The sequence below is a fragment of the Sminthopsis crassicaudata genome, chromosome X, assembly GCF_048593235.1.
Source record: "Sminthopsis crassicaudata isolate SCR6 chromosome X, ASM4859323v1, whole genome shotgun sequence".
NCBI lineage: Eukaryota > Metazoa > Chordata > Mammalia > Dasyuromorphia > Dasyuridae > Sminthopsis > Sminthopsis crassicaudata.
Genome location: NC_133623.1, coordinates 39,909,035 through 40,030,741, shown reverse-complemented (window position 1 = coordinate 40,030,741; position 121,707 = coordinate 39,909,035). Strand labels below are relative to the sequence as shown.

At 40.6% G+C, this 121,707-nt stretch overlaps 1 protein-coding gene across 1 annotated transcript; it reads right to left on the bottom strand.

Annotated features, from left to right (window-relative positions):
* Positions 1 to 15,769: 15,769 nt before the first annotated feature.
* Positions 15,770 to 120,789, bottom strand: MCF2 (MCF.2 cell line derived transforming sequence). The gene is made up of 27 exons (XM_074278371.1): positions 120,666 to 120,789; positions 99,251 to 99,319; positions 92,828 to 92,942; positions 86,295 to 86,385; positions 68,947 to 69,066; positions 66,651 to 66,767; positions 64,800 to 64,949; positions 61,414 to 61,538; positions 60,608 to 60,722; positions 58,459 to 58,578; positions 57,811 to 58,002; positions 53,614 to 53,805; positions 52,410 to 52,589; positions 45,596 to 45,625; positions 45,141 to 45,229; positions 39,801 to 39,867; positions 38,339 to 38,454; positions 38,167 to 38,236; positions 35,471 to 35,563; positions 34,366 to 34,458; positions 32,136 to 32,261; positions 30,959 to 31,180; positions 27,345 to 27,437; positions 24,608 to 24,686; positions 24,142 to 24,205; positions 20,614 to 20,720; positions 15,770 to 19,127 (listed from the first exon to the last, which is right to left on the bottom strand). The coding sequence occupies exons 1-27, from the start codon at positions 120,787 to 120,789 to the stop codon at positions 18,991 to 18,993; spliced, it is 3,096 nt and encodes a 1,031-aa protein (XP_074134472.1). The 3' UTR covers positions 15,770 to 18,990.
* Between the last annotated feature and the right edge of the window lie 918 nt (positions 120,790 to 121,707).

The following is a 121,707-nucleotide window of genomic DNA, read 5'->3' as shown; positions in this document are numbered from 1 at the left end:
ACTAAAAGCACCCCATAACTCCAGTCCTTTCCTGTTCTTCTCACTCTACAACCAATGTTACCGGTTCAACTGTGCAGCCTCCTCTACTGTTTTGTAAATGGTGGCCTCCTCTACCTATATGTCAAGGCAGCTCCATACTCTTAAAAGCATGATCACTTCCATAATAAGTGCTCACTGAGTGGCTTAGAAAATATCCAGATTCCTAAGGGCTAGCATGGACTGGAGAGAGCTCTCCAAGGTCTCTGCTTCTGTAGCCTGACCCTTTATTCCTGAATACATACTGTCTGGTCCCCTACACCTCCTCTCTAGCCCAGGCCCTCCATCACATGGGGCTAATCAGATAACTAAAGCCATTTACAGCAAGCCGGGTAGCCACCACTGATTGCTGCCTTTCTTTGGGCACATCCTGGCAGCTGCCATTTGGGTGCCGTCCCTGCTCATACAGGAGACTCAGGGTGAGGGAATAAGGGAGCATGAGGAGATTGCCATTATGGGATTTTGTTTTCAGAAAAATGCAAATCCAGCTGAAATGCATCAAGATGTATTTTTCTTTGTTATACTTAATAGTATTTTATTTTTCCAAATGCATGTAAAAATAGTTTTCAACATTCATTTTCCTAAGATTTTGATTTCCAAATTTCCCCCCTCCCTCTTTTATCTACCCCTTCCCCAAGATAGCAAGCAATCTGACATAGATTATACATGTGCAATCATGTCAAACATTGCCATAATAGTCATGAAAAAAAGTTGTAAGTATATTAAGGACCCAGAAAGGGGTCAAACCCTGGCAAGCTAAAGCAGCCCAGCTTTCCCCAGTGCCAGTCTGCTCATAGTGGATACTGGTATTGCGAGTCCTCAAAAACCTGCTTGGAAACACACCTGCCACTCTCAGGGAAAATATCCTAGGAAGCAAGAGTAGGCATTTCCAAAGGGCAGGGCCTTTTCCAGATATTGCCCTTGTATCCAGGCACACCGAAGGCCCCCAAGAAATGCTCCTTGACTGATACTGCATGAGTTGTCAAGTCAAACCAGAGGTCCACATGAACCCCCACAGGCAGGGGGAACCAAATCTGGAGAGGTGGCAGAGTCTGGAACTGAGCAGGGAGGGATCCAAGCAGGACTGGAATCTGAGTTCAGCCTTAAGTTCCCTATGTAAACCAGAACAGAATGTCAACCCTCACCCTCGCTATGGAATCGATCCATCTAGTCTAATTACACGTGAGGTACTATGCTAGGTGCAGGGGATACAGAAACCAAATCTCCATCCTCAGGCAGCTCCTGTTCTCCTAGAGTGGAGATTCTTAAACAGTCATGACCTCTTCAGCAGTCTGGTGGAGCCTATGGACCTTTTCTCAGAAAAATGGTCTTCACAGTACCTGAAGGTTAGCAAAGTACTTTCTGGGTACTGTCTCATTAGAGCTTCACAAAAATCACCCTGGGAGATAGGTACTATTATTATCCCCATTTTATAGATGAGGAAACTGAGGCAAAGAGGATGAAGTGATTTGCCCAAGGTTGCACAGCTAGTAAGTGGCTGAGGTCAGATTTGAACCTAGGCGTTCTTGATGTCAGGCTCAGCACTCTGTGTGCTCTCTCTCTTGAATCATCTACCATAGAGGGAGAACTGGAAAATGTTACAGAGGAAACCAAAGATCCAGGTTTCCCAAAGCAAAATATTGACTCCCTTGGGTTGTAGACGTATGTTCAGTCAATATTCCACCATTTCATTGGACATCTGGAGTCTCCTCCACTCTTTGAACCTCATTATGATGATCAACTGTCCCAGAAGCAGGCCTCTGATGGGCCCCCCCAAACCAAGAGCTCAGGTCCTTGGAATCAAGGCTCATTAGGACCTGGCACACAGAGACTACAGGATTGTGCTTAATGTCATGAGACCCTGGCTTCAAACGACCTCTCGGCCTCAATTTCTTTCAATGGAAAACAGAATGAAAACTATCCATAGCACCTACTGAAGTAGGGTTGTCACTGAGCTCAAATGAGATCCTTTATAAAAAGTGCATCACCAACTCTCAAACAATATGGTGGTGGCAAATGTTTCTCATAGGCTGGCTGAAGAGTCTTTGGGACCACATCTCCATGCCTGTCCCTCCCTTTCCCTTTGCTCCAGCCCTCACTTCCTGCAGCCTAACAGTCTCTTCACATCTCAACAATCTCCGAAGTTCCCTCTCAACTCCTGATCTATGATCCCACCCCAGCTTTAAGAGACCTCAGGGATGACAGCTTGCAAGCTGTGCCCTTGTCGCCTTCTGCCTAGGGCATACACTCCAGCCCGTACCAGAATCATTAACACTTTCAAAAGCATGGGAGCTACTTAACCCAAATGGGCTAAAACATGCTGCTCTTCTACTGGAAGTGACAGATTAAAAGAGAATCCTTGCTGAGTTGGGAGAAGTACATGATTATAGCACAGACATTTCCCCTTGCTGCATAAATAGGACTTTGGGGGGGTCATTCTGGGGAAATCAGCTACTTATGATGCTGGGAAAAGGGAATGATATGTTTCCCCCTTTTAAAGCCCCATTTCTTTTGCAAATCAGGAAATTGAGGCCCAGAGAAAAAAGGAGGTATTTAGCCAGGAAAGAGTAGAGTGGCCCTCAAATCCAGGCCCTCCTCACCCGTCAGCTGTACTATTTCAGTGACCACCCAATTGGTTTCCTTCTAATCACTGCCCTTTCCAATCTACTCTTGCTGAAATGGGCATTTCTTCTGCTTAGATCTGCTCAGATAGCTCGTGGGGTCTTTTCAGTATTGTCCCTTCAGGATAAAATAAAAACTCCTCTATTTGGCTAATTTTCAAGACCATCACAATCTAGCTGTCACCTAGCTTTTCACACTGCTTTTGTACAATGTACTCCCTTTTACAGACTCCTTTGTTTCAGCCCAAATGGGTTTCTTGCCATTTCCGAAATCTCCTGCTCCATTTCCTGCATCCCTGCTTTTGAGCAGGCTGTGCCTTCCTGCCTGAAATATTCTCCCTCCTTCCCTCTGCCTTTTGGAATCCCTAGCTCCATTCAAACCCTTTCTGACCCCTACAATCATTAGTGTTATCACTCTTCCCGAAATTACTTTGTATCTTACATTTAGCACTTAAACTCCCTGAAGGCATCCCCAGTGACTCACACAGTTCTAGACACATGATCCTAAATCTGGAGCTTGAAGGGATGCTAGGAATCATCTAGCCTCAAACCTACTTCTACAGATGAGGAAACTGAGGCCCAGATAGGTTACATGAACAAAAAGGCCATTTTGAGGCAACCACTGTATGAAAAGGCCTGGGGAAGGCCTTTCTTCTTTTCTTCCTCCTGAAAGGGTGGGAGACACAATGCTTTTCAGTCATGTCTACATAGTAAGTTTACAGAGTTTGAGATCACAAGTAGCATCAGAAATCTAGGAAGAACAATGAAAAGGGCATGGAATTTGATGTCAGAGAATCTGAACTCAAATCCTAGCTATGTCACTTATTACCTGTGGGTCCTTAGACAAGTCAATTCACTTTCATGGGCCTAAGTTTGAACTGCATGGCCTCTGAAGTTCCTTGCTAACTAGGTGGCTGGGTAGTCCAGGGTCTAGTGAATCCGGCCTGGAGTCAGAGGTGTTTAATAAATGTTTATAGAATGAAATGGCTAATAAGCGGTGTAAATGCTGATCTCATAAGATGTTCCCATTAGCTACTTGTAATGTAAGCATTTAGTTCTCACAGTCCATTTCCCCATCAGGTTGTAATATTGAACACTAGGAGGCATTCTCATGGGAAAATAAAATTGGTTCTACCAAGTAATAAGAGCATCCCAACAAAGGCAACACGCTTTTCAGATCTCAGATCGAAACGGGGGAAAGTATCCTTAATACTACTGTGTAAAAGTTAGGCTACATGGAGCACTGGAAAAGGTCTTTCTAACAAAGGACTAAGTTCAAATCCCAGTTTGTGATTTAGAAGTCATGTGATTTTAGGAAAGTCACTTGACTTTGATGGGCCTCAGTTTCCCTTGAACCATATGGCCTCCAGAATCCCTTCTAGCTTTAAATGTAGGATCATCATCAATTCTTTGCAGAGACCCCACACTAATATGAAGGCAGAATTTCAAAAACATAACAGAAAATAAGGCAATGAGGAAAGCCAAGTATATTCATTTTTTTCCTGGAATATAGGATAGGACTTGGGCTACCCTCGGCCCCTAACTCAGGTTAATAAATGTTGGTCCAAGAATTAAATCTGTTGCTTGTAGATACCGTGTGTGTGTCTGTGTGTGTGTGTGTGTGTGTAGTGGACAGACTGACTACAAACCGTAAGCCGACCTCACATAACATTGACGTCTTGGAGTTGCTTACCTGCATTTATTTTTCCATGTAAGTCCATACTCTCTCTCCTTGGTCACCTAGCAGCTTCTTTTCAATAGCTTACCTTTCTACAGTCAGCTCATGAAGTCAGTGGTTTCCAAACATCTTTGACAGCATACTCCCTTATCAGTAAAAAAACATTTTGAACACTCATCCCTAACATAGTACATTTGCCTGTTTATAAATTATACGTATATACCTTTGTACAGAGGGGCAGTAGGTGGCGCTGTAGTTGATCAGATCAGAAAGACTCATCTTCAGATCTTCATAAGTTCAAAGCTGACTTCAGATACATAATAGCTGTGTGACCCTGGACAAGTCACTTAACCCTGTTTGCCTTTAAAATGAGCTGGAGAAGGAAAAGGCTAACCACTCCCGTATCTTTGCCAAGAAAATCCCAAATGGGGTCACAGAGTGTCAGTCACAAATAAAATAACAATAGTGCATATATATATATATATATATATATATATATATATATATATATATATATATATATATATATATATATATATATATATATATATATATATATATATATATATATATATATATATACTTAAATCCATTAGAAAATTTGCACAGAAAACCAACTTAAAAACCAGAAAAATAAGGAGAAAATAAGATGTGATCCTGGAGGGATTAGAGAGCCATTAGAGTGTACTGAGCAGGAGAGTGACATGATGAGACCTGTACTTTAGCAAAGTCATTTCAGCACCTTAGTGGAGGATAAATTGGAGTTTGGCAGGGGAGAGGAACAAAACAGGGGGACCAATTAGGAGCTAATGCATTGGTTCAGGTGATAGGTGATGAGGGCTTGAACTACAGCAGTAGCTGTGTGAGTGGAAAGAAAGGGATATATATATATATGGTAAATGGAGTTCGAAAAGATATGATTAGATAAATGACTGCCTTTGTACAGCGGTTAAGAGTGAAGATCTGAGGATAATAGCAAGATTATGAACACGAGTGACTGGGAGGTTAGTGGTGCCTTAAGCAGTAACAGGAAGGTTTTAAAGGTGAAGTGAGGTTGGGGAAAAGATAATGGAATGAGATCTGGGATGGAGAACACTACTCATCCATGTCTGCTCATCTTGTGTGATTCACTCTCTCCCACTCAAAACAAAAAAGAGGGAAGTTGGGATTTTTACTTATTAGCCACTGCCTCTGGAAGCAGAAAGCCCAAACTCTTGAGTTTTCCTGCCACCATCACAAAGTGATCTGGGAAGCAGAAAGGGGAGGGGGAGCTGAAGGAGAATTTCCCAATGGTTTCTCCTTAGTTGCTGCTGTGGATCCCCGGATTTTGATTTGGTCAAATTTTCCCTAAGCAACCAATAGTTGGCTTTGAATCAGAAAGGCTGAGGGCTAGATCAATGAAAAAGGGGGTACAGCAGGGGGGATATAGGGAGATAAGGCCATAGAGTGATAGGATGTGAGCCATCTTCCCACTCTGATTGGTTGATCACATCCAACCTTCATGGGGCAGGCCTAACTGCCACTTTGAAGGCCATGGAATTAAGTCAGTCTGCATTTACTGAGAGGCCTAAAACATAGTAAAGGGGAGGGGGAAATAGCAGAACCATGGATCATTAGACACAGCTTCAATGGTGTGGGAAAATCCAATTACAGACAAGCCACAGGTTCCAGTAGCATTCATCCACTGTCAAGAGAATAAAAGTAGTCTCTAGTACCTTAGGTGGCCTGCCATTGGAAAATTTGTGAGAAAATAAGAACAAGAGTTAAGTAGGATGCACAGAAGACACAAATGGGTTGCAATCAGCATCGCTGGAGAGTGTGCTCATATCAATGAAATCCCACAAGTACCAGTGTGTTAGAAAGTAATGGATAGTTTACCTAGACTTTAGCAAAATGTTTGACAAAAGGTCTCATGTGATTCTTGTGGATAAGATGGAAATATGTGGACTAAATTGTGGTATAGTTTGGTAAATTCAGAACTGAAGTATATGGCTGCTCATCTTTAGTTAAATCCCAACAACCATCATGCTGAATATTGCTGGAAAAAGTCACAACCCTGCTGTCTGTTTCAGTAGGTTAGTAGGTTAATATTTAAATACTTAAGATGTTCCAGGCATTAAGTTAAACTGGGGATAAAAAGTAAGGGCAGGACAAATGGCCCATGGTGCCAAGGAGTTCACTTTCTGATGGAGGAGAAAACATGCAAACAACTAGATACGTACAAGACATTGATCTTGTATGTGGAAGAGAATCTGAGTGGAGAAGGGACTAGCAGCTGAAGGTGTGTGAAGGTTGAGGAGATGGGAACTGGGAAAGAGACATTCACTTATTTCTGGATTTGCCAAACCATTCTACTGTAGGAAGTCAGGGCAAGTACTGGACAGAGTAAAAGAGGAATGGCATCAGGCAGGGGGAAAGAGCCAAGGCTAAAGTCCAGAGATCCGAGATGGAATATAGTGCTAAAGAACCTTCAAGTGGGCCTTTGAGTTCATAGCAAGGAGTAAACCATAGGAAAATTGTAAAGGTAGAAAGGGGCCAGGGTTTAAGGGGCCAAATAAAGAACTTAATATTTTATCCCAAAGCTAATAGTCACCAGAGTTTATTGAGTAACAGGGCTGACATTTAGGAAAATCATTTTCCTAACTGAGTAGAGGATGGATTAGAGTGGGGAAGAGAAATTAGGCAGGGGGACCAATTGACTGACTTTTATAATTAGACCAGGCAGAAGGTGATGAAGACCCGAGCTACCACTGTGGTTATATGAATGGAGAAGTGAGAGGGAGAAGAGAGGGCGTTAAGATAGAAATGACAAAATCTGGCAGTGCATTGGATGTGTGATGTAAGGAAGAGTGAGGAATTGAGGGTGACATCAAGGGTGTGAATCTGCGTAATGGGGAGGATGGTGGTACTCTTGACTATCATAGGAAATTCCAAAGGGAAAGGGCTTGGGAGTAAAGATATTGAGTTCTGTGCTGGATGTAATATATTTGAGGTACCCAGAGGATATCCAGTTTGAGATGTTAAAGGGAGATGGAGATGTGTGACCATAGCTCAGGAAAATAAGGCAGGATATTTAAATCTGGGGATCATTTGCATAAAGATGTTAATTGAAGCCATGGGAGCTAATGCCATCAACAAGAAATAAATAATAGAATAAAAAAATAAGAGAATCTGGGAGCCTGAGGAGACATCTACTGTTAGATGATGTGACATGAATGAAAAACCAGCCAAGGAGACCTAGGTAGGGTGAGAGACAAGGAGAAAGACATTTCACAGAAATCTACAGAAGAGAGAGTAACTAAAAAGAAAGATGATGAGTGGCGTCAAATGTGGCAGAGAGCTCATGAAGGCTGAAGAATGAGGAAAAAGGCATTGGATTTGACAATTAAGAGATCGTGATTAAGTTTTGAGAGGGCAGTTTTAGTTGAATGGTGAGGTTAGAAGCCAGGTTGCAGGTCTGGAGCAGGAGTGGGGATTGGGGACCATATAGGGCCCACAAAATCATTTGGTCTGGTCCTGTCAAGGCAGGAAATGATGAGCTAAAAGCTAGGTATGGCAACCTCCCACTGAACTTTTAAGTTGATAATTTGATGTGGCCCGTGAATGATGTTACAAATATCTGCTCTAGAGGCAAGTGAGATGAGAGGATGTGAGAACCTGGTTGCCAATGACTCACCCAAAAAGCTTAGCTATGAAAAGATAAAGGACCAAAAGAAGAGATAAAGGATAAAAACTATGAGCATATTTTAAGGATGGGGGAGATGTGGACACATTTGTAGGCAATACTGAAGGAACAGTAGATAAGTAGACATTGGAGATAAGAGAATGAGAATGTAGGGGGAAATTTTCTGGAGAAGGTGGGATTTCAGTAGAGGCATTGGCAAGGAGAAGGGTCAGCTCTTCACCAGTCTCCAGAATGAGGGAGATAGCTGAAGATGTCCGAGTCATGTCAGATGAGGAAGAGAGAACTCTCGGTAAATGGTCTCATTTTTTTCAGCAAAGGTCCTCAGGCAAAATTCTCAGGTGAGTTAGTAGAAGGGAGAAACCGACATGAGAGGCTCAAGAAGATATGTGAAGGTTCGGAACAGCTGGTGTAGGTAATCATTCAATGTTGGGAAGTGAGTGTAGAAAATAGTGTAGCGGTGATTTGGGTCACCAAGGAGTTGAGGTAAGGAAGGGAGTGGAGTATAGCCAGACTCTGCATTTGATGAGAAAATCAGGGGAGAGGGGAGGTCCCCTATACAGTCACACAACTAGTACATGCCAGAGATGGGACTAGAACCTGGATGACTCTGGCTTCAAGACTGGTCCCTCTACTAAATCATATTTCTTCTCTAGAGAAAATAATGGCATTAGCCTTGCCAATGTCACATAGTTATTGAAGTGGTAACATGGAGAGCACCATGAACCTGGGATCAGAAAGACCTTTAGTCTCAAACATTTAATAACAAATCACTTAACTTCTGCTTCAACTTTCTCAACTGCAAAAGTAGATAATAAAAAGAATAAAATAGCACCTACTCAGGGGTATGCCTGGCACACAGTAGGCATTTAATAAATGGTCATTTCCTTCTTCTTCCCCATTCCCATGCCTAAATGAACCTTCTCCCTCCAAAGAAATACGCTGTTTTTATGAATGACAGATGGTGGCTGCAGAAGTGAGTTTGAAGGATGTCATCAGGAAAATGAGTGCCTGGGAAATGGGAAGTGAGGCAATCACATAGTGAGAGTGAGAGGGTAACAGAAGGACAGTCTGTGTACCGCTGTGTACCTAAAAAATGACAAGAGAAAGCTAAAAACTCCCTCCCTCCCAAGCAGGTACAATGAACTGCCTGGGGAGAACTTTTTAGAGGAAGGTTATCAGTCGCACAGAAAGAGTAGATGTGAATAGGTTTCTATTAGAATGAATAGAGGAAACCCCAAATCAAGGGGATGGTGACTCCAGGGAAGTGCTGGATTAGAGATGTCATCATTGAGGTATAGGCAATGAATACTTTACTAGACAGAAATAAAACTGGTAGGTATGAATACATTTATTTAAGCTTTTGATTTTCAAAGAGAATTAACAGTTTTAATAAGTGCATCTTAACAGAATTTGAGTTCCAAAATTAGAGTGATTTTGTTATGATAAGTTACAACTAGAATATTGTCAAATTTCAATACTGCGGTTGCATTTGTAAACACAAAAAAACCCCAAATATTAAGTGTGTAGAATAAAAACTTTTAAAATATTAGAACAGGAATATTTATCTATAGAATCTAAATACCCTAAACAATACCCCCACAAAAAATCAAACAGTTTCATTGACTACTATGGGAACCAAAAAGACCCCCATGTTTTCTACACAAAAGTGTTAAATGCTAAGGAGTACTATATTATGTTATTATATTATATTATAAGTATATATTATAATATATTATCTATTAAGTTCGTCCTCTAACTATCTAGGACTGGCACATATGACAAATTAATTGCAAATCTAGTATTTAGATTTAATCTGTAGGGAAATTTAAAATATACCAACATATTCATGAATGATTTTAAAATTGTCCATGACGGACTGCAGCAACTGGACAATGTGAGAAAATATCAAGTTTCCAGATCTCTGATTAAAATCTAGCTGATTTGTTATACCGTTAGTACAATCTCACAGGACTGGCCTATGGTGTTAAATAGAATAGAGAAAAGGATGATACTGTGCCACAGTATTCCAGTGTCATTGAAGTGCTTGACAATCCCTTCATACAGAAACAATTGCAAAAAATGTGCACTTTTCATCGTACAACTCTGAAATCATGGCTCAGAAAAACAGTTGCAAAACAGTCACCTTCCAAACTAAGATAGAAAACGTTTAAGGCAAGTCAGATGGCTCACATTCACTACCACACACACACTACTGTCCCCTAGGATCTCAAAACAGGACATTGTATTCTTACAGACTGAAAAAAGTGTGTGTTACCAAAAAAGGGGAAAATCTCGAAGAAACACAGCACACATTGTGAAAAAACATTTATTAGGATAGTGTTTTTGTTTTCTTTCCAAAATTTAAAAGGAGCTAAGGATGCTGAAAAGGATATTTCTCTTGCATATATGTATGTGAGAATAGCTATGGCACACTTCCCAAAGTCACAAGTCAGCAAACGTAATCCATTTGGCCTTGGAACTTTGGGGAGTCTGAATACTGATCTCATAACCCTGGGTGGTTCAAAATGCAAAAAGAGGTGCTTTTATGAACTATTTAATTCTGTTTAAGTTTGTACTACTGAGAACTATTTGATTAATGCTCCATTGGTTTGCTACATTGTAGTCACAGAGTGAGAAGAGACAAGTACATTTTTTAAAGAAAAAGTAAGACGGAGGAGCAACTGTCTGCTCTTTTCTCTTTGGTCAAGCAAAAAGTACCAGCTGCCCTTCCCCTAAGTGTCTAGATAGAGAAACAGAGATGGTTTTCAATGAGTGAAGGTTAGATTGAATTGATGTCCAATTTGGAAGGTAGAGCCTAGAATGAATGTGCTTGGAAAAACAAAAAGAAGCCTGAATTTCCTCTCTTGGTTCTGAAGGGGAAGTGGAGATAACTCCTAAGAGCACTGGTACCCAGTGTTGAAACTGGGGTCCATTCCATCTTAGGGTGGATGTATTTGAGGCAGTGAGTACCATGGACAGGGCAAGGTGATTACCATTATCATTGTGCTATTCTTTTTCCAGTAATACTTAGGGGAAAATGTTAGTTCTTGCCTGCAAAGAGAGTGTCCAAATGTAAGGGGGAGGGGGAAAGGTTTCTATTAGCACTCCCTTATTTCAAGGGGGATTTATCTTTCTTATTTTACTCAAAGCAGCATCTATAAAGTAATGAAGCATGATGTTATTATTTTCCTTCCCAGAATGCCTTCTACCACAGAAACCTTCCAAATGTATAGTCAGTTGACATCCGTCATCGTTATTTAATGGCATCTATTTGATGACACAAAGACTGGGAAGGAAAATAAATAGAATGCCTCTTTCTTAAGCCCAGATTTCATAGATGCTTTGCCAAGAATGCTGTATGCATGGAGATCACATTTAAGGCCTGGAATTAACCTTGTTAAAGTGCAGATATTCTATGATCATGTAAAGTCTACAAACAGTAATATTCTAATGACTTTTTTTAAAAAACACAATTTTAAAAATATTCCACCCACCTCCTAGCACATGCATTAGAAAAAGCTTTCCTAATGTTTTAATACTCAGCAAATGATCAAGTACAATGTCTTGTGAGGCTGGGCAGCCTGAGTAAGAGCATATGATACAATTTCACTCTATCATGGTCCACTGAAGAGGGTTGATTTTCAGTCAACTGATTTGGCTATGGAATTTGAAAATGCACTTTATCTTAAATTATTAGTAATAATAGCTGGCATTTCTATCACACTTAAAACTTGGCAAAGTACTTTACAAACATACTCCCACCTGATCCGCACAGCAATTTTGTGAGGAAAATATTATAGTTATTGGTATCCCCATCTCACAGATGAGGAAGCTGAGGCTCAGAGTGGTAAAAATGACTCTCCAAGGACCTCATGGTGAGAGAGTATCAGAGGCAGGATTTGAAACCAAAGTCTCCTCTATTTCCAAGTCTGACTCTCTAGCCACCTTCTTACACTGCCTTCCAAATAATAACCATTATGTCATTGTGTGTGGTGCTCTGTTTGGTTACTCTTGGTGGGCAGAGACCATGTCCTGTGCATTCAATTTTCAAGTAAAGAGAGCTGCTTATTAACTGCTCAGTAAAATGATGATCACCACCAGGATGCTTGGATTGTTGCAAAAGGCCCAATTTTCTAAAACATATTGGTGGAGGTGAGCAACGGTTCCACTATTACATTGAGGGGTGTAGGGGGTCATGTAGTCTAACCCTCTCATTTTACACTTGAGGAAACTGAGGCCCAGAAATGTTAAGTGATTTGCACCGGGTTACTCGGGTAGTAAGTGGCACGGGGAAGTTTTAAAACCAGGGACTATGGATACAAATCCAGTACTCTCCTAACCACACTATTCTACCTGCCATTAATCCGATTGTGATTGCAATGGAAACTAATTATGGTTAGCAAAAAATAATGTTTCCCAAAGTACATGGGAGCTTAAAATCAAGGATTTGCCTTTGCAAATTAAGCCCTTTTCTGCATGCATGGGCCCTAAGTGGATTTACATTTCTTTGTTAGCAAGTGCTTTATAAAACAAAACAAAAAAAGGTACTCATGTGCCTTCAAAGCTACTGTGATTAGTTATGGTGATGAATGGGGTGAAATAAAAACCTATCACATGTTTCATTTCCGAGACACTGCATTGAATTGGGCTAAAAATTAATGTAATTAATTTTCTCCTGAGTTCAAGATCAGGACATATGGCTCTTTTCATACATTTAAAATGCTGATGTTATGGAAAAGGCAACTCTGATTCTTTCTATTCAAGATAAATGGTCTCCACCCCATGAAGGTCACATGAGAAAAGGAACAAATGTTTGTGACCTGAACACAGAAGTGCTCACCCATACTGCACTGTCAGTCCGTGGCTTTATTCTTTGTCAAAACTGTATTGCTTAATTAAAAACTGGTTGAAGCACGCTGATCTAAATGGCTGGAAAAACACGAATTTCGATCGCAGTTAAGTTTGCAAGGATACAAGCAACCTCTCTTCTTTCCTCCTCTCTTCAAGCAGAGAGCAGGTCAAACTGGGATCCATTCACCTGTCTTGCTCAGTGCTGGAGTCCACAGCAGCAGAGGATTTGGGGGCAATTGACTCATTTAAAAAGCATTTGTTTTGAGGTGGGGAGGTAAGAAGGGAAAGGTGGGCCCAATACCACTCCCAAAGGGTGCATTCTGCTCTAGCTGGTGGAAATTGAGAAAGGTAAAAAACAAAGTCTTGGATTCAGCCTGTGGCGTAGTCTTGAAATGCCTCTGACGCCCTCTTTTCAGTTTTCTAAATTACACAAATGAAATACATACAATTCAGACATTGCGTTGAACATGTCTGTCTTTGAAGCAAGAAGACACTGCATCTAAGGGACCTATGGCAAACCCACTATTTAGTCTTAATGCCTTGATCTGCATCTTGTGCAAACTTAGACCCAGCCTAGTTGAAATCAAACAATGGAGGAGCTGCTGTTAGAATGCTGATTTATTGGGAAAGGGTGTTCCTTGGCAAGGAACAAGAGCTATGTGAGGCCGGTGATTTGGTTCAGTTTGAGGCCATTCCAAAGCCTTACCCTACAGACTATGGGGGGGAACTAAGGCTCTCACTTACAAGGAAATATGCTTATTCCTTCCAGTGGTATATAGACTATACATGACTTACTTGTTCCAGGGAAGGTTTACAAGTAAATGAGTGTATAGGAAAAAAAAACTTTTATGTCATGGAGGAATACCCCCCCACACACACACACACACACGGAAGGGCAGCTCACACCCCTATTCAAATCATTAAGTTTAGGTGAACTCATAGAATTAAAGTAACCTCAAAGGCCAACTCTGCCCCCATCTTATAGATGAGGTAACTGAGGTCTACAGAGCCAAGTGATTTATCTAAACCGACTTAGGTAAAAAGTGGCAGAGTCAGAATTTGAATCCACATCTTTGAAATTCAAATTCCACATTTCCTTTGGCTCATCCTGTTTTTCCTCAAAGATAGCAGTCACAAATTAGATAAAGGACAGTGGGAGTAGCAAGGAATAATATGAGAAAAGAGTACTCCTGGTGCTTCTCAGGACAGAGGGGAAACATTTCTAGGCATGAGATTCTCAGAGGGTCAAGTCACACCTAAAATATCTACCACCTCTTTCTTGAAGGTTCTCTCAACAAGACAAAATAAAATGTCTCATGTTCTGAAGGCTCTTTCAAGCATAGCAGCTCTGGGGAAGGTGGGAAGTTTGGTTTTCAAAAGGAAAAAACAAATCTGATATGAAAACTATCAAAGAAAAAAAAAAGCTCCCAATCCCCAGTCCCTCAACCCAACTCACACATTGGCAGATATACTTCTAAGGGCCGAGCTATCCCCCCTGTACGCCTAATTGATATGCAGTCTGACACAGACGCAACTTAGTTCCATCTATGATGTGGCCTTAAAAGCAGCTAACAATTGAACTCATATAATACCTTTAGCTTTGGCCTTCCAAGCCCTACTGTGCCAGATTACACTCTGTGAACTGTTCCCCGGATTCACAACTTCTTTTCTTCTGTTTGGATTTTTCACAGACCTTTAAATAATAAATGAATTAATGGCCAACAAAAGTAAACGTGTGCCAATTAAGAACATGGAATATGGCAGCACAAATGTTCACCCAGCAACCCGGACCCTTTTCAAAGCTTCAGCAAGTGTATGCTCAGTGGTAAGTTGACCTTTGGCAGAGGAAATACTTAGATCTGGAATGCCTATTTGAAATGGTCCTTATTGCTTACTAGAGTAGTTCATGGTCTCTTTGGGACACAGCACCTAGTTAATAGAGGATTCCAGTTCAAATGGACAACTCCATCAAGACCCCATGTTCTTGGGGACTGTGCAAAAACATCAGAATTCTGTCTCCAAGCATGAAAGGTTCATAGGGCTCCCCCTCTGAACATTCTCATCAAGATCACAAAATCATTGACTTTGTCAGCAGGCTATGGTATCCTGCCCATCTCATATTGTTTTATGCTAAAAATGAGGTCCTTGACCAAAATACCTTGGTAATGAGCGCAACATAAAGTCCGGCTGAGGGGAGTAGACAGAATGTCTGCACTGAGCCAATATTCAGAGCTGACAACACGGGAGTGGTGGCTCATCATGAGAAGCATCAAGCAGGACTTAAAGCAAATCAACATAATGTATCACGGCTATAGGTCAGCCCAGAAGCCTCAGTCAACATAGCCAGATGGTGGGAGAAGAAGACAATGGGGATGTGGGAGAAGAAGACAACGGGGACGTGGGCTCGTTGCAAACTCGGCTTTCAAAGATCTTTGCCCAGGTCTCTGCCAAGCACACTCTTTTTCAACTGCTGGGAGAGGTCACCCCCAACACCAGGCACATGCTCAGACAGAGAAAACGAATACCATCCCTGATAAGAAACATGACTCCTTTGCTTCTTAGTGTGGGAGGCACCAAAAAAAGGTTGACAAAGAGCTAGCGTAAGCAAAAAGGGTAACTCTGTACCAACGTCCCCTAGCAAGAAGGAAGGAAAGGCATTTGAGGCGTGACACCTACCCTTCTGCCCCACCTTTCTCACATAGGAGTGAACGGGCATCCCCATTTTTAACCAGCTGATGATTCCATTCTTTCTTCTTACATCCTGAAAGGACTTTACAGTTTCTTGGAGACTGGAAAGTTGTTTGGAGAAAGTGTGTTATGGACAAGTTCTGTGACTATCACTTGGCACAATTACATTCTCTGTGACATCATAAGTTAGAGTGAGAAGCTGGAGTGGGAGGTATTAGATTAGCAGGAGTAAAGGGAGAGACATTGATGGTCACAAAGCAGAAGGAAGAAAGGCTTAGCATAAAGAATACATTTTTTATTTGAATAGCAATTCTCCTTTAGGCAGAGACAGAAAAGAATAGAACAACTAAATTCTGAATTACATCATTTCTAAGAATAAACTTTGGAAACATTTTCATTTTTTTTATTTTAAAATACTGCACTGGTAAACCGATCTCATGAAAAATTCCTTTTGGCACATATGAAAGGCAACGACTGTGGACAATAAATTTACGAACCGACAGGACTCTTGGGCTTTGCCCGCTACTACACAAGCTTAAATGAGAGGGTCCTGTCAAAAAAGCTTCCAAAAGCACAATAGCCTTCTCTGCTCAACCTTAGCTGTTTGTTAATGTGATTTCAAAACGAACCCATCCATACAGCAAACACTCCAAGGCACGCTGACTGTACTGAGCTCAAGAGTGGACAGGGAACAGAAACAAAGTATGGTTTGCAAGGGCCAAAGCACATCGATAGGAGAATTCATTTGGCAAAAGCCCTCAGACACTGTAATCATTTCAAAGTACAAGCCCAAAATTCAAATACAGAAAAAAACACACAAGAATCTCTCAATGATCTGCTTATCCACAGAAATGAGACTGAAAACAATATCCACAACAAGAGCGGGGCTGCAAATCTCTTGAGAAATAGGTTTTCCAGACAGGCTCAACAGCACAAAGTAGAGAGCTAAGGGTTAATCCGCATAGAGGTTGCACCAAAGTAAGGCACCTATGAGACCAAGGCACAATGGCAGAACCTCTACAGACAAGCTTGGCACCCAGATCAGGGTCAACAGCACCAGCTCTTCACTGGCCACTGCTTAGATCAGTGGCATGGAGAACTCAGAAAGACAGGTGATCCCCAAAGTCAATTAGATTTTACCTTTGAAATTCATCATCTTACTATCCTTGCAGTGTCTCAATCTTGGGGAACCAGGTTTAACAGTTACTTGTGCCCAGTCAGTGAGGGCTCAAGGTATGCAATCGGGGGGATATACTGCAGAGGGAGAGAGTGGACCCAAACGGTGGCCACAGGTCACCCCAACTGGACAGATAACCTCTGCATGTCTCATTAGGAGTCGATAGCCAGGCCGCTGAATTCCCCCATTTGTAAGCAAGAAAGGGTAAAGAGAAGAAAAGCACTGTCTTGCTTGTGTTCTAATAAACTGCTACTGACAATGCTTTTTTTTTTTTTTTAGAATTTTGCAGTATTCCACATCAGGATTTATGACTTGCCATAAAATGTTAACCAATCGTGATATCGGTTTCCCTTGCAGACACTGTGGCTGAGACAATGCCGAAGTTAAAAAGACTTGTCAGTTCTGGCTTCTCCATGTGTCAATTAACTGTGGCCAACTTCCCTGTGATGCTCTGCACATATTTGGGCTTCATATCACCACCCCCCCTCTTCTACCCCAGTCACTTGGTGTTGGCTCACAAAATGCTGATTCTTTTAAATGTCACTTTCAATCAAGAAAGCCTTTGGAAGGACATGAGGCTGAAAATCCCAAATAGAAAGCTGTGGGTGGGTCTATAATACATCCCCAAGTTTAAGAGAAGCATCTATGCCATTGTCTCCTTTCCTTCAGCCTAAAAAGTATCACACTGGGTTGGTCCCATCAACCATCTGGCCCAAGATTCTGTCTCTAGAAAGGGTCCTTCCTAGACTGTCTCTTTTCTCTGTCCCCCGACTAAAGTTTAGAATACTCTCTTCCTCTTGCCATCCCTGACTCTCTTCAAGGCTCAGTTAAGGTCCCAACTTCCACATGAGGGCATAGGTTGACTTGTATTTTACAGGCATTATATACACTACATCCCCCCAGGAGAATGTAAGCTCCTTGAGGTTAAGTGCCACTTCATTTTTGGTCTCTCTGTCCCTAATGCACAATCCACAAACATCTACTAAGCACTTATTTACATGTACATGTACAATACTAGCACCGGGGAATAAAAAATGAAATGGTCATTACCCTCAAAGAGCTTATATTCCAAGGACATCGTGGTAGCCACAACATCGACACAGTAAAATGAGGGAATGGTGACTGTACTCTGCACTGCTACTTCAGAAAGTTAGGGCTATTCCCCTCAAAATAGCTCCAATCCTACCTATTCCAATGGCCCATTATCGATCAGCCAAGGATATATCCTACTGGGGTGATGGACTCCAAATATTTGCTGTCTTGTTGTAGAACATATTCTTTGGGGCTGATTCTTTAAACTGAAAACACTGTACTAAGATAGGCAGTGTTGCAAAGTGGCTAATGTGCTGGCCCTCCAGTCAGGGAGTTCTGAGATCTGATACCTCTGATCTTGTGAGCTGCATGGCCTGAGCAGGTAACATCACTTTTCTGAATCTCATTTTCCTGGTCTTTAAAAGAGGGAAAGTAGCACCTACCCTTCTGGGATGGTTGTAATGCCCAAACAAGAGAAGAGAAATGCCAAATATTATAACTATTCTTATCCTCTGGTTCAATCCCTTAATTTTACAGTTCGGATTCTGGGAGGAAGTGTGAAGGAAGGAGTTTCAACAGGCTGAGATTCGGTGGCAGAGCATTGTAGACGACTCGATGGAAGGAACCCTGGACTGTGAATTAAGATAATAATGTAGTTCGAACAGTTGGGAATTTGGGATGTTCAGTTTATCAAAATCCTTCCTTAGTACATTTATCTGGAGACAGACCTTGTTATTAATCCATCCCATTCCTACCCTGTATTGTTTTTTTGTGGTTGAACATGATAAAACATTTATTGATTTGTTATTTGAGAGCCAACACTCTGGAGTCCCAGTGGTAGCTTTGATCTACTAATAAGACAAAAGGCAATTATTTGTAAAGCTTAAGTAGATTCATTTGGTTTCAGCTTCTACCTCTCTTGTCTAGTTAGAAAAGAGCAGTAGAGCTTCCCAAATGATAACAACTGGCCAATTCCAAATGACCTGGGATAGGATACTCAGTGGACAGACCTGAAATTCTAAATCACTGATATGGTCAACCTCAGGGGGAGTTCTCTATATGGAGACAAAGTAGGATCACGCATGGGGTACTTCCACGCAGTTAACGATACAATTGGTTTCACACTGTCTGCATGGAGTATGCCTAATGAACTCAATGATATAGAGAAATCCCTCACCAAGGTTGGCCCCCATTTTCTCACTTAACTTGGCCTCGGCACCTTTTATTTCAACGTATCATCACTAACCAATTGGCTCCCATCTTCCTCCTCTGTGTCTGAACAAGCCAACAGGAAGCTACTGTTGACCCATTCCTCCAGGTTGTCCCTGAGTTCCGCAGTCAGTGATGTCCCTGAGGAACCTGAAAGAGAAATACAAAAAACTGAAGCTTCTGACTTCTGTCTTGCTTCTGTTGTGAGTCGCCATTTTATACACAAGCACTGACTTAGGAAGCTTTCTTAGTACAAGTTGAGAACCTTTTTATGGCAAAACTTCAAATGTGAATTCCACAAGTTTGGCCTGGCTGGTTGATGTTGCAACTAGTCACATTAATGGTTTAAGAGAATCCAGCATTTAAAAGGCATTTTATAGGAGGAAGCTGAACCTCCCCAAGGGGTCATGTCATTTATCAGCACTTTAGATGGCACAAGCTTATCTGCAGACAACGAATGGCCAGCTGAAGATGATTCTTATGAATTCATTAATGCAGGCTGAGCAGGATATCTTCAGGGGAGAAAATGTTACCTGGGCTCAGTCACCAGAAATAGAAGCTTGAAGACATGATAGTTGTCTTCAAACACTTGGAAGGCTAGCATGTGGAACACAGACTGGCCCTGCTGTTTGGCAGAGGGGCAGAACAGGAGCCATGGAGGGAAATCACAGAGAGGCAGATCCAGGTTGGAGGGCAGGAAAAATTTTCTGACAATGAATGCTAGTCCAAAGCGAAACTTGGACTGCCTCAGAGAGTAATTAGAAGTCTCCTCAGTGAAGGAGAGGCTGGATGTCACTGCTCAGGGACAGTCTACAGAGGGGGTTTGTGTTCAGCTTTCACGGCCTCTGGAATCCCTTCCAACCTCTGACATTCTGCGATTGACTGGCACGGCCTTCAGCCCTCTCTGAAGGGTCATCATTAAAAAAAAAAAAAAGAGTGATTAGATTTGCTTGGTTTCCAAAAGCAAAACTAAAATGGATGGGAAGAAGCTGAAAAATCAGGCAAATTTGGGCCAAGTTAAGCTTGATTAGAGCAAAAATAGCTTAACAATTCTAGCTAACCAAAAGCCAATTGGACTATTGCTCTTGGGGAAAGGAATGAGTTCCCATTCATGAGCAGTCTGCAAACAAAGACTGGATGACCACTCATCAGCACTCTGAGGGAAGAATTCTTGTCTAGGAAGGTCCCTTCCTAGATTCTATTTGATTCTAAATAAAATAATTTAACTACCTTTCTCTAAGTCGATTTATTGTAAAATTGAATCTTTGTACTTATTCACACTGGCATCCCCCTCTCTATTAATTAGTCCAAATGATACTTTATGAGCTTTTTCATCACTTAGGCAGATTTATTCAGTTTCTAGAAAGCCATAAGGAAAAGGGCCCTGATTGAGGGGAGAAAGGACAGCAAGAGAAAAGTTTGTGAGCTCATAAATATATTTTTCACACTTTGCTGCACAATCTTTATGTTATCGCCTGGTGCTCCAGCCCTAAATCAGTGATGAACTCAGTTCACATCATAAGCATTATGGTCTTGGACAAGTATTAGAGCGATTCTCCAGAGAAACACCTTGAGACTCAGACCTGCCCAGACCCGACTCGTCTTTGGGAATGAAGGAGACGAAGCTTACACGTACTTTTTCTTGTTTTACTCTGAGATGACAGCGTCAAACTGTCTGCTGTCCCAGGACTGGTGCGATCAGATTCATTTTCTTCAGAGCTTATGGAGACTCGCTGCTGCATTCTGAAATATTCACCATGCAGAAATGATTGATCAATTGGAAACTTAATTCAATGCAACAATATCCCATAAGGCACATTTCATAGGAGAAAGAAGCACTGTTCTAGGTTCCAAGGAGTATGAGGAACAAAAAAAAGCCCCTGCCCTTAAGGAAGTTAAACGCTATAAGGCCATTTGGAAAGGAGGTTTAACAGCCCCAATATGTATCTGCTTAGATACCATCCCAAGAGAATAGTGTTAGAAATCCATTTGACTGAAGCTAGTGGATTTGGATTTCCATTGGAAGGTATTTAATTTCTGCCACTCCCATAGTTAAGAATGACATTTCAACTTGAATTAAGTTTTGGAAGCCCTGAAACAACTAAGCCACCATCCAAAAGGTCCCAGCTAAGCAGAGTCATAACTAGGATTTTTTGTCACTGAAGCAAGTACTCTGAAGCCTGCCTGGGCCGAGCAGTATGAAGAACCCCTCAATTAAGACTCCAGGCCATTGCTGCAAGGACATTACTAGGGAGACTGTCAAGGCAAGAGTCGAATGGGGAGATACCTTCGGATAGCTTTAGGTTCTAGTTGATTTTTCTTCACAAAGGGGTATGCACTTAATGACAGACTAGGACAAGTAGAAGGGAAACCAGAGGAGGCCACGGGTCCTTTCTGAGCCTCATCATCTGAGATGGTGCATTTGTATCCAGGATGATGTTATACATCAAACCACAGGTTATAAACCAGCAGGCTTCAGTTATTAATATGCAAGAAATACTCTAGCTCCCCGGGCAAGGATATTGTGGAAAATCCTTGTTGCTGTGCAGACATTTAGCTTTAATGAATTAAGTAAGGTGTGCATTATAAATGAAGTTTGAACCTTAAAAGAATGCTAGTTGGTTTTTCACCAGCTGTTAAGAAGTCAATTACTGCATCAAACCTAGCAGCCTTTAATCCTATTACTTATGGTCAAAGCCTGAGTATTGAAAAGTACTGAGTGCCCAGAAGGATGAAGACCTCCTGTGTTAACTCGGAAAGGCTCTGAGAATGAATCAGCCAACATTCCCCCTGGCTGTGGCCAGCTCTGAAAGGCCGTGCATGTACAAATCAGGGGGAAAACAACGCTTGGTGCTACCTATCAGATGGAGCGGGAATTTCTAAAAGCAACTACTTAGAAATCCCCAGGCCCGGATTTTCGAGGTTTAACTCTTGCTGAATCCTACACAAATAATCTATAGTAAAAAACCAAAACCAAAACCAAAAACAAAAACAAAAACAAAAACAAATACAAAAAACAACAAAAACACAAAGGTGTCACGCTGTCAGGTCAAGAATTCTGGGTGAAACACCAAGAAGGAAACCTTGAGCCTTTCTCCCTCTATGTAGAGAAGATCTCAGTGGGTTAGAGGCCAAGGGCTTGCAACTGAGTCTGCTGGAAAAGATGTGAGAACTGAGGGAAGCCTGAGGACATTGGGATGTTCAGTGGGGTTAGAGGGGAACATTGGGTTCAATTCTATTCTGGGTCCCCCTAAAAAGCATTCATTGGAATAGCTGCATCCAGCATTACCCCAAAACTCCAGCCTTGGTCCTGTCCAAAAAAATAGGCAGAATCAAACCTTGGGAAAAGAGCAATGTGTATATGTCTCACCCCTGCTGAAATGTACTCGACAAAAGCGTCAGATACTTGTCTCTGCAGAGAGCTATTCTAAGTCCCGGGGACAGGGAGTGGGTGCTTGGGGGTACAGAGTAAGTCCGATAACCAGTCACTAACCATCAAAATCAAGCACCAAAACACAAGAGTTTGAACCTCCATCAAAGACAGTTCCACCCAACTTGTATTGGAGCTTGGAGCTTGGAGCTGTGGCTTGTAGCTAAACCACTTGGACCACTGCTACCTTTCTCTTTCTCTTCATTCACCAGATCTTTCCCAGCTCTGACATTCTCTATTCATAGCCAGAAGTCTGGTTTGAGGAGAGTTCAAGATTTCTGTCCTGGTCAGTGATCAGAGAATCAGACTTGGGTCATGGATTCTAAACATCTCATTTCATAGAGGAAGATGCTGAGGTTCAGAGAGAAGATATTGCCCCTAACATGCAGGTGGTGGCTGACAAAAGCCCATTAATCATGGCACTAGCTCCAGCAGCAAGTCACTTTACTTGGAATCTTGGAGGGCCTGAGATCAGTATGACTTCTTGAGGAGACGTAAAACTAGTTAAAAATAATAATAATAATAATAAGCCAAACTGTCGCCACGCATGCCTCTTTCATTTTCAAAACACATCCTCAGCCATGTACAGACTTTAAGGAAGATATCTCTCACTGTGACGCAGAACAAAGAATGGAGCTGTCTTGTAAGGAAAAGGAAAGAGCACTGGATTCAGATTCCAAGGACCTGGATTCAAATAGTACTCTCCTTCCCTCTCTGATTTTCAGTTTCTTCCTCTGAAAATGAGGGAGTGGAGCTAGGGTGTATCTGAAATTACATCTAACTCTTCCCTTACAAACTTAGAACCCTCAAAGACACATGCTAGATACTATAATCCGCAGTCTCCTGTCTGACCCATATACTACCTCCAAACTCCCTGTCCAGGTGTGGAGTGAAAGGAGTTTAGAAAACTCAGAAGGATGATTTGAATGAAGAGAGAAATATAAGATTAAGGCTGGCCAAAATGCACCGATTGGCGAGTAAGAGACTCAGCTAGAAATGCATAATGTGGGCAAAGAGCTCTGTGCCCACTAGCCCTGAGAGAGGAGAGTTAAAATCGAGCACAAGTACTGGGCTAGAAGATACACCTGTGTCCCTGTTGTTGCTGCAGCTAGGATTACCGTGCCCTCAGCCCTTTCTCAGCTATGATACTGTCCCACGAATCAGGGCAGACTTGCTAAAATTCCATCTCCACCCAATAGTTAGAGGTGGTAGAAGTTGGTCAAATGACTGGTAGGTAGTTGCAATTACAGCACAGAGGAAAAGTAGAAGCTCAGAAAAGCTTGGCAGTCCTCCATCCAGAGGAGAAGCAGAGTTCTCTCTCAATATGTGTCACTCTCCTGGAAATCAACAAGCTGAATGCTGAGGAGACTACACAAAGTTCATGACAGCAACCATCACATCTGGGGGTCTCCCCAAGAGTTATTGCCCACAACAACTGTAGTTCCACAACCCCCACCATCATGACAGTCTGACAACTCAATGTCTGGCTTCGAGTATGCAAAACAACATGCATGTGCAAAGCAATCTAGCCCTTCACCCAGTGTCCCATTGCAGCAATGGTCGGATGCCATCTGGTCCCATATTGAAGCACAAAATGAGGAAAGTGATACATGTTTTCCCTTTGATGAGTGACTGTTGGGCTGAAAAGGGGTGTTGAAGAACAAATATGGTTCCACATCTATGTTTCTTCATTCCAGACAAGATACATGAGAGTAGGGACGGTAAGTAACTTACCCTTCAGTCCGCTGAGAAACACTTGGAACAGCTTCTGCAGCCTGGTTCCGCTGCTGGTTCTCAACTACAAAGAGAACCCAGATTTCCAGTGGTTACGATGAATACAGAAAAGCTGCCATTCCCTATTTTTTTCAAAGACTAGCTATGGCTTAGACAACAATTATTAGCACTGAGTAATACTAATACTAATTCCGACTGATTGAGAAGAGGTACTGATTGCTTGCTGCCTTGGGGAGGGGGAGAAGTAAGAGAGGGAGGGAGAAAAATTTGGAACACAGTCTTACAAAAATGGATATTGAAAAATATCTTAATGTGTATTTAGAAAAATAAAGGACTAGTAAGAAAAAAAGAAAAAGAAATAAATAGAAATAGAAATACAATAAAAAAAGAAGTTCAATCAAAGCAGGGGGGTAACCCTCCTCTCTTCTCCACCGAGCCCCAAGCCAGTCTGTAGTGCCAACATTACCTCTCCCAACTTCTTGCTGCTTGATCAAAATTTTTCTTATTTCATTCAACCAGGCTGTCTTGGATTCCATAGTCTGGGCCTAAAGAGGAAGGACAAGGTTACATTCAGTGACTTCCTGGAATCCAGCCTTGGAATGATAGAATGAAGGGAAGTGAGAGAGAGCCAACAGGAGGCATTCTCTAGGAGCACCCAAGTTCTGTATTTAAATGGAAACTGAGCAGTTGACCCTGGGTGTCAGTCAGCACCACCTTCAGTAGAAGTCATCAAAGCATTTTCAAGTTATCCCTGAACTTGAGGCATAAGCACCTAAACCAACACAAAACCAACACCAAATATGGGCTTTCAACGTTTATGTGGGTATGTTTGTGTAGGTCACCTTTGTGTGAGTTACACAGGAAGGAGTCTTTCAATAATCTTTACTTGAGGTAGGTGGAGTGACTTGCCTAGGGTCACAAGCCAATTGATATTTAAGTTCAAATTTGCATTCAGGTCTTCATGACTGCAGGTCCAGTGCACTGTCCATGCCGCCACCAGTTGTCTTTTAAGAAAAATAAAGCAAAACCATTTTGTTTCTGGGTTGACAATTAAGACTTCGTTTGGGGTACTTGGGAGGAGAAACTACCCCATCATGAAGAGCTATAAATTCTTATATTTAGAACTTAAAGGGGCCTTTTAAGGTCATTAAGTCCAACTCCTTATGTAATAGAGGAGGAAATTGAGGCTTAAGTCACATGAGGCATAATGGGAGCCCAGATGGTCCTTTTCCCTACAGTATTTCACTGCAGATAAGATATATGGAGTTGCCTGGGGCACTGAGAAATTAAGGGACTGGGCCAGGATCAAGAAGCAGGCTCGGAAACCAGATTTTATGCCCGTGAGAGCTCTAGAGACTATGCCATGTTGCCCCTATTCACTGCAATGATTTCATTAAAAAGTGATCAATAACCCCACTAAAGGAGCAGAAAACTTTGAAACCAAAAATGCTGTTTTGAGTTGTTTTGCATTAATGTCCAGTTCTTTGTGACCCCATTTGGGGTTTTCTTGGAAGAGATACTGGAGTGTTTTTACCATTTCCTTCTCCAACTCTTTTTTTAGATGAGGAAACCGAGGTAAATAGAGTGAAGTGACTTGTCCAGGATCACCCAGCCAGTAAGTGTTTGAGGCCAGATTTGAATTCAGGAAGAGGAGCCTTCCTGTCTCCAGGTGTCCCTTTTTCTACTGTACTACCTAGCTTCCCCAAATCAGTAATAGCAGGATAATATTATATTTGCTGCTAGGAAGGAAAGAAGGAAGGCAGACAGGAAGGAAGGGAAGGAGAAAGGGAGGGAGAAAGGAAAGGAAGGAAAGAGGTAGGGAGGAAGAAGGGAAGGGAAGGGAGAAAGGGGAAAAAATGGAAAGAAGGAAAAGAAAATGAGCAAATACTCAAAATCACATATAGTCTTGCATTAGGTGCCTTCGTGTTTTGTACCCCCTTCACGCCAAAACAAATTAATTATAACATTGGTGACAAAGATCTAGGTTCAAATGGCAACTCCCAGATGACTTGAGTTTCCTTCTCTCCTTTCCTGAAAGAAAAAAGCTGAGGGGAGCCTGCAGCACACCTGGCTGTGGCCCCAATCATGTGTCTGATAAGAAAAGGCCCAAATCAGGTGGCCACGGTGGCTGGTCCAGTAATTGTTTCAAGTACTGCCGGAGACCACAAAAAGGGCTCCATCTTTGTAGGCGCAGCCTGGAGCACTTAATTAGCATGACAAAGCAGCTACCTAGAGGCCAGCTAAAACAGACCCTCCCAGGGGAGGGATGCAGCCATCAGCTTCCAAATCAGGAGAACAGATTCTAATACTGGCCCTGTGGCTACTTCACAACCTCTCAGAGCTATTTCCTCATCTGTAAAAGGAGAGGGTTGAAAGAAAAGACTCCAGTGTCTCTGTCCAAACTCCAGGACCCCTAGGTGGCACTGCAGCGCACAGAATACTAGGCCTGGAGTTGGGGAGATTCCTCTTCCCAGGTTCAAATCAGCCTCAGACACTTACTCATAGGGTAACCCTGGGCAAGTCCCTTTACTCTGCTTCCCTCAGTTTCCTTATCTGGAAAATAAGCTGGAGGAAGAAATGGCAAAAACATTCCTATATTTCTGCCAAGAACACCCAAAAGGAGATCACCGAGAGTCAGACATGACTGAACATAAACAACAGCATGACTTCTTCCAGTTCTAAATCCACCATCCAATGATGTGAATATACTGAATGAGTCCTTTCCCACATCTGGGCCTTAGTTTTCTCATCCATAAAATGGAGGCCTTATACTAACTAGATTCCGAAGGACCCTTCCAGTCCTAAATATGTAATCTTACTATCGTCGTATCTGTGTGATATCAGACATGTTCCTTCCCCTCAAGGAACATTGGCTTTATCATCTGTAAAGGGGGGTGAACTTAATTATCTCCAAGACTCCTTCCCTGCTCTAACATTTTCCAATTTGCTAAGTAAAAGTTCTGTAATGATATGACTACGCCATAATTTATACAGAGGATATCCTCCAAAGAGAAATCTGTATAGATCTGTTTGGGAAATCAAATAGTGTTTTAAATAGTCTATGGAAAAGGAACTCTGATGGAAATCTTTGTGAAATAAAAACAGACCCCTTGACTTATGAGCTCCATAAATTGAAACTTGTAGCTCACAAGTTTTGTGGAAGCAGGGCTCAGCAGGAGAGGCCATCTTAGAAAGTTGCTAACCTGCAAGACATACACTTCTTCACGCCCACTGTACCAGATTTCAAATTTGCGGCTATCTCCTTTCACATTCTCAGTGATTCCAACAGCAGTCATCTGCAAAACAAGGAGAGACATCCTCATGAGCCTTTTATTTCAAATTTCAAATTTAACCAGGGCCATGCACTGTATCATATTCTACATAAAAAATGTCATGCTCCCTACAAAATGAGCATTTTATACTCAGTAATTATGAATTACCAAGCTACAAATTCTATTGTAGTTAAGAACATATAAATGTTTTTGGTGAAACATTAGAGCTCAACTCTAAGTACTCATTGTAATTTGGAAAATGGATTAGTAGTTCTAGAGGAGATAAAAAAAAAAAACAAATATTATAAATGCAAGCCAAGTGATTCATTTTAAATTGGTCCTATGTAAATCTTTTAAGTAGGCGCTGTTTCAAATGAACTACATGGTCTTTTTTCACAGTTTTTTTTAATCAAAGAGAAATAATAATGCCCTTTGAGTTCAATGAGAAAATGTACAAGAAATTGATTTAGGACCCCCATTTTCTGTTACTTGGTTACCTGACACATTTATTTCATTTTATCTAACTTTGTTCCACACCTTGATTCCCTTTACCCTTCACCATCAACACCCTAGAGAATAACATGTTTCTGCGCCAATGGTATATACCCTCTTCCCTACCAACTCCTTTCTTCTCCCCAATGGAATTGTGTACAGATTGTGCTATCCCATTTTCTTCTCTTTTAGTACTAATAGTCCAACTGATGCCCTCTTAAGCATTCTTCTCTCACAGATATACTTCCATATTTTCTTTAATCCTTTATATCTTCACAAGTGAACTGCTCTTAGAAGACCTTTTCTGTACCTACAGAAGAGTAAATGTGAACATCATGACCAGTTTTGAAGAGAAAGAATACATTGATTCCATTGGTTTATGGAACTTCTAATGAGGAATTCCCTCTAGCCATGCAATTTAGCAACTATTGTGAAATTTGTAGGCTCAGAAAATTGCCTACAGATAGATATCAAGAAATCCATCTGCATGGCCTGTTACACTAATGTGCATCAACTAAGGATCATGGGCTCAGCACAAATACACATTTCAACTAAGACATTTCTCTGCATAAAACATTAGACTCATTTCCAGTGCCAGAAAGAATCTTGGAGACCACCTAACCTGAGGCCCATGTACCCCCCCAAGGGGTATGTGACATTATAGAGCGCAGAACTCTGGAGAAGTATACTTGAAACAAGAACACTTACAGTAGGATGTTTACTCAGTGTGATTGATGAGATAATGGTCCTCTAGTTCACATATACTTAGTACTTAATATGGTGATATAATAATTCTACAGTTAGCACATGCTCAGTGTGCTGTAGTGATGTAATCGTACTAGGGTATTTAAGGGCTGAGAGTTTTGGAGAAAGACACAGTGAAGAGAGTGTGAGACTCGAGTGTGTGTCTCGGATACAGACACAAAGAAGACTCTGGACATTACATGACATGAATGGTGAAACGAAATGCACCTTTATATTCATTAACCTCTAACTGAAATTTAACATTTCCTTATATTGTTTACAAACATATTTCCAAGGAGGGGTCCGGTCTTCACCAGACTGCAATAGAAAAAGTTAGGCTGATCCTTAGCCATGTCCAACCCCCTCAATTTTACAGATGGGGAAACTGAGGCCCAGAGAGATAAGACAATTTGCCAGAGGCCACATAGCTGGTTCATAGCAAAGCCAGGACTAGAATCCAGATTTCCAAATGACTTCCCAATGAGTTTTGCTGCCAAAATATTTGAATCATTTCTTTTTTTGGAAAAATAAATCTATCAAGTTAGAAATCCTGTATCCAAAGTCACCCTTTGGTGGTAAAGAGATACACTGTAGCACTCAAATCATATGCCACAGAAGGAAGAAATGGCCCAGGAGAACACCCATTCAGATGACCATATTTTCTGAGCCAAAAATAAGGACATGTGGTCTGACAAAGGAGATTGTTTTTACAAAGCCTCATTCAAAGGAAACATTTTTTATCTAGACACAGGGACTGTCCTGGAAATCAGTTGGTTACCTAGCCAAGAGTTGGCAACAAAATCAGTTCTCTTTATTAAAAAAAACAAGGACTTCAATATTTATACATGTCATTTTCTGCTCCCATACTCCTCCCCAACCCTGTCTCCCTATTACAGAGATCAAGCATAAGTATTTTTTAATTTTTTCATATATATAAATTCTCTCCCGGTGGTAGGAAACAACATCCCTGAAACTCTTAAGGCTTGCTAAGAGCATCTGAAGAGGTTCGAAGAGTGATTAAATCACTATCCCACTTCCAGCAAACAGATTTTAATTACACATAATTCCCACCTCTTCAACTGCTCTTACCACCGGGTTGGGGATGGGTCCATCAGGAAGGAAATTAGAACGAGAATAAAAACTCTTGAATTTGTTCATCAAAAGCAATGGGAAGATTGGGGGGGGGGCGGGATGTGACATTTCACAGCCAATAGATTCTAAATACCCTTTGATCATAAGATATCACCATTGGGGATATACCCCAAACATAGCAAAGGCAGAAGGGAAACAAGAACATTTGCAATGACATTTCTGTAGTGGCAAAGGACAAGATGGAAGGTGAGCAACCACTAACTCAGGGAAGAGATAAACAGACTGAGGCATATGATTGTAGTGGAATGCACCAAGAAAGGTACACCATAAAAAAAGGCAAACATGAAGAATTCAGAGAACAGTGAACAGAATGAGAACAACAATATATACAAAGAAAAACAACACTGAAAAACACAATTCTGATTAAAATGCTAACCAACTAAGACTTTAGCTGACTGACAGTGAAACAGGTCTTCCATATTTCAACAGATGTATCTTAGGGGATGAGGAATGAGGCATATAGGTTCAGATATGACCAATATGCTTATTGCTTTTACCTAGATTGAGATTTTTTTATCTTTCTGTGTTGTGGATCCCTCTGGTAAACTGATAAAGCCAATAGATCCTTCTCAAGAGTAATGCTTTTAAATGAATAAAATAAAATGCATAAAATTACCAAGGAAATACAAAGTTAGTACAATTTAAACTGATTTGTTTTCCCCTCTTCTGAGTACACAGGCTCCCCCTGAAACTTGTTCATAGACCCCCTTTGGGGTTATGGATTCCAGGTGAAGAACTCCCGGCAGAGATATGTGTCTTTATTATTAAGGTGAATTCTAATGGGTCTGAGGAAAGCACCACTGGGAAGTGAAACTGATTTTTTTTAAAGCATCCATAAATCTAAGGAAAGAGAGAAATACAAGAGAGAAAATGTGAATAAACATCATAGGCACTAATCTCTGAGTCCAGCTCTGCTCACAGAACTCTTAGAAAAGTGTACCAGAGACAGAACAACGTGTTACATGGCAACAGTACAACACAGCGATACACAGCCCATGAGGGAGGGTTTCAGTAGCCAGCACAAGCTGTCTACACAAACCAAAGGAATACCCCTGTACAGGGTCACCTGCACATGACAATGAGTTTTCAGAGGAGGCCTGGAGAGAAAGAAATACACATGGATGCATCATTATGGCAAGAGATTAAATATGTCTTACTTTCAAATGGTGCTTAAAGCTGTAGAAGGGTGTTTTCTCCCGTCCGTCTCCATGTTCATTTCTCCTCTTACAGAACACAATAGCTTTCTCATACAAGAAAAGGTGGCGTTGCATGGGCTTGAATCGGGCAAAGTCCTTCATTTTGGTGGCACCTTTTCTATGACTAATCCACACACTGAAGGATCCTTGCATTAATACCTTGCCCAAGTCACTTAGGTCACCCTAGAAATGAAATAAAAAAATTTAAAAAAATTAGTGCTCCAACTAAGACGCCAAGAAGCAGAAACGGTTTATGTTGGAAGGGTTATGGGAGGAAAGACATATGACATGAATACTCCTAGGCAAAACTATGAATTAGTGTAGCCTTTCTGGAAAATAACTTGGAATTATACAAGAAAGCTCTTTTTATCCAGTCCCCCAATGACACTACTAGACAAGGATGATGACTGAGGCAGAAAGAAAGGCTCCATACACTAAAGTATCATAGCTGAGCTTCTGGCGGCCAGCACAAAGCTGGAAACAGAGCATGTGTCCATCCACTGGAGAATGGCTGAGTGAACTGTGGTATAAGAACACAGAGCAGTATTATTGTGCCATTAGAAATGACATATATGAAAAATTTGGAACTGCACTGGAAGACCCATGGGAATAGATACAAAGCAAAGAAAGCAGAATCAGGAGAATAATTTAGGCAAAGGCCATTATGATATAAAGAGGGTAAAATGGTTTAGCACCAACTGAAGATTGAATACAGTCACCTAGCTTAGTCCCAGAAAAGTCATGATAGAACATACTCCCCCCCCCTCAGTAAAGAGGTAGGGGACTGCTTTTGTTCAATGTCATACAACCTCAGGAGAGAGAGCTGTTTTGGGTAGTTTTGTTTAACTTTCTTTCCTTGTTACCAGGGAGGGTTCAGAGGATAGTGAGAAGCTGATGGTATGTCAAGGAAAGGGTATGGTATAAACCCAAAAGGCATCAATAAAACACACACACATATCACTCCTAAACTTGAATAGCATAACAACACACATATTGAAGTGCTCATCCAAGTGGATGTCTTCATATCTTCAAGTGAATGAAGCATAACCAGTTTTGTTCATGATGTGCTCTCATCATCCCCATGGTTTATATAAAACATTGGTCCCTAGGATATACATAATTACTGGTCCCCACTTACATCATAACCAGTAATGGCAGTCTGATGCATGGAATCATTGACTGACTTCAGTAAGTCCAACATTGCCTCAAGAGCTTCCTGGAGCTCGTGAACTCCTTCGCAGCTAGCACTGTACTTGAGTAACTCCTAGAGAGAGACATCAGAATCCAAACTCAATATTGCTCTGATATTAACAATTCAAGAAAAGAAATAGATGAGAGTTTTTTGGGTTTTATTTCCAGGATAACACAACCTGTCCGGTGGAGTTCGGGGAACATGGCACTTGCCTCACTTGTCACTTTAGTGCTACAGTAACTAATTCTGTTCTAAAATGTGGAAGATATAAAACTGGGGCTTGTGGTTAAGAAGCAAAGGCTCCCTAAAGCACTGGGCTTCTACAATACTCAGGGTAACCATGTAAGAGGCAAGAGCTGTACATAAATGAGAGAGAGAGACAGATTAGGCTTGGAAGAAAGAGAAGCTGCGTCTGAGTTCCAGCTCTCCTTTGTACCAGCTTTAGGTACCTTAGTTTCCTCATCTATGAAATCAGGGATAATAACACTTTCACCATCTTCTCTACAGGGTTGTTGGGAGCAAAACTCTGAAGAGTAAATATAAAATTGAGGTATCATTAGACCTTGTGAGGGGTCTGCACACAAATGCTTGCTTTATTTCTGTGGCACATGGTTCAAATGTATAAATATGCCCCAAACCTGGACTGCTCCAGGATAAAAAAAAAATAGAAGCCACGTCAATACTCTGGGGGAACGCTATCTTTATCTTTTCCTGAGGAAACCAAGCAACCTCTCTTGCAGCACTTTCATTCCATTAAGAGACAGGGGTTTGCATTTTTAATTTTTATTAATTCTTATTGAAGGCTATGCATATAAGTTCCTCATAAAAACCCCAGGAAAACAGCTCTCTGGATAGCTAATTAAATGGCAAAGACAATTCCAGATGTTCTCAGTGGGATGATGGCTGGAGGTTTATGCCAAAGGGGCTTTCTCACATGGGATATGACTCAAAAAATGGGCATACCTTGACTAATGTCATTAGATAATTCCCAAAAATTTTAAATTAGGAGAAACGACGTTTCAGGGGGCGCCAAGCATCATATATCAGTAATAAGCAATGCTGCAGTAAGCCGACTCAGGGGAGTTAAAACCACAAGGGCTGACGCATGAGCTCCATGCCAAACATCTGATTAGCATTGCAGAGACAATGAATGATACCATGGAGAGGGGCTTCGAGATAATGTACCAATGATGCCGCTGTGAACAGGGATTGGTTGGGGCACCATTATGCAAGATATTCCCAAATAATGCTTTTATTGGCAAATCCTTTGTCCTGCATTTAAATCTTTCCACAGTCTGGCACCCACTAACCTTTCTGATCTCATTTCATATTCTCTTCTTCACATATTCTCCATTCAAGGTGGATTCAAGCCTGCTAGCTGTTGCCTATAGAAAACAGTTTGTCTTCCTCACTCATCTCCGTGCCTTTTCATGGTTGGCCTTCCATAGTTGTGTACTTCCTTCTAATCCTGTCTTTCAGAATCCCTAGTTTCCTTCCAATCACAGCTTAGACATCACTTCCTATCTGAAGTCTTTCCTAATTGGCCCCATTCATTAGCACTTTCTTGATCTTAAAGTTTCTTGTAATTATTATCTTTGTAATACAAAAATCATTTCTCCCTAGTAAAATATAAGCTTCCCAAAGGCAAAGTTTTTTTTTTGTTTGTTTGTTTTTTGCATCCCCCACCTTAGCTCAGTGTTTGGCACGTACTTAATATGTAGTATTTAATAAAAAAAAATATGTCTGGGGCAGCTAGGTGGCGCAGTAGATAGAGCACCTGCCCTGAAGTCAGGAGGACCTGAGTTCAAATCTGACCTCAGACACTTAACACTTCCTAGCTTGTGACTTTGGGCAAGTCACTTAACCCCAATTGCCTCAGCAAAAATAAATAAATACATACATAATAAAAAATAAAAATAAAAATTTGTCACAGTGAATTAAAATAAATGAAGCCATATGACCCCCCAGTGGTGACTTAGGACACCAAGAGGTCAGGCACTGATGGGCAGACATTGAAAGGATGAAATCTGCCTCCTCAGTATTTGGAGAACACAGAATAACACAGTATGGTCCTTGACTTGGCAAGTCCCAGAGTCCACCCAGTCCAAATGCAGCTTAGAGAGCTACAAAAATCTTTTGTGATTTTCCCAGAAATTAATAAGCATCATGTGGATACCTTCAAAAGCAACTGATATTTTGTCAGGCGCTGTACTGGTTTGAGCAGATAGGAGTCCAGGCCAAGTTTATGATCCAGTTTCTTTTGGCATTCCTTTGTCACAAAAAAAAATAATAGAAAGATCAATGTATCTGAATTATACCATGTACCCATAAAAGTGCCACTTGTTAAATGACTAGTTCAAAAATGTTAATATCCGTTAAACCTCAAATAGAATAAAGAGAAAAGAAAGAAAGAAACCAGACGACATCCAGATGGCATAAGAGCTTAGTGTGTATAAGACAGTTTAGAAAAGACTGGAAATTTTCCCATTAATGTGGTAGAGGGGAGCCCCTAAATTCTACAATCCTAAGAAGCACTAGGTTTACTGAATAATTTACACTTTAAAATGGTACATTAGCACTGAACTGGTACGTTAAAGAGATGTATAAAGGAAAAAAAGCATTTAGGGAAAGAAGGATGGACTGGGGATTAATGTGAAAACATTTCCAAATACATTGATGCAAATGAGTATGAGTTCCACAGTCCAAAGGCCAGGAAAAAAATTAGTCTGAGTTGAAAAGAAATCACATGGGATGTGCATAAAGGATTTTTTCATAAAACAGGAAAACACAAGGCACATCACTTGTGCTAAATATTAAATTACTGGCACACTAGCATCAGATACTGCATGGCCATGATCTTGGCTCCTAAGATCTGGGGACCTCTAATTAGGCAGACAGAATTTGGGCTAATGGGGAAGAGAGGTACAACAGAAGGTCAGAGGGCAGCAATGAAATAAGGGTAGTTTACAGAGATGGAGGAGAAAATTAGGCAATCAACAAAGTACAGCACTCTTGGATGGTCTGCACAGTATAATGAATAAAGTGCTAGAGACTCAGAGACAGGAAGGCATACTTTCAAATCGACTTCTAACACTTAACTGGCTGTGTGACCTTGGGAAGTCATTTAACCTTAGTTTCCCCATTTGTAAAATAAAAGGATTGGACCCAATAACCTCTAAGACCCCTTCTAGCACTCAATCTATGGGGGGCAAGTCTAATAGCAAAATCCCCAGATCCCCAAAGTCACTTTTCCCTACCCTCTCCAATAAAATAATACTCACCATGAAAAATACACTTTCTGAGTGCTGTCTCCAAAGTAGCTCAGATCTGGGTTTGTTCTGACAGTACTTCTCATAGATCTGAAAATCATTCCTCTGGAAGGTAAACAAAATGCAATATTGTTGTCCTTTTCCAAATGGATCAGTCACAAGGCTAGATTAGAAGCTTGAATGAAGGGATATTAATGCCTACAGAGCACAGGCCCGTACTGCATTATGATTTGACATGCTGACTACCCTGTGACCTTGGACAAGTCCTTTTCTCTGCCTGGCCTGTTTTGTAAAATTCTGTAAAATAAGGGGCTTGAACTATGCCTTCTGAGATGTTTTCTTCTAGATCTAGGAATCTATTGTGATGCTGGGCAAGTCATTTCTCTTCCTTGTAAAAAGAAGCAGTTGAGCTAGATGGCCCTCTGAGGACATCTAAGATGTTATAGTCTTATGAACTCAGAAAACATTTAGCAAGTACCTACTATGCATCTCATACTCGTTAGATACCAAAAGGGAACAAATGCTACAATTAATGAGTTTTAGGCCCCCACTTCACAGTCTTGAAAGTTAGAATGAAAATTATAATCTACTAATAGAGCCTTGCAGCTATCTCTCTCAAACTACTTTGTCTTTAACCATTTTCTGTGTATTTCTATTTCTCTTCTTTCTATTTATTGCTTATATACTCATACAGGTTATCCCATGTCAAGCCATCAAAAAGTCTAGCTATTAAAGTGTAAAACTGCACTGAGACTTTTGGGATCCCCTACATCTGTTGTCTCCCTGGTTAGAAATGAAACTACTTGTAAACAGCCAGTGTTTTATCTATTGTATTCATCTCCTCAGCATCTAGCACAGTAAGTAGCACTAACTGAAACAATAAATATTGGCCAGTTTGCCGATTCTGAGATCAGGGAGGGTGTCTGAAATTTCTACGCGTGCTAGCTGCCCGTGACTACAGGCATGTCACTTCATCTCTCTGAGTTTCAATTCCCATACCATGGAAAGGAGCTGGAGAGCATGAAGAACAGCAAGCAGAGAGGGATACCACTTATGTCACAAAGAACTGAGTTCAATTCCTGCCTATATATAATGTGCCATTAGCTAGTGGGCAGACAAAGGGGTAGAGGATATAGTCCCTGCCTTCAAGAGTCTGACAATCTATTGCATAAAAATATACACAACTATACAACAAACAACTATACACAACAATATAAGACAGAAGATCGACTGTTGTCGCCGAGTCGTTTGTAGTCGACTATGTCTGACTATGACCCCATTTGGAGATTTTCTTGGCAAAGATCCCAGAGGGGTTTGCCATTTCCTTCTCCAGCTCATTGTACAGATGAGAAAATGGAGACAAATGCAGTGGAGTGACTTGCCCGGGGTCACACAGCTAGTAAGCTTCTGAGGCTGAATTTGAACTGATGAAGATAATTTTTTCCTGACTCCAGAACTGGCACTCCATCCACTGCAGGGCCCAACCTACCTGCCCAAAAGATTTATAGGCCTAACCAAGTTATCACCTATCACCAAGAAACTCCAGTGGCTCCCTATTCCCTCTAAGCTCAAATATAATCTCCTCTGGCCCTTAAAGCATTCCTCTTTTTTCAGGATTCTTACATATTACTCCACTTTGTAAACTTTATAGTCCAACATGCTGATCAGCTTTCTGTTCCTCACACACAGTGTTCGATCTTCCAGCTCTATGACTTTGCAGAGACTGTCCCCCACGTGTGGAATGTCCTCTTGCCTCCCTTCTGCCTCTTAAATTCTTGGTGTCCTTTAAGCCTCAGTTTAAGCTTGATTTCCTGCAGAAATTTTTCTAGTTCCTCCCAAACCCCTGCAGCTACTACTTCTGTCTCCTCTATAGTTTCCTTGTCTTCATCACACACATCCTGTACATGTACATATATACATATATATATACATATACATATATATATACATATATATACATATACATATATATATATACACTTCACTAAAACATAAGGTGTTTGAGGGTAGAAGCTTTTTCCACTTTTTCCTTCATATCTCAAATGGCTTAGCATGTCTGGCACATAGTAAGCATTTATTAAATGTTCATCAGGTGACTGGTTGATTAAAGATGACAAGTCTCAGAAAATTACAAAAGGAATGAGGATGGAAGAAGCCACCGTGGGCTAAGATGCTCTGGGAGGACCTCACAGAAGAGGGATGCTCCTATGCTCAGCTTTTGAGGATAGGACAGAATCTAGATATGTGGCGGAAAGGGAGGGAGGGGCCAGCACTCCAGGCTGGGTTGGGGCAATCAAAAATTTACAGTGTTAGAAAAATATACAACATGCTTTGGGTATAGGGAGTTACTGATCACCCCAGAGAGGGTAAGTGATTTAAACAAAAAACAAAAACACATTTTCGATGGCTTTCAGTGGTAAATAGCCACTAAAGACTGTTTTCAGTGCTAGGGCTCCAAGAATGTACATTTAAAGAGAAAGTGCCACCTGTATTCCTGGGTCTCTGTTTAATAAAGGGCAACAGTCTTACAATGGCTCATATACAAATGTTCTATAGGCCAACTAGGCTCCCTTCGCTACAGCAAGGCAGGAATCTTTAAACCTGGAAAACAGCTACCTAAGAAATGCAGGTCAAGAATTCCTGTTCCCCGGGATGATTCTCTGGGAAGAGGAAAACCACTTTGGGAGATGAACAGTGATTTAACAAACCCTTTCAAGGAAACAAAATCCCACGCGTTGTGGAGCTTCAAGGCAGCTTTCCAAGCTGTGCAGAAAAATCCTGTGAAAAGTTGAGAGAAAAGATAAGACAATTCTTCTACTGGATATATGGGAGGGAAAATAATTCTATGAAGTAAGAATGTCTGATTCATCATTAACGTACCTCTTATGAAATTCGTAGATTTCAGGCATGTTCCCAAAGAGAACATCCTTCCTGGTTCTCAGGGACATTGGCATAAGTGGCATCATCTCAGGATTGTCCATCTCTGCTCGGTAGCCCTGGCCAACCCCAAAAGAGACATCAATTTATTAAGTCCAGAATTTATGTTGCCTAACAATTTTGTCACTCCCAACTCCTATTACTGGTATTATCCTTATTTCAATGGATAAGGAAGCTGAGGTTCACAAATGTTGTGACTTTTTCAGGGTCATAAAGTTGTCCAGTGTCAGAGAGAGGATTTAGGAATTTGAGTCTTTCCTAACTCCAGGTCAGTGTTCTTTCCACCATCCCATGCTCACTGCCATGAGCCTATGACTTCCACTAAAGTATCCTGAGCAACTTTTCATTAACATCCATGTCTTGGTCTCAAATGTTGCCTTTTGAACTTCTTGTGCCATCATTATTGTAACATATGCTGGCCAAATGGGTAAAGCAAGGATCTTACTTCACTTTGAGTTCATTATGTAAGCAAAAAGCTATTCTTTCAACTACAGAGCAACGTGTTGTGCTGGTACCAGAGTACTGCCTGGGGATTGCGATATGTGATGGAAATGGCACTGGATGTGGGGTTCAAATGACTTGGGGCTCAGTTCTATCCAGTTCAGCCAAGACTTGAGCAAGTCCTTTCACTCTGCATTTTGAGTTTTCTCATCCATGAAAATAAGGGCAATGATACTCCTTCCCTACCTAATTGTCAGGGTTGTGGTTAGATGCAAATAAGTAGTCGTAATATGATTATAAAACTTACATTAAGCACTAAAAGACTATAATGTCATATGGATGTTAGCTCTTTCACACAGGAGTTCTTTTTTTCTTTTTGAAAGTGTATTTTAGCATCTGGCATATAATAAGCCCTTATATATATACCTTGTTCCATTGGACTGGAGTTCCAAGTGAAAGAAACATCCTATCCGTTCTCATTCCCCTCTCTTTCTCTTTCTCTCTCTCTCTCTCTCTCTCTCTCTCTCTCTCTCTCTCTCTCTCTCTCTCTCTCTCTCTCTCTCTCTCTCTTTCTCTCTCTCTGTCTCTCTCTCTTTCTCTCTCTCTCTCTCTCTCTCTCTCTCTCTCTCTCTCTCTCTCTCTCTCACACACACACACACACACACACACACACACACACACACAACTTAGTCTAGAGCGAATATGAAAAATCAAAACAACAAGGCTTGGAATTGGGAAGACCTGCTTTCAAATATGTCCCAAGAACACTCAGCTGTTGTGAAGATTAAAGGAGACAATGTATATAAAAGAGCTATGTGGCATATTCAAAAAGACTTGTGCAGTTTTAAGATTCAATAACTTAAAACCACAACAAGACTTTTAAAATACTCCGTATCAATGCAAGCTATTATTTCTCACAAGGAGAAGGAGGGGAGGAAAATGACTGAAACACAATGACACTCACCACCAAGACAACGAACAGCTCCTCTACATATACCCTCTCAGTCTCTATTAGCTCATTTATGACGTGTCTGGGGGGAAAAAAAGGGAAAACACCTTTAATTACTAGAATCTCCATTTCTTTGGTATCTTAAAATTTATAAAAGCCGAAATAAATCCCATGTAAGTCCATGAAAACACGACTTCCCATCAGTCAGGATTGCATTGTCAACTGAGAATCAGGTAATCTAAGCCACAGACAGAACACATGCTAAGGCCTATAGTCAAATTGAGAAACTAAGTTCTTCAGGATTGTAATGTCAGTAACTGAAATCTTGCTACAAGATTTCTAACCTAAGCTTTATGTTTGCTTATTTTCCCAACTCTTGAACCAAGTCGAATGGGTTTTAATAATTTATTCTGGAGACTGAAAACAACAACCTATTTTTTAAAAAAATTATTGGCAAGGAATGGATTTGAAGCACAAGAAATTGGATTTGACTAACTGTGTCACCTCAGATAAATCACCTCCCCTCTCTGAGTCTGTTTCTTCCTCTGTAAAATGAGGATTAGATGCTTTTAAAGGTCCCTTCCAGGACTGGGTTATCCAACACTCCAATGGATCTACACACATAACCACAAGATAAACATATATAGCCCATCCAATAATGCAAGTTAAAACTCATCTATGACTGCCCATTTTTCGTGCCCTCCCATAAATTTACTATAAGGAAGGGTAGTCTACCCAATGAGCAAGGAGTCTTTCTCCAGTTCTCCTGATATCCTGAAAATACCAGTGGAGCATATGGAATACTTTATTCTTATTAAAATTATCGACCCTATCTTCTTTTTTGATCTATATAATAATGATTTATCAAAGTTTATAACAAAATCTGATCCTTACATGCTTAGGTTTAGTTTTTTTTTTTTCACATAATTTAAAAATGTTTCCCAAATTAGACCAACTAATTTAGTGTCAACAAGTGTTTGTCTTCCTATACTCACTCCAATAGTGACCATTTTTTGTCATCTTTGCCAATTTGCTGGGTATGAGCTAAAGCCATAAAATTATTTAAATTTGCATTCCTTAAAATTTTAATAACTTGGAGAAATCTTTCACATTAATTGTTAATGGCCTGCAATTCTATTCAGAAATGTTTGCTCATATCCTTTGATTATATATCTAGGAAGGAATAGCTCTTGATCCTATATATTTGTGTTAATTCCCTATATATCTTGGATACAAGACCCTTATTAGAGAAATTTAATACAGAGTTCCCTCTCATTATTATGATGGTACTGATATATTTTTCTTTTATATCACCTGCATTTCTCAATGCTCCCATCCAAACATACACTCCTAGTCAATCATTTATGGTAAAGAATAAAAAGCAAGAACAAAAAAGTCATCAAAATTAACCCACAAATCAAAAAGTATGATCTTATATGTAATATGCCATATATGTGATACATTATATCTACAAACAAGCCAGAGGAGGATAGGAAGGTACCTCTCCCCTCTCTTCTTTGGCTCAGTCATTATAATTTCTGAACATTCAGTTTTGATTCTCTTGTTATTGTTGCTCTTTCCATTTATACCACTGTAGTCACGGGCACACTGTTTTATTTAGTTCTGCTAACTTCACTCTGTTTTAATTCTTACAAATCTTTCCATGCTTTCTTGTATTCATCTTTTCTTACAGGACAGTAATATTCCATCACATTCATCTACCAGTTTGTTTTAACCACTCCATAATCAGTGGGCATTTTCTTTGTTTCCAATTCTTTGCTATCACAGAAAATGCTGCTGTAAATATTTTAGTGTATATTGGGTCTTTTTTGTCACTGACATTTTTGGAGTATGTGACAAACCATGGATTCTTTGAGTCAAAGGGCATGGATATTTTAGCTACTTACTTTGCATAGTTCCAATTTACTTTCCACAACAGATAGAACAACTTACAATTCTACCAGGAGTGCATCAATTTGCCCATTCTTTCTACAACTCATCAAATTTTGGAGAACTATGACAACTCATGCAAAAACTTCTCAAAGGAAAGTCAAAGACAGAAATAAAGGTATCATCTATGCCAAATATCCATAATAATATTCTTTTTAATAGAGAGAAACTAGAAACAACATGGGTTTCCATTGGTGGTTTGGTAGTTAAATACATTTTGGGAGATAAATGTAATGAAATAATTGTTGTTCAGTCACTTCAGTCACATCCAACTCTCCATGACCCCATTTGGGGTTTTCTTGGCAAAGATAATAGAGTGGTTTGCTATTTCCTTCTCTAGCTCATTTTACAGATGAGGAAACTAAAATGAGCATGGTAAAGTGACTTGCCCAGAGTCACACAGCTAGTAACTGTCTGAGGCCACATTGAACTCAGGCCTTCCTGACTCTAAGTTCAGTGCTCTATCCACAGAACCATCTAGCTGTTCCTTATGAAATAGTCTGTGCTGCCAAAAAATAATGAAACTGAGGAACTAAGAAACACATGGGAAGACCTATATCCAGTGATGTAGAATAGAGTGTGCAGAATCAGAAAAACAATATATACAATAATAATGGAAATGTATATCCTTCCTTCTATTGAAGGGGGAGGGGACTAAGTTTGGAATATTGCCTACATTGTCAGATGAGGTTGATATGTTGGTTAGTTGTCTTTTATTTAATTATTTTTCTTTGTCACAAGAGAAACTGCCTTGGAAGGAAGGCATATATACAGAAATGTCTGCAGAGTTTTTTTTTTTTTTTTAAAGGTATCAATAAAACTTCTTCTAAAAATTTAAGTAGTTAAAAAGTTCCCTGGAAAAATATCACAACAATACTGAGATTTTCTAGACAACAGAATTGTTTTTCCTATATTTATAGCTCCCAGAGAGGCAATACAATGTAGCGGCGAGAGGGTTGGCGAGCTCTGTGATGATAAATGTTTAACAACTGTATCTCTGGAAAAAATATCTGCATGACACACTTATAAGTTTAATCCAATCATTAATGTTTTCACCATCACTTTCTGAAGTCTAGACTAATTGTGTCAAATTCCAATAAAATATAGGGGGCATTAAACCATTGATAAGTATCCGTGCAAACCTCATATTGAATTAGTTTTCAAAGGTAATGTCATCTATATTTTATCGTATTTTTATTTATTCTGTTAAACATTTCCCAATTACATTTCAGTCTCATTGAGGCTACACTCAGGAATTTTGCATCTGTGGCCTGTGGGCTGCATATATGACATCTCTGGTCTAATTAATAAATGGAATAATAAATAAAGTCCTTATTTGTAGAATTTGCCAATTTCCAAGGTGTGAATGCTCACACTAACACAGGAATCTCTCATAAGCTAGTATGAGATAGCCCTAGAACACATTCTTAGTATCAGGAAGCCCTAGCCCTTTTTGTAGAGGCTAGAAACTGTAAATTGGGTAGATGTCCATCAATTGGAGAATGGCTGAATAAATTGTGGTATATGAATGCTATGGAATACTATTGTTCTGTAAGAAGTGACCAGCAGGAGGATTTCAGAGAGGCCTGGAGAGACTTACAGGAACTGATGCTGAGTGAAATGAGCAGAACCAAGAGAACATTATACACTTCAACAATGATACTGTATGATGATCAATTCTGATGGACGTGGCCATCTTCAACAATTCGATGAACCAAATCAGTTCCAATAGAGCAGGAATGAACTGAACCAGCTACACCCAGGGAAAGAACTCTGGGAAATGAGCGTGAACCACTACACAGCATTTCCAATCCCTCTGTTTTTGTCCGCCTGCATTTTAGATTTCCTTCTCAGGTTAATTTTACCTTATTTCAAAGTCCGATTCTTCTTGTGAAGCAAAATAACAGCATGGATATATATACATATATTGTATTTAACATATACTTTAACATATTTAACATGTATTGGTCAACCTGCCATATGGGGGAAGGGGTGGGGGGAAGGAGGGGAAAAGTTGGAACAGAAGTGTTTGCAACCGTCAATGCTGAAAAATTGCCCATGCATATATCTGGTAAATAAAAAGCTATTAAAAAAAATCAGGAAGCCCTAAGTTCAAAACCTGCCCCTGACATATACTACTTTTTGTATGTCCATGGGCAACTACCTAGTATGTCTGTTTCCAAGGCAACTGTCTAAGAGTATATGTTAGACATGAGTAGCTAAGCTGTTTCAAGAGAGGAATTTTCCTCCAATGGTGACATCGCTCATCAGGGACTACCAAAACAAAACAAAAAAATAAATAAATAAATAAACGTATTTTCCTCACTTTATTACCATTTCAATGAGTGTTTAAACCCCAGTTCTCTCCCTGCCTTTAGTGTCTCTGTCACTTGAGAATTTTCTGTGACATACAGTAGACAGAACCCTTGCCCATTTTAGAAATCTGCCTGAAGACAGTAGTTATAGAGCTTCTGAACATAGCCTTAGTTCAAATTCATTTTCAATTCCAAATAGGAGATTCACTATGAAAGAGGAGATTCTTCTTCTACCTAGCATGAATAACAATTTAATCTAACTTCTCACTCATTGGGCACTTTAAAGTATCTCTGAGCTAATCCCCTCAGGAGTATTTTTAAGTCCTGCCTCATAAACTTACTACTTGTGTGACCCTGGCCAAGTCACATGATTGTTTTCTTATCTGTAAAATGGTGATAGCAATATCATCAAGCTGGCATAGCTGGGAAGGAAATAGTGTTTTCAAAGTGTTCTTTAAACCTTAAACTCTTATGATCTTGTATTATTATTAGCAAAATGTCTTTACATTCTTATATATCACTATAAAAACAACTATTGCAAAATGTGCTATATAACATTACCTTCTACTTTCTGCACACTTGATGGCTTCCAAAGTGCTTTCAAGCACATTGAGATTGTGTTATTTTCCCATTTTACAGAGGAGGAAGAGGCATAAGAGGGGGAAAGGATGATCAAACTTATAAATTAGAAATTAGAAAAAAATCCAGCTCTTCAGTGTCCTGGTCTGATATGTGTCTCTGTTCTCTGTGTTCTTGTGTTCTCTGTGTGTGTGTGTCTCTGTTTCTCTCTTTCTCTGTCTCTGTGTGTCTCTGTCTCTCTCTGTCTCTGTCTCTCTTTCTCTTTCTCTCTGTGTCTGTCTGTCTCTGTCTCGGATTCCCCTACAATGCCCCCAATTTAATGGAGAATGCCCCAGGGTCTTATGGGAAGTACAATGCCAAGCTAAAATTAAAACCAGGTTATCTGGCTACCAATACAGTGTGCTTTCCATTACATCATCTTATCTCCCAAGTTTCAGGGAACTTCTATCTGTTAGAATAAGTATGAATGAAAAGGGTTGGAAGAAAGGAGTCAGGACAGAGGGGACTATACCTTTTAAGCACATGCAAGCTGTCATCATTCTCTGAAATAAAGTACTGTAAGGAATTTCTCTTCTCTTGATAATCATGCATCACTTCAATCTGGAAGACATTTAAAAGCAATACAAATCAGCTTTAAAACAAAAACAATTTAGGAGCTGCACAGTACTCACTTCATATTAGGTCTTAGCATGAGACAGTAACATCCATTTTAATGACCTTCCCACCTAAATATAAATCATAAAATATCAATCATCTGCAATTTTCTGAAGCCACATTCAAGAGTAGCAAACTGATAAGCTGTGATTCCATAGTTAATTTCAGAATGTCCAGCATATGATTTCCCAGCCTTTTAATACTGCTCATGACTCTTCTATAATGAAAGAAAGTCACTTGCAGTTTAGAGATGGTTAAATGACTTGCCTGTGGTCAATCTTGGCTATAAAATTTATTAGCAATGATTCTTACTTTTCGTGAGTTTTGATTTTTTCTTGACTTCTTCCCAGGAAGAGAGAGATCAAAGGAGAATTTCAAAGAAGAATTAAAGTCCATTCCTTCAATAAAAATAAAGAAAATATGAGAATCATCCATTTGACTTCAATATGAACACTGAAATATGTGTATCTCATTAATACTGCTTCAAAGATAATACCCAGAACAGTGAGGTGAAGAGGAATTTTTAATATTTGGACTTCATCCTGCGGGGAATCAGGAACTTGCAGGTTAAATGAACCACAGGGTGAGCCGTAGCAGGGATTCCATTTCACATAATAATAGTACAATATCTTGGAGGTCTTTAAAAATGCTGAACAATCAGTAATAGCCCTCACACTCTGCATAAAAGCTTCAACAATTATTCGGATCATCTTAAAAATGATTTGACTAAGGCAGGGAGCTTAAATAATCAGACCAAATACTCCCAAACAGCCAGCGACTGGGCCAGCCAAAACTGGATTCTAGAAGTTTTAGATTCCAAGGGGTAAGAGCTAAGCTAATACTCAGGGAATGAACACATTTGAATCCTTAAAAAACAAATGGGAAATTCTAGGATGGTTGTGCTTTCGATACCCCATAGCTCACTATTTCTGTTTATATGAAAAGGTTAAAAAAAAATCTCTGGGGTTTCTTACAGTGCAGAAACTTTTCTCCACATTTCAGGTGATAACTCATTTATGATGTAGGAAATAAGTCTAAGTAATTGTCTTAAGTTCACAGACATTGAGGGCAGTATAAGACAAATAAGCATCTAAGGTAAGACTTCTGCTCGGGATATCCATTAGGTAGTAGGAGAGTATATGGAGAATTCTGAAAATCGTTTTTATAGAGATGATGAATCCAGGAGAGCTTATCAGATCACCAAATGAGATAAGATATTTGGGCCACAGTCTAGGATGAACATAGTTATGGAAGGGGTGTAATCTGCTTTGTGGAGGGTACTCATATGTGGTAAACCCAAAATGCTCATGAAATCACAGATCCTTTATATATTCAGGCAGTTAAGGGGACACAATGGGGTTAGGCCAATTTGATTCAAATCCCACCTTACATGCTTATTAGTCTTATACCTCCCTCAGTGTCTGTGAACTTCAGATTACTTAGGACTTATTTCCTATATCATAAGTGAGTTATCACCTGAAATGTGGAGAAGAGTTTCTGCACTGTAAGAAACCCCAGAGATTTTTTTTTTTACCTTTTCATATAAACAGAAATAGTGAGCTATGGTATATCAAAAGCACAACCATCCTAGAATTTCCCATTTGTTTTTAAGGATCCAAATGTGTTCATTCCCTGAGTATTAACTTAGCTCTTACCCCCTTGGAATCTAAAACTTCTAGAATCCAGTTTTGGCTGGCCCAGTCGCTGGCTGTTTGGAAGTATTTGGTCTGATTATTTAAGGAAGTCTTGAGCTCAGAAAGAATGCATGGAAGAGCTCAAACAGGATCTTAAAAATCATGTTAGATAGAAGGAAAATTGGGAAAGAAAATGAGAGTGACACAAGAGAATTATAAAAAAAAAAAAAAGAGTCCAGAGTTTGGAAAAAGAAAACTACTGCTTAAAAAGTAGAATTGGCCAAATGGAAAAGGGGATACAAGATAACACCTTATACTCACTAGAATGACTCTTGTGAATATTTTATTATTAGATTGGCCTAACAAACCACAGAGAAGCATACAATAGGCTGTAAAACATTGCTAAAAATGGCTTGTGTTCAAATAATAGGCCAAAAAAGGATCCATTTGAGGATGTGTATGAGTAGAAATGAAGGTAGGCCACTTATGGCAAAGGTAACAAGTGCACAGCCCAAATATGATATGAGTGTCTTCAAAATCCTAAAAACTTGAAGGAAAGCCTGGTAGAACCTTGGGAGAAGAGTTTAGGAGTTCATGGAGAAGAACTACAGGACTAAAAAGGCATGAATATGTTGCAGTCAATACCAGTGGGCCACCCACATAGACAGGATTCCAGCTCCATCAAAGTATTCAAGTATTGCCCTATTTCAACCTGGGACAGTTTCTTTGCTAACATTCCTCCTTGCCACTCTGACTTTCTTGTCATGTAGCTGCCAACAACATATGTCTTTCCTGAAGCAATGTTAACCACAAATGGCCAATATGTCATCAGTGGGAAAGAGTCAAACAAATTGCCAACTTCTCCTTTGCAACCAGGCAAACTGTCCTAAGCTTTCTTAGCCACATGACTTCCAAAAGATTCCATGGCATACTGAAAGTAGTGTCACCTTCCCTCCAGAATCAAAAATGTTATTTGGGAGAGAAATTGTTTTTAATCTCAATGCCCTTAAAAATCCTGCTATTTGCCATCATGTTGCTCACTGACAGTATTTTTATTTAAAACCTCACTATTTTTATATAAACAATTCTACCAGTTTTGAATCTAGAAAGAGTAAAGTACCAGAACACTTTTAAGTGTCTGAATATCAACTATTCAGGGAATAAGCAATATATACACAAATGGCATCAATAATTCATTAAATAGCTATTTACTATCTAAAATAAGATGTAACTTGGCACAATAGAGAGTCGTTGGCCTCAGAATCAAGAAGAAATGAATTCAAGTCTCACTCTGACACATTTGGGATGTGTGGCCCTGGATAAGTTATTTAATTTTTGTTTTTGTTTTTGGTGAGGCAATTGGGGTTACATGACTTAACAGGTAGTAAGTGTTAAGCGTCTGAGGCCGGATTTGAACTCAGGCTCTCCTGATTTCAGGGCCAGTGCTCTATCCACTGCGCTATTTAGCCACTCTGGATAAACCACTTAAAGTCTTGGTGGGCCCCAAGAAGGCCTCTAAGACTTCAGAGCAGGAACCAACCTGCATGGGTAAAGGGAGTTTCTTCACTGAAAATTCCCTCTACTAATGAAACCACAAATCTAGTCCTCTCAAAATGTGCTAGTCACTGAAGGTGAGATGATGACACATTAAGACAGAGTCCCTGCTCTCAAGAAAATTACAGTTAAGTGGCGGAAGATATTGAGACAAATAACCTGAAATACAAAGTAGTCTATAGAAATACACTGAAGTGGGAGCCTCAAAAGTAGGCATGATAAAAGGCAGAATCAGGGATTGCTACATGGAGAAGGTAGCGTTTGAGCTGAGCTATGGAAGGACAGGGGCAGCTCCAAGAGGGAACCAGGATTCACATGTCACATCACCATTGTCTCCAGAATTTATTGTCTATTGTTTAATTAGAAGGAAACATCATGTACATTTCCTTACTCTCGGCCTGAACATCATTGAAAAAATAGAAGTCAGTATGGCTGGTGTGTGGAATATGGAAATGTTTTGATCACAAACACAAATAATGGCGCAAATCATTTAGAAAAGTGCAGTATGTAGCCTTCTTTGTGGTAGATACTGAAGGTTACCTTTAATCAAACCGAAGATATTATACTGCTTCTTCTATTCCACCCCAGCCAAATCTGAGCTCTATATTTCTGGCTCCCCCTTAACACTTGACATATGTTCCCTTTTTCACTTGTTAAGAGAAAGCCTAGTCTTATGGATAGTATACTGAACTTGAAGCACAGGACATAGATTCAAATTCTTCCTCTGACACATGCTAGCTAAATAACCCTGGGCACATTAATTTAGAGCCTCTCTGAGCCTGAGGTAACTCTCAAAGACTTATCTCCCAAGCTATGGATAGCTAGCACTCTGCACAAAATCATAGATTACTCACATAGGTATTTCCTATATTCAAATTTGCCTCACAGATAATTGTGCCCCGTTTATTCCCTTCGATTTGTTCTGTTCATCCCCAAAGGCTGAAACCAGGAGCAATGGGTCAAAATCAAAATGAGGCAAATCAAAGCTTAATGTCAGACAAGTAACTTCCTAACAAAGCACACTGTGCTGCCTGGGGAAATGACAGATGCCTCCTTATTAAAAGGCCTCAAGCAAATGTACAATGGCCTATCATGGGGAATATTCCACTGTTTTAGCCAACTTGGCTTGCTTGATATACCTTGTAGCAACATTATACATGGTCAACCTTCCTGCCCTCTTCTTCTTCGTAGGCACTCCCTTCAAGGCTCAAGCACTGCCTCTTACAAGAAGCCTCTCTTGATTGTCTCAGCTGTTAGTGTTACTCTTTATTGTGTATGCATTTTATGTTTCATAAGTGGTGTACATGTTGTTTCTTTTTTAGTTGTTTTTATTCTGAACTTAAAGACTTGAATAATGGATATCTCCATAAATATAGAATAAAAAGGATGGTACATGAAATAGCATATTTCTATTATATGTAGTTTCTTTTGAAAAAAATATATGTTTTTATATATATATACATATATATATGTATATATGTTTTTATATATATACATACATACATATATATATATATATAATTTCAACCTATAGCTTTCAGAGGTTACCTGATTTTCTGGACATATTTCTGGACTTACCTCTCTACATTTAAAAAAAATGCTTCAGTGACCTTCTTTTAGTTTTTGTTAACCTTATCTTTATAAGCAGTCACTCTCCAACTTCCCATTAGAAAAAGAAAGCCGACTCCTGTAAGATGTAGGAAAAGTTTCCTCCTCTCTCCCCTTAATTTCTCTCAGGAAAATAAGAGCTCCTTGAGTAAAACCTGTTATCATATCTGTCTCTGTATCCCAAGTGGCTATCATGGTGTCTGGTACCCAGGAAGCTTTTTATTAATGCTCCCTGAATTGAAAGAAATAGTGGGTATTCTTTTGGCGTTAGGGATTACACTCAATGGCTGCTGAGGCATCTGATAGCACAGAAATTTTGTGATTTGAAGCTCCCCTCCTAAACTGTTACCTCCATGAGAACAGAGACCATCATCATATTCCACTTTGTAAGTGATGGATGACCCAAAAGACTATATCAATGATTTCCTTTAACTCTTCCATCCTATTCTACTGGATATATGCTTCTAAGGTATAAATCAGACTACAGTCTGACCTACTTTCTATGGAAACTTTTCCTAAGTTAACTAACCGCTAACAAAGAAAGGATTGGGGAGAGGAGGTAAAGGCAGACCACTGCCAACAGAATTCAGAAAAGCTTTGTTCACTTATGAAATAAAAATGCCTTGAGATCCTAGGTAGGGATTAAAATTTCTAATTAAGTCAAGCACACTATTATGAAAATAAGATGGAAGAGGAGAAAAGCAAGAAAATAAAAGGCCAAATGACCAACAGGTATTTCCCAAAGCTGAGGGAGGAACCTCAGGAAGGCTAAATCTGAAAGAGACAGACAGACACAGATACAGAGAGACACAGAGATGGGGATATAGCCAGAGACACGAAAAAACACAGTGATATAGACAGAGACAAAGAGAGACAGAGTTAAAAAGACAGAGAGAATGAAAGGGACAGTCCAAGGCTGGTCAATTAGCTTTACAAGAGCCTCAGAATTGAAATGGTTACATCTCAGCTGTGAAAGCAAAGGACAGAAAACAGGGGTCCAAAGGCTCAGCCACTGAAGCCCAAGCAAATCCTTTCCAGGATATGGAGCTGCCAATTCAATTACCAGCAACATTTATCAGACATCTCTTGTGCTGGTGTCAGCAATGCCAACAGCTTCCCAGCAGCCTGTGCAAACTACAGAAAGGTTTTTTTTTGGCTTTCTTGGTTTTTTTCCAGACAAAAAGTAAAGAATCGCAGTTTATTTTACTCCCTGGACGTTTTCTGGCAGGTGGAGGGGTGAAGAAGGGGTAGAGAGGGCCATGGAAGAAGGTCCCTGGTTAATATAGCCCTGGACTAATGAATTTATTTTAGGCTCATTTGCCAAGGCCATGCCTTGAAATTTGGAAGCAAGAAATCTTTGTAGTGGAGAGAGAGATCCTTGAACTGGGAATCATAGGGCCTGAATTACTAGTCGGGGCTCTGTGTGATCTTGGGCCAATCGTTTCTGTTGGACCTCAGTTTCAAATGTAAATATGAAAAAACTAAGTCTGCTCAATTCACTGGGCTCTGCTGGAAAGAGCGAATGAGACTAAATGGGACCATACTTGGTAAACTCTAAGGTACTAGGTACCCATTAGGGACTATCCCAATTGTCAATCTGCTTTGGGCCAATGACAACCTTGCAATTTCTGGTGGAATTGCATGTTGCTCACTTTCAAACACTCTCCATTCCAGGGAAACTGTCTGGATTCTCTAGTCTATGTAAAGCGTATATTGTACAAAAGCTATCACTTCCATGTTCCTGAAAATTAGGTCTCTCATAAGGCATCCCCAAACAACATTAGCTTTTTCTTTTTAACAGTTTATAGTAAACATAACACCGAGATCTTTTTCTGGCAAACTACTTCTACTTCTGCCATCCTCTACTTATAAACTTAATTTTTAGAACTGACATTTAAGATCACATTTATTCATATTGAATGTCTTCTTAACAGAGTCATGCTAACACGCTAGCTTATTGAGCTCTTTTTTGCTCCTGAGTCAATCACCCATCGTGTTATTAATGCCTCCCCTCTTGGTCCCATGTGCAAATTTGATATTCTAATCATTTTATATGCAGATGGTATTCAGTTACTTTTCTTTAGCAGAGGGCCAACTCACTGTGGGCAAGGACTATCTTTGTAAACCCAATGCCGAGCACAAGACAGAGCTCAGAGCAGATGCTTAATACATATTTGAGAATGAGTGAATCAAATTGAATATACCAACTATTTAAATAAACCTAAGGAGTTCCATGTTTCGGGATTAGAGAATGAATGAATGAATTACATAAACATTTTATAAGGCAAAGAAGGTATTTGTGCTAAGAAGCTAACAAGACAAAAAGAAGCAATTTTACCATGTCTGGGTGAAAACAGTGGCGATTTGGATCTGCCTGGGAGTTCCGGCCGGGGTGCCACAAGTTGGATGGGCCGGGAATGTTTATCTGTCAGCTTCCGGAAACAAGTCTGCCGGTTCTGGAACATGCTGCGAATACTTTCTAGCTTGACCTGGACAGCCTGGATCTGAGCCTGCAGAGCACAAAATGAGATGCCAGATCAAGGACTGGATGGAAATCATCAGCGAAATGAAGGCCCCCAAAACCCCATCACCTCCCCCAAAGAATCGAACAGCACGAACCAAAAGGAGGAATTTCAATTGAGGGCTTAAGATACAGCAAGTTGGAAACCTTGAGGAAAGTAATGTAAAGCAGATTAAAGTGGTAAAGCCTTGTCATGGCTACAAAGCCACAGCTCTAACACCTCCACCAGGATGCCAGTGACCCTAAGGAGGTTGGTGCAGACTTAGCAAGGGGGGGGGGGGGACCAGGCTCGTCTAAGAAGTCTTAGCCCTTAATTTCAGACAAAAAAAAAAAAAAAAAAAAAAAAAGTTTTCCCTTCCCATGCTGGGAGAATCAATGTACCTCCGGAATACCAGCAGTTGAGACTCCTTTCCAAGTAGGATCAAGGCATTGATTAAATAAAATATCTAGATCTCAGTTTTCCAATCCATAAAATGAAGGAGAGAAGTAGACTAGATGGCTCCCCCATCCCTTCTAGCTCCAGGTCAGTTTTAGAAATGGGAAAGGTGAGCTCTGAGCAGCATTTGAAGTATATACACAACAGCCCCGCCCAATCTCAATCCTGGGCCACAAAGGGATAAACAGCTTTCTTTTTGCCTTGGTGCAACTGGCAGCTTCTGCACCTACTAAGAAAGGCGTCAGCTGCCCACATTCAGGCCTTAGATACTTTTTCCTTCAATTTGGAGTATCCCTTGGCTGTCCCTGCCACGCCTCTCAGAATGAAGGGGCCAGGTTGCCATCCGCTCCTGTGAGATCAGTTTCCCTAACTATGTTTCTGAGCCTACGTGTGACCATGGGCAAGTCACTCCAATCTACACAGGTTTCAGCTTCCTCATCTATAAAATGAAGGGAGCAGGCTTAATGGCCTCCAAGTCCCAGCTCCACAGCGATGCTCCTATTGAAGATGGCAGCCTTAGAGCAGCCTGGCCAGTGCCCGCTCTGCCAGATCTATGGTCTGACTGCACATACCATACCTTGAGTTCGGGAGTCAAAATGACCTCAAATTCCCGCTGTAGGACACGAGGATCATACTTTAAATTGGGGAGAGTCACATCAAGGAACTTCTCGATGTCATAAAGAGCTCTCTGAGCACCTTCTTTTGCCTGGCATTTATCCATCGGCTGATTAGCAAGGAGATAGGCCCCCTCATCACAGCACAGGAGAGCCTGGCAGGGAGAAGTGAAGCAACATTGAACATATCCATCCATTAAGGCAATAAGGAAAATGAACACGGCAATGAGCGACATTTTTGCTCCGTGTTGCATAAATTAAATAATAATGGAAATAAAAGCTACCTGGCCAAAAAAAAAAAAAAAAAAAAAAAAAAGCCAAGTCTTTATGTAAATGATGCGGAGCGATAGAAGATAGCAATGAAGGCTTCCTTCCAAGGATTGGATGCAGCCTCACAAGTAACAAAGCTCTTGGTCAGCCCGCTCCTGGATAATGGTCAGCACTGCAGCAGCACCCCCTGGAGGGACAGCGCCCCCAGTGCACTGGGAAATGGAGACCAAACCCATAAGGTGGTGTGAGGATTCTAAATGCCTTTGATCTCAAAAACAACATCTATTGGTCAAGACCTTCTTGTGTACAAGGCACGGTACTAGGTGTGGAGGGAGCCATAAAGTTTAGATAAGGCGTGGTCCCTCCCTTCATGTAGCTTACAGTCTAGCCCAGGAGTGGGGGCTTGGGTAGCACAAATAGCTAGAATATGTAATATTGGATGTCAATTAATGACAACCAATGGAAAACACTTCTGAAACCTTCAAGTACCATCTAAATGCTAGTTATTATTATTGTGAAGGACTACACCTGTGATCTCACCACTACAGGAGACTCCCACTCCCAACAGAGAATCTAGCACCCTCTTTTGCCTGGCATGTGTCCACTTAAGACTCCTGTATGCTGGTCTCGCAGTTGAGTGACTTGCCCAGGGTTACATAGCCAGTAGGGGCCAGAGGCTCCAGATGAGCCCGACTCCCAGGCTGATGACTAAGAGTCAACAAACTATGACCTACTTCCTACTTTTCGTAGAGTCCATTCTTCAAACTGTGATACTGAACTGCCTCTTATTATCTATTATTAGAAAGTGTGAAATAACTCGGGGTACTGGGGGGAAGGTCTTCATCACAAGGGAGACTGAGGAAGATATAACGTAGGGTGATACGTTTCACCTGGCCTTTAAAGAGGGTTGTGACTTCAACAAGCCAAGAGTGCGGATAGGCCATTCCAGGCCCAGCAAAGAGCAGATTATGAGAATCCAAGACCTGGTCAAGGGGTGAAATGCTCTCCCGTTGAGCTGGAAAGAAGAGTTATGAAGGGGAGAAACAGGCAAACAGGGCTAGCAAGGTTGGGTGAAGCAAGAGTGAGGAGAGCTTTGAAGAGCGTGACCTGAACCAGCTCAGTGGACCAGGGATAACTTCTGGACCGAAGTCTGGCATGACGGGACCTATGTGGGAGTAGTCTACAGGATGCTTTGCTGGGAAGGAGAGAGGAGAAACAAGATTGCCAATATAATCAACATAATATAAATGATAAAAATGGACAGCATGATCAATGGAGGGGGGAGCTGCAAGCAGACAGGAGGGATGACCTTAAGGAGAAAGAGCCAGGATACACAAAAGGCACAGGATAACAAAGCAGAATTGGATGTGGGGGAGGGATGGACATTGCAGATTAAGAAAATGCAGATGGAGAAATCTGAGGGTCGGGGAGCATTTGGGGGAAAAAAAAAGTGACATTGTCCTAAGTACTACAGACCACACGGACAGAAAGCAGCAACAGATCACAAGGCTGGCAAAGAGACATGATAGAGTGGTGATGGGGGCTTTCAATTATCTGAACATCTGCTAGAGTCCTCCCTCTGCCAAAAAGAGTTAGCTAATCATTTCTTAGCTTGCCTTAATGATCATTTCATCCTTTAGAAGGTGAAGGAAGCAATAAGGGGAATTGCTGTTCCGGACTAGATTCCCACAAAGAGAAACTGGTTGCTGAAGGAGAAATGATGGAAAATGTGGAGGTGAGATGGGGGTGTGGAGGAGGTGGCCACGCCAGCTTAGGATTCGTGACAGAAATGGATAGGAAAGATGGGACAGCATAGTCCCAGACTGAGATGCAGCCTAGATTTGGAGAGGGCAGATTTCAAAGGGCTTGAAGAAATCTCTCAGACTTAACTGTGTAGAGAGTTGTTGGAAAACCCCAAGGCCTCATATAAATGGGAATTATTTTTATTGTTGCTATCATTAGGATCCCAGGAACTGCAACACTAGAAAGTCATTCCACCTGGGAGGGCTTGAAAGTTCTCAACTCCCTTCAGAGGGTATGGAAAGATACCTAACAGATAGGCTGCAGCAAGGCATCCAGAACTAAAGAGGACAAATATTGCACGGATTTTCTCAGAAATGCAAGAGTTAAGAATGAAAACTATATGCTAGTGAAACTGACTGCAACATAAAGCATTTTATTAGAGATGGCCAGCAAACATGTGGAAAAGGAAGCAGTGAACACAGGAGCTGACATGGCTTCATGAAAAAGTCATGCCAGACTAACCACATTTCCTCCGATACCCAGGCTGTCACACTAGTAGATCTGAAGAAGGCTGTAGACACAGTTGGTCAGTATTTCATCAGAGCGTCTGATAAAGTCTCTTCTGTTATCTTGGTGGACAAAACGGAGCAATGTTAACTAGCAAAGAGTACAGTCTGAGAACTAACTGAAGGACCACATACAAAAAGGAACCATTCGTGAGATAACGTCAGCTTAGAAAGAGGTCTCCAAGGGAGTGGAGTGTCTCCAGCTGTCTGGGCTTGATCTCATGTGGATTCATATTTTTTAACCAACCAGTTGGACAGAGGCATCCTTGGCAAGCTCATCAGATTTCCAGCTGAGACAAAGCCAGGCAGAATAACCACCACAATGAATGATAAGAGAAGAGGTACAAAACAATCTCAACAGGCTAGAATGATGAATTTACTCTAATAATCAATGTTTATTGATTATTAATTGATTGTTTAATAAGGTGGAACAACAGGAATTGATGTAAAGTTACATGCCAGGGGTCAAAAAAGCAACTTCATAGGAGAAGATAGGAGAGTTATAGCTAGAAAAGAGCTTTTGCAAAGTTTTGGTGGAGTGATAACTCAACACGAGATTGCATTCAAAAGGGCGGAACATCCAGGACTAAGGGATGAAAGTCCTTCCGTATCTGGGCCAGATGTGACCACGTCTGGGGTACTGCACTGAGATCTGGGTGTCACATGTTAGGAAGGACATTGCTAAACAGCACAGCATCTTACGAAGAGCAACTAGGCTAGTGATAAAACTTGACATCATGGTCTGTGAGGACTCATTGAAGGAACTAGAAAAATTTTGTCTAGAAAAGGGATCATTCCACTTGTCCTCAGAGTAACTTGCAGTGGGTTCAAGTTACAGAGAGAAAAATGAACAGCTTGGTGTCAGGGAAAATGCCCTAACAAGTAGAGCTGTCCCAAACTGGAATAGGCTATCTTGGGAAGAAGAGAGTGCCCCTTCCCTAGACATCTTCAAGTAGAATCTGGGTGACCGCTCGGGATGTATGTAGTAGAGAGGATTCCTGGCCAAGTACAGAGGAGGCCACAGTCTCCTCATCCATAAAATGAGGGGATTGAAGTGGATGGTTCCATCTAGGGTCTCTCTTCTCTAAAGCTCCATTTCTACAATCCCCTGAAACCTCAAAGATAGTTATCATGTACTTTCCCTACGTGTTCTCATCTCTAGGCTAACCAATCCCAGTTCTTATAACGAATCCTCATACGGCATGGACTCAAGGCCCTTTGCCATCTGTGTTGGGGTTGGACTGGATAGTCTCCAATGTCTCTTCTAAATCTGGGATTCTAGAATTCTAAATCTAGAAACTTTGTTTTAGATACATTCAGTTGGGTAGTCATATAAGGAGTCTGGAAGAATGAGTTATCTCCCTCCAATTAGGATGTATATGCCTCGAGGGCAGAAAATAGCTTTGTCTTTGCATTTCTAGCCTCACTGATTAGCACAGACTAATCACTTAATAACTAATTTTTCATTCATGCATTCACTTTGCAGCTTTGAGAGTCACTGGCACACAGGAGGGAGTTGAGCTCACAAAGGTAAATGAGTTTGCTATCAGGGATGACCCCATTTCTCAGAATGCCCACTACCTGGCGCAGCCGATTCTGGAGTTCCAAGGTCTTGTTGAGCTTCTTCTCTTTGGCTTTCAGCTCTTCGGACAATACATCCGTTTGGTGTCTTAACTCGTTGCATCTCTGGCAGATTAAGTCGACGGCATAGTGGTGATTGGCTGCAAGCTGATGCCCTTGCAGTATCACAAGCTGGGCCTTCCCAATCAACTCCTGAGATGGAGTAAGAAGCAGTAATTCTCAAGTCCCAGTTCTCAACTGTGATTAACGTCCTTGCCCCTCTCATCACACTACCAACGAGGAAATGGAGCACCTGGGATAACACTGATCTGTTGCCCATCCTTCCCAAACACCCAAGCTCATTAGAAAGCTATTCTCTTTATTAGGATCACTTTCACAGATTGTATTGGCACAGCTGTCGCCCATTAGAGGAAACAGTCCACTCCACTCCTCTAGGAGCTTCCTGCCATAGCTCTATTAACCAATTGGCCATTTTCCCCCAAAGTCATAAAAATCAGCTATCCTTCTGCAGTTGGACACAGGGTGGCCTTAGCTAATTCTGTTGAAGCGTGCCATGAGAAAAGAACAGCTGCTCAGTCCCACTCCAAACACCTATTCCATTTCACTAACAGAAAAAGGGGAGGGAGAGTACTGAAGATAAAACTTTACCTTAGACATCTCATCCAAGGTGGCCAATTCTGTGAGCTTTTGCTTTACATCCGCCACATTGTCTCCAGTACTGGGTATGGCGGCATGCTGTTCCATTAAGAATTCGACAGCATCCTTCAGCTAAAGACATAGAGGGAAGAGTTACCTGGCATGGACAAATTTAAAAGGCACTCTTCTTTCTAATTAAGTCTCCTAGAAAAACATGATGTTTTTAAATATTGAGAAGGAAAAAAAGCTGCCCAAAAGGAAGAAAGCTTTTGTAACTATAACCATAATAATAAATAACAGATGTCACTTCACGGTCCTTTCTATACATTATCTCCTGTGATCCTCCCAAATAAGCCCCTGAGGGAGATACTACTATACCCATTTACATCTATGAGCCAACTGAGGCTCTGAAAAATGACATCACCTGCTCAGGGTCACCCACTTTGCAAATATTGAAGTCAGGATTCAAACTCAGTTCTTCCCAACTCCACGTCAGAATCCTATCAGATGTGGCCGGGCATAGAGAAGATGAAATGCTATAAAAACTGTTTCAATGGACACACTCCCTGCCTTGAATTACTTTTCACTCCAGGACAGATGACAGCAATGATATGAATAAACACTGATGAGGTAGGAAGTTAAAAAAGGCATGATAATATCAGTTCATCACATCTATAGAGAACCCTGCTGTTTGGCGTAGCCTCCCTAGAACTTTCCCCCTTTCTCCTTTTTCTGCTCCCTAAGGCCAAGCAAGATAACGCTAATTCCATTTCCAGCTTCCTGAGATGGAAGGATACTGGAGGTGGAGTCAGAGACCCTGAGACTCAGTCCAATCTCTGGTACCTGTTAAGTCTGTGCCCCCATGTCATTCTAGGCCAACATGGGTGGCACCATCTGGAGTCTTCTTCATGTAAAGCTATGCTTCTACAACCCTTTGAAACCCTGAAGACATCACATACCTTCCCCTAAGTCTTCTCTTCTTCAGGCTATCCATCCCCCATTCCTACAACCAATCCTCACATGGCGCAGACTTAAGGCCTGCCGCCACCTAAGCTTTCCTCTTGTGGATATCTTCCAGATTACTTATGGCCCTCTTAAAATGTGATATCCAGAATTGATTGAGCACAATCCCTCAGATGTGGTAGTGTTAGGATTACAAGGTGAGAACTCAGGTTGTCTAAACAATTCTCTAGCTCAGAATTCACACCTTTGGTTTGGGCCTTTAAAGGGAGTTTATACCTTTGGACTTCTGGGGGGGGAGGAGTTTACATGTTTAAAGGAGTTTGCACCTTTAGAGGGAGCAAGTTCATTGGCTGTGGGAGTTCTCACAGGCCCATTCTCTGGGAGGATAAAAGAGGCAACATTGAGCCTGGAGACAAGTCTGGCTGGGAGATTGAGTTTAGATGGCAGTCTGGAAGGATAACTTAGAGACAATCGGACCTCTACAATTTGGGCCCAACGTGGGGCAAGGACTTTTGCTTATCCTGACAAGGACTTATTCTGAGCCCTTCAGAAGAGCTAGCCCGGACCTTGACATGGTAGGAATAAAGACTGTGGGATTATCACCTCTCCATTTCTAAAAGCTGGGTCCCTTGAAATGAAGCCGCAGAGCACGAGCTTTTCTGGCTACTTCATCATACTGTTGCCTCCCATAGAGCTTCCAATCCACTAACAGCTATGAACCACCCCCACCTTTTATTTATTTATTTTTTGAGGTTGATAATTCCTTGAGTTAGGCTATTCATAGTAGAACAAAGATAGAGTATTAGACTTAGATCCAGGAATATCTACATTCAAATTCCCCACAGATTTTTTAAAAGCCTCAGGGCAAGGTTCTTGACCTCTCTGACATTACAATAGCATGTACCACACCAAGTGGTCTCACAGAAAGGAAGAAGATCTACTGATAGTTCTCTACAAACTTTTATGTATTATAAAATGTCACCCATTACTAATTATTCAACCTTTTTTGGAAACACCTAATTGTTTTCAAATATCTCTTTATTGACTACTGGGATAGAGAAAAAATTTTTTAAAAGCACTGAACCCCTATATTTGCTTATAAATTTGGGGAAAACTATGAATAAGATGTTGTGATAGCAAAATTATCTCCTTGAAAATGCCTCAAATCTCCCTAGCAAAGAGCAATGAATTAACATACCTCTAGAAAATTTTGTTCAAATCTCCAAAGCTGTACATACTGATCCATCTTGAGTTGGTGCTTATCCCAAAATTCATCAAAGGCTGCTTCCATATCATGCAATTGAGCAAGTAATCTAGACAAAGCAAAATCCAAAGATGATTGTATGTGTGTGTGTGTGTGTGTGTGTGTGTGTGTGTGTGTGTGAGAGAGAGAGAGAGAGAGAGAGAGAGAGAGAGAGAGAGAGAGAGAGACAGAGAGAGAGAGAGAGAGACAGAGACAGAGATAGAGACATTCATTTTCCAGAGAAAGAATTTTGTGTGGCAACTGTGAAAAATAAGCAAAGCTCCAACCCATGATGCCCCAGAGAGATAGAAAACCAGAAGTCTCCCCAGGACTTCCTAGGACCATCAAATGTTAGTGCTAAAAAAGACCTTAGAGATCATCTAACTAGCTCCTTATTTGAAAGACAGGGAAAATAAGGCAGTGAGATAGAAGGTGAATCCAGGTGCCAAATCCCACTGTATCAGGAATAGTCTGCCAGGATCACCATGAATGTCCACTAGTAACAGCCAGGAGATCGGGGGACATCCAAGAAGACCTTTGTCCTTAGGACAGTGGGGCAGAAGAATCAGGCTTTCCCTCAAAATTACAACAAAGATGCCCTCTGCACAGTAAGATCCCTGAGGGCAGGACTGTTTTGTTTTTACCTCAGTATATCTCTGCATGGCAGATGTCTCTGTACAGTAGGAACAGTGCCCAGCATACAGTATGTGCTTAATAGATGCTTATCAAATGGAACTAAATGAGACAAACAGGGTTCTCACCTCTGAATAGTTTCCCAGTCTCCAGATTGTTCTTGAGAAGATTCTTCCTTTGAGTCTTTGCTGTTAGGCACTTCAAAGGTCTTCAGCAGCACATTTCCTTCTTTTGTGACAGTTTTAATCTGCTCCTGAAAAAAAATAAGAGCAGAGAAAATTTGCTTTTTCTCTTCCTTAAAAAACTCAAGTTTATCAACTCAAATTTGCCTTCATCTAGCAACAGGGATATATTCTGGAAGCAAAACAGAAAGGAAAACCAAGCTACTGGAAGAGCTTGGCTCTCTCTAAACTAGCTAATTTCCACCCATGGGCAGCAGCCTGATCCACACTCTAGGATGGATCCTGGGGAAAGGCAGCCAGTAACTCAGGGTTAAGTCCACTTCACTCACAGCCAGTACCTTAGTTCTAGTAAGTACACCCTCACTACAGCAACAGTCCCTCTTCTGTCCTTCCATCCAACAAATGATGCTTGGGTATCCTAGCTCTCGGAAGACACATGATCTTGGTGGACTGTCCTATTATTCCCTGACAGTGAGAACGTTCCAGGTTCTGAGTTTTTTCCTGATTTTCTGTTCATTATGTCAAACCACCTCTCAACTGTTTCAAATATCATTTTTCATAATTAAAATTAAAATGACTTCACTTTGCAAAAGGGAGAGTACTCCTCTTGACAGGCCCCCTCCCCGAGGCTGCCCCTCTTCATAACTCAGCTCACCAGCCATCTTTCTGAAAGAGCTTATATACAGTTCAATCTATAGCTCAGCTACTAAAAGATATGTTTGGGAAGATCCTTAAACAGAGGGACAAGATTTTTACACTGATGCATTAAATGGTATCCTCCCAGGAGCCATAAGCGACGCCATCCATAGCCTTCTTGAAAGCAAGGCTTCAGGCTCAGATACTTGTTAGCTGTGTAAACCTGGGCAAGTCATTTAACCCCAAATGCCTTCAAAAAAAAGGAAAGAAAGAAAGACTCTGGTGACCATTTAAAGTAAACTCTGGTTGAATATTGTGTTCTCCTCAATCAAGGACAAAAGTGGTTGGCCTTACAGAGTTAAATCTATAGAAAAGAAAGTCATTCCTTGTGCCTGTTGAATCTAATGACTCAACAAACATTTATTAAGCACATGCTATGTGCCAGGCACATAAGTGGTACAGCAGATAGAATGCCAGGCCTGGAGGTAGGAAAATCCATCTTCCTGAGCTCAAATCCAGCTTCACTCACTTATAGGCTGTGTGACCCTAGGCAGGTCACTTCACCCTGTCTGCCTGTTTCTTCATCTGTAAAACATGTTGGAGAAGAAAATGGCAAACCACTCTAGTACATTTGCCAAGAAAATCCCAAATAGGACACAAGTGAAATAACTAAACAACATGTGCCAGGCCATATGTTCCACACTAAGGATGCAAAGATATAAATAATAAAAATCACTGTCCTCGGGGAACTTCCATTCTATTTGCAATTTAAATGACATATACATTGAGCTATAAAGACTGCACAAGGTAATTTTGAGAGAGAAGTGTCACCCACCGGCAGAGATCAGGGAAGCCCTTGTATTGGAGGAAGCATTTGTAAGGAAGGGATCTCAGGATTCCAAAGGAGAAAAGTAAGAAGGGAATACACCCCAAGCACAGGGTATGGCCTGCTCAGAGGCAGGGAGACAGGAGATGGAGCACAACAAGGAAGCTTGGTTAGTAAGAATGAAGATTGGATGAGAACAAGTGATATAAAATTAGTCTGGAAAATGGAATTGGAGCCAGATGGTAAAGGACTTGAAATGACAAACAGAAATGTGCCTCCGCAGACAGAAGCAGGGATCTATCTCCAGAGGTGCAACATTTACCAATGAAGACTGCTTCGGTGGCATTCTATTTAATAACTAGAATTTCAAAATTATTTTAGGGTGCATAATGTACTTTACATGCTATTTCATTTGAGCCTTATAATAACTCCAAGAGATCGGTATCATTGTTAATATTATTATTAATCTCATTTAATAAATGAGGAAACTGAGGCTAACAAAAGTTAAGCGACCAGGGTCACTTACCTTGCCAGCAATTATCTGAGGCAGAATTTGAACTCAAGTCTTAACTATATAACATATAACACACAAGCTAAGAGGTTCAATCACATCAACTAACTCAATTAAGTGATGCCATTTAATTAGCATTAATTTCATTGATTAGTTAAGTGCAGAACAAAGAGAAACCATTAACCGAGAATTACTTTAAATCTCTGCAGAACATAATGACCACAATACCACAGTCTTGTGTTCACAGTCTAAATTTCCAAAACATCACCTTCCAGCCTCAAATCTAACAGATGATCCATGATAGAGAAGAAGAATCTGAAAGATGGATTACTTAAATAGCCATTCAGAATTTCAGATAAGTTATATGAATCTTGGAATCTCAATTTTTTGTTGTGCTTTTTCAGACATGTCCAACTCTCCATGACCCCTTGGTGGGTGAGGTTTTCTTGGCAAAGACACTGAAGTGATTTGCCATTTCCTGCTCCAGCTCAATTTCTGATGAGGAAACTGAGGCAGACAGGGTGAAGTGACTTGCCCAGGGTCACACGATTGTAAGTGTGTGAGTCAGGATTTCAATTCAGATCTTCCTAACTCAGGCCTGGCAATCTAGCCACTGCAGTGCCACCAAGCTGTCTAGAAGAAGCTTTAGTAATTATCTAATTCAGCCCCCTCATTTTACATAACCAGGACTGAAGAAGCGAAATGTATACCCATCCCATAAGCGATGAGTGGCCTGTTCAGAACTAGATATCTCCCAATACCCAATGCAGCATTTTTTTTTCTAAGGCAAAACCCAAAGGCAAAATCCAAACTCAGGCCTTTCTGACTCTGTTTCTAGCACTCTCAAATTATTTTGTGTTATTTTGCATATACTTTTTCTGACTTAATCAGTTTATACATTAGATCTGAGCAGTGTAATGAAAGTCATTCAAAATGAGACCCATTTCCCTCAATATCATGCTCTTTCCTTCCTTTCTCCTCTTCCTTCCTACCCCCTCTCCCACTTCAAAATTAAGAAATCTTGATCTATTTATTCAGCGCCATACCAATCAAACTATCAAAACTTTCTTTTATAGAGCTGGGGAAAATCCTAAAGTTCATCAGTGTAATAATGTAAGCTCCTTGAGGGCAAGGACATTGCTTTTGTTTTCATATGCCTGCAATATCTAGCAGAACACAATAGGGTTAGTGTACTTGACTTGCCATTCAGTATGTAATTAAAAAAAAAAGACAATAGATCAGAGACACAGAAGGAAGGGGGAAGGAAGAGGCTATCTGTAACAGAAGAGGCATCTGCTGTCTTTACAAGCAAAGGAAAACCCAAAGCACCAATGGAATGGTCCATTCTACTAGCCTTACCTTCAACTGCAAGTATTTTTCAGTACGAACTTTCAGTAGTCGCTCAATGGAATAAGCATCATCTGGCAGTTCAGTTTCAGCCAACTCAGTCCCAAAGGACTGCAAAATCTGTGCAATTTCCTTCACAGTCAGGGCAAAATTTTCAATAGCCTGTGGAGAGACCGTGCTTGTTAGGTAAGGTCCAGTCTGATCACCAGAGCATCCTCACTAACATGTTTCAACCTTGCTCTACACATGACACGACTATGTGGGCTCCCAATGGAAGCAAGCCCTCTTTTCTTAAGTGACTAACCCTTCAACTCTGTAAGCAATAAAGAGGCTAAGCAGATGCTAACACTCATGCCCATTTCATGTGGATCCCTCTTCCAGATAGCTTTCCTTAAACATTCCAAATCTGGGGAGTTTTATTATTTGCATGAGAGGAAATGATCATTCTACGGGACAAGCACAGATTTACTAGCACTGTGTCAAGGACAAGGATGGCCACAGACCGTCTCTTTAATCTTTTAAATCCTGTACTCAAGGAAAAGGTTTTCTTTTATCGGAATGTAACATTTGAAAGAGAATAACTAACACCCATATAGGGCTTGAAGGTTTGCAAAATGCTTTCCATTAACTCATTTGACCTTCACAATATAAGTTTTTTAGTATAGATGCTATCATTCTCATTTCAAGGATGAGGAAACTGAGGCTCAGGGAGGTTAACTCACTTGCCCAGAACTATGTAACTACAGGCAACATTCAAATCCAGGTCTTCCTGATTCCAAGTCCAGCTTTCTATCTAGTGCTCTAGTTTTTTTCTCAGTATCTGTATACTATTAAAAATTATTGAAAATCTGTCCAAAGACTTTTTGTTTATGTGAATTCTATTTATAGATATTTACCATATTAAAAATAAAAACTAATTTTGAATTAGTAGATCCTCTGAAAGGGTTTCAGAAACCCCAGAATTCTCTGGACCGCACTTTGAGAACTGCTGCCCTAAGCAGCATAAAGGGACTCTGAGATTCATTCCTCATCTTTTCTAGATAAAACATGAATCCTAGATACTAACAAAACAAAGCTGCAAAGGGAAAATGATGGATATCTGGGTTTAGAGGTCTGCTGACTATTTTTACAGAGATTACACTTATATTCTTCTCTCTCTAATATAAAAAAAAAACTTTAAAATGCTAGAGAGCCATTTGTTAGTTTTCGAGACAATTGGGGTTAAATGACTTGCCCAGGGTCACCCACCTAGTAAGTTTTAAGTGTCTAAGGCCACATTTGAACTCAGGTCCTCCTGACTTCAGGGCTAGTGCTCTACTATACCATTTAGCTGCCCCAAGTATCAGCCATTTGTATGTATACCAGCTACCCCAAGTTATAAGCACCCTGGGACAAAGTCCCATTCATTCAGCACTAGTTATGGCTTTGTATGTGAAATTAACCCATTCTACTTCTCTCACCTTTTTATATATATGAGAAGGCTTGGTAAGCTGCTTTTAGTTTGGGGTTGAGGCTCTAATTCAAAGGGTTGTGACCTGATATTGATAGGATCCATGGATAGTTTTCAGAGAATCATGAATTTTTTTTTATATTTTAATACTAATTTTTAGCATTTAATCATTTTTCCATTTCCTTTCTTTTATTATTAAATATAATTTATCTATAAATTACTAATCATTATAATCATTTAATACATATTTAATAATATTTAACAATCTCATCAGTTTCCTTTGCAACCCCATGCAATCCCATTTTATGCATTTAAAGACATTCTGAGAAGGGAGGTGGTCCTCAGGCTTCCCCGGATTGCTAAAGGAGTGAGGATATAAAAAAGTTTAGAAGCCTTGTTCTAAGAGGACTTACTGTTCTAAAGATAACCCATTCACTGTGACAGTATTCCAAGGTGCCTCCAAACTCAGGCGTTAACTGCTTCTCATCAATGTAATTCAGTAAGTCACTGACCGAACTAAGCATTACAACCTGTAAGGACAAAGAACCATGCTGTTAAGTCTCCTTTGACTGGAGTCCTCAAGTGGATGTAGAAAACAACATGTCACATATGGTAGGGTTTTTTAAGCAAAAACAAAATCATTTTTTTCTCAGTTCTACTCTTAGTCACACACAGACACACACACTGTCTTATTTCATTGCCTTCAAAAGGCAACACAAATTTTTATTTTGTAAAAACATTCCTCTGTGAAACAAAATTAATTGCCACAGAAACTCGTCAAATATTTAAATTTCCTTTAAGCATCTATTGTCAAAGGTGAGGTTTCAGAGAGGGGAAATAGAACCCAAGGGATACCTGTACACAAGAGCCCTAATTAGACAGAACCCAAGGAAGGGTTTCTGGACCAATGCTTCTATGTTCATCTTGGTGCTGCTGAAAATAAGAGTAGAATGGTGAAACTTTCCAAGTGACTCAATTTCAGTTATTTTCCCACTTCTGTTGAGATCACTATTTTGTTCTTAACCCTCAAAATACACAAGGGTCTGGGATGTGTATGGGAATACACACACACACACACACACACATACACCCCCCCCCAATGTTTCAGGATCCTCTACATCGAGTGTACTTAACCTGAGGTCCCATGAAATTAATTTTTTTTATAAATAGTTTGATAATTGTATTCCAATATAACTCTTGTAATGCTATATATTTCCTTTTATGCATCTAAAAATATAATTCTGAGAGGAGGTCTATAATCTTCACTGAACCATCAAAAAAAGCCCAGGACATGCCAAAGTTTCAGAAACCCTAATCTAAAACTTAATAATGAGTTCGAATTTGCCTAAGGCTTGGAAATATCAATTGATTTGCTCATGGTTACACAGATAAGAACTATGACAGTAGATCTTCCTGACTCCAATCCAATATTGGACATACACAGAAAGAACTGAAAAAAAAAATCTCTGACCTCAGGAAGTTTATGTTCTGCTGGAACAACAGGCAAACAGAAAAATATTTACTCTGCATCCTCTAAGCTTATCCTGCCTCCAACATTTTTAAGCACTTTTTTTTTTGGGCGGGGGAGAACAATTGGGTTTAAGTGACTTATCCAGGGTCACATTGAATTCAGGTCCTCCTGATTGCCACCTAGCAGCCTTTAAACTTTATTTTTTTTTAAATACAAGTCACTTTGCCATTCTGAACCTCAATTTCCTCATCTGTAATACTTCAACAGGGCTGTTGCAAGGTACCACTGATAAAATATATGCAAAGCGTTAAAAAAAAGTTTGTTGGTAGTAGTATACTAAATAGAACTAAAAAAAGATCAGGGTGTTCTGGAATTTCCTAGGATGCAAGCTCCAGTTACTTCACAAAACAATATACTTTTCTTTAAAAGAATCTTCAGTGATATAACTACTTCATACACAGAATCTTTAGCTTCTTTCATGGTTCATTTCAGGCACTCCCTCCAACATGAGGCCTTTCATGCTCCTAGTTACTAGGGCTTTCTTTCTCTCATAAATATTCTGGGTTTTTTTTATATCTTTTGCATTTATATATCTTGTATCTCTCTAGGAGATAGTAAGTCCCTTAAGATCAGGGAACTATTTTGTTTTTTGGGGGGGTTTTGTTTTTTTGTTTGTTTGTTTGTTTTTTAGGCTGGGGTTAAGTGACTTGCCCAGGGTCACACAGCTAGGAAGTGTTAAGTGTCTGAGACCAGATTTGAATTTGGGTCCTCCTGAATTCAGGGCTGGTGCTCTATCCACAACTATTTTGTTTTTATCAGAGAATCCTCTGTATCTAAAACTATGCCTAACATTTAATAAATGGTTGTTAAATTGCTGGCAGAATGACTAATTTTAATAAAGAATGAATGTCTTTACATAATTCTTTCTCTTGATCTTGAGGGAGAAAAGGTCACCTATTTTCTTTGTTATAAAGGAAGGTTTAATACCAGGAGAGGGGGATAATATCCAGAAATTACTGTGAAAAGAAAAGCTAAGGAATCAATAAAATAATGTTTTTAAAAATCAAAATATTTTAAAATTTGACTTCCTGATGATTTAAATTTTATTTTTTATTCTTTAAAATGGTCTACTAGCTGCCAAGCAAGCAAAGAGGGCATTGCAAAGTTTTCATGAGAATTAGGCTATTTACACACATCAAAAATATTCTTTAAAAAAAAAAGCAGACTAATACTCTTACCGGCAATTTGAGAATGAAATCATCTTGACTGAACCGAAAGCCAATGTCTGTGAAAGTGCGTTGGATAAAACTTGTGGGCCTCAATACCATAACCAAATGCAAGTTCCCTGGAAAAGAGGCCTGGGGACAAAAAACCAAAACAGTCAGGAGATTCCTCTTCCCCTCCCTTGGCCATTGAGTCATCTAGATAGTCATTGGCAAAGTCAAGAGAGTCCCAGAAAATCCATCATGTGAAGCCTGTGTCGAGAGGCTCACAAACACAAATTGCAATGGAGAATTGCTCCCCATGCTATATTTTCTTAAACGGCGAGTTGTTTGTTTAGAACTCAAAACACATTTTTCCATGAGACAAGAGGAGATCTCGTTGCCCAGTTCCTGGGCTAGCCCATGAGTTCCAGTGTAACCCATAATGTAGCTGAAAGACAATAGATTTACAATTAATAATAGGAGAAAACCATTCAGCAGTGTGTCACTCTTTTAAAGATCACCAAGAATGTTATGACATAAAACCTACCAACATACATTAAGATAAATGTTTCCTGAGAGTTCAAACAAAACAGGACTCTTTTACTATCACGTTCCCTCATCTTCCCATCCTTAGCCAGCTCAGCTCCCAACCACCTAGCTATTTGAACACCATTCTATCAGAAACAATTACAATCTGACACACTCACTCTTTTCTTCAAGGGTTCCTTCCATCTCATAAAAATTTAACACTGACCTTCTGCCTGAGCGCTCCTTAAGGGAGGCTGCACCTCTACCTGGCTCTTAAGACCAAGGACATACCTGCAAATATTTGGCAATTACCTGGACCCTTCCAGCCTTCTTTTCTGCTGTCAGGTGATCCTTCCTACTCCTCTGAAGCCCATGTGATCCTCTCCTTAACCACCCTGTTCTCACCTACCATCTTCCAGTCATCCTTTTGACTCGCTCAGCCATGCAGAATGAGACTTATATTTTTGGACATGGCCAATGCGGGAAATGTGTTTTATTTAGCTGTTCATATTCGTTATAAGGGTTGAGTTTTTTTTTTAAATTTTTCTCCAGAGGGGGAGGGAAAAAATGCTCAGTAATTGAAAACCTAAATTTTGAATAGTCAAAAATAGGTCAAAAATGCATTCAGAAACTGCATTCAGAAAACAACTGACCCCTTTCCCCCAAATCTCCTTCCTTGTGCATTCATTCTCTTTCTCAATCTCTGAATCTCTCTTTCTCTGGGGAAGCCATATCGGCATAGCAGAAAAAACTAAGTGGGCCCAGAAGTAAGAGAGACTCAAGTTTAAATACTTTCTGTATGGCTATGAGTAAGTCATTTAGTTTTCTCTGTGTCTCTGACTCCTTATCTGTAAAACACCTGTATTGCTCATCAAAAGACTCAAGCAAGATAACATTGTGAAAAGCACTCAACATTTCAGCCACTGTATTACCCCTCATATCCTCTTTTAGGAGGCAAGTTTGAACTCTGATCCCTGATCCCCCAACAGCTAAAGAATGGGGAGAAAAAAGCTTGAGTAGAGTGCAGATGGGAGTTTCTGGGCTCCACCAGCCTATGACTAAAGAGAGAGGGGAGGGCAGTGAACCCAGCACGTTGAGTGCTATTTAGGCCAAGAGGCTGTGGCAGCCAGGGTATTAAAGAAAAGCAAACAAAGAATCTATCTTTGGACCAAGTTGACTGTTAGAATTCTGCAGGAAGCAGGGAGAAAGAGACAGGGGAAGAGTTGAGTCCAGAGTCAGAGGTAATGACAAAGCAGCACAGAATTTCTGCATTAGAAGGCCCTCTGAGGCCAGGTAGTCCACCCCACACCTCTACAAGAATCTCTATTCCCTAGAATGGTCACCAAGTCCCTGCTTTAAGGCCTTCAGTGACAGAGAGCCTGAAGCTACCCATTCATTCCACTTGCAGGCAGCTCTCACTGGTAGGGTTTTCCTTACATCAGGGGAATTGAATGTACTTCTTGGCAAATCTAGTTCTGCCCTCTAGGGCCAAGGAGCAGCATCTCTTGACAACCCTTAAACTACTAGAAGACAATTATGATGTCCCACCTAAAGTTTTCTCCAGGTTAAATATCTCCAGTTGCTTCAAACATCACATTCTAGCTTCATTATCCTAACTGTGCTCTTATGGACATTCTCCAATCAACACTGTTCCCCCTAAGCTGTGGTGCTCAGAGCTGGACACAGTCCACCAGCTAGGGTCTGAGGAGGACAGAAGATACTGGGACCGCAGAGGTGATCTGCCTAGTCCCTTCCAATATGCTCCTTTGAATACAATATTATGTTGCATAATAATCACTCTACTTGATCCTTCCATTCCTGCTACCTATCATTTTCATTTTATATCTCTTCTGTCCTTTGTGGTTAAACTCATTTATAATACTTCTCCACTTCCTTTTCATTCCCTTCTTAACCCCTTACAATCTAGCTTCCACCCTCATTTCTCCAGAGTTACCAATGAGCTTTTAATTACCAAATTTGATGGCCTTTTCTCATTCCTCATTCTCCCCAATCGATCTACAGTCTTTGACACTGTTGATCACTCTCTCCTCCTTGGTTTTCCTTTCTCATTGATTTTTAGGTTCTCCTTGTACCTGTAAGACCTCTCCTTCTCAGCCTCCTTTGTGGTCTCCTCCCTCCAGATCACAGCCAGATGGCAGGGTTCTGTCCTGAGTCCTCTTCTCTTCTCCTCCACACTATCTCCTCAGCTCTCATGGATTTAATTGCCATCTCTATGCTGATGATTCTCAAATCTACCCAATCCAGCCCCTGACTTATCTACTGACTTCCAATCTCACATTTCCAACTGTCTTTCGGCCATCTCAAACTAGATGTCCACTAGACATCTTCAACTAAACATGTTTATTCCCAAACTCGTTATCTTTCCTCCTAAATCCTACCCTATTCCTGCCTTTCTTACTATAGAAGTCAACACCAATTCTCCTAGGACCTTAGGCTCAAAACTGAGGTGTTATCTTTGATTCCTCACTGCACGCCCTCCTCACATCCAACCTGTTACCAAGACCTGCCAAAGGTGAAAACTTTTGCGACATATCTGGAATATAGCTCCTTTTCTTGTCTGACAGCTCCTTATCACCCCCATCCCCGGAAGACTGCAATAGCTCTGCCTGCCTCAAGTCTTTCCCAACTCCAATCCATTCTTCCTTCATTCAGCCACCAAAGTGATTCTCCTAAGGCTCCAATCCAACCATGTCACCCCACCCACACATATTTTACTCAATAAACTCTAGTGGTTCCAAATAGCCTTCAGGATCAAATACAAAAAATTCTGTTTGACAAAGTCATTCATAACCTACCTCTCTCCTATCTTTCCAATCTTTCTTTTTAGACCTTACTTACTCTTTGATTTTTGATCCTGGCCTCTTTACTGTTCCCCAAACAAGACACTCCATCTCTTGGCCCTGGTATTCATTATGGTTATCCCCATGCCCAGAATGCTCTTACTCCTCATCTCCATCTCCTGTCTTCCCTAGCTTGTCCCAGCTAAAATCCCATCTTTTGCAGGAAGCTTTTCCCAAACTCTCAATTCTACTGTGTCATCTCTCTCAATTAATTCCTGTTTATCCCATATAAAACTCATTTATACATGTTTGCTTGTTTTCTCTCCCATTTGATTGTGAGCCCCTTGAGGGTAGGGGATGTCTTTTGCCTCTTATTGTATCCCCAGAACTTAGCACCTGTCTGGCACATAGTAGCACATAATAAATGCTAATTGGGTGACTGACTGATCTACCCTCCAGTGGGAAAAAAAACAAGGGAAAGTGAATAATAGGGGAAAATAAAGTGGGGTAGAGATTAAAATTACCCAAGACCTCAAGAAGAAAAAAAAATCAAAGGTCTAGAAAATAAGCCAATAAATTAACAGGGAAAAGATTAACAACAGAAGAAAATATGGCCTTTGTATCTAGTAAATAAGTTGAGACAACTATGAATAAATACTGCAAAAAAAAAAAAAAAGAAAATGAACAAACACTTGATGACACAAAATAGCCTGTGAAATATGGGAACATGGAGCCTAACACAGTCTTCTTGGATGATTTTAAAAAAGAAATTATGAAAGCAGAATTTGTTGTTTTAAAATAATTGGCAGAGAGAATAATTATTGCAGTTCAAAAACACAGACATGAGGGATAATCTAAAAGAAAAGCTAAAAACAATAATAAAAGAAATTTACTCTACCAATCAAACCATATTGAGCTCAATGCCCACAATGACCTACTCTGCAAATCTGAGCTTAACTATAAATGAAAATGTCTTGATATTCAATATTATTCTTACAAAACCCAATCAGAAAAGATTAGTTGCTTTCTGAACACTCAGATAGTGTTCAGAAGTGCACAAAGGATGAATAAATGTAGCAGCTAAGGATAGCGATAGCAATCAAGTAACAACACAGAGAAGGGGAAGAGATTTGTTTCTAAATGTAAACAAGGAGATAGGAGTAAGTCAAGTGGAGACAACAGTGGAGAAGTCAGCTTAAGGCAATATAGACAGAACATTCTCACATTTTGCCTGCAGGCGAATAATGTGGGTGTCTTAAAGAGGGGAAAGGACCAACATACAGTAGGGAATGTGAAATGTGCCTGGATCAGATCAAAAAGTTGAACCATGTGGTCTCTCAGGGAGAGAAGGATTAAAAAGGGGGAGGTTGGTTAAAGAAGGAGGTCTTGCTTTGGGATAGGAAGGAATCCACTGATGAATGTTCCTACGGAAGTACACAGATGTTTTTCAAAGAGAGATGGGAACCTTGTACTGGGGCAGGGGGATGTGGTACTTGAAAAGACTACTAGTCTATCCTCAGGGCAGGGGAGAGTTACAACCCTTGAGGAAAACTGGAACCCAGGAAGGAAATTTGGGGGCAAAGGTAACTAGGGAAATGGTATAGATCAGCAGTGAGCTGCATAATCAGGCATGTAATGAGGGAGAGGGGCAACCATGAAGCAGTATCCTCTCTATCACTTAAAGAAAGTGACTTTATCCTAGGAGGAAGGAACAATGGACAAGGGGAATCCACGTAGCAAGCTATACAAGGCAGAAGGCATCCAAAGGGGAGAGCCGAGAATGGATACATCACAAGTTTGGATTCTTTGAGCAATACAGAACAATAGTGAGAGACTGGAAGATTATAGGAATCATGAACCAGAATATGAGGATCTAGAGTAAACAAAAAGAAAGTCCAGGTAATGAAGAGACTGAGAGAAATATTGTTCAGAAAGGGGGACAAAAATGAAATTTAAAACCTAATGAACAAGATAAGAAGAATGAGGGAAAAGAAAGGATTCAAATAGATTCCCTATTTGAGTGAGAGGGAAAAAAGAAGAGAATAATTAAATAACCTGCTAAAAGAAGGGGGAAAGAATTAATTTTTAAAAAAACCAAACATACATTTCCACAAGTTTCTTCAAGAAGGCCCACTATAGCCAAGACATTGAAAAAATTCTTCCAAATATACCTGAGCCCATTGTGTCCTTAAGAATCAGAGCTCCTCTTGGAAGCCTGGGCCAGAGAGATTCAGCACTCCTGGATTCTTACCAGTCAAGGCTAGATTCCAGGACTCAAGGATACAGCAAGGACTGAGGAGCTTGAATCCAGCTCTCAGAGTTCCGAGGACCCATCTGGCATCAGGTCCCAAACACATGCCAAACTGATATTTTTAAATTAGAAGTCTGACCATACCATTTTCTGATTCAAGAAGCTTCCATTGTTCCCTCCTGCCTCTAGGAAAAAATCTAAACTAACTCCTTTGTTTGGCAATGAAAGTCCTTTGCAATCTCACTCTAGCCTACCCATCCACAATGATTACATAATACTGCCTGGCATTACATTCCAGGCAAATTGGCCTACTCGCCATTATCCATATATAATATTTCATCCATCACTTCTGTATTTTTGCTCATTCTGCTCCCCACTCATGGAACATTCTCTGTGCTCACTTCAAACTCTTTCAATTAATAGTTTTCTTCAAAGTTCTATTAGAGTTTTTTGTCAGCCCCTCCCAAAATTATTCTGTCTAGACTGGGCCTTTCCTGTGTACATGGTGTTTCTCCCCCCCCCCCAGTAGAATGTAACCCCTTAAGAGTAGGGATTATGTTATTTCTATCTCTATATCCTCAACATCCAGCAAAGTGTGTTACATTCAGGAGGTACATAGTAAACACTCTTTGAATTTAACTAAATCAAGTTGAATCTTGACCACAAAAATCTAATCCAGAAGAGGAGGGATGAAAGGGAAACCCCCAAATTTGGTTAATTTCTCAAATTTGTAGCTACATTATACTCTAGTATGAGAGATGGAGGCAGAAAGACTTTTAACACAAAAGACATGGTCACTTTAGTCAAAAGGAAAGGTAGCTCAGTAGCCCTCAGCTTGAGGAAGTATAGGAAAGAATGGAGGAAGACTGATGTCTTCTCTAAGAAGAACCCAAATCTGTCCCACCAAAGAAAATGAAGGAGGAAAGGATAAATCAATGAAGCTGATGAGGTAGCTCTTCCTTCATCCCAACAAGCAAATAACCTGACCCTAGGATGGGAGAAGAGGTTAGAAAGGAGACTTAAGCTGATCCATTTTGATAAGAGTGAAATCAACTTCATTTCTAAAGTCATCCCATCTAGAAAAGACACCAAAATATTCATTTCCTTCCCTGCTCCTAAGCCAATAAGATAGCCCCAAGTGAAGCAAACTGGGATTAACACATGGTCATTCTGGCTCATGGAAATTTGGATGGAAAGATGATACAATTTTTAAAATGGACCAAAACAGAAGGGTCATCCAGAACAGAACCCACCTCTGGCCTTCCATAAATGTTGGTGTGGAAGCAGAGGAGAGAAGACAGAAAACCAAGGAGTAGGAGTATGTGTGACAATAACCCCAGGATCATTAAGTACAAAAATTGCCTTCTTAACTTGATTTGTGTGAGTGCCCCCACCACGACACTATTCTGCAGAGATAGGCTTAGGCTTGTTCCATATGACCCCAGAGGACAGACCGAGGAACTATGGGAATGTCAGGAAAAGCCTCAATTTGCCTCCCTATGACTTTATCCTTTCCAGGATAAATTTACTCAGGCCCTCTGCTGGAGGTTACAATAAAGTATAAAATGATTTTTTAAATAGATAAAGAAGCAAAGAATGAAGCCAGCACACAAAGTATGTGGCAAGTTGGATAATCCCACCACGAATGGCTCCAGTTATGCAATTCTGAATACTGTGTTGCTACCAACATCAGAAGACTTTTACTTTATTATCTCAGTTCTACAACAGTCCTAAGGCAGCTCTGGAATTAGAGGGGAACCAACTACTGTATAAGAATAGAAGAATGGGGTTTTCATGGGTCTGTTATTTCAATGGCCTAAGGAACTCCCTTACCTAATTCAGGTCGCTACCTTCTCTGTAACACTAAGTCTTAGGAAGTTATCTGGAGCACTGTGTATTGTGGAGACAGGACTTGAACCCAGATCTTTCTGACTTTGAGATTGGCTGTCTATCCATCACACAGCAGTTGCCTTATTGTGCAATAAGTAATGACTAAAAGAAGAACTCAGTGAAACCCGGGAAGATTTTGTGAACTGATCTGAGAAAAATCAGCAGATCCCAAATAACCAGGACTAAAATGATACCAATGAAAAGGCCACAGAAACAGGCCAAGAGCAGCAACAACTCCAGAGACTAGATTCCTTTCCATTTGTCAAAGATTCAGAGAACCACAAGAGTGCAATCTTGCAATGTCAGATGTGATCCTGATATCAACTGTTTTTCTTTCTTGAAAGCGAGAGCTCAATTCTGGATGGATGGATCCAAAAACAACCAAGAAAATCCAAACAAAAGGCCTTGATAATATTTGGTAAACATTCAAATATAAATGGTTACTTTTATAGCCCAAGATCACTGTATTTGGGTTCTTCTTTTCTAAGTCCTGGACATATAGCACTGAGGCCCTCTTATCAAGTGGGTAATAGAGAATAAAATATCATTTCAATTTTCTGAAGAATAAAAACCTCACTAGGAAGTGAATTGGTCATTGAGAGTTGGTCAAAAATCCAAGGGCATTCTAGAAATGCATCAACTACTTTCTAAGAATATATTGCACAACAGAAGAAACAATTTAGAAACATGGAGACTGGCAGGGAGGAGGCAAGGGTCATTCTCATGGCTCTCCTTGCCTGAACATCTAACCACTATAGAGACACAGGAAATCAGATAACCTTTGTGTTCCAGATATTCTATTTAGGGACTTCCTAGTTCTTGTTTCTTCCATCTCCTGATCCCAGGTCTCTGTGAGTTAGCCCTTTTGACTTGTTCTAAAGGGTAACTCTTCCAGGCTAAAGACTGTCAGATCTCAGCCAAATGATATTAAGTATTCTTTATTCTATATTTCAAAGACAAGAATCCACCATTTTATATGTAACTCCCTCAACTGACAAAGATTTCAACCTCTTCCGGGCCTTTTGGCTACAACTGAAACACCATCAGTTGGTGACACCACTGAGATAAGGGGGTGAGCCCAGGTTTCCAAAGAATATGCTAGTGGAGCACAAGATCTGGCAGATGAGCTTTGAGTGTAGGTATTATTTCTACTTCAGGGACCAGGTCAAACAGTAGAAAGTTATTCACTTCTTTAATGATTTGGGATTCCATGTGAAGGGGTTCAAGCCAACAATCCAGACCACCCCTCTCTACCATAGTAAATGAGCTTCAGGAATTGCTCCAGACAAAAACACATAATAATAAATCAGTTACATTCTGGCTAAACTTGTTTTGAAAGGCCTCCCCCTACTAAATTTGAACAAGGGACACATCAAATGTATTGTTAGTCCCATACTCAAAACCTTTCCAATTAGACCCAACCAAAGTTTCTGTGCTTTGCTAGCAAAGCATCAGATAGCCAGGGCCAAACTCCTAAAGACAGGAATCAGAGCAAGACTTTCATTGAAGGCCAGAGGATCACCCACAAAGAAGAAAAAGGAAGCTTGGAAGGTTATCTTAGCCCAAACTCCCATTTTTCTAGATAAGAAAACTGAAGTCCAGGGAGGTGCAATATTTGGGAGTGAGGATGATACAGAAGACAAAGGAATCTTTGGAACCAAAAAAAATCTGGGTCCAGACCTCACATTTAGCATCAATGGGATCTTCAACAAGCAAATCACTTAGACTACCTGGAGTTCAGTTTCTTCATATTTACAATGAAGAGTTTGGTCTAAATGGAATCTGAGATCTCTACCAGCTCTAAATGTGTGATCCTGGGACTTGTCTAAGGTTATACAAAATGGGAAAGCTGAAATTCAAACCCAGATCCTCTGATTCAGATGCAGCACTCTGTCCAATGGATTATAATTTAATTACATTGGGGCAACTAGGTGGCACAATAGTGTATGGAACACTTGCCCTGAAGTCAGAAGAACCTAAGTTCAAATTTGACCTCAGACACTTAATACTTTTTAGCTATGTGACCCTGGGCAAGTCACTTAACCCCAATTGCCTTACAAAATAATAATGAGGAGGAAGAGGAGGAGGAGGAAGAAAAAGAAAGGGAGGAGGGGAAGGAAAGAGGAGGAAGAGGAAAGGAAGGGGAAAGGTAGGGGAGGGGGAGAGGGAAGAGGAGGATAAGAAAATTACATTTAACATTTCTTTAATATCTCCAACAGAGTCACAACTGAAACCCTTCCATTACAGTCTTAAAATTAAATTTGGTAAGGTCTTTTGATTTTCTATTATAATCATTTTTAGAAATATCACACCCTAATTGAGCCTTCCCCTTGAAATGAGAACAGTTAAACAAAAACATCCAATATAGTGACCACATCTGAGATTTTTCTTAGTAGTTATTTCACCTGTCCTCTGATTAGCGGTAGATATACTTCATTATCTGTTCTGTGGAATCAGTACTCTGCCCTCTCATTATTCAGGGCTGAATCTTAATAAGACTTAAATATGTTTTAAGCACTTAGTGTATCATAAATAGAGTGGTTAGACAATACAGTCATTTTTCTGGGCCCATAGTTTTTCATTTTTTTACACAATGAAAGAAAGATAACCGGCCAAGAAAACACAGGAAATTATCTCTGATCGCTATCTCATGGTCAGTGACAATTTCTTTGCTTCAGCGTCTATAAAATGGCAAAGAAAATATTGCTCAAAATATACTTGACTGAGATGGAACATCTCTTAAAGGGAGTGCTGTGGTATAGTGGACTGTGTTTACAATCAGAGGGTAGCCTCTGGGTTTGAATCTCAGCAGTCAAACTCCCATTGTATGATCTTGATCAAGTATTTTTCAACTCTGCCTCAGTTTCCTCATCTGTAAAATGAAGGAAGCAGACTAGATGAGCTCTAAGGTTCTTTCTCTAAAGCTATGGTCCAAAAAAAGTCTGAACACAAGATCATATTAAAAATTTAATTTAAATTTATAATATACTATTGACTTTTACTAAAACTGGGCTAGCCACTCTCCAAAATGAGGTAGGAAATGTTTACGACCCCCTGTTTCTGTGGGATATTATCAAGGGCACCATACCGCTGTAATTCTCTCCCTCGGGAGAGGGGGAGATGCAGGCAGGGAGAAAAGAAAACACAAATGATTTCTTAAACCATTAAGAAAAGGTCCTTTTGATCAATGGGGTGATGACTCCGAGATCTCCATCCCTGAGATCTACCATTCTCTGCACTCCAGTTCTACTAGGAACTTTGAGCCATCTCCCATAAATGTTGTCCCTCTCTCAGGGTGTCCGGCTGCAATCCATCGCTTAGCACTCTGACAATGTTCACATAAAACCATTTCCTTGCCAGTATCAGCCTTGACTCTTTCATTCCAATCCAGGCACTTTTGCCCGAGCTGGACCTTCCTTGACAGGTTGAGTTTGGACAGCTCGTCTAGTTATCTAGATCCAGAGATGTCACTTTGACTTTCCCAACGTCAGGGAGATGACAAATGGCAGAGAGCTAGGCATGGGCTTAGGCATCCTCAGAGCACCTGTGGGAAGTCATTCAATTCTGAGCTTCTAACCAAGATCCTGTGAGTCTCTAACTGCGGGTGCCAAACCAGAACACTTCATTTAGGAGGGAGAGTCAAAAAGAAAGCTGAAAAGCAACCAAAGCAGCAACAAATTTGCCAAAAAGGAAACTCCTTTGAAAGAACCCTCCACAAGCTATTGGAAAGTGATTGATGATGCCCAAGGAGCCTATTCCTTACCTTTGCCAAGACCCGCTGTCACCTGGCATGTGGCCCACAGAGTAACTCACTTTGTGATACTTTTTAGTGGTAAAGCTAGAGAAGAACAATGACTGCACGCCACTGAAAACCACCAGTGTAGGATGACGGCTACTCAGACACACAGAAAAGTCTGTGGCTCCAGCAGGAGCACACGGGGGACTTTGACTTTGATACCCAAGGAAGTGACTTCTGACAGCTTTGCAACTAACTTTAAGAAAAGAGGGACATGGTCATATGGGAGCCTTTTATCATAATCTGGTAAATATATTTGGTTACCTAAATTAAAAAAAAGAAAGAAAGAAAGAAAGAAAGAAAGAAAGAAAGAAAGAAAGAAAGAAAGAAAGAAAGAAAGAAAGAAAGAAAGAAAGAAAGAAAGAAAGAAAGAAAGAAAGAAAGAAAGAAAGAAAGAAAGAAAGAAAGAAAGAAAGAAAGAAAGAAAGAAAGAAAGAAAGAAAGAAAGATTGATTCCCATAGTTTGGGGACCAAAAATTCGAAACAAAAGGGGAAGAAGAGAACAATAGGGCCATGTTCATTCAATATTTTCCAGGCATTTTCTCCCGATCTGGACCTTCCTTGACAGGTTGTTTGTCACTGAATTATTGCCGAGCCCACCAGGTCAGTGTGGGTGAGAAGTGGGGGCCGGGAAAGCCACCTCGCCTTGGAAATGAGAAACGTTAGCCCCTGGATGAGTCGACGGACAGTAAAGGCAGGGAGGAAAGGAGACGGGAGGAGGGAGACGGGCTTTGGCCTCCCCCCAGATAGGGCCCCAGCCCGAAAAGTTAGCAGTTTAGAGGGAAGTGGCAGCAACATCTCGCCCTTCCACACGGAAAACGAGATTCCGCCCGGGGAGGCTTTGGGGAAGAGTCCAGCCCGAGACAGAAATAGCTCGCGTCTCTCCGTAAGATCAGAAATGTGCATGCAGCCAGACTGAGCCTAAATCACTGCGGCTCGCTTGCTCTAGCTAAGTGTGCGTCGTCCCCCCCGGAAACCGCTTCTGCCGAGAGAGACGTGGCCAAGGCCTTGTCCCGGGGACCGCTCGCGAGTCCTGTGACCTCGGCATTTAGGGGCTCCTCCGCCCAAGAGGCTGCCCGGCGCCCCACGGACGCTTCCCACAAACTTGCTGCGAATGGGATGCTGCAGTGCTTGCCAGCTCCTCCATTTCCTGCAGCCGGCCGGGTGGCATGTCGGGGAAATACCCCCGGCGAGGGCTTGCAAGCCATGCAAAGGCACGCAGCTCCAGCCCGCCGCCCCCCCCCCCCCACCCCGTGCGTCCGGCAGTCTGTGCCAAAGCATGCGGCAGCCGGCCGTCCACAAGAACTTGGGCAGCGGCTTCCCGGAGCGCGAGCTCTTACCGCATTCCTTTTGAATCTGGGCTTGCCTCTCGGGGGATTCGCTTCTGCCATGTCGCCTGCACGCCAGCCGCTCTTCCCGTCCCGTCGCCAGTGCAACACTGGGGAGACGGAGCTGCTCCGGGGGGTGCTATTTACCCGCTGCAGCGGCCCCCACCCCCCTCCCTAATCACCTCCCCACGGGGCAGCCCTCCCGAAGCCACTACCCCCTGGCGGTCAGCTGACAGCCAGTCCCTGCTCCTCATCTGAATGAAGGGAGGACGGATCTGCCGCCCCCCCCCCCACACACACACCTCTTCTTCACCTGGGACCTAGTCCCGGCTGGGGCCCGAGCAGCCTGAGCGTGCCCGAGCCCGAGCCGGCTGCCTGAGCGAGCGTCAGGGCGGATTTTTAAGGTAGAATGCGAAGATTGGGCGTGAAGGCGGCGTGGCCGCTGCCCGGCGCTCTGTGGGGGAGGGGGCGGCCGTCCCGCCGCCGGACGGCACCATTCAGCCACGCCGTGCTGGACAGCGGCAGCGAGCGCCGAGCGCGGAGTGCGGAGCTGGGACTGCCCGCTGCAAACAAACTTACCGCTTCTCGGAGCCGGGCTCACCTGCAGGAAGCAGGGGCCTCACACACTCCCACTGACACCGGCCCCGCCTTAGCAGAGGCCAGGGGGGGCACTCGGGATAAGAGAGAAGGGAGAAGGAAGCACATCTGGCAGGCCAGGGCACAGGAGCCGCACTGCCTCCTCCTTCCCAAGGACTTCCAGGAGTGCCCGAGGGCCAGAGAGAGGGCCGCCAAAACTAAAAACAACCAGCTTCCCCCAAACAAGCCTGCACGTTTTTCAATTGGTTAAAAAAAACAAAACAAAACAAAACAAAACACTTCTAAAGCACTAAAAACTCCTAAATTAAAGCAATTAGAATTCCCACCAAGATCGTGGGAACAATCATTTTCTACTCATTTTTCTCCCAAAGATGCTAATTTTCCTTTTACTCCAGACCCCTGGAGGTAACTGAAAAATGCTTCTTGACCTGAAATCCAGACTTGAGGGCTAGCACCAATGAAAGGCGGTCGCCCAAACCGCAGCCTGGATGTGCAGCCCATGGAGCTGAAGCAGGTTTCCATGAAGCAGGATCTCAGGGGTTGCCCTTTAAGGAATCTGGTCAGCTTTGCTTAGCGAGTGAATTCCTCTTCATGGGATCAGGGGCCAAAGATCAAGAGAGCTGACAGGGATTTTAAAACCCATCTAGTCCAACCCCTCCCCCCCATACTTTATTTTAATAGAAGACAAAACTGAAAGCCAGGTAGAAGGGACTTCGAATAACACGACCATAAATCTACAACTGGAAAGGACCTAAGAGTCATCTAGTGTGACCTTCTGAATGTACAGAAGTGGAAACTGAGGCTTGAATGGGTGAAATGATTACTCCAGGATCACATGATTAATTCATGGCAGAGCTGGCACTGGAAGTACAGTCCTCTTAGTTCAAAAGCCCAGTGCCATCTGCCCCATCAAATATATATACCTAAGAAGAAAAGGTCCGCGGTTCTACTCATAAAAGCAGAAACCTGCATTAGTCCCCCCAGGCCACATTATTTTTCTTTCCTGATTAAAAATGTTTTAAACCTAGTATTATAACTCATCTGTAAATTGGCTGGAGTTTGACGCTTCAAAGCCCTTGCTAGTCCTTTTCTCATTGGATTGCACACAATGTGGGGTGGGAAGCATGAGATAAGGAAAAGGACACCCCCGAAAGACAAATAACTTGTCCAAGGTCACTGGTCTAGCAAATGTCAGAAACAGATCTTTTGATCCTAGAAAACTGACAAAGCTGATTTCACTTCATCACGCTGAGTCTTGTTCAAAGTGTCCTGAGAAATTAAAAATAAAACTGTGAACCTTCACACACACGTACACACACAAATGAAGAAAAATACTATTCTATACTATTGGATCAAAAGACCTGTCCAAGGTTTGGAATCTGCCTCTCTTGTCTATGACAAGGCCATATGCCAAGTACATATTTAAATATTCATTTCAATGAATACAAGAAAAAAGCAATTTGGGGAGTGGATTGTGCCGGCCAAAAAAAACAAAACAAAACTGGATGTTGAAAAATTGCATTATTATACAAAGTACTAATTTTAGTATATTGATTATTGGCACAAACTAAACTCTGTTAATCAAGCCTTAGGATTAATTTTAAGAGTACAGGGATCAGAAGATGCTACATTCAGAAGAAGAAATCCAATCACTCTCATCTTCTAGACAAGGAAAATGAAGCTCAGGAAGAGAAAATGACTTCAGATGAGAATATCCTAGATCTAATGATGGAAGAAGAGACCATCAGAGGCCATCTGGATCAACCCCTTCATTTGATGAATGATGATGAAGAAATTGAGGCCCTTAGAGGGGAAGTGCCTTGCCTAGTATTGCAAAAAGATTCTGGATCTCAAGCTGAAAAGAACCTCAAAGGTCACCTACTCCAAATCCTTCATTTTACAGATGAGGAAACTGAGGACCATGGAGGAAAAGTGACTGCACAGATAGTAAGTAGCAGAAGTCAAAGATCTATAGCTTGGTTCACACAGTTCATTGGCATAACAAAAATAACACCAGTACCAACCATTGGTCTTTATCTAATGGCTTATAGCTTGAAAAGCACTGGATAAAAATGATTCTCATGACAATCCTATGAGCTATCTGCCACATATATTATTGCTCTTGTTTTAATAAGTCTCAGAGGAGTGAGGTAACCTGATCAAGTGACACAGCATGTAGATATATATCTAAGGCAGAATCTGAATTCAAATCAAGTGTCGTGGCCCATTTCAGCAGCTGGAACTAAGCTATTGGAATTGCTCTTTTTTTTTTTACATTAAGATGAAGTACTCAGGTGAGAAAAATGAGACCACGGAAATAATTACAGCAGCCCCCTGCCAGAATCCCCCAGGGAGTAAGTGGCCAAACCAGTTCTCCAAGAGTGGGGCTTCCAGCCTCAAAACCCATGATTTTCCCCAGTATACCATTCACTGCCCAGTCATAAAAGTGTGTGATAGCCCTATCTAGGAGGAAAAAGAAATTGGTTCTGTAACTAGCTAGCAATAAGATCTTGAACAAATTACTTAAGCTGAGGTGTCCTTACCCTGGTACATGAATAGATTTCAGGGTGATGCTGACCTTGGACGGGAAAAAATAATATCTTTATTTCAATGTAATTGATTTTCTTTGTAATTCTCTATTTCATTTTTACCTAGAAAAACATGATTCTGCCAATGATGCACAGGGTTCCTGAGATAGACTGCCAAACAAAAAAGTCAGGCAGCCCTTCTTTAGGTCAGCCTAGAGGCTTCGTGCAGAAAATGACCAAAAAAATGTCACTATAGAAACTCCACTAAGATAAATGCAAAAACTCAATATACCTGAAAGCCATCGAAAAAGCCAAAAATTCTACACAAATGTCTGACAATGTTTAACTTAAAATAAAATCGGTTATACCCTCATAATTCATTATTATTAACACCTTGCTGCTATCTAGGATTAAATTACTTTGATGAGAATAAACACTCAGACACACAGACTAAAAAAGATGAGGAAAAATATGAATTTCATCTGAAGAGCAAAAGATCTTTGATCTCATTCACGTTAGTGTTTGAATATTGCTTATGCCTGAAAGAGACAGCTAGGTAGGATAGTGTTTAGGGCACTAAGTCTGGGATGAAAAAGACTGGAATTCAAATCTAACGACAGATAGTTACTAGCTATGTGACTTTGGATAGGTCACTCAATCTCTGTCTGCTTCACTTTCCCCATCTATAAAAGAGGAATAATAGCAGCACCTGCCTCACGGGGCTGTTTTAAAGATAAAATGAGAAAATACTTGTAAAATTTATCAAAGTGTCTAGCATACAGTAGGCACTCAAATGCTTACTTATTTCCTTCCTTCATTATTTATGAGACTGTTAAATATGCAAGGGAAGGTGTAATTGAAAAGTACAGGTGCCCAGAAGTTCACTGCATTCTCGTCTCAGCTCCACCACCAACCTGATTTATTATCTTGGAAATGTGACTTTCTTGGATGAAACAGAGTGTATATCAGATAATAACATAATTAGGTAGATTTCAAAGTGCTTGAAGAAGTCAGTCATTAATTTGATATCAGCTCACAAGAAGGTCTCCAGTGGAGTGCCCAAGGGATTTGTGTTCCAATTTAATTTTTAGACCAATTTAATAATTTTAGCAATAAGTAGGATGAGAAATGAATGCGAGAAATAATCTGATAAGACCCCCTAGAGTGAAGGAGAGTGAGTTTCAGCCACAGAAGTAGAAAGAATAGGCAGGATTTCATAGACTAAAAAGGGAAAATTTGGTCCAGGACAGATTGGGAAACTCTCCACAATGGAATTCTAAAAATGTAAAGGGAACCAATTATTATAAGATGAAAAAGAGAGACCTGCCCAAAGAGGCCAATGAGGATGCTCAGGGCACCTACTATTTGAAAGGCAAGGCTGGAGATCACAGAGCATAGCATTACTCTGGAATTCTGACACAACCCAGCCATTATGCTCACCATGAATGTTCTTCTGCAGTCCCATTTACCCACAGCTTTGCAATGGAATCAAATGGAGCTGGAGCTGTCCAGGTACTATTTCCACCAACTCTTCATCCTACTTTCTCTCCCTGCCAGCTCTCCTGTTTGTTTATTTCTCCTAACCTCCAGGACTAGACAATTCCTATGAAGTGTGACACAAACACAAAACAGACAACTGCTGGAAAATGTATGTATACTTACTGCAATTCTTTGGAGAGTGATTTTTACAGATGCCCAGGTATCCAGTCTTCTATCCAGAATAATGATAAATTTGGTATCTGGTACACGTTTTCTAAAAGACAAAAAATGGTAAGGGAGGCTGAGAAATAAGATCATAGAAACAATCCAGAAGTTGAACCTGTTTGAGTTCTGGTCACTTTGTCTATCGGCATCAAAAGGATTTGGATTCAAGTAAAGCTAGATCAGACTGGAAAGAACATATGGTCTTTTTTCTGAAAAGTGGGACCTGGAAGATGCTGATTGAAATATGTAGGCTGCAGGGACATAGTAGAAGGAAAATTGGTTTGGGAATCAGGAGCCTTAGATTCTAAGACTTGTATGGCTCTTCCCTAGCTATGTGACTTTGGACTCTTTCCTGTATGTCTGTCCATCTGTATGTATGTCCTCTTTCTCCATCTGTCTCTGTCTCTCTGTTTCTCTCTTTCCTTTCCTCCCTCCCTGTCTCTGTCTCTCTGTCTGTCTCTCTGTCTCTCTGTCTGTCTCTCTCTCTGTCTCTCTCTCTCTCTCTCTCTCTCTCTCTCTCTCTCTCTCTCTCTCTCTCTCTCTCTCTCTCTCTCTCATTCCTCTCTCTCTCTCCCATTTCCTCTCTCCTTCTCTCCCTCCCTACCCAAGCTTAGGCATTCCATGTCTTAAGGTAACTTTCAATCCATGGCATTCCATGTTCTCAGGTCCTGTTCAGTCAGAAACTGTATTTTCCAACCCTGGAATTCTATGATATTGTGTCTTCCAACATTCAGACATTCTATATTCTCTAGGAAAGATAAAGTGAAGAAGGGATAAGAGATTTTTTTATAATACAAAAACAAAAAAAATACTAAAAAAAGTTTTTAAAAATTACAAAATGCTAAAATCATAAAGGCATCGGGGTGATCTGTACCCTCACCTCCCTAAATGGGAAGGGGCCTTGGCAACCCTCTCAGCTCACCTAAACCCAAAGTCCCTTCCATATCTTTATTTCCATCTCTGTGCCTTTTAGAATATTGTGGAACATCAAATCCATCTAAATATGACAGATCCAGATTAATCAGAAGAATTAATCACAATTCATTTTGGAGCATTTTATTTCTGCAGCACTCACATAATGAATTATTCCTCCCAGCCAAATTACTTTTTTGGCTGTCACAACATGCTTTCCATTATTACCCCGGGATTTTTATGAGCTTATCACTTTCCAAAATGCCTATCCAAAGTCTACTTTAGGCTTAGGATTTTTTTTTTTACTTTCTGATATCTCAATTTCTGAGCATTTAGCAAAGGAGTTAGTGAAAGGCAAATCCAGTACTTCCTGATTTCTCACTCATTTGTATTCCCAATTCTAGGCAATGATATCGAAGATAGAGTCCCCTTAATCCATGTAAGAGAGAATGTCTCTAAATGCTTCCCCAAGAGCCCACTGCCCCTTCCACTTTCAGAGATAGAAAGCACAGAATTTAGATATCATTTCACCACAAGGACCAAAGGAGGGAAAAAACCCTGTAAGCAAAGGGTTTTGTAACACCTCATTTCCTCATCTTGTAGATGTGTATCTATAATTTAGCAAAACATTGGGTAATCAGGTATTGACCTTGGCCTTGACTAATGCAAACTCCTCCCAAGTCTTTTTGACATAATCCAAAAAGGAACTTTCCTCACATCTATCACATCTTGCCATTATCACTTAGGGAAAACAACCTTTGAAAACAAAAGAGTTTGACAGGAACTAATTTTGTGACCTTACACAAATCACTTTCCCTCTTTGGGAGGTAGTTCCCCTTAGCTGCTAAAGGGGAGGATTGGACTGGGTAATCTCTGCCATTCTAGAATTCAAAATTCCTAAATTTTACATTTGTGCTGGGCAAATTTCAGAAATATTTAAAAGAAATACAGTCCCTTAGTTTTTTTTTAATATTACCATTTATACTTTATTTAATCTGATAACAGAAATTCACATGTTCACAGTTTTATCATAATACCACCTTCCTCTATGTACTCATTACTCCAGCCAAAGTGGAAGATTCTCTGCTCCTCCAAACATACCTGGCATTTCCCCACTTCTATGTTCTGCTCATATTGATCCACATGCCCGGTATTCTCTCTTCCTCTTTGTTTGTTGAGTTCCTACCTATCCTTGAGAGCCTAGCTCTGATGCTACCCATTACATGAAGCTTTCGTGGAATCCACTCCGGAGCCAAGAGCCACCTTTCCCCTCCAGCCTTTCAATTGTGTATGAATGTATATTATTAGCAATCAGTCTTAGCAAACCAGGGCCTTCTGGATAGTGAGCTCTGTTCTGGGCACTCAGAATATAAGGAATGAAATAATCCCTGCTGTCAAGGAGCTTCCTTTCAAATAGGAGAATCATCAAGGACACATATAACTATTTATAGAATAAATACAAATACAGAGTAGCCAAACAAAAAAGTAGTTTAAGAGGGAAGTCACTAGCAGCTGGTAGGGAGTGGGGAGAGGCAGAATCAGGGAAGGCTTTCTCCAGGAGGAAGAACACTTGAGCTTCATCTTAAAACTACTGCTTCTGTGAAAACAAGCTTTTTCTTCAGTTAAGGATTACATTGAAATAATGAAGGAGGAGGGTGGGGTTCAAGCACAAGGGATGATCAGTGAAAAGTTACAGTGATGGAAGATGGTGCACCACATATGAAAAAAAGAGAGAAGATTAGCTTGGCAGAATTAGAGAGGCCATCTCACTTACAGCGAGGCTAGAGAGTAGGGTCTGGCCAGGTCATTAAAAATTTTAAAAGCCAAACAGAGTAGGCTATAATAATTTAGATGCAATAAGGAGCCCTTGATGTTTACCGTGCAGAGAAGGGAGTGACATGATCAGATCTGCACTTGAAGAAAATCCCTTTGGTGGGTATGTGAAGAAGGGACTGGAATGAAGAAAGAACTGAGGCTGGAAGACAAATTAGGAGGCTACTGCAACAATCCAGGCAATATGGAGATGAGGGTTTGGATATAAGGTGGTGGCAGTATAAGTAGAGGGAAAGGGCCAGATGTAAGAGACATTGTGGAGGCAAAAATGACAAGATTTGACAATCGATCTGTTACGTGGGATAAGAGAGAAATGGAGGATAATACCAAGATTACAGACCATAGAGCCTGGAAGAATGGTAATGTTTCTAATAGAAACTGGGAGGTTTGGGATAAAGGTGTAGGTAGGGAGTGCAGTCTTGGACATGCTGAGTTTGAGATGTCTATAGCTTATACAGTTTGTAGGGTCTAATGGGTACCCAGTGATAGGATACTAAAGTTCCATGGAGAGATTAGGGTTGAATATGTAGCTTTGTGAATCATCTACATTGAAACAATAGTTAAACCCATGGAAATGGATGAGGTCACTGAGAGAAAATAGAACAGAAGAGGACCTAGGAAAGAGTCTTGGGAACTTCCAAAATAAGAGGTAAGTTAGGGATGAAGAGTCTAAAGGGAAACTAAGGAAGAGTACTGGCACAGGTAGGAAAACCAAAGCAGAACCTAGAGGGCAGCCAGTGGTGTCAGATTTTGCAAAGAGGTCAAGAAACATGAGAACTGGAAAACTGCCATCAGATTTCATGAAGGAAGGGCTGTGGATAACTTTGCAGATAGTAAGTCAGCTGAAAGATGAGATTGGGAACCAAGGAATAAATAACCACGGAATAAATAAAGGAAAGGAGGTAGAGGAAAAAAGGACAGATGATTTTTCAAGGCGTTTGGCTAAAAAGAGGAGAGATAGAAGACAATAGTGTGAGAGAATTGTAGGGTATAATAGGTTTTTTTAGGAATGGGGGAAACTTGGGAATAGTTGAAGGCAGTAAGAAAGGAAATCAGAAGATAACAAATTTTAAAGTTCAGAAAAGGAGGGAAATGATAAGGGAGCAACATGATAAAGGAGAGGGAAGGGCATGGTGTGAAGGGTATATGTTGGAGATCAGCCATGGCAAGGAGAAAGGCCATTTCATTGTCAGAGCCTGAAGCAGTTGGAAGAGAGATTAGGGAAATAATGTCAAGGGTTTTGAGATGAAGAGAAGGGGAGATGAGGGCATTCATGTTGAATAACCTTATTTTTCTAAGTAAAATAAGAGTCGAGGTTCTCATTTAGGGGAAAGAGAGAGGAGAAGGAGGCACAGGAGGCTTGAAAAGGGAAGTAAAATTTGGAAGAGAGACAGCTTAAAGGACTTATGATGAAAAATGCTATCCATCCCCAGAGAAAGCACTGATGCTATCTGAATACAGATTGAAGCAGACTTTTTAAAACTGTATTTTTCAGGGCAGCTAGGTAGGTGGCACAGTGGGTAGAGTACCACCCCTGAAGTCAGGAAGACCTGAGTTCAAATGTGGTCTCAGACACTTAACACTTCCTAGCTAGGCAAGTCACTTAACCCCAAATGCCTCAGCAAAAAGAAAACTATTTTTCTTGAGGGTTTTTTAATCTATGTTTTCTTTCACAACATGACTAATATGGAAATGTTCTGTACAATTACACATGTATAACATATAGCAAATTTCTTACCTTCTCAATGAGAAGAGGTGGGGAAGGAAGAAAGGGAAAGAATTTTGAACTCAAAGTGTTAATGATGAATGTTAAAAATTGTTTTTACATGTAACTGGGAGAAAATAAAATATTAAGCAAAAAGGAAAGAAAAGAAAGAGCATTGGCTCTTTAACCTTGTGTCTGTAACTAGACTGGAGAAATGAATGATGAAAATAGTGGTTCCTAACAAGAAGCCCTCAGGCAGTATAAATGACTGTATATTGATTTCTTAGAGTCTGTGAATCTATAAATGAATCCATGAATAAGCAAACATACCATTTATAGACTTAATTATTTGTCTGCCATGTTCAATTGATGCTGCTAGAGATAATATAATAAAAATACCTTTTTAAGTTTCAATGAAAAAATTGGAATAGCTTCTATGAGGGAGTAAGGAAGAAGTAAAGGAAGGTCTTCTTTCAGTGAGAGTCCAATTGAAGATGGATCCCTTACCCACCTATTAGATGGGTATATTACTATTAGATCATAAGTTTCATAAAAGCAGAGGCAATCACTTATCAAAACTTTATTTCTCACCTAACATTGTATTCAGCACATGAAGGGTACATGTTGGAGATTGGCCATGGCAAGGAGAAAGGTCATTTCATCGTCAGAGACTGGCACATGGTATGCATGGAAATATCAGTTGAATAAATGAGGACATACTTAGGGTCACAATGGGTTTGGGAGCCCACATTGCATCCAGCTCAGGTTTGCTTTCTGGCAGTAACCAAAGGGATGGTCTGTAGGAAGACAGGATAATTGCTCTCTGGTGTTCTCTTCTAAGGATAGGATCATATCAATGATTCCAGTGATGTAAAGGAAAACACTAAAAGACACCAGAACTCAAAAGATTCAATGATCAATCTTGACTTCTGAGAATTGATGACAAAAACATTCTCTCTCTCCTATAAGTAGAAAGATAGTGAATAATGGGCACAAAAAGAAGCATACATTGCGTTGATTTGTTTTTGCTTAACTCTTTATCTGTGATACAAAGGAGGATTCTCTTGAGCAGAGGGAGTGGTACAGGAAGCAACAACAATATTTTAAAGAATTGATAAAATAATCTTAAAGTAAGGTTGTTCCCCTGTATCCCTAGGTCCCCTTATTGATTCATTAAGGAGCTATCACCCACAAAACCTTTTTCTAGCTCTTCTAACCACAATCAGATGGAGGTAATGATGTCTTCCCTGCTGTATAAAAGTATGACTCTTTTCTGGTCTTACAAATAGCCCCCTTCCCACCTTTCAGGGATGCTCTCTCATTCTAGGAGTCCATAAGGTTTAATCCATTTGAAGTCCATGCTGTCCCTAATCCTTTCATGATTTTCTAGATGTAGAACACACACTCCCTCAGCCTTCATGGCTCCTACCTGAAAAGTCCTACATTCTTTTTTCCCTCTTCCTAAAGAAGTCTCCCTGTAGCCTTCATCACTCAAACATTCCTTCCCCAATTTCATCATTCAGAGATCTTCAACTTAATCTAATAAACATTTATGAAGCCTGCAATGTGGACAAAGCACTGTGCTAATGGGGTCCTTGCCCTTCGGAAGAAGAGATAAGACACATCACAAATAACTATAATTCAGATTCCAAAGCTTGAACTTTAGTTGGCAAGAATAATAAATTGTGTTAGAAGCACTATAGAAATTCAAGGTTTTCCATCATCTATGTTTTAACCCACCGAACTCAAGGTCTAGACTAATGATTTCATCAGTTCAGAGAACTATCCAACTATGAATTCCTTCCACTGATACACATCCAAACTTATCTGTACCTTAAAGTCTTAGAGAATGGCTTAGAAGACACACAAGGATAAAATACTGGTCCAGCATCACACACAGCTCATTGTTAGCAGAGACAAGACTCAACTTTGTGACTCCCAGACTGGTCCTCTATCCAGGTTGGTTTGGTTTTTCTAATATTACACAAAAATGACTATTTTCTCCCATGTACTGGGGATCAACAGTAATGAAATGGCATACCTGGCAAGGGACGTTAAGTAAGTTAACACTTTTTTAAAGACATCCTCTGGCACTTCTTTGAATTTGGCATTTTCTGGAAATGTTATAATGCAGTCATTATTTTTCCCTCTGCCACCTGAAAAACACAAGTTAAATATAATTAAAAATAAAAAAAAACAAAGCCCCAAGGAGGATGTCAGGGCAGACAGGACTGAGACAAAATAAAAGGGGTCCTACTTGACCTAATGTAGCTGCTGAAGTGGCACTTATGAGATAAAAAAGCCAGGGGTAGACTAGAATGGAAAATTAATAAAAACCCAAAGTGACAAAAAAAATTCCTTATGGCCAGATGATAGCTACAGATGCATCAAACTGGTAGCTAGGCAGTGGTATTAGAAATGGCTGGAGACCAAAACCCCAATACTGAAATATTTCTATATCAATAACTTTAGCATGAGGAAGAAAAGGGGGGGAATGAACAGTGAAAATAAGCTTACCAGTGAAACACAAACTCTATAAGAAGGAAAGGGACAGATGAGAGGGCCAAATGAAATAATAAGGGTGGAAATTTTTTTCCTTTCTTTTTTTAAAGGCCTAATAATGCTACAGGCAGCATTTCCCTACTTGATGTAAGGAAGATTTGGGAGGGAGAAAAAAATGCTTAATAATAACTGAAGTAAATAAAAATCTTACTTAAAAATAAAATAGGAAAAGAAAGACTGGATCAGAGCCATATATGATGTGATTCTAAAAGGTAAAACCATGTAGGAAAAGGCCCAAACAGTAATTATGTTATAAGAATGAGGTACAAGAGCAAGAACCAACTCAGAGGAATTGGATGGGGAAGGAAAGCTGATAGTTTGGAAATCCTACTCACATTGAGAATGAATTAAAGAAGAAAAAAATCCATCCATACATACATGTGCATGTGTGTGTCTACAAAGAAGAATATATCCTTCTCCAAAATCTATAAAGTAAATAAGTTGGTATAGAAGGATAGATAAACGGGAGTGGGATAATGTATGTAGATTAGTGGGAAAGGGATAAAGAAAAGGTAAAGGGTAAGGTGAGAGGACATGGCAAGAATCCATGGTGGTGGTGAAGAAAGTTAAGTAATAGCAAGGCAAGGTAACAGGTAAAAGTAAAACAGAAGAGTTAGCAGGAAACAAAAGGTAATGTATATATATATATATATATATATATATATATATACATATTATATATATGTATGTGTGTATGTTTGTATTGTGTATGTGAGTGTATGTATATATATATATATATATATACATATTATATATATGTATGTGTGTATGTTTGTATTGTGTATGTGAGTGTATGTATATATATATACAAGCTAAATGTATCCTGCTTGGGGGAGGTGGGGAGGAGAAAAAGGGGGAAAATTGCACAGCAAAGAACAAAAGAAAACCTACAAGAAAGCAAAAAGAAAAGATGACCAGTTCTGAATACAATGTGCCTTATTATTATCTACATTCTCTTGAAATAGAAATTTATTGATACATATTTTGAATCCCTTTGTATCTTCTGCTGTGTGTGTGACAGTTTCTTTTTCTATTTCATTTTTTTCTATTTTCTATTTAAGATTTAAATTAAAAACAATAAAATGGGGGAAAGGGGGGCACAGAGACAGGTTAATATCAAATGAGACTGACATTGCTTTGACAGTTGCCCAAGAATTCCCCAGAGAGAAGAGGCAGAAATCTATTTGGGGAAGGGGAGACAGAATAAAAGTACTTTGCCAGGAGGAAATTATTGCTCTTTTGCACTGGTGGGATATTCTACAATTCTGTCATTCTCAGTTTCCTGTTTTTCCTCTGGAGGTAGGAAGTTTCATGCCACTGGAGAGCTTCAAAAAGAAGGTAGATGACCACTGGTCAGGTACATGGTAACAGGGATACCTGTCATTTACAGGTTAGATTCAGCAATCACTTAGGCCTCTTCTGACTGTCAAAATGTGTGATTTAAGCAGTGTGGGAAAGTGTGATCACAGAATCAAAAGGGTGATACAAAGCAGTCAGGGGCACAAGGCATTTACCCACCTTCCCTTTGTTACTTATTAGTGATCAAACTCTACTTGAATAAAGTTAGATAATAAAGCACGTTTCTCAAAAGGATTTAATTGTCTTTAAATTCCTTACTTGAGTAATAAAAATGTTAGAGGGGAGGTAGAGGCCACCTATCCAGGAGAAAGTGACTGAAATGGACTTTCTTAGACACAGTGTGGGGAGCAGCAGATGAGGCCATGCAGCAACAATGTTAGACTCTCATTATCTAAAGACAGGCTCACAGAATACTTTATTAGGGTGACATAATAGGGAGGCCAGAGTCTCTCAGAGGACAAGTGACTGCTCCCGATACTTGTTAGCATCATGAGCAAGGGAAATATATAGGCCATGGTTTACAGTTATGAAACTGGGGCTGGAATCAGAGCAGATTGTGGGTGGATAATCAGAGGTGAAATAATTAACACAGCATATTGAAGGTGAGCATCTTGAAAGAAGAGGGGCAGACCTGGATGGCCAACTCAAAATAACTCTTTTTTCAAAGGGTAGAAATAAAATGTGAGCATTAGTCAGGGGAGGAAGTTGAAGGAAGTGTTAGAAAAGTAAATAATTCACAGAAGCACCAGCAACAACAGCTATCTGGAAGCCCAGGATAAATGGACGTAGGTCAGGATTTCTAAAGATGGGATTGGAAATGAGCCTGTGATTTCATTATAATAGGGAAATTCCAAATGAGGAGGTTCTCTATACCAAGGCAGGTCCATACCTTCCTTGCAATTTCTCATCTTCAGAGCATTAGTTACCTAGAACATAGAGAAGCTAAGGGATTCCTCCAGGGTTACCCTAGAGTGTATGTATTCAAGATGGGACTTGAATCAGGTCTTTGAGGAGAGTTCTCTATTACCAGGCTATACAGCCTCTTATCATAAAGGTAACAAAGCAAAAAAAGTCTTGCCCACTGGCACCTGTCACAGGGATAGGCAGAAGTTTGATCGTGATGGGGCATCATGGCACAGTAGAAGGTACATGGAACAGGGAATCAGAACTGGGTATGAATTGAAGCTTTTTCATTCACTAGCTAAAGTGCCACTGGACAAATCACTTCCCCCTTCAGGCTTCAATTTGTTCCTCTGTAAAATGAGAGGATGGATCAAGTTACCTCTGCTCTTCTAGCTCTCAGTTTAGGCTCCCAAGGCTGGCAAGATGGTCTGATGACAGGGAGGCCTTAGGTTTCACGTAAAAATTCAGGAAAGAAAATATACAGTTGAGGAGGCTCTGAGACCAGAATTAATAAAAAGAGATGCTTTGTATAGATCAAAGGAAGGAAGAAAGTTACTGAATTATTTGAGCCACTTGATAACCATGGTGATGAAGAAGAGATGGGAGAGAAAAGGGGGAGACAGAACAAACTCTTTGCCTTGGTTTTGATGCAGGAAGATGCCAAGAGCAGGTTCCACTCCCAGATCATCTCTTAAAGCAGACAGGCTAAACACAAGATCACAAGCAGCAATAAAGGCCCGTGATGTCCTAGGCCTAATTGACAGGCGAGACATAGATAAATTGCCAAGTCTGGGACCAAATCACCAAAGACTTTAGAAGGAATTCAAGTAGAAATGAGAAGCTTGGAGCCGAAATGCTTAGCCTGTCTCTGAACATGGACACCATACCAAGGAGGTGACTGACTGCCCAGAAATGCCCATGTATAAGAAAAGCTACATGAGATAACTTACTTCCATAGTAACTGAACTGGTAGTGGCTATGGCCATAAAAAAAGGACAGAGTTACTGAGCATTACAGCAAAGACAACTCATTCAGGGAAAGACAGCCTCATTTCTTTAATGGGAGCTCATGCTTGATTAATTTATGATTAGTCCTTGGTCGATATGCATGTGAGCAAGGGGAAAGCAGTAACTGTAACCCTAAAAGCCTATCTGGAAGGTTTCATATTGATGGTTATTAAGGAAAAATTGAGTTGTTATAGGATGAGAGAGGGACGAATGCATCGCCATGGGATGGGAGAGATGGAAAGCATGAAGTAGGTCATTGGGTTTTTTCATGGGCAAAAAAGACAAAAAAAAAGACAGCCAAAGCTGGAGATAAAAAGACATTCTGTTAGTGGGTGAAGTTGTAAACAATGAGGCTCCCCAGGGATCAGTGCAGGGATAAATTTAATTAAACATTTTTTATAAATTGTATGTAATTGAGAGGAAAATCTTGGAAGTCAGAAGACAAAACTAAGCTCTGTTAACTTGGGAAATGTTGTGGTGATGGACATCATTGCCAAGATGGGCTCAGGAGACTGTAAAGAGGCAGAAGGAGTGACAGATGAGGCTTAATGTGGGCAAGGGGAAAAATCTCCAGAGTTCTGCATCCATCCAGCTTCTTGTATTCTCACACTAAACAGGATCACACATTTAGGTCACGACTTTTTAAAAAAGCTTTTTATTTTTCAAAATCCATGCAAAGATAGTTTTCAACATTCACCCTTGCAAAACCTTATGTTCCAAATTTTTCTCCCTCTCTCCCTTACTCCCACCTTCCCCTAGACAGCAAGTAATCCAATCTAGGTTAAACATGTGCAATTCTTCTAAACACATTTCAAAAAAGAAAGAAAATGAGAAAGACAAAAACAAGCCAGTACACAACAACAACAACAAAGGTGAAAATACTATTTTATGATCCACATTCAGTCCCCATATCCCTCTCTCTGGATGCAGCTGTTTCTCTCCATCACAAGTCTATTGGAATTGGCCTGAATCACCTCATTGTTAAAAAGAGTAGGGCATGAATTTTTAATTTTTGTTGTATTCTAGACCTCTTTGATAGTCTAGTGAAATCTACTTAATTATTCCTTGGAATAATGTGTATATATAATGGATAAATATATACACATACATATATATATATATAAAACTATAGTTATATATGTGCATACATATATATGTGCATACATACATATATACATATACACATATTGTTATTAAAGTAGTTAAATCTAATTAATAATATGTGTATATCATTGTTGGTGGAACTGTGAATACATCCAGCCATTCTGGAGAGCGATTTGGAACTATGCTCCAAAAGTTATCAAACTGTGCATACCCTTAGATCAAGCAGTGTTACTAAGGGGCTTATATCCCAAAGAGATCTTAAAGAAGGGAAAGGGACCTGTATGTGCAGGAATGTTTGTGGCAGCCCTCTTTGTAGTGGCCAGAAACTGGAAACTGAGTAGATGCCCATCAATTGGATCATGGCAGAATAAGTTGTGGTATATGAATGTTATGAAATATTACTGCTCTGTAAGAAATGACCAACAGCATGATTTCAGAAAGGCCTGGAGAGACATGAACTGATGCTGAGTGAAATGAGCAGGACCAGGAGATCATTATCTACTTCAACAAAAATACTATGATGATCAATTCTGATGGACATGGCCCTCTTCAACAATGAGATGAACCAAATCAGTTCCAATAGAGCAGTGATGAACTGAATCAGCTACACTCAGCGAAAGAACTCTGGAAGACGACTATGAACCACTATATAGAATTCCCAATCCCTCTATTTTTGTCCACCTGCATTTTTTATTTCCTTCACAGGCTAATTGTACACTATTTCAAAGTCTGATTCTTTTTGTACAGCAAAACAACTGTTTGGACATGTTTTTAATTTCTACTTTAACATTGAATATGTATTGGTCAACCTACCATCTGGGGGTGGGGGAAAAGAGGGAAAAAATTGGAACAAAAGGCTTGGCAATTGTTAGTGTTGTAAAATTACCCATGCATATATCTGGTAAATAAAAAGCTATAATAATTTTTTTTAAAAAGGAAAGCCACGTTAAAGAATAAAAATTAATTTTAAACATATGTGGATACAATTATGATTAGTCATAGAAAATGGGAAATATTTGCAATATAATGAGTGTATTTGTAAGGGAAAATCAGAGTAAAAGTGCTAAAATATAATGAATAGCATGTTAAATTGTGGAAAATAAGTGCTTCAAAGGTGGGTATATTATAAATATTTTGAAGTGTAAAAAGTTGAATATTTTATCAAATAAATTAATATATTTCATTATTTCAAAAAATAATTGTGTATATGTATATGTAGATGTAGATATACACATATTATTTATATGTTATATATTCACACATATAATATATGCATATATTATGTGCATATATATATGTGTGTATATACAAATATTCTGTCATCTAAATGAATGAGGTATGACTTCACATTCTTCAACTGAGATCAAAGACCTCATGAACACTGTTTAGCAAAGTGATAAGTTCATAGGTCATCATTTTAGGGTTCACTTAGTTGTTGTTTGTTTTTAATATGTAACATTGCCCTGGGTGCTTTGGAAAACATGAACACTGAAAGATTAGGCAACAAAGGTATGAGGAAGTATACTCACCAGAAAGGAAGGCTAGTTCTTTCAACAAGGAATCAGAGATGTCCTTTGCACAGATAGGAACTGTTGTCCCTAACATAAAAAATAAAATGCATTTGTTGAAACACCAAGAGTAGTGCACTTGATAACACTCTGCCATATAACCTACACCTGACTCAGTCTGCGGTACCAGGGGCAGAGTAAAACATCTGGCCTCAAATACTTCCCAGATGTATGACTAGACAAGAACACTTTCTGTGTTCCTCAGTTTTCTCATCTGTCAAGTATGGGGGTCAGATTCAATGGAACTTTTTTCCCCTCTGAGTTGCCATTTCCTATTATAGAAAACAGGTAGAGGAACTCTTGAGGTCATAGTTTGCAGGGTCACCAAGATAAAAGTACTTTAAAACCACAGAGAAATGAGAGTCAAAATTATATATGCAGCTTAGAATGGGGACACTGTCTTCTTATGTTCAAAACAAAAGTTCTAGTAACCCTCATCATCATCATAATTACAGCTTGTTCTTCCATAACACATATTAAAGACTACAGTAGGCAGACTTCTCTGGTAACAGCAAACTTCTAGCAAAGCCAGAAGAATTAGGTCTTCTCCAAGACCAATTAGGCCTTCTCCCTTACACAAAACCCAAAAGGATACTCAAATCTCTCTTCATTCCAGCAAAAATAAAAAGCAGCAAGAAAAGAACACAGTAATCAATCATAAATATTTATTTACTACTGACCATGTGCACAATATTGTGCTAGGATCTAGAGATACAAAGACAAAGAACAGAGCAGTTGCTATTCTCAAGCTTGCATTTGTTCAAGGGAGATAACATGAGTATATGTATAGCTCTAGAGAATTAAACAAATGCTAGGGGAAAAAAAAACATAGCTGGGAGCAGGGACACTAATAGATGGAAGGAAGTCAGGAAAATCTCCTTGTAGAAGATGACACCTTTAAAGGAAAAGAGAGATTATGTAAGGCAGAAGAGACGAGGAGTAAGCACACTGGAAGTGACCAGTGCAAAAATACTGAAAGGGGAGAAGGAATGCCACATGGGAATGACAGAGAGAGAAGCCCAGTGCAGCCAAGTACAAGAAGAAGACTAGAAAGATAGATTGAGTCCAAATTGTGAATGCTATTTAAAACACAAAGGAACACTGTCTGATCCTAGAGGCAAGAAAGAGCCACTGGGGTTCACTGAGAAGAAGAGGGGCACGGGTAGTTCCGCACTTAGCGGCAATGTGTAGGACAGACTGAAATAGGGAGAGACTTGAGGCAGGAGCACCAGTTAGGAGGTTGTTGTTGCCATAAACCAAGTGAGAGATGATGAGGGCCTGAACAGCAGCACTGTTGAGGGGAAAAAACAAAGTATACCTGGTAGGAACAGTAATCTTTGGCATCTTTGACAAGTGATTAAATATGAATTGGTGAGAGGATGAGGAGTCAGAGAACATCAAAGTTAAGAAGAACCTGGGGGACTGGGAGAATGGTGATGTCCTCAAGGGAAATGAGGAAGTTCAGTAGAGGAGGGGATTTGGAAAGAAAAACAATAAGTTCTGTTTTAGACATGTTGAGCTTTCAGTGTCTCTGGGATTTCCCATTTAAAATGTCCAAAAAGCAGTTGGTAAGAAAAAATTGAAGCTCAAGGGAAAGACGGGAGCTGTCCGAATAGCTCTGGGAGTTCTCTGCAGAGAGAAAATAATTAAACCCATGGGAGCTTCCCAAGTGAAAGTCTAGCAAGAGTAGAAGAAAAGGCCCAGGACAGAGTTATGGTGAACAATCCCCAGTATGGAGGATTGATCGGTTGAATGAATTAGACATGTTTAGACAGGAAAAGAAAGGATTCAAGAGGATCATGGGAACTGTCTGCAAGTATGTGAAGGCTTGTCATGTGGACAGGGGATTGGCTTTGTTCTGTTTGGTCTCAAGAGGCAAAAAAAGTAGGAGTCATGGGTGGAAGTTTTCAAGAGGCAAACTTGGTTTGATTGATAAGAAAAAAAATATTATAATGTTTAGGGTTAAAGCAGAAGGAGCTGGACAACAGCTGCTGTGTTCTCTCCCTTACTACTGGACGTCTTCATGCAAAGTCCAGAAGACCATTTGTAAGAAATGTTATGGTGAGGATTCCTTTGATGTATGTGTTGGACTCTATGTCCAACTCTCAAATACTATGATTTTGTGAATGATGTGGATGGAGAGCCAGCAAAGGAAACAAAGAAGGAACACATGAGACAGGTTGGATGAAAACCTGAAAAGAACAGCATCGGCAAAACTAGAAAGGAAAGAGTGCACAGGAGAACAGAGTGGGCAATAATATCAAATATAGTAGGGAAATCAGGAAGAGAAAAGACCATCAATGTAGCAAAATAAAAGGAGCAGAGAGAAACATTAATTTTTCATTTTGATTTCAGGATCCCCAGAGCCTAAAACAGTGCTTAGCATCTAGAAGATACTCAGAATGTGTCTGATGGATGGCAAATTGGGGGACGGGGAAGAGGTCAGGTTCCGAGCCTCCAGCTTCAGAACATTGCTCCCCTCAATTCTGTGTTACTAAGGAGGGGCTTCTCTTTTGGAGGCTTTAGAACTCTATCCTCTACAAGTATAGCCCATATCTGATTGCTTGTCATTTTGGGAAGGGGGGAAGGAGAAAGAAAAATCTAGAAGTCAAAATCTCATAAAAATGATGAAAACTATCTTTACATATAATTGGAAAAAACAAATACTATTTACATAATACAAACTACATGCCAGTTTCTTAAACTTTTTCCCCTCGCAGCCCCTTTTCACCAGAGAAGTTTCATGTGTTAAATGAAACACTAATGATAAAACATAATTTTGCACCCCCCTTCAGTTACAAAACCCCACATAAGGTTGCAAACCACAGTTTAAGAAGCTGAGCTATATGCTGTGCCCTTTTCCCAAGGTAGTCAAGCCTTAACCTAGAGAAGGAACAGTTTCCACTATCACTGGACCAGTGCTGATCAAAAACTTTGAAAAGCTCTCTCCTTAGCCATGGGAGGTACAGACTTTGAGCTCAAGTACCTCCTCAAATCAGCCCCTCTTTGGTCTTGCAGCCCAGCTCCAGCACAATTTCTAATGGAGAAGACTGTCACCAGTAAAAACCAGGCCTCTGAGAGCAGAACCATAACTAAGGCATGGCAACAGGACTTGACTTAAGCACCTAATTTTAGGTAAAACAGAGAAGCTAAGCTTATGCCCTCAGCAAGCTCCTTCACAGTTTATCCTGTTCCCTCCTCCTGTGAAGGATTTCCTAGTAAGATCCCTGGGTCTCTTTCCAGGGTCTCTCCCTGCTACTTTAAACTACTTTTAACTCAGTAAACATGTTCATTCCAGAGGTGATAGTTATATCACTGGGACCTAACCTACCCTTCTCATCCTCCAGAAAACTCTCTTTTCTATGTACCTTTCCCTGCCCCACTCCACACACACACACACACACACACACACACACACACACACACACACACAGCCAAGGGAACACTGAGTCTGCTCCCATCCACCAATATAATAGAAGGCTTGCACACTTAAAGCCGATTCTTATCAGCTCATCCCAACATCTGAATGGGATTGCTCTTTCCACGTTCCGTGGTTTCTCTGATACCAAAACTGCCAATCACCAAGTTCTAAAATTCTGTTAAGAGGGTCTCAATCACCTGCACACAAGCACTTCATATGCACCACCCATTTTAATCAATGGCTACATTTCCCTTGGCACACCCAGGAACTGGCAGCCCTTTGTTAAAACTTGTAAGCACCAAGACAGCATGGAGAAATTACTTCTACCTACATCCTTCAGGTTCCTGAAATGAATTTACTGAATGACTCAAAGATCCACGTGCTATGCCTCTCTGAAAGTCAAAAAGAAAGCCATAACAAGGAGGCGATAGATAACACTAGCGAGGCACTGTGAAATAGTAGAGGATGGTAGAAATCCTACTGGTTCTTGTAACAATATGCCTAGATTCTAAGACCATCTCTGTCACTCACATGATGTCTAACCTCAAGAAGATACACTTCACCTCTGACTTATTTTTGCTCCTCTGTAAAATGGGTACTTGCATTATCAAGCTCACAAGGTAATTATGAGGGCCAAAGTTAGATAGAGTCATATTCTAGGTACTATGTCAACCTGTCTCTATATGTCATGTATGCCAGTCAGATACACTTCCTAGATAAGAAGACTAGGGGAAGATGAGCAAATAGAGAAATTTAGTATGCTTTTACATTGGAAAAAAGTTTCACATGAATATTTTGATAGCTTAATCATTTATAGATTTGGAGTCAAAAGGAACCTTAGAGATTACTGTACTCTAATTCACTCATCATACAGATAGGAAACTGAAGGAAAGAGAGGGATTTCTCAATGCCCCTTTAGTAATAAATGGGCACTGCATCTTTTCCTTCACACAATCCCAGGAGATATTTTCCTCCCCAATTTACAGATGAGGCAACTGAGACTTCTCCAAGAGTAACATAGTAAATGTTAAAGAAGGATTTGGAACCATCTCCCCTGACATTACATTCAGCCATCTTCCCAGGGTGCTTCTAAAATGCATACTCTGGGGACAGAAATACTACAGCTAATATTTATGGCATACAATCGTGATTCAAGGGAGGTCACTGGGGAAATGTTTTCCCTACCAATCTGAGCTGGCTCATGAACTGCAGGATATAAATACTTAATAAGGACAGAACCATTGAAGAGGAATCAGATAAACCTCAGGAAAGAAAGAAAAGTACCTAGTTTCTCTTTAAATTAAATGCAGATTTCATTTCCTGTACTTACTTTTATGATCCTTCTATTCAGGTTCACACTTCTGATAGACATGGCCCCTTAAAGGAAAGAAGAGGGGATTCCCCAATGCTCCATTAACATTAGGACACTTCTCTTCAACAAATGCTGACTAGAGAAAACAGACACTCCTCTCACCCACCCAGAGTTTCTGTACCTCGTCTAATGCTTTTCTGGCTTTCTTGGACCCTTAATCTTTGTCCTCAGTTTCTCATTTCTTCCCAGGGCTGTTTCTGAGACAGAAAGAATGTTATGGTGTCTACAGCTCTCAGGAAAACCTGAGTTCAAATTTCACTTCTGGAATTTATTAGCTGTGTGACCCTGAACAAGGCATATAACTTTGCAAAAACTTTCACTGGGGCAGCTAGATGGCACTATAGCCGATTGAGAACTGGCCTTGGAGTCAGGAGGACCTGAGTTCAAATGTGACCTCAGACACTTAATGCTTCCTAGCTGTGTGACCCTGGGCAAGTCACTTAACCCCAGTTGCCTCTCAAAAGAAAAACAAACAAACAACAACAAAGCAAAATCTTTCACTGCTTCCTTTTCAGATCTATGGTGAAGTTCAAATGAGCTAGTGTTTTAAGGTGCTTTATAAATCTTAAAGCTGTTGGATTTAGACATGGTCTTGTCAATGTGCACTATCACTTGACCTGTTTCTTTCTCTGTAAATGAAATAAGACTAAATGATCTCTTAGTTCCACTCTAGCTCCAAGGCTAGAATAATCTTACATTATGACACTTGGTGTAGTAGATAAGCATTAAATATCTGACCAAGAGGAGCACTTGGACCTCTGCCCAAATTTCTCTTTAGACACTTAAAAGCAATGTAATCCCGGGACAGGTCATCAGATCTCTTTAAGTTCAACTTTCTCATCTGTAAAATGGGGCCATTGCCTTGATAACCTCTCAGGTCCCATCTAGCCCTAGAATTGTGGTTCTATGATCTTATTCCCGTATTAGACACCAGCATTTCTCATTCTGAGCCCCCAGTTTGACTGACCCTTTGGGGAGATCTCTCTCCCTTACTGAGCCACAATTCTGATTGTGGCTCAGTGCTTCTGACCAATGCTTTCCAGCCCTGTTCCCAGGTCTAGTGTCTGGGTTCTTTTCCCATCCAATGCACCATCCTGGAGTCAGGAAGTTCTGAGTTGAAATTGACCTCAAATTAGTTGTATGGTGCTGGTGGGCAAGCCATTTTAATCTCTATTTGACTCAGTTTCTTCATCTTCAAAATGGTGATGATTATAGCACCTAATATTAGCATCTACTTTCCAGGATCACTGTGATGATCAAATGAGATGACATTTGTAAAGGAGTTTAACACAGTGCCAGGCACATAAATATTTATTCCCTGCTGTTCCCCTTTAAGCACCTGGCTAAGAACCCTTGACCTTCTGCCACCTAATGGTGAGATAGGACACAAAGCATTGTTTGGAAATGGGATGGAACAAGGAATGTTACTTATACTCAAAATCTAATACCTTTATGCTTTGTAGTTCCATAATTTTGACACGAGCATGGAAGACATTTTGGGGGGAGGAAGAGTCCTTGAGGACACATTTTGCTCTGCTGATTCAAACACTACTTTATAGGAAAAAAAATAACCAATGAACTCAGCAGCATCTAGAATTCTCCATATCACTTTTATGATAGTCAAGGTCCTACATAGTATGTAATAACACTTGAAAATCTCACCTGTTCCCTACTACATCTTCCTCCCCTCCCAAATTGCTCCAGATCAAGTCTTATTTCCCAAAGACCATCATAGGACCCCAGAACTTAGAACCACCTTGAGATTCCTTCCCCAGTAGCCCCACCCAAAACTATTCCAACTTAGATCCCAGAAAGATCTTTCCTTCCCCAGAGGGTAACATAAAGACCTTGCCATCCATCCTGTGGCTACATTCTTCAAGCCTTTCTACCCACCCTGTAGTTGAACTCTTTGACCTATGCTACCTCCTCCAGTAAAACGTGAGCTCCTTGAGAGCAGGGACATTTTGCTATTCTATTTGAAGTCACAACCCTCAGTATATAGTAAGCACTAAATAAAAAGGGTTTATATTATATGACTTACGAACACCATCATCAAGAATGCTATCAAAGTTTATAGGTGATTCTCATCAAAATTTTATAGCGATGGTGAATTAATATAGTCCCAGTCACCTTCTTTGTGGTATTAATAAAGTCTGAGATTATTTCCACACCTTCAGTATCCTACCCTCCTTCAACAGTCTGCTGAGTATTTCAATGTGAAGGGATGATTCCCCATTCAGGCTTCCCTCTTGACTCAGAGCAGGGCTTTGTAATCTTTTTCTGTGCTGTCCTTACTTTTTGGCAATCTGGCTAAGCCTATGGATGGTAAAGCCCTTCTCAGAAAAAGGAGAAGAAAAAAATGTTGCGCCCTTTTCCAAAAAAAAAAAAAGTACATAAAAGAAAATTTGGGGATTAGAAAAGAAAACAAAGGTAATAAAAGCCAACTAGATTTTTTTCATTCACATGTCTGGACCCCCTGAGATTTCTCCATGAACCCCAGGTGAAGATCCCTGATTTAAAGAAACCCCAAGCCTTCTGCACCTCAGCAGGCAGTCTTTATGTGATATGGGACCAAATGATCCAAAGTGGCTAACTCTCTGATGACGGATTTCTCTGACCTTTGCAAGGCAGGCCCTTGAATGCTAGGTATACTGTCCATCACTGAGCGGGGATTCAAAGACTTTCCAGGATGGAACCTTGTGCTTTGCTTTCATAGCCTTCAGGAAGCCAAGGTCACCTCTAGGCCATACCAAAGCATCTAAGGAAGATTTCACAAGATGACCGGATGAATGTATAAATGAGGCTAAGGTGCACAGGATACGGGAACAGCGCCAAGCTCACCAGTGCCAGTCCCTTGTTCATTCCGATTGAGAAACAGTTATAGCAACCTTGGCCTGGTTAACAAGAGAGGCAATGGGCACTTCCACAGGGGCAATCTGAATCCAATGTTCCTTTTCAGGTTTTGGGAACCCCATTATCTTTCTTCATATACCATGTTTTAATGAAAATGGCTATATGCTGTTCCTCCTAGATTTCTCTCTATCAAACAATTCAACTCTTATTGCCAGCCTTTGTAAGAACTGTTTCCTGTGTCTGAAGAGTGCCTTCCTCACTTGCCCTCATAAAATCTCCAACTTCCTTTAATTTTAATTTAACTGCAACATCCTATACAAAGTCTTCCCTGATGCCCCCAATTCTTCCCTCTTCTTATATATCTTTGTATCTAATATGCATTTGTAACTCTGTGTAGCTCCATATATATATATATATATATATATACACACACACACATACACACACACACACACACACACACACACACACACATATGTGTGCATATTTATATAAAATTTCCCTCAAGTAGAATATAAGCCTTTTGAGGATAGGGAGCTACTGAAGATACAAGACAGCCAAGAGAGTATATCGAGCAGGGGAGTGACAAAATCAGACCTGCCTATTAGGACTTCAGTATGTTTTCCAAGACAACTCCAAATGAAGGCATCAAGAGCTGGATAGGACTGAGGTGACTCAACAATTTCCTGACTCCAGGTCCAGTGTTCTATCTACTTCAGCATCCCCTAGTGGCCAGGAAAAGAAACAGTCGATTCCTGTTGAGAATTGGGGAATTGTCTCCCCCGTTTGGAATATAAACTCCTTGTAAGGATTATCCCATCTTTTGTACTTGTATCCCTAACATGTGTACAGGGTCTAACACTTAGAGGTATTTAATAAGGGAATGTTTAGAATCAGAAGCCCTAGATTAGATTCCCAGCTATGGTGCTTACTACATGTATGACCTTTCCCTTTTCTACTTCCACAGGATGAAAGGGACGGGACTAGATCAAGGGTTCTAATTCTAGGGTCCAGGAACTCATTATGTAAATATTTGATAAATGTATTTCATTATAGCTTCTTTGCTTTATAACCCTATGCATTTCATTTTATGCATTTAAAAACAGAGGTGAGGATCCAAGACACACACAAAATCCCCTGAAACATAAGGGTTCTGAACCCCCTTCTACCTTTAGATCCATGATCCTAAGTGTGACTTTGGGCAAGTCACTTCCCTTTCCCTGGACCTCAATTTCCTCCTCTGTTAAATAAAAATGTGTGGCTACCTGGCCTCTAAGGCCCTTCAGTAAAATCTTTGGTTTTATGCTTCTAAACCTTGAGAAGATGAGGCTTGGTTTGGACAATTAATATTCCTCAAATTTTGGAAAGGCCACTGACTGAGGACCAGTTAAAAGCTGTTCTTCCCATTTCTTCTTTTGAGCAGAATGAGTAACTGACTTTGTGTGGTAAGAGGAAGACTTCTGCCTAAGTGATGGGAGCATGTTATTATGTCCTAGCAGAAGGGGATGGACTGCATGGTCCTTCCCCGCCTGCTATTTCATGAGTTTGACTAAAAGCTTTTTCAGCTTTGTGATGCTTTGTTTGAAGTACAGCTATTTTAAAAAATCTTTTTGATACCAGTCACAGTCTTTTAGAATAGAGATTTCGTTGGCTCTGGGTTCCTTTCCCCATGATACTCCCTTCTTGTTTGCATGTATCCTCTTTCCTGGGTGACTGTTCGAATACAATAGAAAAAATAGAAGGGTGAAACATGAGTCACCCTGATGGATGGCATTATCCAAGTACTGTAGAATCAGGGCAAAGGAACTGCTTACAAATGGGAATACCTCTACTCCTGAAGGTTTTCCTCTGGAAAAAGAGGAAATAAAAGAGGAAAAGAAAAAAGTGATCAGAGGAAAAGATAGCAATGTCACTTAGAAGCCAGAGAAGTGGGCTTTCCTCAGGCACCTATTATGCCACAACTATTCCATGGCAACCAGAAAGAAGGTCTCTTCTGGGTAGTAGATGTTTGTAAGGTTTCATTGAACAAATGAAATCTATGGAAGAAGAAAAGAAAAGGGACAAAACCCAACTCCGATGGAAAGAGAAATCACAGACCTGAATCTCAATGTAAACAGAACCGTGAATCTTAACCTCACGGTTCTGATTTTCATTTTTGGTTCCTCCTCTAACTCCCCACAATGGCTGTTTCAAATCTTGAGCTTCCCATTGCATGCCAGCAATTCCCTCAGTACATAAATAGGCTTCTGGATTTAATGGTCCCAGCATTTGATGTGGTGCACAGAGTGCGAGGTTTGAAATCATTAAGAAGTTGGTTCAAATATCACCTCTGAGACTTAACAAACTCCATAACCATGGGTAGATCATTTGGTATCTAGGTTTCCTCATTTGTACACTGAGCCTCAGTTTCCTCATTTGTAAAATGGGAATAACATTCCCAGAGTACCTACCTCACAGAATTTCTGTGAGGCTCAACCAAGATAAGCCAGGGAGAGTATTTTGCAAATTTTTGACTACTATAAAAATGATCAAGTTTTATTACAATTCCCATCTCTCTGCTTATCTCTGCCCCTTAACTACAACTCAGAGAATTTGAGAGTCCTAAAGAACCTTAAAGATCATTTAGCCCTTTATCCCTTTTGCAAATGGGGAAATTGAAATCTAGAGAAGAGAAAGTGGCCTTCCTAAGATCACTCAGCCAGTTAATAACCGTCAGAATGAGCTCTCATGTCTCTTAATATCCAATCTATTGCTCCATGCCCACCTCCTGGGAGCTCTTTTACATTCTTCATTTCCCTCAATTCCAATATTTTCTAATCCCAGAATCTGCTTGGAAGCACTTTTATAATATAATCTATCAAAAGACTCATAAGAAGTTAGAATTCTAGACAGCATCTAGCCCATCTCTCCTTTTATACTGAAAGAAATTCAGACCCAGAAAGGATAACCGACTTGCTATTAAGAACATTAGTGACCCTGCTAGAACTAGAATCCAGATCTCCAGGTTCCCAATCCAGAACTCTTTTTAGTAAACCGTGCAAGTTACTTAGTACTCTGCCTTTCAGATGGGCTATCTAAAATCAGCATGCAGAAAAACATACTGCAGAGCCACAATGCAAATATCTAGCTCCATGTAACCAGATAATAAATAGTCTAATTTAGAAAGGCTATGTTTCATCCTGAATGATCTATAAAATGTCAGATCTCTTGGGAAAAAAGCACATGGCTTTTCTAGCCTAAAAACCATTTAAAAATAAAGCTCATGTAGGAGCAAATTGGATTTAAACCAGGTATACAAAAATGGTTCAATATTAGGAAAACAATTTCTGTGATTTATCATTAAACCCAAAAACACACCAAACCACATGATCATCTCAATGGATGCAGAAAAAAAGCTTTTGCTAAGAACAACACTCACTCGTGATTAAAAACAAATAAACACACTCCAAAATGCATAGGAATAGATGGGCCACTTTTAAATAAGATCAAAAACATGGCCCTAAATCAAAAGTTAACATTATATGCAATGAAGAAACACTTTTCCCATGCAAGAGTAAAGAAAAGATATTCCTCACCATTATTTGACTTAGTTGGAGAAATGCTGCAGCTAGCAAGAAAGACAAGAAAGAAATTAAAGGCATACACTAACCAAGGAACTAAAATTATTCCTATTTGCAGACACATAATGATTTGCTTGGAAAACCTCTGGACAAACAGCAAAGAAACCAATTAAGGCAATTAATAGTTAGGAGGAAATCATAGAAAAGTTGATCCCATTCAAACTAATTACAAAATGTACAAATTATCCAGTAGTCAATCAAGCAAGACCTATACAAACACTCTTCAGATGTCAGCAGTAATTGGAGGGAGGAAAGAACAAGTGCAAGCTAACTGCCAATTAAGTTGGGCAGTCTAATATAATAAAATAATATCTGAATTTATTTATAGAGTCAGTGCCATACCAATCAAACTACCAAGAGGGTACTTTATAGGCTAGACAAAACACTAACAAAATTCATTTGAAGGAACCAAACATCTGGAATCTCAGGAAAATAATAAAAACAGGTAGGAATGAAGTAGGACTAGCATTTTCAGACCTAAAACTATGCCTGAAAGCAACAGCATAAGCATCAAAATCAGAAAAAAAAATAGGTCTGCTTTTCCCCCTTCTTTTTAAATCTTGTTTACAAGGTATGGCTCATTGGGAAAGAAGATATAGACATAGACAGAGATGCTGATGATATAAAGACAGAAAAAGCAATAAAAATAAAATAATATCAATGACTGGCAAATGTGCCTTTTTAGAGTAATCATGGGATAGATGAATCCATCGCAAAGTTCTCATTGTTTCAAGTTTTCATTGTGCCATAGGAACTTTTTCTCAAGCAGGAAATACCAACAGCTGTTGTCGGGAGTTCATTCAGAGGAACTAGAAGGAGATGCACAGTTTGGACAGAAACCCAAGGTGCTCGTCTCTTGAGTGTGACAAATTACGCCTGAGCTATCTTTGCTCAAACTCAGACACTGTTGGAAACTCAATTGACCTGACCTCAGTGTACGTTTCCTGTTGCCTCTAGGATACCGCTGATACCTTTCTGTCAACTTTTAATTCTTGGCCTCAGACACGACTTCTGCACCTCAAAGCCTCCGTTTGCCTTCACTTCACGTCTGCTATTCCTGTGAACAATTTCTGGCCTTTGGCATATGGTTCCTTGGGTTCCCAAGCTTTACTCTTAGGAACTTTTCCACCATGACTTGCCTAGTCTTTCTACCATAAGAGATCTCACTCAAGGAAGACTTGGAGCCTTAGCCACAGCCTGACAGGACAAGGAGAAATAGTTCTCAAAGAGCAGGTTTTACTATAAACTTCAACTTCGTCTTTATGGAAAGGCTGATGGTAATTCTTAGAATAAAATCTTTCCTTCTCTATCTTTACTGGGTTATAGTAAGTAAGTCTGCTTGGGATGGTTCTACATCATGGCAGGCAATTCAGATGAATCATGAGGATTATTACTAAAGCACAGAAATCTTTTAGGCTGAGGTAACATGCAGATAAAGGGCCAGCCCTGGAGTCAAAAACAAAAAACAAACAAACAAAAAAATCGGCTTCCAAAACTACCTTTGACACTTACTAGCAGAATATATGGCCTTGGGCAGCTCACTGAACTTCCCTGACCCTCAATTTCTCCATCAGCAACATGGGGATAATAGTATATCTATCTCACAAAGTTGTTGTGAGTTCCAATTAAGATGACTACGAAGCTTTTAGAACAACCTTGCAGTGCTACATAAAGTGAGTTATTATTATTTCTTTTTTTTATTCTACACCAAATGCAAACATATGCAATGAACTGTAAAGTTTCTTACTTTAAAGAACAGACTCCTAAAGTAACCGAGCCCCATTCCATCCCTAAGGGATATTTGCATCAGAGTACAAAAGTCAATGTGTGGCACCTGGTTTGACAGTAGAAGTATACTGTTAAAGACTCCCACAACCGATTCAGGGGAAAGCATGTCTTCATGCCCATCCCATGACTCTTAGTCCTTGTGAAAATGGCATCAATTGACAATGTGTCTGCTAACACCATGGTCCCTTGGGTTGCTGTAAGTGTATTCTCCCTTTTCAAATTATATTGGTATTTATCCATCTGTTTTATGTCATATCATCCCAGGAGAATATAAGTTCTTTGAGGTCAGGGACTGGTTTAAGGGGCCTATCGTGGTGTTTGGCACATTGTGTCAAATTGAAATGAATATACATCTGGAATATCTCCACAACCAGACTGGGGTGGAAGAAAAAGTCCTAGACTTGGAGCCACTTTCCCAGGGTTCCCAGCTCAGTAGGGCCATTCACTAGTTGTGTGACTCAGGACAAATAAACTTAAACCCTCTCTGGCCTTCAGTTTCCTCCTCTCATACAATGCCGTTGGACTACATATGACTAAAGTCCTTCTCATCTCAGGATCTGTGGTATAATAATAGCACCTACGTCCCAGGTTTGTTGTGAGAACTGAATGAGTTAACATGTATAAAGTGCTATATGAAGTACTATAAAAAGGTTAGGTATTATTATTATTCTGAAATCAAAGACTGAGTAGATCAAAAGGTACATCCGCCTCCTTATAAATTCAACTCATTCCTCCTAATTCTGTCCCCTGAACAGAACAAAGTTAACCCTTCTTCCACATGATTACACTTCACTTTCTTGAAGATAGCCATCAAGTCCCTCCTACGGGTTCTAAACACGCTCCAGTGTCTGTTAGACATCTACACCATGCCCTCAGGGGTTTTCACCATTTTGGTCACATCCATCTCAGCATTCTCTGATTTATCAACATACCTCCCAAAATATGGTGCCCACCACAATACCCAAGTTGTTGTCCGACCAGGACAGAATATAATGGGATTATTACCACCCTGGTCAGTCTACAGACATTTAGTAAGGTCCTACTATGCTCTAGGTATTGTGCTAAGAGCCGAGGATACAAAGAATGGCAAAAGACAATTGTGCTCCCAAAGAATGGCAAAAGACAATTGTGCTCCCCAGAAGCTCGCAGTCTAAGGGGGCAGACAACATGCAAACAATTATGTGCAAACAAGCTCTAGAAAGGGAATAGAGACAATTAGTAGAAGGAAAGCACCAGAATTAGAAGGGGTTGGGAAAGTTTCCTGGAGAAAATGGGATTTTAGTCGGGACTTAAAGAAAGCTGGGGAAGCCAGAAGGCAGAAATGAGGAAGGAGAGAGTTCTAGGCATGAGGGGGGAGGCAGCCAGGAAAAATGCCCAGGGTCAAGATGGAGTGTTTTGTTTGAATAACAGCAAGCTCAGTGCCAGTGGATCAAAGAGGGCAAGGAGGAGGGAGAGTGTAAGGTAAGAGACTATATATGTAAATAGCTTTGCAAACCTTAAAGCACTATGTAAATGTTAGCTATTATTATAAAATTTTTGAGCCAGAAGGAACCTTAGGAACTGTTCATTTTGAAGATGATAAAACAGAAGCAAATCCAGCTTCAGAGTCCAGACATGGAGTGTCTTAAGTGAGGAGCAGCAAAGCGGCCAGTGTCACTGTCTTCCAAGGGGGAGAGATTGTAAGATATAAGATAACTTGAAAGGTGGGGGGGAGGAGGTTATGAATGGCTTTGAACATGAAACAGAACATTTTATATTTGATCTTGGAGGTGATAAGGAGCCATGAGAGTTTATTGACTATCAAGATGACGTGCTCAGACTTGAATTTTAGGAAGATGAATTTGACAGCTGAATGCAGGATGGACTGGAGTGGGGAGAGACTTAAAGCAGAGACAAATGGTAGCAGTCCATGTATGAGGTGATGAGAGAATGATGGGTGGTAGCAGTTTCACAGGCAGAAAAGGGGCATATACTAGAGATAGTATGAAGGGAAAGTCTACAGCACTCAGCAACAGATTGGATATGGAGGGCAGAGGTGAAAGAGAGGGAGAAAATGAGGATGACACCCAGGTCATGAGCCTGAGCGAATAGGAGAATGGGTGGTGCCCCAGACAATAGCAGGAAAATTTAGATGAAGGGTAACTAGAAGGGCAGCTACAGGGTTGGGCCAGGATTCAGTGGGATTCATCTTCCTGGATTCAAATCCAACCTTAGACCTTTGCTAGTTGTGTGTCCTAGAACATGTCACTTTACCGGTTTGCCTCAGTTTCCCCATCTGTAAAATAAAGAAGGACATGGCAAAACAGTCCAGTATCTTCTTCAAGAAAACCTCCAAAGGGGTTACAAAGATTTATACACAACTGAATAACAAACTAAAATTAAAAGGGAGGGAAGTACACGATTTCAGTTTCAGTAACACTGAGTTGAAGTTATCTATGGGACATCAGTATGAGATGTCTAACAAAGATGTGAGTCTGGAGGTCAGGAAAGAAGTTAAGGCTGGATAAGTATGGCTAAGAACACTGGAATACAGGTGATAAATGAATCCATGAAGGTTGATGAAATAACCAAATGAAATGGGAGAGAGGGAGAAGAGGACAAACATGATAGAGCAATGGGCTCATCCATGGTTAAACAGTGAAATCAGGATGAAGATCTACTAAAGGAAAGTGAGAAAGAATGTTAGACAAATAAGAGGAAAACCAGCATTGCCGCAGAAATCTAGGGAGAACAAAGAAGAAAGTATTGAGGAGAAGATGATCAGTACTGACAAAAGCTACAAAGATGTCAAGAAGGGGGATTAAGAAAAATACATCATTATGGTCATTTTTTAAAAATCAGTCATAATTTTTTTTTTTGCTGAAGCAACTGGGGTTAAGTGACTTGCCCAGGGTCACACAGCTAGGAAGTGTTAAGTGTCTGAGATCAAATTTGAACTCCTGTCCTCCTGACTTCAGGGCTGGTGCTCTTATCCACTGAGCCTTCTAACTGCCCCACAAGTGAGTTTTTTGATAATGGAGGAGACACAGACATGTTTACAGGCAATAGTGAAGCCACCAATAGACAAGGAGAAACTAAAGCTAAGTGAGAGAGTGAAGAAACCAGAGGAGGCAATCTACTGGAAAAGATGGACTGCAATAGGATCTCCTGTACATGTAGAGGGGTTAGTCTTGGCAAGGAGAAGCGCCACCTCTTCATGTGAAATGGGGTAAAGGGATTGTGGCAGGAGGCACCTGGGTAATATGAAATGAGAAGGAACGGAAATGAGGAAGCTCTAGGCAAATGGCCTTAATTTTTTCAGTGAAATATGAGGCAGGGTTCTCAGTTGAGAGAGTGGGAGGTCTGAGAAGGAATAAAAAGGTTTGGAAAAGTTGTTGGGGTGAGTGAGATAGTAAATTAATGTTGGGGGGAAATTTCTTTGAACATCACGCCTCTCTTACTAAAATCCCAATAGCGTTTTTGATTACTGTATCACATTTTTGACCCATAAGGCTTATAGTCCATTCAAACTCCCAGATGGTTTTTAGGGAAAAAAGTTCTACCTTGGGGCCACTAAGTGGTGAGGTAGACAGAGTACCAGTTCTGGAGTCAAGAAGACCTGAGTTCAAATTTGACCTCTGATGCTTGATACTTACAATCTGTGTGACTTTGGGCAAGTCATTTAAAACTGAAGAAAGAGGAAGGAAGGAAGGAAGGAAGGAAGGAAGGAAGGAAGGAAGGAAGGAAGGAAGGAAGGAAGGAAGGAAGGAAGGAAGGAAGGAAGGAAGGAAGGAAGGAAGGAAGGAAGGAAGGAAGGAAGGAAGGAAGGAAGGAAGGAAGGAAGGAAGGAAGGAAGGAAGGAAGGAAGGAAGGAAGGAAGGAAGGAAGGAAGGAAGGAAGGAAGGAAGGAAGGAAGGAAGGAAGGAAGGAAGGAAGGAAGGAAGGAAGGAAGGAAGGAAGGAAGGAAGGAAGGAAGGAAGGAAGGAAGGAAGGAAGGAAGGAAGGAAGGAAGGAAGGAAAGAGACAGTAGATCTGTCTCTAGCTAGCTCTAAGATACTAAGCATAACCCCTCACACCTCTGAGCCTCAGTTCTTTCATCTGTAAAACAAAGAGGCAGAAGCCTGCAGTGCAAGGTAAGCCAGACTCAAAGCCAAGAAGGCCTTGGTTTAAATCCTGACATACCTCCTGGCTGGGTGATCCTGAGCAAGTCATTTAATTTCTCAGTGCTCTAAGCAATTTTCTAGGACCATAAGTGACAAAGTAACCTGTGTTGGTAGAGAGAGTTTACTCACCTGAAAGTCTTCTATATCAATAAAATCACAGGTTAAGTCCCTATCATTCTATTAAAGCATTCTACTTTAAACAATAATAAAAACTAACATATATTTACAACTATTTACACTCAAAAATGAATTTTGCATTGTGTTCCTAATAAGGTATAATAACAACATTTTTATATATTCATATATAAGCTCATATATACTATATATTCATTCTCTTTATTTGTATACATAACTTACCTTTCGTGTAACTATAGTAAGCGTATATACCTGCCCTTTTGGCTCTGCTTTCATTTGTATAAATTCATTCAAGCTTTCCAAAGTTCTTCATATTTCAAATATTCATAATTATCAATGGTGGTATAGTATTCTATTCTACTGATATGCCAGAGTTCATTCACCATCAGTTATACATTTTAAAAATAAAAGGTATCGTTTTTCTTTATGATGTCAATCTTAGATCATATTCTCCAAAATGAATGAATCCAAAGATATGATTATTGTTTATAACTCTTTGGTACTGCCAGGGTGCTCAATCAACATGATTTTTCCCATTTGCAATTCTACCAATAATGTATGATGAGCATTCCTGTTTTTCCAAAAGTTGATAGCATTTAGCTTTGTCAGTTCTAGTTATTCTTTGCTAGAGAGGTATGAAGAGATACAATCAAAGTTATATCTCTATCCTGTGTCCTTACAGAAGGATGATATTGTGTCAAACTATGGAGGTTACTACTAACTGGAGTAACTGAGTTACTATGTACTGATGTTGCAGTACATTGATGTTGCATTCTTGTAAGTCATTCTTAAAGCTAAGAATTTGATAAAGATTCTTCTAGGGGAAAAAAGCACATCAGAAACATATAGACAAAATCCTTTAGATATCTACATTATCTATTATAAAAAATGTTTAGTAATTAGCTTCCCTGGCTACTTCTGAAAGCACATTGATGGCAGGCAAGCAGGAAGGAAGGAAGGAAGGAAGGAAGGAAGGAAGGAAGGAAGGAAGGAAGGAAGGAAGGAAGGAAGGAAGGAAGGAAGGAAGGAAGGAAGGAAGGAAGGAAGGAAGGAAGGAAAGAAGGATTTATTAAATACCTACTATGTGCCAGACACTGTGCTAATATTATTTTGCAAATTTACTTTGCAAATATTATCTCATTTGATCCTCACAACAACCCTGTGAGCTATATTTTATGATAATCTTCATTTTCCAGTTGATAAAACCAAGGCAGAAGTAAATGACATGCCCAAGGTCACACAGCTAGTACGTATCTGAGGCCACATTTCCTGATTCCAGGACTAGCACTCAATCACTTTTGATATCTAGCTGCCTAAAGATGACTGGAAGGGGAGGGATAGTGCGCTGATTTTTGAGTGTTTCAATTACTTTTTAGTCAGAGAAAATGGGAAAGTCTTGACAGAGAAAATGGGAAAGTTTTGACTTAAAGAAACACTTTATTTATCAAATCACTAGTCAGGACTGGAAGTACAAACAAATGGGACCAGGTATGAACATGAGCTACAGACCAATACCCCACAAGCCACTTTGCCATCATTAGCACATCAGCCCATCAGAGAACAGCTATTTAAAACATGAACTAAAGAAGGTGACCTACTAATGTCAGAACCTGCTGTATCCATGACAGACAGATTCCCTACTTTGCTACCATTTTCCTCTTGTATCTTGGCTTGGGGACCGTCATCTGACTGACACATGGTCTCCCTAAAAATAGCAAAGCTCAGTGGAAATCACAACATTCCAGAGCTGTGGAAGGGACCTGGAAATCCATCCAGTTCCTCCCCCCTCCTTTTCCAGATGAGGAAACTGGGGCCCAGAGGTGGTCAACACCTTGCTGAAGGTTTCAGACCATACTCAGACTGGAACCCAGGTCCCACAGTTCCCCATCAGGAACGAATTTGTTTAAAAGTATCTTCAGTTCCTAAGGCACAAAGAAGGCACACAGCTTGTTAAGCTCTAATTTAAAAGTTTAACAAGTAAAGACAGAAAAGTATTCCAAGTAAGGTGACTGGCAGTGATATGGAGAAAGAGACATGTAAAAAGAGACTCACATGGCTCCATGGCACAGTGGAAAGAGCACTGACCCTGGAGCAGCAACAGAACTCAAATTCCACCTTGGGGACAGGATGGCTCGTGATGGGGGCAAATTCCTTAACTTTCTAGGCCTCCGGTTTTCTCCTGAAAAAATGAGGGGGTTGGATTTGATGGCCTCTGAAGTACCTTCTAAGTCAGGATCTAGGATCCTATGATTTACATTACTCCTATAAAAAAAATCACATGCTGGAACTTCACAAATACTAACAATGTTGCTGCAAGAAATGTGATCAAAATAATAAAGCACTGAACTGTACATTTATGCATATGTCAACCTTGTGTTTCATTTAAGTATGTATAAATACAGAGTTTACTTTTAAATATGTGTGTATATACAAAAATGTGTGTATAACTTTATTAATGGTGAAAGAGAGACAGAGAAGAGAAGGGGAGACATAGAGACAAAGTGGGAGAGAGACAAAAACAGACAGACAGAGAGGGTAGAGAAAGAGTAGGCAGAGAGAAGAGAGAGAGGAGAGACAGAGAACAGAGAGATAGAGAGGAGACAGAAAAGAGAGGGAGGAGAGAAAGAGAGAGGGAAGAGACAGAGAAAAGACAGAAAGAAGAGAGAGAAGTGATAGAGAAGAGACAGAAAAAAGAGGAGAGAGAAAGGTGAGAGAAAAGAGAGAGGGAGAGAGAATAGAAGAAAGAGAGGAGAGAGAATAGACAAGAGAAGAAAGAGAGAAGATAGAGAATAGACAGAAAAGAGCGAATAGAAGAAACAGAAAAGAGAGAGGAGAAAGACAGAAGAGAAAGAATAGAATAGAGACAAGAGAAAGGAAAGAGAGATGAGAGACAGAGAGAAGGAAAGGCAGAGAAAAAGAAGATAGAGAAGAGAGACAAAGAAGGGAAGAAAGAGGGGGAGAAAAGGAGGGGGAGAGAGAATAGAAGAGAGAAGAGAGGGAGAAAGAGAGAAAAAAGGAGAGAGAGAAGAGAGAGAAACAGAGACAAAGGGGAGAGAGAAAAGAGAAAGAAGGGAAAGAGAAGAAAGAGAAAGGAGAGAAAAGAGAGAATCAGGGAGAGAAGAGAGGAAAAACAGAATAAAGAGACAGAGAAAAGAAAGAGGGGAAGAGAGACACGAGAAAAAATAGAAGAGAGGAGAGACAGAGAAGAGACAAAAGACAGAAGAGAGAGAAACAGACAGAAAGACAGAGGAGATAGAAAAGAGAGAGAAGGGAAAGAGGAGAGAGAGAAAAGAGGGGGAGAGAGAGAATAGAAGAGAGGAGAGACAGAGAAGAAAGAGAATAGAAGAGAGGAGAGACAGAGAAGAAAGAGAATAGAAGAGAGGAAAGAGGAGGAGAGAGAAAGAAGAGAGGAGAGAAAGAGAAAAGAGAGAAGAGAGAAGAGAGGACAGTAGAGAGAAAAGACAGACAAAAGAGAGATGAGGGAAAGAGAGAATAGAAGAGAGGAGAAACAGAGAGAGGAGAGACAGTAGAGAGAAGAGAGACAGACAAAAGAGAGAGAAAAGAGACAAGGATGAAAAGAAGAGAGAAGAGACAGAAGAAAGGGAGAAAAGAGAATAGAAGAGAGAGGAAGACAGAAAAAGAGAACAGAAGAGGCAGAGAGAGGAGACAGAGAGAGGAGACAGATGAAAGGAAGAGAGAAGAGAGACCAAGAGAAGAGAAAGAGAAGAGAGAAGATAGAAAAAAGAGAGAGAAAAGATGAGAGAGAGGACAGAGAAGAGACAGATGAAACGAAGAGAAGAGAGAATAGAAGAGAGGAGAGAGAGGGGGCGAGAAAGAGGGGAGGCCCAAAAGATTTAGAATTGGGAAGAACCTTAAAGATCTCCCTCAGTGGCCTAACTACCATAGTATCAGCTTTGGAGTCAGGAAGGTTAGGCTTCACCTCCCACCTTGAACATTTACTGGATCACGTGACCTGACCAAGCCACTCAAGCACGGTCTTCCTCAGTTTCCTCAGCAGTAAAATGGATAGAATAGCAGCACCTACCTCTCGGGGTGGTTGTGGGGACCAAATGAATTAAGACCTGTAAAGCCCGCATCATCATCACCACCATCAGCAAGATCATCAGCGTCACCACCAAGCCATTTACCGAGCAGTCCAGTCCCAACATTTTGCCAATGGGCCAGCCAGCCGAAGGGCAGGTGTCGGCGGGGCCCGGGAAGGCCTCTGCCTCCAGGAGCGGGCCGTGCAGGGGCAGCCCTCTGGGAGGCTCACCGCAGCCCCACAGCAGGACTTGTTCGCTTTCCTCTGACTCTGCAGTTGAGATCTAGGAGTTTCCCCAGCAGGGGCGACTCCCTCATCCGAGCCCGGTCAGCCGGCAGTTCTGCAGAGACTTCCAGCCTAGGGAACTGCCCCCGAGGGCACCGCAAGGGTAGGGTTCACCCGTACCAGTGCCAGTGTGTGAGACAAGACGTGTTGCACTGCGCCGACCTGAGAATAAGGGGAACTGCAGCAGGGTTCAAGTCCTACCCTCAGACACTCGGTTGCTATGAGGTCCTGGACAAGTCACTGACTCTCTGAACCTGTTTCTTCATCTGTAAAGTGAGGATAATGAGAGAACCAATCAAAAAAGGCTTGAGATGACGCACAGATCCGAAGAGATGATATGCCTAAAGTATTCAGAACTCTTAGAATTCTAGCTTTATTGCTACATGTGTCAAGGACGAGCTGGGAACTCCCATACGGGCCCTTTCTAATCGCACAGCCTTTTTCTTTGCTTCTCCAGCACTTCCTCTCTGATTATTGTAGCAATGTCCTAACCGACTTCCCTGCCTCATCTCCCCTCTCCTGTCCAGGCTGGACAGCCTTGACATTGTTGCCACGGTCCGGTTCCAACCAGCCCGCTTTCCTCCTCCGTGGCTCCCTATTGCTACAAAGATCACATTTAAACCCCCCTCCTTTAAATTTTTCCAACTTCATACAGTCTCATCCTAATCTAGTTTCCCAGGCCCATTGGACAAGATCCTCCCCCTGCCTGTATCTTGTGATCCAGACAAAGTGGCCAACTCTCTGCCCCTCGTACAAGCCC

Bases quoted from the DNA above. Each gene is read 5' to 3' on its own strand.
- MCF2 (XM_074278371.1), bottom strand. From the start codon at position 120,789: ATGTTGGGACTGGACTGCTCGGTAAATGGCTTGGTGGTGACGCTGATG. The intron at 35,564-38,166 runs GTTTGTTAAATC...TTTACCTTCCAG, and splicing joins GATTTTGTTTCCTTGAAAGG to AGGAATGATTTTCAGATCTA. The intron at 19,128-20,613 runs GTACGTGTAAGC...TTTCTCTTTCAG, and splicing joins TCAGAGTAAAACAAGAAAAA to GTTCCTCAGGGACATCACTG.